General features: G+C 38.1%; 1 protein-coding gene across 2 annotated transcripts; it reads left to right on the plus strand.

Annotated features, from left to right (window-relative positions):
* The first annotated feature begins 1,939 nt into the window (after window positions 1–1,939).
* Window positions 1,940–74,973, plus strand: DTWD2 (DTW domain containing 2). Of its 2 annotated transcripts, none has more exons than XM_069591715.1 (6): window positions 1,940–2,350; window positions 34,004–34,094; window positions 39,269–39,363; window positions 43,812–44,004; window positions 67,249–67,377; window positions 74,213–74,973. In XM_069591715.1, the coding sequence occupies exons 1-6, from the start codon at window positions 2,133–2,135 to the stop codon at window positions 74,381–74,383; spliced, it is 897 nt and encodes a 298-aa protein (XP_069447816.1). In that variant the 5' UTR covers window positions 1,940–2,132; the 3' UTR covers window positions 74,384–74,973. The 2 variants fall into 2 exon arrangements, with proteins under 2 accessions (XP_069447816.1, XP_069447818.1); XM_069591717.1 differs by lacking the exon at window positions 74,213–74,973 and adding an exon at window positions 68,598–70,271 and having other exon boundaries at window positions 2,022–2,350.
* The last annotated feature ends 69,206 nt before the right edge of the window (window positions 74,974–144,179 follow it).

Genomic DNA, 144,179 nt, shown 5'->3' on the forward strand with positions numbered 1-144,179 from the left:
ACATCAGGCCTGATGTTGAGGTTGTCTCTAATCTGTTTTAACCTCTCAGACTCCCTTGAAACAAAGAGCATAATGATCTGGTTACTAGGAGTTGAGAGATAAATAAAACATAAATTAACATCTTAAGATTAGTTTGTTAACACTGATGAACTGTTAAGTTGATTTTCTCTCTTAAAGGAGCTTTTGCTTACCTTCCTAGTGCCTTGGTATTTCTCAGAGGTTTGGTGACTGATGGTTTTTATTTTGGTATTGGTCTGTCTCAGGCTGGTAAACTCACATAAAATAGCAGCTGGCTGGGTGTGTGATACATTTTTTTCAGGCTACTTAAGGTCAGGGTTCATAAACTGGACGTTGGGCAAATTTCTTGCTTTTCAGAGGGGAAAAGTGACTGTCTTTTCACCCAGCTCTGGCTCTATCCCACCTGCATGGGAGTTTTCTTTGATTCTGGTCAACCTCTAGGAGAATGAACTATAGAGAAGCAAGGATGAAGCAGGGGCCCATTTAAATGTGTTTATGGTAATATTCTAGGCAAGAGATGACAGGCTTGAATCAGGGCAGAGGTAGTAGAAATAAATGGTTGGATTTTGAATTCTTTGATGGGTACAACCAATGATCTCATGTTGGGTACTAAAAGAGAAAACCAAATATAAATAGGCTTGTTAGAACTTAATTTCCTTCACATAATTCATAGTTGGGAGTCTGGAGGGACCTGAAATGACTTGCCAGAACATTTCACATCTTGAGACTGGAGATCAGAGTTTAAGGGTTGTTACAGGAGACTTTTAGTAGTTAAAGAGTTGGTTCTCCAATCTAAATTGCATCCTTATTTCTTTGTTTTCTGATTCACCTCCTTTTGTACAGTCTCTAGGATTTCATTATCTCCCAACTACAACTGACATTAAGTTCCAGCTTTTTCTCCCATCCCACATTCATCACCAGGCAGGTTTTTCAGCTTTTTTCTATTCTCCCTTCGAGTACTCCAAAATAAATGACAGGCACCCTTTTCAGGGGAAAAGAATGCAGGAAAGTTGAAAACAATAGCCTTGTATTCTATATACAAGCTTGATTTTAAGATGACTAAAAATGTCATAGTGAGATCAACATTTTAAGAAATACAGTACTGTTCTATTACTATCAGTGATAAATCTACTTTATTTTATATTTACTCTTTCGTAGCTCAAGAATCAAGATAATTGTCACTGCAAAACAATTCATATGTCTGGTGAAAACTTTTTTTGTTTAAAACGTTGAATGCTGGAAGAAGTAACAAAGTATTAATAAGTGAGAAGAATCAGCACCCACATAAGGCAAGAAGTAGTCTCTTTTCTAAAGTGAAATTAGTTAGTTTTTAAAAAACTGCGGGCTATATTGCTGTTTTTCAGAGCTGTAAAACCTTAGGCAAAGCAGTTATCTTTCTGTGGCTTTTCTTTCCTCTCCATGAAAGCTCAGCTCTCTTACTGCCTCCTGAGCTTAGGGTCCTCGGATAATGAAACAAAACAAAAAAACCTCATTTAAAGAAATATTTAGTGTCTAGCGTAAAATGCATGTTTGCTATTGGAAATACCAAGTACAAGTCACAGGGCACAGGTTCCCGACCTTCGAGAGTAGGAAATCCTCTGAAGCAGACCAGCAGTGAATCCTATTTACAGTCGGTGCATACTTTCCCATGCTGGCCTGAAACTATCAAGTACATCAGCGGCTGCGACTGTGTGCACTCACGCAGCTACTAATAATTATTAAACTGCCATCCTGAGGCGGAATATGCAGAATTCCACTTTACTTTCACTTTTGAAGGGTTTAAAAATAAGGAAAGCACAACTTTGCCACCTGAGATGTTTTCAGAAAAGTTTTTTTTACTTGCCCCAGAGACACTACCCTAACCTCAGTAGCTTCCCAGGACAAACCACACTTTGCTTCCGGGTTCTAGCTGAGCTGTTTTACTGGGCACAAGCCAATGGGCTCATTCCTTCTCTGCGGCGGGCGGGGGGGTCTTCCGCCTGGGCTTCGGAGACCCGCCCTCCGTACGTGGCGTGCGTGCGTAGCGCCGTGCGACGCGGGACGGTTTCTTCAGCTTGTGGCGCCCCCCGGCGGTAGCAGGGAAGCGATGTGAGGGCCGGCCCTGAGCGCCTGCCATGGAGCAGCACCAAGAGGCGCGAACACCCGGGGACCCCGTCGCGTGGCCGCTTGGGACCTTGAGGTCTCAGACGCCCGAGGAGGAGGAGCCGCGGGTGGGCGGGTCAGCGCCAGCGGCGTCTGTTTTGGACGCGGAGGCGTATGGGGCCAGTGCGGACGGGCTGTGGGAACTGCCAGTGGAGCCGGCGGAGCGGAGGCCCGAGTGCAGCCACTGCAGGTGACCGCCGGGCGGGGGCGAGGGCGGGGACTGAAGGCCGGCGGCGGACTTGGGGGGCGGGTGGGGGAGGGAAGGGGCGCGCTGCAGCGCCCCCTGCTGGGGAGGCGGCTGCTGCGACTCGGACCAGGGGAGCGTTGTCTCTGCGCTTGGAGCAGCAGGGTCCACTGGTTGACGTTGAAATCACTGTGAAGTAGCCACCACTCTTTCAGTAAGAAGCCTTTTCTCCAGGTTCAGGATTACTTACCCTTAATTCATGCAAGACACTGGCGGGTCATGGGATGAGCGGACAGAAGCTCCGCTGTCAAGAAACAAGTGTCTGATGGAGGAAGTAAGGCGTAATGACAGTAATAACACTTCTATGTTTATGTGACAACAGCCATCTCACTGTCAAAACAAAAGCATAAAACGGGTTAGAGGCGAGAGACAATCAAGGTGGCTATTACAGTAGTTGAGATTGGATTCCGAATTCTGAATTCACTTAGAAATATATAGTGAGCACCTACTGTGAGCCAGGCACTGTCAGGTTTCTGGTAACCTAGGCATGGATTGCGGAGAAGGCAATGGCACCCTACTCCACAATTCTTGCCTGGAAAATCCCATGGACGGAGGAGCGTGGTAGGCTGCAGTCCATGGGGTCGCTAAGAGTCGGACATGACTGAGCGACTTCACTTTCGTGCATTGGACAAGGAAATGGCAACCCACTCCAGTGTTCTTGCCTGGAGAATCCCAGGCATGGCGGAGACCGATGGGCTGCCGTCTATGGGGTCGCACAGAGTCGGACATGACTGAAGCGACTTAGAAGCAGCAGGAATGGATAGAACGTTTCTGAGCTCACTGGGCCTCTTCTGGTCTAATGAGGAGACTGTTTATTAAACTGAGTGAATGTGAGGGAAGTCTCTCAGTCGTGTCGGACGCTTTGCGACCCTGTGGACTGTAGCCTACCAGGCTTTTCCGTCCACGGGATTCTCCAGGCAAGAATACTGGAGTGGGTTACCATTTCCTTCTCCAGGGGATCTTCCCGACCCAGGGATCGAACCCAAGTCTCCCGCATTGGAGGCAGACGCTTTAACCTCTGAGCCACCAGGGAAGCAGCAATGAGCATTGTCTGCTCAATTTAGTTATGGCAGAAAGTGAAGAGGAACTAAAAAGCCTCTTGATGAAAGTAAAAGAGGAGAGTGAAAAAGTTGGCTTAAAGCTCAACATTCAGAAAACTAAGATCATGGCATCTGGTCCCATCACTTCATGGGAAATAGATGGGCAAACAGTGGAAAAAGTGGCTGACTTTATTTTTTTTGGGGGGAGGGGGCTCCAAAATCACTGCAGATGGAGATTGCAGCCATGAAATTAAAAGACGCTTACTCCTTGGAAGGAAAGTTATGACCAACCTGCTGCTGCTAAATCGTTTCAGTCATGTCTGACTCTGGGCGACCCCATAGATGGCAGCTCACCAGGCTCCCCCGTCCCTGGGGTTCTCCAGGCAAGAACCAACCTAGATAGCCTATTAAAAAGCAGAGATATTACTTTGCCAACAAAGGTCCATCTAGTCAAGGCTATGGTTTTTCCAGCAGTCATGTATGGATGTGAGAGTTGGACTGTGAAGAAAGCTGAGCGGCGAAGAATTGATGCTTTTGAACTGTGGTGTTGGAGAAGACTGTTGAGAGTCCCTTGGACTGCAAGGAGATCCAACCAGTCCATCCTAAAGGAGATCAGTCCTGGGTGTTCATTGGAAGGACTGATGCTAAAGCTGAAACTCCAGTACTTTGGCCACCTCATGAGAAGAGTTGTCTCACTGGAAAAGACTCTGATGCTGGGAGGGATTGGGGGCAGGAGGAGAAGGGGATGACAGAGGATGAGATGGCTGGATGGCATCACCAACTCGATGGACATGAGTTTGAGTGAACTCATGGAATTGGTGATTGACAGTGAGGCCTGGCATGCTGTGATTCATGGGGTCGCAAAGAGTGGGACACGACTGAGTGACTGAACTGAACTGAATGTACTTTCACAATTGTAAGGACTGTTTTCCCTGCTTGTTTGAGTCTCATACAGATGTACAATTTTTAAAAATAACTTTCTTTTCTGTTGTAACATTAACATAGGCTTTAAGAAATGTGTATTTATTTTTATTATATTTGGCTGTTTGGGGTCTTAGTTGCAGCACAAGGAATCTTTGATCTTTGTTGTGGCATATGTGATCTTTAGTTGTGGCATGCAAACTCTTAGTTGTGACATGTGGAATCTAGTTCCCTGACCAGGGATTGAACCTGGGCTCCCTGCATTGTGAGTGTGTAATCTTAGCCGCTGGACCACCAGGGAAGTCCCACCATTAACCTTAATGGAATGAAAGCTAATGGAGCCTTTCAATTTTTACTGGACCTCTTGGGAGAATTCTGCAATTGAAATATTCCTTGAAACATTCTTTCTTTGGTTTCTATGTGATTTATCTGACTTTTCTATCCTAGTCTTCTTTGCCTGTTCTATTCAAACTGTCAATGTTGGGCCACCTCAAGGTCTCTTTTCTATATTCTCTTGTTTAATCCCATACACCTCCCACAGATGATCTTACCAGTTTTCACGGTTAAGTTGTCACCTCTACATTGGTCTACATCAGACTCTTCTCTGGAGTAAGAGGTGAATGTCTTCATATAATCATTGTGTATGGAGTACTTTGCTAATTACTGTTAATACGGTTGGAGGCTTTATCCATATAGACTGTTTAGTTTGTTGTTGGTTACAGATGATAAACCAGTAAAAAAACAACCAAATAGTAATTTACAGATTTAAGAAAAAACCACAAAAGAACAGCAATGAAGGAGAGAAGTGGGATGTTGTAATAGAAAATAGCAGGATGATGTCAGGAGAGATTTCTGAAAAGATAGCACTTATATTGAGACTTGAAAGATAAGAATGATTCAACCAAGAGAAAAGTGTTTCAAGAAGGGGAGTCAAAGCACAGACTGGTTGCTTTTCTTTACCATTTGACCTTTTCCCAGGGCTCAATCAAAAGACCTCAGAGTCAGAATCTTGAGTGTAAGGACCTTTTTATATTTTCTGACTGTATATGTCTAGTAGATATTCTGTAGACTTTTGACAAAGGTGAGTAGTTTGTATCTAGAAGAGACTGGAAGAGCGGGGTATGTGAATACAATTTAGTTAAATAAGTTGTCTAAAGTTGTTAGATGATAACACTTAGAAATGCGGCAAAGAGGTCTACTAGAACACTGAAAGAAAAACGTTTCAAATATAAATCCAGAGCTAAATTATGCTAGCTTTATCATATCGCTTTTTACTCAGAACTGCTAGTTGAAATAGTTTAAAAACTAGTCTTCTGTGGTTAGCAAAATTTTATAATGTTTCTGATCTGTTTCTCCTTGTGTTTTAAAGCACTTTTAGATTGATAACAAACTTGAGAGCAAGGTACAGAGATTTCCCATATGGCCTCTGCCCCCTCCATCCCCCCACCACATGCATAGCTTCTCAGTTATCAACATCCCCCTCCAGAGTGGTGCATTTGTTACAATTGATGGACTCGAGTGACACATCATTATCACTTAAAAGTCCATAGTTTAGATTAAGGTTTACTTTTGGTGTTGTATATATCTTAAGTTTGGACAAATTTGTAGTAACATTTATCTGCTATTATAGTTCATGCAGAGTGTTTTCACTGCCTTAAAAATCCTCTTGGCCCTGCCTTTTCATTCCTCTCTCCCCTCTAACCTGATCTACTGTTTAAAAAATTTGCTGGATTTTAGCTTGTTTTCAGTTTTATTTAGTTAATATTTGAGAATTATAATTCACTCTGACATTTCTGGGTTTTGCTTTTTCTGGTGAAATTTTCTACCTTTTAAAGACTTTTCTTTCCCTTGGCATGTTATTTTTTTAATTGGTTAGGATACAGTTCTAGAAATAGAATATTTAGGTGTTACCAATAAAATATAAACTAATTTATAGCTATTTATATTTTATTTCAGTAGGCTGTTAGGGTCTCAACTAGTTGCCTAAGTGAACTTCTTTACTGTTATGCTTATAATAGTTTTTAAAATTGAAATGCATTTTTAGGTTTGAGTGATCAGTATGTCGCAATCGTTTTGCCCTTTTTAAATACTTAAAACACTATTTATTTCTCTAAATACGTTACTATAATTATCACTGCCTAAAGAGTTCTAGCACAGAAGGCAATGGCACCCCACTCCAGTACTCTTGCCTGGAAAATCCCAAGGACGAAGGAGCCTGGTGGGCTACAGTCCATGGGGTCTGTAAGAGTTGGACACGACTGAGCAACTTCACTTTCACTTTTCACTTTCATGCATTGGAGAAGGAAATGGCAACCCACTCCAGTGTTCTTGCCTGAAGAATCCCAGGGACGGGGGAGCCTGGTGGGCTGCCGTCTATGGGATCGCACAAAGTCGGACACAACTGAAGTGACGCAGCAGCAGCAGCAGCAGCAGCAGCAGCAGCAGCAGCAGCAGCAGCAGCAGCAGCAGCAGCAGCAGCAGCAGCAAAGAGTCCTAGAGATTGGTTTTGTTTGGGAAGTGTAGACTCAATTTAAATTCTCAACAGAATCTTGCTCGTTAGAAATAGATCATATCTTAAATGTTGGGGCCAGTGTGAGGAAAGCAGGAGAGACTCCATCTTGAGGCCTGTCATTGGTCTTAAAGATAGGATATGAACTGGGCCTGAACCCTGCCCAAGAGTGAGGAAACCGTTGCTAATGGAAACCAGGTCTCCTGGAGACTTTCCTCCCTACAGATGGCAAATGGAGATTGTAGTTGAGGTCAGGCTGCCCCTGTTAGATTAACCATGGAGACATCCCCCCTTGATGTATAACCATTATCCCCCTGCCCCTTAACTTTAATTGTTTTTTCTCCTAGCACCTACTTATTGTAAAACTCAGTCATATACAACAAAGAGGTTGCTAATATGTAACCAGTCACATGGGGGTTGGGTATGAAACTGGGCCTCTCAGAAACATCAGGGTCCTTGTTGGGAACTGATTCCTCTTGGACCCACTGGGGGAATAAGCTATACTCCACTGTCTTGGGCATCTTCCGAGGTGTATTTTGTGACTCTGGATTCCACAACAAAATATGAATGAAATATCCTTTAAAAGATCCCTACTAGTTTGGTATTGCAGGTTACAGATTTTATAAAAAGTATGTCCCTGTTAAAAGGAGCAACATGTACAGGAGTACACTGTGTCTGTACAGTGTATTTGGAGAGCTTGGCAGAAAGGAAGGAGAGGTGAGGCTGCAGAGGCTGATGGTGGTTCTGCTGGGAAGGGCCAAATAAGCTGTGTTAGGAAGTTAGAATTCCTGGCGGACTGCAGTCCATAGGATTGCAGAGAGTCGGACATAATTGAGCGTCTAACCACTTTCACTCTTCTAATCTTCCTCTTTAGCTTAGCGGATAAAGAATCTGCCTGCAATCCAGGAGATATGAGTTGGATCCCTGGGTCATGAAGATCTACTGGAGAAGGAAATGGAAGCCCATTCCAGTATTCTTGCCTGAAAAATCCTATAGGCAGAGGAATTTGGTGGACTATAGTCCGTGGGGTTGAAAAGAATTGGACATGACTGAGGGACTAAGCAGCAGCAGGAAGTTTGAGCCTAAAGCACTGCTGCTGCTGCCGCTAAGTCGCTTCAGTCGTGTCCGACTCTGTGCGACCCCATAGACGGCAGCCCACCAGGCTCCTGCGTCCCTGGGATTCTCCAGGCAAGAACACTGGCGTGGGCTGCCATTTCCTAAAGCACTAGAGCCCGACAAAACAGCCACTGAAGTTTTTCTTTTTTTGAATAGAGGTGTCAATTTGACTTCTGTGGGTGGCTTTTAGCTATCATAATTTATACTCTGTTTTATTAAGAAAAATGCAAACCGAATAGTGATACAGTGGTAAAGGCTTGCCTGGGAAGAGTTACAGCCACATCATAGTAAAGATGCCAGACATCATGATTATATCTTTACCTCTTCTGTGGATATTCCTGCCTGCGGACAAGAGTTGGAAACCACTTGCAAATCACTGGTCATAAAAATAAGAACAGAGAATGTTTTGATGTGTCTGAGGGAGGAAGACAGCAGGGACAACATATACATAAACTGACACAGATATGCCCTGAGACATAATTTTTCTCTCTCCAGTGCTGTTTTCTTTCAGAAGTACAAAGTTTTAAGGGTTATGTGAAACCGCACCGATATAAATAGCACCCATCTATTAGATACTGGTCATTAGCAGGTTATCCACTGAGATGAGGTGTTTTATGTTTGTTATTTTTTTTTTATGTCCCATAGCAGCCTTCTGGAGTTGATGATATCGTTAGCTTTTAAAGGATGAAAAGGTGGAGGTAACAATCAGGTAGCAGAGCAGGGTCCCTGGCTCCAGTCCGCTTGGCTCCCAAGCTCCTCCCAAGCTCCTGCAAGCTTGACTCTTTGCTGTACGCTCCACGCTTGCTGAAGAAGCCTTATTATTTTGATTGTGGAGTGGATGTAGTCACTAGTTAAAGCGGAGCTATTAAAGCTGTAGGCGTAGCTCTGTTTTCATGCTTTTTAAGCTGAAGTATGTTTCAGTTCAGTTCAGTCGCCTAGTCATGCCTGACCCTTTGTGACCCCATGGACTGCAGCACCCCAGGCTTCCCTGTCCATTACCAGTTCCAGAAGCTTGCTCAAACTCATGTCCATGATGATGCCATCCAAACATCTCATTCTCTGTTGTCCCCTTCTTCTCCTGCCTTCAATCTTTCCCAGCTTCAGGGTCTTTTCCAGTGAGTCAGTTCTTCGCATCAGTTGGCCAAAGTATTAGAGTTTCAGCTTTAGCATCAGTCCTTCCAGGACTGAATATTCAGGACTGATCTCCTTTATGATTGACTGGCTTGATCTCCTTGCAGTCCCAATGGCTCTCAAGATTCTTCTCCAACACCACAGTTCAAAAGCATCAATTCTTTGCCGCTCAGCTTTCTTTATGCTCCAATTCTCACAGAAAAGAAAATTAGATACCAAGTGAATTAGAGATACCAAGGGAACATTTCAGGCAAAGATGGGCATAATAAAGGACAAAAATGGTATGGACCTAACAGAAGCAGAAGATGTGAAGAAGAGGTAGCAAGAATGACCAGAAGAACTATACAAAAAGATCTTAATGATCCAGATAATCACGATGGTGTGATCACTCACCTAGAGCCAGACATCCTGGAATGTGGTCAAGTAGGCCTTAGGAAGCATCACTACGAACAAAGCTAGTGGAAGTGGTGGAATTCCAATTTCAAATCCTAAAAGGTGATGCCGTGAAAGTGCTATACTCAATATGCCAGCAAATTTGGGAAACTCAGCAGTAGCCACAGGACTGGAAAAGGTCAGTCCCAAAGAAGGGCAGTGCCAAAGAATGTTCAAACTACTGCACAACTGCACTCATCTCACAGGCTAGCAAAATTATGCTCAAAATTCTCCAAACCAGGATTCAACAGTACGTGAACTGAGAACTTCCAGATGTTCAAGCTGATTTTAGAAAAGGCAGGGATCCAATTGCCAACATCCCATGGAGCATCAGAAAAGCAAGAGAGTTCCAGAAAAACATCTATTTCTGCTTGATTGACTACGCCAATGCCTTTGACTGTGTGGATCACAACAAACTGGAAATTTCTGAAAGAGATGGGAATACCAGACCACCTGACCTGCCTTCTGAGAAATCTGTATGCAGGTCAAGAAGCAGCAGTTGGAACTGGACATGGAATAACGGACTGGTTCCAAATTGGGAAAGGAGTATGTCAAGGCTGTATATTGTCACCTTGCCTTTTTAACTTATGTATGCAGAGTACATCCTGCAAAATGCTGGGGTTGGATGAAGCACAAGATGGAATCGTGTTGCTCAGACAAATATCAATAACCTCAGATATGCAGATGACACCACACTTATGGCAGAAAGAGAAGAAGAACTAGAAAGCCTCTTGATGAAAGTGAAAGAGTAGAGTGAAAAAGCTGGCTTAAAACTCAGTCTTCAAAAAACTAAGATCATGGCATCTGGTGCCATCACTTCATGGCAAATAGATGGGGAAACAATGGAAACAGTGACAAACTTTCCTTTCTTGGGCTCCAAAATTACTGCAGATTGTGACTACGGCCATGAAATTAAAAGACGATTACTCCTTGGAAGAAAAACTGTGACCAACCCAGGCACCATATTGAAAAGCAGAGACATTACTTGGCTGATGAATGTCCGTCTAGTCAAAGCTATGGTTTTTCCAGTAGTCACGTATGGATGGGAGAGTTGGACCATAAAGAAGTATGTTTACTTCAAGATTAGTAACAGGATGCCTGAGTGTTAGTATATTCTAGCTCCTTTTTTAGGATTCCCAGGTGGTACTAGTGATAAAGAGCCCACCTGCCAATGCAGGAGAGGTAAGAGAAATAGGTTGGGATGATTCTTTGGAGAAGGGCATGGCAACCCATTCCAGTATTCTTGCCTGGAGAATCTCAGGGCCAGAGGAGACTGGTAGGCTGCAGTCCTTAGGGTCTCAAAGAGTCAGTCATGCACAACTGAAGTGACTTAGCATGCACACAGCTCCTTTTTTACGTAAATTGAGATACGCTTGGTCGGTGTACAATGTTATGTAAATTTAAGGTATACAGCCTGTTGATTTGATACATTTATATGTTCAGTATGATTATCCCTGGTAGTGGTTAACTGTTGTCACCTAATTATCATTTCCTTTTTTGTGCTGAGAAGTTTTAAAATGTAATCTGTTAGCAAGTTTGAAGTATGTAATATAGTATTGTTGACTATATCAGAGTGCTGTGTATTAGATCTCCAGCATTTATTCATCTTCTGCTTCCAAGTTTGTACCCTTTAATAACATCTTGTTTCCTTATTCCATGTCTTAACCTTTTCTGTATTCTTTAGGCTTGAATATTTAGGAGAAAAAGGTGATGGGAATGAACACATGAGAAAGTGAAGCAGGGAAAACTGTAGGTGTTTAAGAAGAACACAGGAGCCACAAGCTGGCAGCCCACAGATGTTTTGTTTAAAACTATATCTTTACCAGTTTGAAATTGGTTTGTTAATAGTTAAAAATGAAGATGTTTTATATCAGAATCCAGATTTCTGGTTTCTGTAAGAATGGGGAGATCTAGCAGCTTTGGGGCCACCATCCTGAGTATTGGTTGTGCCTTTAGGTTGAGTATGATCTGTCCAGGTCATCATTGCTCCCAGTCCGTCCTGCTTCATTCATCTCTGATTAACTGCCTGCCCCTCATAGATACTTGCCTTTTCATCTGGGTCTCATGTATGTCATTGTGGTCTGGTCTGCCTTAGCAGCAGGGTAAATCAGCCTGCACGTTTTATAAGTAAAAGTGAAAAATGGTAATTTCCAAAGCAGTTACTTTATAATAATTGAGATTGTTGAGTTGGTATTGACACTTAGAAAACTGTTTGAGTAAATTTAAAATAAGCTAGATTATTGATGATAATTTTTAGGATAAAAATCTAGATAGTCTTCAAATTTAATTCCTTGTGCATATCAAAAGTATATTCTTAAGACACTAGGTTAATTTGTTCTTTCTTGTTAATCTAGAAAATCTGTTTATTCTTTGAAGTAGTTTATATTCCTAAGATATGTGGGACGCTAACTGATTTACAAATTACTGTGCAAGCTAATCATATGTTCAGAGTTGAGCAGAAATGATATATCTCAAGAGGGAGTTTTTTTCTTAATTAAGTCTCCAAAGATGAGTGACCAATTTAAAAAAAACACATCAGAGCTTTCTAAATGTTTGATTTATTTTCCACAAGAAAAACAAGAATGTTATCATTATCCTCTGATAGATGTTTTCTTCAAAGAACATCAAAGCACATTAATTTTTAACTATGTTTACATTTGTCCTGAGTTAAAAATTTATAGTTCTGTTAGTGCTTATGTACTGAGAGAATATATTCTGAGATAGTCTAGTATAACATTTGGTTTTTTTATTTTAAAAAATATGTAATGTACTTTAATTTTTTCCAGTTTTATTGAGATTTAATTGACATACAGCACTGTATAAGTTTAAATACAACATAATGATTTGACTTGCATATACTGTATGGGACGTATACCATGCATATACCATGAAATTATTATTCTGATAAATTTGTAGAACATATGTCATCTCATATAGATTAAAAAAATAAAAATTTTTTTCCTTATGATGAGAACTCTTTAAGTTTTATTTTATTTATTTATTAATTTATATATGCTGTGCTGAGGCTTATGGAATCTCAGTTCCCCAACCAGGAATTGAATATGGGCCATAGCAGTGAAAGCTTGGGATCCTACTAACTACCAGGCCATCAGGAAACTGCCAGGATTTACTTTGTTAACAACTTTCATCTATAATATACAGCAGTGCTAATTACATTATATTGTACATTACATCCCTGGTACTTACATTTATCTTATAACTGGAAGTTTGTACTTTTTGACCACCTTCATCCAGTTCCCCCTCTCACCACTTCTCACCTCTGGTAACCAAAAACCTTATCTTTCTTTGTTGGTTGAGCTATAATCGACCTTCAACACTGTGTTAGTTCCTGGTGTCCAAATAGTGATTTGATACTTCTGTACATTAGAAAACAATCACCACAGAAAGTCTAGTTACCAGTGTTACCAGTTACTATTGTTTTGTTTAGTCGCAAATTCATGTCTGACTCGTTGTGACCGCATGGACTGCAGCCATTCAGGCTCCCCTGTCCTTCACCATCGCCTAGAGTTTGCCCATCCAACCATCTCATGCTCTGTTGCTCCCTTCCCTTCTTGTCCTCAATCTTTCCGAGCATCAGGGTTTTTTCCAATAAGTCGGGTCTTTGCATCAGGTGTTACTAGACAAAGATATTGCATGATTGTCGACTATATTCCTCACACTGTACATTTCATACAGGTAAGACATTTATTTTGTAACTGGAAATTTGTACCTCTTTATTTCCTTCACCTTTTTTCGCTTATCTTCCCACCCCTCTCCTCTCCTATGGCAACCACTTATTTATTCTCTTTGAGTAAATTTGGCATTATTTTAAAAGAGTTCACAGGTTACATAGTGCTTTTTTCATATATGTTTTTATTTACCACATAAAACAACTTTGTGATTTAAATAGTTATTCTCTTTTATGTATTTTTAAGGTCTTGTAAGTAATAGGGTAGAACTCCATTCAGTTCAGTTCAGTTCAGTCGCTCAGTCGTGTCTGACTCTTTGCAACTCCATAAACTGCAGCACGCCAGGCCTCCCTGTCCATCACCAACTCCTGGAGTCCACCCAAACCCATGTCCATTGAGTCGGTGATGCTATCCAGCCATCTCACCCTCTGTCGTCCCCTTCTCCTGCCATCAATCTTTCCCAGCACCAGGGTCTTTTCAAATGAGTCAACTCTTCACATCAGGTGGCCAAAGTATTGGAGTTTCAGCTTCAACATCAGTCCTTCCAAGAACACTCAGGACTGGTCTCCTTTAGGATGGACTGGTTGGATCTCCTTGCAGTCCAAGGGACTCTCAAGAGTCTTCTCCAACACCACCGTTCAAAAGCATTAATTCTTCGGCACTCAGCTTTCTTCATAGTACACCTCTCGTGTCCATATATGACCACTGGAAAAACCATAGCCTTGACTAGACGGACTTTTGTTGACAAAGTAATGTCTCTTCTTTTTAATATGCTATCTAGGTTGGTCATAACTTTCCTTCCAAGGAGTGTCTTTTAATTTCATGGCTGCAATCATCATCTGCAGTGAGCTCCATTACTGTTCATATTTATATTTCCACATCAGATAATAATGAATGATACTGAAATGAACAATATTACAGTCTTTGTTTTCCTATTGCATGTAATAAATGCTTCCAGTGAGGTGTTCTTTTCCTTCTTCTAACCCATTGATTCTTTTGCTTTGTCCATGGTGATTTTTAATTATTTTGAGAGGGGCAGTTTTATTGTCTTTTTTAACGTCCCCCTTTACCTCCTGAATCCTTTATCTGCTTGTGGTCAGCTTCTCTCTTGGTGACTGTTCATCAATCAGAAAGGCAAATTTGAAGGAACTATTGATTGATTTTTTTCTCTTCCCTGGTAGCTCAGATGGTAAAGAATCTGCCTGCAGTGCAGGAGACCTGAGTTCAATCTCTGGCTGGGGAAGAACCCCTGGAGAAGAGAATGGTGACCTACTCCAGTGTTCTTGCCTGGGAAATCCCATGGACAGAGGAGTCTGGTGGGCTACAGTCCATGGGGTTGCAAAGAGTTGGACATGACTGAGTGACTGACACTTTCACTTTTTCTTTTTTTCTCTGCTGAGCTTTTTAAAGATTTTTAAATTTATTTATGACTGCTGGATCTTCATTGCTTCACACGGGCTTTCTCTAGTTGCAGTGAGTGGAGACTATTCTAGTTGTGGTGGTTTCTCTTGTGGAGCATGTGCTCTAGGCACACACAGGCTTAGTAGTTGTGGCACAAAGGCTTAGTTGCTCCATGGCATGTGGGATCCTCTTGGGCCAGGGGTTGAACCCACGTCCCCTGCATTGATAGGTGGATTCCCAACCACTAGACCACCAGAGATGCTCCTCTGTTGAGTTTTTAGCTTTCCTGTTTCTCATTTTTCTTCTACTGGAAGCCTAATCAAAACATTGTGTTCCAATATTATGAAACACAGTAATGTTCCAGAATTACTCAAGGGAAAAAAAGAAGTGTTCTAAGATTACTTAAGGGGGGGCGGGGAAAGAAAGGAAAGTTATGGAATGAGTCTCCTGACCTTGCAAAGACTTACAGAGATTGACCTGATAGAAACATGTCTGATCTCACAGGTGAGACCCCTAGGAAAAAATTAAAGTTAAGAAAAGAAAAAGCTGGACAGACATATCAGTAACTACACACTACAAGAGGAGAGAGTCTGCAGTTTAAGTCTAGCTAAGTTTAGACAGCATATTAAAAAGCAGAGGCATTACTTTGCCAACAAAGGGCCATCAGTCAAGGCTATGGTTTTTCCAGTAGTCATATATGGATGTGAGAGTTGGACTGTAAAGCAAGCTGAGCGCAGAAGAATTGATGCTTTTGAACTGTGGTGTTGGAGAAGACTCTTGAGAGTCCCTTGGACTGCAAGGAGATCCAACCAGTCCATCCTAAAGGAAATCAGTCCTGGGCGTTCATTGGAAGGACTGATGTTGAAGCTGAAACTCCAATACTTTGGCCACCTGATGCGGAGAGCTGACTCATCTGAAAAGACCCTGATGCTGGGAAAGATTGAGGGCAGGAAGAGAAGGGGACGGCAGAGGATGAGATGGTTGGGTGGCATCACCGACACAATGGACGTGGGTTTGGGTGGACTCCAGGAGTTGGTGATGTACAGGGAGGCCTGGTGTACAGCAGTTCATGGGGTCGCAGAGTAGGACACGACTGAGTGACCGAACTGAACTGAACTGAAATTTACAAAGAACCAGAACCAGAAAAATTAAGTAGACTCCAGAGTTTCTATACTAGATTGTCTAAAAATGTCCAGTTTTCAACCAAAGCTTACTGAACATGCAAAGTAACAGGAAAGTGTGACTCACATACAGGGAGAACAATAGAAAATAGGAACTGTCTTTGAATGGATCAAGATTTTGGATTTAGCAGAAAAATAAAATATTTGAAGTTAACTCTTATAGTAGATTCAAAGAATTAAAGGAAAAAAAATACAGTGACTATGATGCAACAGAGATTCTCAGTAGAGGCATAGAAATTATTTTTAGAAGTCTGGGCAAATTGTCAACGTAGGTTTGTCATTTGTAACAAAGGTACCACTCTGATTGGGGATGTGGTTAATGGGGAGGCTATGCATGTGCTGGGGCAAGTGGTGTATAGAAAAGCTCTGTACATTCTTGTCAATTTTTCTGTACATCTAAAGCTGCTCTAGAAAACGTCTTAAAGATGTGTATGATTTGTCTATGCAAATGTGTTACTTGGCAGCTCAGTTTAAAAAAAAGTGTGTTAACATGTATATAACAACATTTATCATTTTAACCTTTTACAAGTGTATGGTTCAGTGGCATTAAATACATTCATAATGTTGTATAACCATCACTGCTTATCTCTACCCAAAACTTTTTATCATCCCCAGTATAAAATCTGTACCTGTTAAATAATATTTTCTCATCCCCTTCTCCCCCAGGCCTTGCTAACCTCTATTCTATTAATACTGTTTCTGAGAATTACCTACACTAGATCCTTCGTATAATCATACAATATTTGTTTTCTGACATTTCACTAAGAATAGTGCTTTCAGGTTCCATCAAAATTTCATTTTTATGACTGAATTGTATGTATGCATGCATGCATGCAGAGTTGCTTTGGTCGTGTCCAACTCTTTGCGACCCTATGGACTGTAGCCCACTAGGCTCCTCTGTCCATGGGATTTCACAGGCAAGAATACTGGAGTGGGTTGCCATGACCTCCTCCAGGGCATCTTCGCGACCCAGGCTTCGAACCTGACTCTCATATCTCCTGGATTGGCAGGTGGGTTCTTTACCACTAGTGCCACATGGGAAACCCTGAATTGTATGTATATGCCATTTTAATTTATCCGTTATCCATTCTTTTGTTGATGGATACTTGTGTTTCTTTTTGGCTACTGTGAATAGTGTTACCGTGAACATTGGTATACAAATATCAAATCTAGTTTCTGCTTTTCATTCTTTTGGATGTATACCTAGGAATGGAATTGCTGGCTCTTAGGGTAGTTTTTTGTGTTTAACTTTTTGAGGAATTGCCAAACTGTTTTCCATAGCAGTTTCAACTATTTTACATTTCTATTGGCAATGCACAAAGGTTTTACTTTCCACAATACTGAAGGTACCTGAGTAGTTAACAAACAAAGCATATATATCATGCTTAATATACTTGAAATTGAAACTTTAATACAAACCCTCAAAGGGAAGAAATCACTAAAAAAAAAATGTAGCAGTTAACATTGCTTTAGCAAAACATAGGTTCTTTTAAAATGTATTTATTGAGGTATAGTTGACATATAACCTTATATTAATTTCAGGTGTACTACAGCATAATGATTTGATATTTATATATAATGCAAAATGATACCCCAATAGGTCTAGTTAACATCTGTCACCTTAATATAGTTACAGAAGAATTTTTTCTCTTGTGATGAGAGCTGTTGATTCTACTCTCTTCAGTTCAGTTCAGTCGCTCAGTCGTGTCCTACTCTTTGCAATCCATGGACTGCAGCCCACCAGGCCTCCCTGCCCATCACCAACTCCTGGAGTTTACCCAAACTCATGTCCATTGATGCCATCCAGCCATCCCATCCTCTGTCGTCTCTCCTTCTCCTCCCACCTTCAATCTTTCCCAGCATCAGGGTCTCTTCCAAAGAGTCAGTTCTTCACATCAGGTGGTCTACTTTCTTAGCAACTTTCAAGTATGCAGTTTATCACTGAAAGTTTGTACCTTTTGACCCTCTTTATCCATTTTTGTGACTCTCCTTGATAAATAATGAATTCTTTGGAAGGAGAATCTAGTGTAGTGTAAGATGTAAAAATTTTACAGTGACAATGATGACTTTATTATTTTCTTTTGGAGTATAAGAGTTGGAATTTGGCTACTGATTGATTTAATTTTAAGTTAAAAATAATTTTAGACTTGAAGGTTGTAACAATAGTACAGAGAGTTCCTGTATACCTTTTTTGTTGATAGTTTCCCTGCTTTGGTTTTGTTTTTGCTTCTCTTGGCTGAGGAGACTTATCCAAAAAAATAGATAGTGCTAAGATCAATGTCAAAGCATACAGGCTATGTTTTCTTGTAGGGTTTTTATGATTTCAGGTTTTATATTTAAGCCTTTAAATGTAAATTTAAGGGTTTGAATTTGAATTAATTTTTGTATATAGTGTGAGAAAGTAGTTCAGTTTGATTCTTTTGCATGTAGCTGTCCAGGTTTCTCAGTACTGTTATTGAAGAGGCTGTCTTTGCCCAACTGTATATTATTGCCTTCTTGTCATAGACTAATATATAAATGTTGGTTTATTTCTGGGCTCTCTATCCTGTTCCATTGACGTGTGTCTGTTTTTGTCCTGGTACCATACAATTTTGATGACTGTAGCTTTGTAGTGTACTTTGAAATCAGGGAGCATGATACCTCCAGGATTTTTTTTTCCCTCAAGATTGTTTGATTTTCAGAGTCTTTTATGCTGCTATACAAATTTTAGAATTATTTGTTCTAGTTCTGTGAAAAATATGATAGTATTTGGATAGGGATTGCATTAAATCTGTAAATTACCTTGGGTAGTAGGGTCGTTTTAACAGTACTGATTCTTTCAATCTGTAGTATATTTTTCCATTTGTTTGTGTCATCTTCAGTTTCTTTCATCAGTGTCCTCTAGTTTTCAGTGTATGGATCTTTCACTTCTTGGTTAGATTTATTCCTTGGTATTTTATTCTTTTTGATGCAACTGTGAATTGATTTTTTTTCTGAATTTTTTCTAATGGTTTCTAATGGTTCATTGATAGTGTATAGAAATGCAACAGATTTCTTTGTATTAATTTTATATCCTGCAACATAATGAATTCATTTATTCTGATAGGTTTTATGGTGGTGTCTTTAGGATTTCATATATAGTGTCAGGTCATCTGTAAACAGGGACAGTTCAACTTTTTCCTTAATGATTTGCATGCCTTTTATTTCTTCTTATTGTTTGGTTGCTGTGGCTAGGACCTTCAGTACTCTCCTGAATAAAAGTGGTGGGAATGGGCATCCTTGTCTTGTTCCTGATACTGGACAAAATATTTTTTACTGTTGAATATGATGTTGGCTGTAGGTGTTTTGTATATGACCTTTATTAGGTTGAGATACATTCTCTGTGTATCTGCTTTCTTGAGAGTTTTTACCATAAATTGATGATGAATTTTGTCAAAAGCTTTTTCTGGATCTGAGATGATCATATGATTTTTATTCTTAAGTTTGTTAATATGGTCTGTCACACTGATTGATTTGTGGGTATTGAACCATCTTTTGTTCCTGAGCTAAGTTCTACTTGATCATGGTATATGTTTCTTTTAATGTAAAGCAGAATTTTGTTGGTTAATATTTTGTTGAGGATTTTTGCATCTATGTTCATTAGTAATAGCGGTCTGTAATTTTTTTACTTACTGTGTCTTTGTCTGGTTTTGGTATCAGGGTAAATCTGGCCTCATATAGTAAGTTTGGAAGCATTCCTTTTTCTTCAAATCTTTGAAATAATTTGAGAAGCATTGGTGTTAAGTCTGTTTGGTAGAATTTACCTGTCAAGGTGTTTGGTCCTTGACTTTTGTTTGTGGGGATTTTTTTGTTACTGATTGTATTTTGATGTTATTAATTAATTAGCCTGTTGATGTCTTTTATTTCTTCCTGATTTGGTCTTGGGAGATTGTGCATTTCTAGAAATCTTTCCATTTCTTCTAGGTTGACCATGTTATTGGTGTGTATAGTATTATATTGGTGTTCATAGTCATCTCTTATGAGTCTTTGCATTTCTATAGTGTTGGTTGTTACTTCTCTTTCATTTCTGATTTTCTTTTCTTTCTCTTTGGCTGTGCCATGCAGTTTATGGAATCTTCCCTGGTCAGGGATTGGACCCAGCCCACTGCATTGAAAGCCTGGAATCCTAGCCACTAGGCCACCAGGGAAGTCCCTGATTTTATTTATTTGGATCTGCTTATTTTTTGATGAGTCTGGCTGAAGGTTTGCCACTTTTGTTCATCATTCCTTTTTGAAAGATAATTTTATTTATTTATTTTTGGCTGGGCTGGGTCTTCGTTGCTGTGAGGGCTTCACTCTGGTTGTTGCAAGCAGGGGCTGCTCTCCAGTCGTGGTGCGCGGGCTTCCGTTGCGGTGGCCCATCTTGTTGAGCACAGGCTCTAGGGCAGGTGGGCTCAGTGGTTGTGGTTTCCAGTCTCTAGAGCACAGGCTCAATAGTTGTGGCGCATGGTCTTGTTACTCTGTGGCGTGTGGTATCTTCCTGGATCAGGGATTGAACCTGTGTCTCCTGCATTGACAGGTGGATTCTTTACTGAGCCACCAGGGAAGCCCCAGTTTTGTTTATCTTTTCTAAGAACCAGTCTTAGTTTCACTAGTCTTAGTTTCATTCATCTTTTCTTTTTTCTTAAAATTTTTTATTTCATTTATAGTTGACCCCTGAATAGCTTCACAGATCAGCTTTGACTCCTTGCTTGTCAGGATGGTCATTCATACTGTTCCTTTTTGTTGGCCATTGGCTAAGGAACATAGAATTTTGCCACTCATGGACCTGGAGGCTTGCTTTAACTAACCATGGGGGTAGTCTCTGTTCATTTAGTTATTATTAAGACAGTATCCAGTAAAGGGACATAGAAAAATGAGTAAGAAATTGTTTCCTCTAGAATTCATAGTGAATTGAGTATGAGAAAACATATCTATGTAATTAATATTTAAGACAAATTATGAAAGTATAAAATAAGAATTTGCTAAGAGTGATTTACTTAATTTATTAAGATTTTTTTTTGGTTTATTTCTAAATAAGAAGACAGTAAATAATAAGATAACTGACTGTAGATGTTTACTTTATGATAAGATTCTCAGTGTTAATCTGACATTTTGTCACTGAAGCTCTAGTAGAGGCTTTATATAGCTGTTATATATAATTATATCTCTGGACACAGGCTTTTGTTTTCCAAGCATCTGGCTCATTTGAAGGCTTCTTTAATTATAATAACACTAACATTTTTCTCATAGATCCTGTAGTAGGAACAAACTTATCTCTAGGCCAGTGATCCCTAAATTATTTTGAATACATACCACAGTTGATTAAAACACTTAAGATGTAATTCTAATAGGTATACATATTTATCTCTGACAATACATGTTGATCATATACTAATATATGACTTGCATCATAAAAAATAGAAAAACATAGATAAAAGGAAGAAAGTATGATGAAATAAACTGTTTAAAAATGTCCTGTTTCCCTGGTAGCTCAGAGGGTAAAGCGTCTGCCTGCAATGCAGGAGATCTGGGTTCAATCCCTGGGTCAGGAAGATCCCCTAGAGAAGGAAATGGCAACCCACTCCAGTACTCTTGCCTGGAAAATCCCATGGACAGAGAAGCCTGGTAGACTACAGTCCATGGGGTCGCAAAGAGTCAGACATGACTGAGCGATTGCTTGCTTGCTTGCTGATTGTGATAGAGCCTTACTCTTACTATTTAGTATTTTTGGGACATAATATATACTTATAGTAAGGTTCATGATAATAAGTTACTGATAGTAAGATGTGATTTCACAGTTCAAGTGTCTTTATAATTTCTCCGTTCTAAAGTTATTGTCATATCTGAGATTTATTAACTCTAATGAAGAGTTTGAAGTAGCAGTAAGGAAGAAACACCTGTGCCATATACTTATTGTTTGTTTGTGATTATGTAGTTAGGATTTCTTCAGTGTAGACTCGTTCCTGTGGATGCTGTTGTTAGCACTTCATGGTATGAAACTCCTTTTTTATTAGGATACTGTATATCCTGACACATTACCATGTGCTTTACCATCCCACAGAGGCTGTGTTATTCTATATACTGAATATTAGTAATGCTTAATTATAAATAGAAGTGATAATATTACCTTTTTGCACCTGCTTGGGATAATTTACTCACTTTGGAAATCACTGCTCTAGGCATGCTTAGGTCAATATGTCTCATCTAAAGATATTTATTCTCTTTAGAGAGTTACTTCCTCTCCTGAAACAATGACTTATTTTTCTGAGCCTGTTGTTCCTCTACTTCAGAAGGCATTTATAAAATAAAATAATGTAGTGATAGAAATGGTTTTGGGGGTTATGAAAATATCATGGTTTACTACACTTCAAGCTGTTAGGCATGGATGAGATTGCTTCTCTTTATAAGATGAAATTTTATTCTGACATTAATAATGAAAAGTTGTTCCTTCTTTTGCTTCTTATATTTACTTTCAGAAATGTAAAACCTGGAGTTTATTTTACAAATTATTTGTTTCTTTAAAATGACAATAGAGGGCACTGTGGCATTTAGTTTTTTCACAGTCTTTTAAAATTGGAAAGTTGTTGCTGTTTTTAATGTGTGATGCAGTATATCTGTTCATCTATTGAAGAGTGATAAAACTCTTTGTTCTTTGCTTTTTCCTCTGTGGAACTATAAAATTTCTGTTGAGTACTGGGAAATTTGAGGTGCGGTATCTTTCTGGGTTCTATATTTGCTTTACTTTAGTTGGTAAAAGAAATTCTTTTAAAATTAATGATTTTTGTAAATCTGTTCATTGATCTTTAAACTTTGCCTCTGTGAGATTTTCTTGATTAAAATTAGTACTATGAGAAAAATAGCTGTTGGTAAATATTGTTAGAGATTTAATTAAACTTTTAAATATTAATATTTAAGCTTTTGAAAGTTGTTTTTGTAGGTTTTAGCATCTGTAGTCATATTTATTTGCCTACAGGCTGTCAAAGATAGCATACGAGAGTGACAGCCTACCCTTGTGTTACATCATTCACTTCAGAAACTAGTCAGTCCGTCTGACAGGAGGTGTATGTATTTATTCATACAACCTTAATGAGAAAAGAAGAAAAAGCATGCTTCATAAAATTTCTTTAAGGAAATTATTTGAAAACCCCATTTATGTATTAAGAGTTGATAAACACTTATTGGGTTGTATAGATAACCAATAAATGTCTACTGGGTTGTGTAGCTAACACCCGGTGACAGAAAACAGTATTTATAATACATTTGCAATGCATTGTAAATGTAGAAGAGTTAAAAATCTCAGCTGTTACTTCGGTCATTCTGTTATAAATTAGTTTAAAATAGTCATAAATGACTACATTTTATTACATTTGCCTGTGATTCAGTGGTTATTTCCCAGAACTTTCTTGGTGTTTCATTGCTAGTTCTATGAAAAAGGAAATTGAAAACCTCTGACACAGACAAGATCAGGTAGCAAGACAATGATATTGTCAGTGAGATAATGGCTGTTTTCCAAACCTATCCCCAGTCTACCAGTATATTTATCAGATATTAATTTTTCTTCCTGAGATCTATGTAAATTCTAGAAGTATGCTTGATTTTTTATTTCTCCACACCTTCTCCAGCATTTATTTCTATTCTTTTTGACAGTAGCCATTCTAACAGGTGTGAGGTGATATCTCATTGTGCTTTTGGCTTGCATTTCACTGATGAATAATGATGTAAAGCATTTTTTCATGTACCTGTTGGCCATCTGTATGTCTTCTTTAGAAAAATGTCTATTCAGACCTTATATACATTTTTCAATTGGATTGTTTGTTTCTGTTCTTGAGTTGTATGAGTGCTTTATATATTTTGCATGTTAGCCCCCATGAGATATAGGATTTGCAAATATTTTCTTCTAGTGTTGTCATTTCATTTTATTGATAGTTTCTGTTGCTAGGCAGAAACTTTTTATTTAATATAGTCCCACTTGTTTATTTTTGTTTTTGCTTTTGTTGTCAGGTTAAAAAAATCATTACCAAGATGTAAGTCAAAGAGCTTACTGTCTATATTTTTCTTCTAGTGGTTTTATGGTTTCCAGCCTTACATTCAGATCTTTAGTTCATTTTGAGTTGATTTCTGTTTATGGTTCAGTTTCTTTTATTTTAATGTCCAACTTTGCTAACACCATTTAGAACAGACTGTCATTTCCCCAGTGTATATTCTTGGCATTTTTGTTGTTAATTAATTCACCATATATGCATGGGTTTATTTCTAGGCTCTGTGTTCTGTTTTGTTGATCTACATGTGGTTTTATGCCAGTACAATGCTGTTTAAATACTAGTGCTTTGTTAGTATAGTTTGAAATCAGGGATCATGATGCCTCAAGCTTTATTCATCATTCTCAAGATTCTTTGGCTATTTGGTTTAATGGTTCCACAAATTTTAGGAATTTTTGTCCTATTCTTGTAAAAAATGTCATTGGAAATTTGATAGGGTTACATTGAATCTGTAGTTGTTGATATTCAGTTGCCCACTCATGTCTGTTTGTGATCCCATGGACTGTAGCAAGCCAGGCCTCCCTATCCCTCATCATCTCCTGAAGTTTGCCCAAGTTCATGTCCATTGCATTGGTGATGCCATCCAGCCATCTCATCCTCTGACACCCTCTTCTCCTTATGCTCTCAATCTTTCCCAGCATCAGAGACTTTTCCAATGAGTTGGCTGTTTGCATCAGGTGACCAAAATACTGGAGCTTCAGCATCAATGCTTCCAGTGAGTATTCAGGGTTGATTTACATAAAGATCGACTGATTTGATCTCCTTGCTGTGCAAGGGACTCTGAGGAGTCTTCTCCAGTGCCACAGTTCAAAGGCATCAATTCTTCGGCATGCTACCTTCCTTATGGGCCAGCTCTCACAACCTTACGTGACCACTGGGAAGATGGTAACCTTGTATATGGACCTTTGTTGGCAGAGTGATGTCTCTGCTTTTCAACACTGTCTAGGTTTGTCATAGCTTTCCTGCTGAGAAGCAGTTGTCTTCTGATTTCATGGTTGCAGTCATTATCTGCAGTGATTTTCAGACTCAAGAAGAGGAAATCTGTCACTACTTCCACCTTTTCCTCTTTTGATTGCCATGAAGTAATGGGGTGAGATGCCATAATCTTTGTTTTTTTCAATATTTAGTTTTAAGCTGGCTTTTTCACTCTTCTCCTTCACTCTCATCAAGAGGTTCTTTAGTTCCTCTCTCTTTCTGCCATTAGAATGGTATCTGTATATTTGAGGTTGTTGATGTTTCTCCTGTCTATCTCGATTTCAGCTTGTAGTTCACCCAGCCTGGCATTTCTCGTGATGTGCTGAGTGTATAGGTTAAATAAACAGGATGGCAACAGACAGCCCTGTTGTATGCCTTTCTCAATCCAGTTGTTCCATACAGTGTTTTAACTGTTGCTTCTTGACCCACATACAGGTTTCTCAGGAGACAGGTAATATGGTCTATCTCTTTAAGAGCTTTCCACAATTTGTTATGATCCACACAGTCAAAGACTTTAGTATAGTTGATGAAACAGAAGTAGATGTTTTTCTGGAATTCCCTTGCTTTCTCTGTGATCCAGTGAATGTTGACAGTTGACCTCTCGTTCCTCTGCATTTTCTAAATCCAGCTTGGATGTCTGGAAATTCTTGGTTTGCATAATGCTGAAGCCTAGTGTGCAAGACTTTAAGCATGACTTTACTAGCATGCGAGATGAGTGTAGTTGTCTCATGTTCTGAACATTCTTTAGTGCTGCTCTTCTTGGGAATTGGGATGAGGATTGACCTTTTCCAGTCCGGTGGCCACTGCTGGGTCTTCCAGATTTGCTGACATTTTGAGTGCAACACTTTGATAGCATCATCTTTTAGAGTTTTGAATAGCTCTACTGGAATTCCATCACATCTACTAGCTTTATTGACAGCAGTGCTTCCTAAGGCTTGATTGACTTCACACTCCAGAATGTCTGGGTCTGGGTGGCTGACCATACCATTATTCTTATCTAATTCATTAAGGTCTTTTTTTTTGTACAGTTCTTCCATGGATTCTTTCCATCTCTTCTTGATCTCATGTCCTTCTACTAGGTCTCTACTGTTTCTGTTCTTTATTGTGCCCATCTCTGGGTGAAATGTTCCCTTGATATTTCATATTTTCCTAAAGCAGGCTCTAATATTTCCCCTTCTGTTGTTTTCCTCTGTTTTTACGCATTGTTCATTGAAGAAGACCTTCTTGTCTCTCCTTGCTATTCTTTGGAACTCGGCATTTAGTTGGGTGTACCTTTCCCTTTCTCCCTTGCTTTTCACTTCTCTTCGTTCTTCAGCTACTTGTAAAGACTCTTCAGATAACCACTTTGCCTTCTTGCTTTTCTTTTTCTTTGGGATGGTTTTGTTTGCTGCCTCTTGTACAATATTATGGGCCTCTGTCCATAGTTCTTCAGGCACACTGTTCACTGTATCTAATCTCTTAAATCTATTTGTCACCTCCACTGCATATTCATAAGGGACTTAATTTAAGTTGTACCTGGCTGGCCTAGTGGTTTTCCCCAATTTCTTTAGTTTTAAGTCTGAATTTTGCTATGAGAAGCTGATGATCTGAGCCACAGTCAGCTCCAAGTCTTGTTTTTGCTGACTGTATACAGCGTCTCCATCTTTGGCTACGAAGAATGGAATCAATTTGATTTCAGGATTGACCATTTGGTGATGTCCATGTGTAAAGTTGTTTCTTGTGTTGTTGAAAAAAGTGTTTTCTATGACTAGTCCATTCTCTTAGCAGAATTCAGTTAGCCTTTAGCCTTTGCCCTGCTTTATTTTATACTCCAAGACTGAACTTGCCTGTTACTCCAGGTATTTCTTGACTTCCCACTTTTGCACTACAATCCCCAGTGATGAGTAAAACATCTTTTTTTGGTATTAGTTCTAGGAGATCTTATAGGTCTTCATAGAATTGATCAACTTCAGCGTCTTTGGAATCAGTGGTAGGGTCATAGACTTGAATTACTGTAATGTTGAATTGCTTGCCTTGGAAGTGAACTGAGATCATTCTGTCATTTTTGAGATTGTATCCAAGTACTGCATTTCAGACTCTTTTGTTGATTATGAGGGCCACTCCATTTCTTGTATGGGATTCTTGCCCACAGTGGTAGATATAATGGTCATCTAAATTAAATTCTCCCATTCCCAACCATTTTAGTTCACTTATTCCTAAGATGTCGATGTTTGTTCTTACCATCTCCTGCTTGACCAAGTCCAATTTACCTTGATTCTTGGACCTAACATTCCAGGTCCCTATGCAATACTGTTCTTTGCAGCATCAGATTTTGCTTTCATCACCAGACGCATGCACAGCTGAGCTCCACTTCCTCTTTGGCCCAGCCGCTTCATTTTTTCTGGGGCTATTAGTTGTCCTCTATTCTTCCCCAGTAGCATGTTGGACACCTTCCAACCTGAGGGACTCACCTTTCAGTGTCATATTTTTTTTTTTTTTTATACAGTTCATAAGATTCTCACAGCAAGTATACTGGGGTGGTTTGCCGTTCCTTCCTCCAGTGGATCAGGTTTTGTCAGAACTCTCTGCTATAACCCGTCTGTCTTGGGTGGCCCTACATTACTGTTCAGTTGCTCTGTTGTGTCTGACTCTTTATGGCCCCATGGACTGTAGCACAGCAGGGTTCCCTGTCCTTCACCATCTCCTGGAGCTTACTAAAGCTCATATCCATTGAGTCAGTGATGCCATCCAACCATCTTATCCTCTGTCGTCCCTCTCCTGTCTTCAGTCCTTCCCAGCATCAGGGTCTTTTCTAATGAATTGACTCTTCTCATAAGGTGGCCAAAGTATCGGAGCTTCAGTTTCAGCATCAGTCCTTGAAATGAATATTCAGGGTTGATTTTCTTTAGGATTGACTGGTTTGATCTCCTTGCTGTCCAAGGGACTCTCAAGAGTTTTTTCCAACACCACAGTTCAAAAGCATCAATTCTTCGGTGTATGGCTCATAGCTTCATTGAATTACGCAGGCCCCTTTGCCATGACAAGGCAGTGATCTGTAGTATGGACGTTTAAAAAATATTAATTTTTCCAGTATATGAGTATGGAGTATCTTTCCATTTATTTGTGTGTTCTTCATTTTCTTTCATTAATTAATGTCTTGTAGCTTTCAACATACAGGTCTTTCACCTCCTTGGTTAAGTTTATTCCTAGGCATTTTATTCTTTTGGAAAAGGATTTTAAAATTAGGAGAGCAGTTATTCTGCACTTACCAGTAGTTTGGTAAGAAATGGTTTAACATTTGGATAGCTAGTCACCAGCGTAGTACATACAGACAATTGTAGAGTAGGAAAGTGTGAGAAAAATAGCTGTTAATAATAAATAAACACACATTCTTATTGTAAAGTAACATGCTAAATATAAAGTTAATCAACTGAAATACAAAATGTTTTAAAGAGCTATAGTTTTATTAGCTTGAGGTAATTAGAATTAGGTTAATAAAGGGGGCATGCTTTAAGATAAACAGGTAATGATATTTTATGAGCATGTTAAAGCATAAGCCAGAACAATTAGGTTTAGCTTAAATCACAGTTACAGGGTTTATATATAAAGTGCTCAACTGTTTTTGTTGTTGTTGCTGTTTTTTAGTAAATATTTTCTTCAGTATCTATTTTTGCCTGCTGTGTGCTATTGCTTACAAGAAAGATCACAGTTCAGTTCAGTTGCTCAGTCGTATCTGACTCTTTGCGACCCCATGAATCGCAGCACGCCAGGCCTCCCTGTCCATCACCATGTGAGAGTTGGACTGTGAAGAAAGCTGAGCGCTGAAGAATTGATGCTTTTGAACTTTGGTATTGGAGAAGACTCTTGAGAGTCTCTTGGACTGCAAGGAGATCCTACCAGTCCATTCTAAAAAAGGAGAAAGATCACAAATGATAACAGAGGAAGATCTGAGGAAATTCTTGGCTATCCAATGTCTAGATCTTGGTGCTTTCACTGTCAACACTCAGGGGAGCTACGATCCCACAAGTTGTGTGTTATGCCCAGAATAAAGCAACAAAAATGTCAAAGTCTTCCTTTGAGAAGGAAAGTCTTCCTCTGAGACTCTGAATTTCATTTATAATGCAAACTAATTGTCTTAGTACTAGAGAGGAAGTGAAGGAGAGATTAGTATTTGATATGTAAGAAAATGAAGGGATAGGATAAGAAATTGTGTAGAAGAGCATTCCAAGGTTGAGGTAAGAGGGAATGCAAAGGTATTTGCTTATGTATCCAACAGTATATATTGAAAGCTTGCTATGCTAGATGCTGGAATATGAAAGTGAAAAAAGTAGGTCAGGTCAAGTCCTTGCCCTTAGGGAGCTTACTTTGTAGAAAAGGAAACCCACCTTAACAAAACATGATGTCAAATAGTGGTAAAATGCCTCTTTCTTGGGCTTCCCTGGTGGCTCAGACGATAAAGAATCTGCCTGCAATGTGGGAGACCTGGGTTCAATCCCTGGGTTGGGAAGATCCTGTGGAGTAGGATATGGCAACACATTTCAGTATTCTTGCCTGGAGAATCCCCATGGACAGAGGAGCCTGGAGGGCTGTAGACCATGGGGTTCCAAAGAATCGGACACGACTAAGTGACTAAGCACATGGCCCAGCCTCTTTCTTACTAATCACACCCTAACATTCTTTTTTCACTGCATTTTTATATTTTTTAAAATAACAACTTTATTTAGATATTAGTCACAGACCATGGTGTTTATCATATTAAAGTATATAATTTAGAGTTTTTGTTTTTGTTGTTTTTGTTATATTAGCAAAGTTCTGTAGACACCACCAGTATTACAGTGATTTTAGCAGGTTTTCGTTGAATGTCTCTTCAGCATCTTTCTCTTAAGCTGCCTTCTTTTTGTATTACATCCTTCCCATTAGCCTCCACTAATTATTGGCTGATCATTCTGGAGAATTGCTCAGCAGTCCAGTTAAATTTGGGGAGGGGTAGTTTTTGAGGTTTTGACTGCAGATGTGCTCTTCTGAGCGGTTTCTCTGGCTCTTTCTGATGACTAGCTGGCCTATTATTTAGCTTGTTGCTCTTAACTAAGAAGAGTTTTGTTTTGAGAGCACTCTTGGGCTTGAATTTCTCATACTCCATTTCAAATAAAATCATTTACTTTAGGGAGAGCTTTAGAGCTCTTTTTTCTTATATAGCCTGACTCTCATCCAGGGCAGTTCCTGGGCACAGGGCTGAGCAGTAGCCACTGACTTGCTACTTCTGGTGTAGCAGCTTCTTGTACTTCTATCCTACAAGTGATTTGGGGTGAGAGCAGTTGGGGTCCCAACATTTTCAGCCTCCTGCACAGTAGTAAAGCTTCTGTGTTGTAAAGTGAAGGCTGGGTGGAGGAAAGGAGCCTCTTCTCTTCTTGGCCACACTCACTAGGAATTTATTTTCTTCAATTTGGAGTTGGAGGAGATGACATATGGTAAGTCTTGACTGAAAGCTGAGAGGAAGCTCTGCTCTCTTGGCCACGCTTACCTAGAGAGGACTTTCTATCAACCTGAACCAGGGCAAGGTAGTAAATGAGTTATAACTCAAATGCCACAAACTATCCTAATACCAAATTTTCCTGTAAATTTTCTTGAGTAATGTTTTTTTTTTTTTTAATTTTTAGTTTTTTATTTTTAGTTTTTTATTTTTTACATTTTAAATTCTTTAATTCTTACATGCATTCCCAAACATGAACCCCCCTCCCACCTCTCTCCCCATAACATCTTTCTGGGTCATCCCCATGCACCAGCCCCAAGCATGCTGCATCCTGCGTCAGACATAGACTGGCGATTCAATTCACATGATAGTATACATGTTAGAATGTCATTCTCCCAAATCATCCCACCCTCTCCCTCTCCCTCTGAGTCCAAAAGTCCGTTATACACATCTGTGTCTCTTTCCCTGTCTTGCATACAGGGTCGTCATTGCCATCTTCCTAAATTCCATATATATGTGTTAGTATACTGTATTGGTGTTTTTCTTTCTGGCTTACTTCACTCTGTATAATCGGCTCCAGTTTCATCCATCTCATCAGAACTGATTCAAATGAATTCTTTTTAACGGCTGAGTAATACTCCATTGTGTATATGTACCACAGCTTTCTTATCCATTCATCTGCTGATGGACATCTAGGTTGTTTCCATGTCCTGGCTATTATAAACAGTGCTGCGATGAACATTGGGGTACATGTGTCTCTTTCAATTCTGGTTTCCTCGGTGTGTATGCCCAGAAGTGGGATTGCTGGGTCATAAGGTAGTTCTATTTGCAATTTTTTAAGGAATCTCCACACTGTTCTCCATAGTGGCTGTACTAGTTTGCATTCCCACCAACAGTGTAGGAGGGTTCCCTTTTCTCCACACCCTCTCCAGCATTTATTTTTTTAAGTTAAGTTCTGATTTTTAAAAATGGCTTCATCTGATCTTTTTCTTAGTTTTGGCTGTACTGAGTCTTTGTTGCCGTGCTTGGACTTTATTAACAGAGAGTGAAGGCTACTCTTTGTTGTGGTGCTTGAGCTTTTCATTTTGGTGGCTTCTTTTGTTCCTAGAGCACAGGCTCTAGGGTGCACGGGCTTCAGTAGCTGCAGATGGTGGACCCTAATGTGTGCGGGCTCAGTAGTTGTAGCGTGTGGGCTTTAGCTGCTCCTCAGCATGTGGAATATTCAGAGACTAGAGATTGAACCCACGTCCCCTGCACTGGCAGGCAGAGTCCTATCCACCATACCACTGCGGAAGTCCTTTCATCTGATCTTAAATTACATTTTATAAAATAATGTTATTGATATTTGGTCATGCGTTGCAGTCGTATGCAGTTTCATGCAAAAAAAAAATTCAGAAACTTAAACTTTTATCTCTTCATATATTTTCTTAGGTCCTTTGTCTCTCTCTTCTCCTTCTGGGACCCCTATAATGTGAATATTGGTGTGTTTAATGTTGTCCCAGAGGTCGCTAATGCTGTCTTCACTTCTTTTCCTTCTTTTTTTCCATGTTTTGCCCCAGTGATTTCCACCATTCTTCTTCCAGATCACTTACCCGTTCTTCTGCCTCAGGTATTCTCTTACTGATTCCCTCTAGTGTATTGTTCACCTCTGTTTGTTTGTTCTTTAGTTCTTGGACTTTGGTAAACATTACTTGCATCTTCTCCGTTCTTTTTCCAACATCTTGGATCATCTTCACTGTCATTATTCTGAATTCTTTTTCTGGAAGGTTGCTTGTCTCCATATAATTTAGTTGATTTTCTGGGAATTTATCTTGTTCCTTTATCTGGGTCATAATCCTATGAATTTTTATTTTGATTAGCTTTCTGTGATTGTGTCTTTTGTTCTGGAGGCTCTAGGATTGTAGTTCTCGCTTCTGTCTGACCCCTGTGGATGAGACTAAGAGGCTTATGTAAACATCCTGATGGGATAGACTCCAGAAACTCAAACTTTTAAAACTCGAATATATCTCATCCACTGTCTTCTTTCATTGAATGGGCAGTCCTTTCTAATTGTAGCCCTTGATTTGTTTGTCACTGAAAGTGAAAATGAAGTTGCTCAGTTGCGTCCAACTCTGTGTGACCCTATGGACTGTAGCCTGCCAGGCTCCTCCATCCATGGGATTTTCCAGGCAAGAATACTGGAGTGGGTTTCCATTTTCTTCTCCAAGGGATCTTCCTGACCCAGGGATCGAACTCCGGTCTCCCATATTGCAGGCAGACTCTTCACCGTCTGAGCCACCAGGGAATCCCTTGTTTGTCACATATAGTTCCATAAGTCACTCCTCCTGTGTTTGCTCATATTTACTCTTCTTGTGACCACTGAGAGACTCTCTGTTCCTATAAATTGGCTCACATTCCTAAGAGGGAATCCTTGGTAGGACTGAGTAGTCACACTGAGTCATTTCAGATATCATTGGAAAACAAGTGTATTGATTTCCTTGGGTTAATCATTCACTCTTGGTTCAGTAGTGAAGAGGGGAAGTGGGGTCACATTGTACAATACGTTTATATCTCTGCCTCAAATATTATTTGAATAATTTCTTCAGCAGGAGCAAAGGTTTAACAGTTTCTTGCAAAGTGAGGTGGTAGATACAATCGAACCGATTTACTCACACTGTGTGTTTTATTAATATACGTATTTTTTTTTAACCTCAGGCTATAACTCAACATAAGTAAAACTGAGGAAACAGTAGGTAGCAATCAATTTTCTAGTAGTAAGTATGCTGTTGGGAATTCTCTTTAAACTATAACATTCACTTGTATACTGTTATAATGCTATGTGACATCTGCCTGTAATAGTGATTTATTGTGAACATTTGCTTCCATCATATTGTATCTGGCTGCTTGATTAATTTCATGTTATAAACACACACATTTAATACAGAATGTAATGATAAACTACCCATGTATCCTTCAGTACCTTTGGAAGGACACACAAGAAGCTAATCACTGGTTGCCATTAGGGAAGAGAAGGCACTAGACTGGAGAAGTGAGACGGGAAGTGCACCCTTTTATTCCATCCGAATTTTGTAATAAGTGCTGCTGAAACAAGGCACTAAAAAGTAAGGAAAATGAAAGCAACAGAGTAAACAATAACAAAAGGGAAAATAAATGGGTATGATACATGCTCTGAGGATGTAATTCTAGCCAAATATTATTTGGTGGCCCCTGTTTGGGTTTCTTCTCACAATTGGTAAGTTCTCCATGTTGACTGATGGCTAAGTTCGATTAGCACTGTCTTCTAGGTGGTGATTATATTCCAGTATTTTATTACCACTTTGTTCCTTCCAACTTCAGATGATTCAGATTAGTTGCCAGGTTTCTGTTTGACATGAGATCTGTTCTTGATTTGGAATGCAAGTTAGTAGAAGTATTGCTTCATGAATAAAAAGACCATAGTGGTGACTTATGACTCTTCTTCCACTGAAGATAATTAAGGCAAGATTTTTTGAGATACTTTGATCTACTATGGATGGTAAAAAATTTACCTGAGTCTTATTTTTCAAATTCTTATATTGAAAATATGTTTGATTAAATTCTTTCTTAATATCACTTTAAAAGAATTCAGCTTTAGAAAATCTATATAATTAAGTGTGATTATGTTCAAATTTTATGTTATTGTTATATAATTTCATTTTAAACATACTACAGTTTTTCTTTTTTATTTTGTCCTTTAGCCGGCCTCAGAAAGTGTGTTTGTGCCCATTTCTACCAGCGCATCCTCTACACATCTCTACCTACTTGTATATAATTCAGCATCCAGCAGAGGTGAGTAAGGTGTTGTGAAATACACAATGTCAGGTAGGATATTAGTACACAAGAGGATGCATGCAGGTGAACATACTCATCCCTTTCAGCTTTTCAGCTTTTTAAAAAATAAACTGATATGCTTTATAGACAGATAAAATATATTTCATAAAATGGTACTATTTCATAAAAACTGTGTTACTGAATGGTAGAGAGAAATTTAGAATTCCAATGAATTTATATGGAGAAAAAAATGAAATTTTGTGAGTTGAGTCAAGAAATTATTGCTTTTTAAATTTTGATCTTAGCTTTTGTTCTTTGATGTCTTTCCTTGTTAAGGTAGAAGTTATTCTCAGCACTTTAGTGTTATAAAATGAATGTAAGTTTTTTACTTTTTTAAGTGAATAGAACAAATGTGTATATTTTACATGTATTTATGAAAATAAAAATATATAAAATATGTATAGATGTTGTGTATAAAAACTTTTTAGTTAATGGTTTCATATATTGGGGAGGATTATGCACGTGTGTATGTGTGTTAGTAACTCAAATGCAGTAATGAAAAGAGGAGGGAAGGATATCATAGATAATCAGAAATTGACATCAGTACCAAACTCTTTGATGTGTGATACAGGTACAAAAATGAGTTTAGTGTAAACTGAAGTTAAAACTCTTCCAGGCTTTGAAGGAAGAATAATTTTTTTCTTGTATTTCTAAAGTATTAATATACAGACTTTAACAAAGACATTAAAGGATATTAATCTGTCACTTTCCTTTTCCAAATGATAAAATAATTACTTTTATTGTGAATTGTTAGATGTTTCATTTGCTGGGCAACCCTTTTTATTTTTCCCCAGTGTTAACAGCATGCTTTTGTTAGGATTGTGACACTTTTATTACTAGCATTATATTACTGCATTTAAACTTACAACCCGGTGTAGCTCAAATTTACATAAAATGATAGCTTATTGGCCATAACAGTTTTGACTAAAGCTTGACTTTTGCTGACAAGTGTTGTTTTCATTTCATATTACACATAGTATGGGGCATTTTTATTGTTATTTGGTTCCAGACATAAGATGGATTTTATTTTTATTTTTTATTTTTTTTATTGAAACATGTATACTATCATGTAAGAAATGGATCGCCAGTCTGTGTCCGATGCAGGATACAGGATGCTTGGGGCTGGTGCACAGGGATGACCCAGAGAGATGTTATGGGGAGGGACGTGGGAGGGGGCTTCATGTTTGGGAACGCATGTATACCTGTGGTGGATTCATGTCAATGTATGGCAAAACTAATACACTATTGTAAAGTAAAATAAAGTAAAAATAAAAATTAAAAAATAAAAAAAGAAAAACAAACAAAAAGATGGATTTTAAACTGGAGGTTTTTCATTGATTTGTGGCAGTTTTAATGTTTTCATATCTTATTCCTTGTTTTCTTCATTCCTGCCTTTCCCCACTTCCTTTTCTTCTTCCCTCTCTCTATTCTTCACTTCCTTCCTTCTTTCATGGTTAATCCACCCTTTAGATAATCCATTCATAATTGTATGTGCTGCAAATGTATTTCATGTATGTACAAGTCCATCTGTATTGCTTTTCTTTATCACCCAAGGAACTTTACAATCTTAATCTAACTCAGTCATACTGGGCTGCTTTGTGCTTAATCTCAGCATACAGTTTTCAGTCACAGAACAGGTCGGTTTGATGACTTCCCCTAAAAACTGATTGAAAACCAGTTGTATAGGCTCTAGGAAGGGGCTTTGAGGAAAGAAGACTTGATGGGATGGATGAAATGGTGTTTATTATGGTGGAGCATTTCAAAGAGTATGAACATGCATATAGAAAGTTACTTAAGGATAGAAAGAAAAGAGTTACCTCAAAAATAACAAAAAAAAGACTTTACAGAAAAGAAATGTTATGTTAAATAGCTTGGCTTTTTGTGAACTATATACACACACACACACACACACATATAGCCATTAATGATGTAAACACTGTTTATTGATTTCACTAAAAGTGCTAGAAGATGTAAGGGTAAGGAGCGATGTAAGAAAGCTAAATCTTCGTTTATTATGAGAGGCTATAGTCATAGAGTGAGTAAGGCTCAGGAGTTTAAATTCTTCACAGCTCTGTAAACTCTGTAACCCTGGGAAAGATAACCTCTCTGTGCCTCAGTTTTGTCATTAATGAAATGGATGTAATAAAAATATACTGTGTTACTGGTTTATGGTGAATGGTCGGTGTTTAGTCACTCAGTCGTATCTGACTCTTTGCGACCACATGGACTGCAGCCCGCCAGGCTCCACTGTCCATAGGGATTCTGCAGGCAAGAATACTGGAGTGGGAAGCCTTTCCCTTCTCCAGGGGGTCTTCCCAACCCAGGGATCAGACCCAGGTCTCCTGCATTGCAGGCAGATTCTTTACCAGGTGAGCCACCAGGGAAGCCCAAGAATACTGGAGACAGTAGCCTATCCCTTCTCCAGCGGATCTTCCTGACCCAGGAATCGAATCAGGGTCTCCTGCATTGCAGGTGGATTCTTTACCAACTGAGGGTTTGAGGGAAGTATGAGGATAGAGGGAAGGTATGAGGGAAGAGTCTTATGGTGAGTAGTAAATGAATAATACATAAAATGCACTTAGAATTACATACATTAAGGTTACCTAATATGATGGTAATAATTGACAGTTTGTATGTAATATCTAAAATTGATAAATAGCAAGGCACATATAGAAATATGGACATAACTACTGGAAGAAATAGCTGGAGAAGTTAAAGCAATTGCTTCTGGGAAGTAGTATTGGGGATTGTATCTGGGAACAGTTTAAATCTTTTGGCACTGTTTGACTCTTATACATGTGTTACTTTGACAGACGTTTGGAAGGTGGTTTACTTATGTGTCAGAGTCTCAGAAGTGCGGGGAAGGAGGGAAGGAGACAGTGTGAGACACTGGAAACAGTCCTGGAGCCCCTTCGCCCGCCTCCTGCAGCCCCCACCAGGGGAGCTGCCCCAGAGTGCTCTTGCCAGGCTGCTTCAAGCGCCAGACTGCTGCATGTTCTTTTAGTTAAAATCCCAGCAAATTCTGACTCTCCTGTTTCTGTTTGAATTTTTTATTAGGTAGATCAGTGTAGCTACTCTCAGCATGTTTAAATTTACCTTTTTCATATTATTTTAATTAATACTTCCTAGATTTAGAGGTTAAAGAAGTAAACACAGAATGTTCCTGAGAGAGTAGCTAACTGTGTGTATGTGTTTGTTGAATACCATTACTACAATACTTTTTGTTTCTGTGCAAAAATAAATAATGTAATTACACATTTATTTTTAATTACTTTAATACATTCATGTATAATTTTATTGTTTTATGTATTAGTTTGCTAAATAACTGATATTCCTAAAGGAAGGTAAGTAATATTTGATAATCCTTTAGGACATTGTCACTTTTTTACAGACACGAAAGTAGTCAAATTATTTACTGTGAGGATGTATATACACACAAGATTAAGTAAACTGGTAAAGATAACATTGGAGTCTATGTGCGTGCGTGCTTAATTGCTTTAGTCATGTCTGACTCTTTTGCAATCCCTTGGACTGTATGTAGCCTGCCAGTCCATGGGATTCTCTAGGGCTCTGTCACTTATTTCATTAAGCATGACATTCCAGTTGGGCCAGTGGAAGAAAGCCAGGCAGTGACTGAGCACTATAGGCCAGAATAACCCAGATAAGTATGAGGCTAAGACAGAATAGCTAATCACGTGCAACAGTTGGACTGTGAAGAAAGCTGAGCACCGAAGAATTGATGCTTTTGAACTGTGGTGTTGGAGAAGACTCTGGAGAGTCCCTTGGACTGCAAGGAGATCCAGCCAGTCCATTCTGAAGAAGATCAACCCTGGGTGTTCTTTGGAAGGAATGATGCTAAAGCTGAAACTCCAGTACTTTGACCACCTCATGCAAAGAGTTGACTCATTGGAAAAGACTCTGATGCTGGGAGGGGTTGGGGGCAGGAGGAGAAGGGGACGACAGAGGATGAGATGGCTGGATGGCATCACTGACTCAATGGACGTGAGTTTGAATGAACTCAGAGAGATGGTGATGGACAGGGAGGCCCGGTGTGCTGCGATTCATGGGGTCGCAAAGAGTCAGACACGACTGAGCAACTGAACTGGCTGAACTGACTCTACTAGGCTTAAATATGGAATTCTTGTGACAACCAGAAAGGTGATTTTTTTGTGTTGGAAGTTAGGACATTGAGAGGGAAAAACCACTGATTTATGGTGAACATTAACTATGATGATAGTTAATGCAATTTACAGAAATTGTCACCAACTTTTTCTACATGAAAACTATATTTTATTTCTCTTTCCATACTTTATTCTTTGGATGGAAGGTCATAAATGCAGCTCACACTCAAGTAGGAAAGAGAGAGTAAACATTACCCCCACTGGAGTGGGGAGAGTTTATGTTTATTACTCGGAATTCTTCTATGAGGAAGACTTGTCTCTTCTCTCCTATTTATTTAATATTTATTTATATCTGTCTGGACTCTATTTTATACTTTGCGTTATAATCCAAATACTATGTTTATTATTTTATTGCTCAAGTTGTTCCATTGGGTGCTTTTAATATTGGCTTCTGTGTTTCTTTATTGTTCCAAAACAATATGCCCAATTCTTTTTTTTTTTGAACACATGTTTGCTTTTGAGGCATCAATATCTAGATAATTAGCTTCAAGTTGACATACTACAAAATGTAGTAGTCAAAAAAAAGTTTGTTTTATTTTAAATTGAATCAAAAAGTTTGATTCAATTTAAGCACATTTACATTTTTTATAATCTTATTTAGATTAATGTTATCTTTTTTGATCAGTAAACATGTAAACACACCCAAATAGAATAAAAATGTACACATATAGTACTGATAAGTTGGAGAAACTGTAGCTCTGTTTTATTAAATTGTGATCTGTAGTAAACAACTTGCAAAAGTTGTATATAATGTTGTGAATCAAATGTTCATCAGAAAATTTTTAGTGGGGAATTCCCTGGCAGTCCAGTGATTAGGACTCGGCACTTTCACTGCTGAGGGCCTGGGTGGGGAACTAAGATCCGGCATGTGCAATGTGGCCAAAAGAAAAAAGTCTTAAAAGTGTGTTTATCTAAGTAAAATCTGGATTTTAATTAATTTTTTAATTACAGGAAAACAAGGTGTTGCGGACAGTTCCTCTTCTAGCAGCATGTCTCCCCAAAGATAAATGTAAAATCAAGATTGGTCGTCGCTTCAGTGAGGAAAGGTAAATTAATTTTTAGGGCAATTTAATCAAATTCTTTTTTTACTTCAAAAATGATTTCCTTCAGGTTATCTATCAGACCTAGAACATAGTACATTGGAAGTGGTTAAAAAATAGAATTTCTGCCTTCTCCCTCAAAAGGCATGTATATTTACTGTTTGTTTCATTTTTGTTAAGATGGTTTATTTTAAGATGTTAGTACTTGTATTAGATTCAGTTCCTGTTTTTCTTTCTTTTTCCTTTAATTATATATGATATCCATTTGTATAAAAACATATATTCCATTTCTAGTCCATTAAGACCTTCCTAAGGTACAGTGACGAGAACTGTATTTAGTATTCTAGTAATAGGCATGGCATATTTTTTAAAAAAATGATAGAATGCCTTCTCTTGTGTTGTAAAATATTTTTTTGATGAGGTCCCATATATGTAGGAATTTGTTAGTTGATACCTTCACAGACGATTCTACAATACTCTTGGATCCTATTTTGCTCTGTATTATAGAACCCATATATTATTTAAATTTTTCTACAAGTTGTTTCTTACCTTTGAAGCATATTTGTTGCTTTTCTGCCTATTCACAGTCTTCACAATTACTTTGATCCTATCTATACTAAATATCTGAGGTTATTGATATTTTTCCCGGCAATCTTGATTCCAGCTTGTACTTCTTCCAGCCCAGCATTTTTCATGATGAACTCTGCATAGAAGTTAAATAAGCAGGGTGACAATATACAGCTTTGACGTACTCCTTTTCCTATTTGGAACCAGTCTGTTCCATGTCCAGTTCTAACTGTTGCTCCCTGACCTGCATATACGTTTCTCAAGAGGCAGGACAGGTGGTCTGGTATTCCCATCTCTTTCAGAATTTTCCACAGTTTTGTGTGGTCCACACAGTCAAAGCCTTTGGCATAGTCAATAAAGCAGAAATAGATGTTTTTCTGGAACTCTCTTGCTTTTTCAATGATCCAGTGGATGTTGGTAATTTGATCACTGGTTCCTCTGCCTTTTCTAAAACCAGCTTGAACATCTGGAAGTTCATGGTTCACATATTGCTGAAGCCTGGCTTGGGGAATTTTGAGCATTACTTTACTAGCATGTGAGATGAGTGCAATTGTGCAGTAGTTTGAGCATTCTTTGGCATTGCCTTTCTTTGGGATTGGAATGAAAACTGACCTTTTCTAGTCCTGTGGCCACTGCTGAGTTTTCCAAATTTGCTGGCATATTGAGTGCAGCACTTTCACAGCTTCATCTTTCAGGATTTGAAATAGCTCCACTGGAATTCCATCACCTCCACTAGCTTTGTTCATAGTGATGCTTTCTAAGGCCCACTTGACTTCACATTCTAAGATGTCTGGTTCTAGGTGAGTGATCACACCGTCGTGGTTATCTGGGTCGTGAAGATCTTTTTTGTACAGTTCTTCTGTGTATTCTTGCCACCTCTTCTTAATATCTTCTGCTACTGTAAGGTCCATACCATTTCTGTCCTTTATTGAGCCCATCTTTGCATGAAATGTTCCCTTGCTATCTCTAATCCATAACCTCAGATATGCAGAAGACACCACCATTATGGCAGAAAGTGAAGAGGAACTAAAAATCCTCTTGATGAAAGTGAAAGAGGAGAGTAAAAAAGTTGGCTTAAACCTCAACATTCAGAAAACGAAGATCATGGTATCTGATCCCATCACTTCATGGCAAATAGATGGGGAAACAGTGGAAAGTGTCAAACTTTATTTTTTTGGGGCTCCAAAATCACTGCAGATGATGATTGCAGTCATGAAATAAAAAGATGTCTACTCCTTGAAAGGAAAAGTTATGACCAACCTAGATAGCATATTAAATAGCAGAGATATTACTTTGCCAACAAAGGTCTGTCTAGTCAAGGCTATAGTTTTTCCAGTGGTCATGTATGGATGTGAGAGTTGGACTGTGAAGAAAGCTGAGTGCTGAAGAATTGATGCTTTTGAACTGTGGTGTTGGAGAAGACTCCTGCGAGTCTCTTGGACTGCAAGGAGATCCAACCAGTCCATCCTAAAGGAGACTAATCCTGGGTGTTCATTGGAAGAACTGATTGATGCTAAAGCTGAAACTCCAGTATTTTGACCACCTCATGTGAAGAGTTGACACATTGGAAAAGACTCTGATGCTGGGAGGGATTGGGGGCAGGAGGAGAAGGGGACGACAGAGGATGAGATGGCTGGATGGCATCACTGACTTGATGCACATGAGTTTGGGTGAACTCCACAAGTTGGTGATGAACAGGTAGGCCTGGCATGCTTTAATTCATGGGGTCACAAAGAGTCAGACACGACTCAACGACTGAACTGAACTGAACTGATACGAAATATATTTTTAGATGAAAAATTTAATTTTTATTGAAAATATGGAGATTTCTTTTTCAGTTCACTAATGAAAATGCTAGGTAAGATTAGTGCCAGCACCAAGCCTAAGGAATTTACCAAACATTTTTCTTCCTTTATTATTTTATCTTTGTATTATGAAAATAACATTATATTAGAAGTTTATAAAATAACTTTTTTCCTTTTTCTGAAATTATTGTTAGGCATTCTTTATATATGTGTATATTTACAGTTTGCGTTGCTTTGCCCTGCAGAAGTGAGCTTTTGTTTGGGCTTGGTGCTGCTGTTTGAATTTTGCCATTTTGTTGGGAATGGAAGCTCTATCCAGAGCTCTTCCTGGGGGGAGCAACCAAATAATTTACACTGTAACACATGCAGAGGCTCTTTATAATGATAGTTTCTTTATAATTCTTGGATAGATGTGGATATGTAATTTGCCAACTTGGACCTTGTATTTTTATTGCAAAAATGGTGAGTATCTTAATGGTAGAAGTGGAAACTATCTGGGTCGTCCCTGACATTTGGCTGTCTAACCGTTCCACAAATGTGCTCGGGGATGAGAAACTTCATACTTTTCTAAATTGTGTAGCTCATTTTGAGCCTATGTTATTAAGTTCAGTTTTTTTGACGGTGCCTAGTATAGTGCTTATGCAGTAAATTATTATTCACTCTTGGATTCTAAACTAAAGCTGATTAAGAATATTGTTTTAATATTAGTCCAGTAATTAAATGATTGATTTAGTTTTCTGTTATAGAGTTTATGACATTACTCTGGGGGGATAAGAGGCCTATTACTTTTGGTATCCTTTGTAAATAGAATTTAAAAGAGTTGGGCTTTGTATATTAGCCCTGTATACTATGATTTTCTAAGTTTATTTGTTAGTCATAGAAATTGTTTTGTAGATTCCCTAGAACTTTATTATTTTTATTTTTACTTTATTTTACTTTACAATACTGTATTGGTTTTGCCATACATTGACATGAATCAGCCACGGGTGTATATGAGTTCCCAAACATGAACCCCCCCTCCCACCTCCCACCCCATATCATCTCTCCAGATCATCCCCGTGCACCAGCCCCAAGCATCCTGTATCCTGTATTGAACACAGACTGGTGATTCGTTTCTTACATGATAGTATACATGTTTCAATGCCATTCTCCCAAATCATCCCACCCTCTCCCTCTCCCTCAGAGTCCAAAAGTCCATTCTATACATCTGTGTCTCTTTTGCTGTCTCACATACAGGGTTATCATTACCATCTTTCTAAATTCCATATATATGTGTTAGTATACTGTATTGGTGTTTTTCTTTCTGGCTTACTTCACTCTGTATAATAGGCTCCAGATTCATCCATCTCATCAGAACTGACTCAACTGTATTCTTTTTCATGGCTGAGTAATACTCCATTGTGTATATGTACCACAGCTTTCTTATCCATTCGTCTGCTGATGGACATCTAGGTTGTTTCCATGTCCTGGCTATTATAAACAGTGCTGCGATGAACATTGGAGTACACGTGTCTCTTTAAATTCTGGTTTCCTTGGTGTGTACGCCCAACAGTATTGACCCAGGATTGCTGGGTCATAAGGCAGTTCTATTTGCAATTTTTAAAGGAATCTCCACAGTGTTCTCCATAGTGGCTCTACTAGTTTACATTACCACCAACAGTGTAAGAGGGTTCCTTTTTCTCCACACCCTCTCCAGCATTTATTGCTTGTAGACTTTTGGATCACAGCCATTCTTACTGGTGTGAGATGGTACCTCATTGTGGTTTTGATTTGCATTTCTCTGATAATGAGTGATGTTGAGCATCTTTTCATGTGTTTGTTAACCATCTGTATGTCTTCTTTGGAGAAATGTCTATTTAGTTCTTTGGCCCATTTTTTGATTGGGTCGTTTATTTTTCTGGAATTGAGCTGCATAAGTTACTTGTATATTTTTGAGATTAGTTGTTTGTCAGTTGCTTCATTTGCTATTATTTTCTCCCATTCCGAAGGCTGTCTTTTCACTTTGCTTATAGTTCCCTTTGTTGTGCAGAAGCTTTTAATTTTAATTAGATCCCATTTGTTTATTTTTGCTTTTATTTCCAGAGATCCTGAACTTTCAACTATTTGTCGGAAGTCTGATACATTAATATTATATCCAGGGGCTGAAGCTGCTAGTTTGGAAGAATTTATATTAGATTCTCCTGTTTATCCTTCCACAATAATCATCATCGATGGCACGTGGAGCCAGGCTAAGGACATTTTCTACAAGAATTCCTTGTTCCGACTGCCTAAACAGGTACACTAGTATTTTGACCTAGAGAAAATACAAATGTATAGTTCTGTGTGTAGTATGTATTTTCTGAGAGGACACACGTATGCTGTTATATGTGAATTTGATGGTATTTATATATAAGCATGTCTATACATAGGTATGAATATGCTCTTGTGTATGTTTTATATATATGTAGAAAATTTCAGATTTGTCCTTATTTCTTAATTCCTACCATCAAGTTTCACCATCGTTTAGGTATTTAGATGTATTAAAAGTCTCAAACATTTAATCAGGAGAGTCTAAGGATTATTTACGTTATGTGTATTAATGTTTTTGTTAAGAAATGTTATGTTTAAATATTTTTGGGATACTAAATTGCCTTTTTTCTATTGGAAATGACTGAGTTTTTATGAAGGGCTTTTTTGGTCCTTCATGATTATAATCATATAATCATTATAATCATATAATGAAATCAAAGTTTAGTTTGTTGATGTAACTGATGATGATAAATTTCCTAACTGTTAAATTGTTCTTGTGTTACTAGAATGAACACTTACAGTATTCTTTTGATACATTGCCAAAGTTTATATTTTTAGTTAATGGCATTAAATTATAATTTATATATTTTTTGTACTTTTATTACAATATTTGAGAACTAATATAATGTTCACTTCACCAAATAGAAATTTTAGTATTTTTCTATGGCTTAGAATAGTTTAAATAATAGTTTGCTCCTTAAAAGTTACATGGAACTTACTGGTAAAACCACCTGATCCTGGTCACTTTAAAATAACTTGAAAATACTTCTTTCAAACTCTTTTATCAAAATTATTTAAGCTTTCTACTTCTATTTGATTTGGTTTTTAATAGCTTATCTTTTTAAGGGAACTATTCCTTTCTCTTGGGCTAACAATTGGTCGTCTGTACCTGTATATTCTTAAGGACTTACTTAAATTGCTTTTGAATGTTTACTTTTTTCTAATCTCTTTCTCTCTCACATACTCACTTTTTCCCATGAACAGACTCAAAAAGGGTTTCCCTATTTGTTGAGCTTTCAGAAGTATTAACCTTTAGATTGTTTTAATGACTATTAAACTTTATTCTTTCTTCATTAATTTGAGCTTTTCCCTTGATCCATTTATTTCATGTTTTCAGATTTTCTTCTTTTTGATTTTGTAAGATTTGTGCTTACTAGTGCTATGTTTCTTTACCAAGATTAGTTAGTTTCTTCTTTAATAATAAAGGAAGACTGTAATATTTCTTCTTAGTGTAATTGTCATTGTTTTCTGTGGCTTTGGATTGATGTGTTTTTTGTTATCTGTAACATTGATATAATTTCTTATTTGTTTTGATTTCTTTCTATTAATGAACTACAATGAGTTCTTAATTCTCAAGTGCTCTAACATTTTTTGTCAGTATTTTATTTCTTATTTTGTTGGATCATGATACCATTGCCAACAATATTTTGAATAATTTTATGATATTTATGAGGGCAAGTACATGGAAAATTTTTATGCATGTTCTATGAGTATAAAATATTTATGTTCTCTGTTTACCAATGAAAGTGTTTACATCTTTTTAAAGTTTATTTGCAGTTTTGTCTTTAAGCTTTTGTTTTTGGCACACTTAGGATATTTTATATTGAAACAGGTATATGAAAAACTTCTATTTGTATATTTTAATGAAATTATTCCTATACTTTCAATAGTTTTTACATACTTTGCTACACTCTTTTTGGGTTTATACAAGCCATGCACTTAGTGAAAAATAGCTGTGAAACCCTAATTCTGAGCTTTTTGATCTCAAATTCTTTATAGTTTTCATTCCTTTAAACTAAAATGTGGGCATGGTTTTTAGATGAAACTCAGCTTATATGTTGAATGCTTTGAATGGGCCAGTACTATTTCCAAGTACTTTACATATATTAATCTGTTTAATCTTTCCCCAGATTCTATGATGTAAGTATTGTTAATTATATTAGTTAACTTCACTTTAGATCATATAACTACTTCATAACACAACTGTGATTTGAATCTACCTAGTTTAGAGCCACAGCCTATGGTCTTAAAGTACTGTACCACTTCTGAAATGGAAAACTTTCATCTGGAATATTTATATATATATAATGGCTTCTGTAGGTTTATTTAACTTCTGAAGTAGTCCGTGTGTTCACAAGAACCAGCTCATTGAAGGCATAGATACTGTTAGAATGTGGCACATTTCAGGTAAAATTTTATGTTTACATTCCCTTTTCCAGGAGATCTTCCCAACTCAGGGATCAAACCTAAGTCTCTGGCATTGCAGGCAAATTCTTTACTGTTCAGCCACCAGGGAAGTGTGTGTTTGCATTACATTTAGATATTTCTTAGTATAAAGAAAAAAGTTTGATGAAAGTGTTACATTTGTAAAACATTTGTGCAAATATTTGATTTTTTTTTTCTTTTGTGCACGGTTATGTCATGTCTGCAACTCTAAGCTTTCATTTTGCGGTAACTACATGACTACCACAGAAATGAAGTACATAGTCACATTAAAAAAATTAAAAGCTATTTTAAAAATGAAAATTCACCAAAACTATTTTTCTCTCTTAAATTTAGTAGCAGATAAGGAAATAGGTAAATTAATTTTACTAGTCCTACTATGCCATACTTTTCTATCATCTTTTTCTCTTCTTGTTTTTCTAAACTAGAAGCAAATGTAGGTAGATTATATATTAAACCTTTAAATGGGTATCTCACAACCAGAACATAGGAGAAAATGCCTAAAAGAAACATCACATAGGTTTACCATGGGGGAAAATATCACCATAATCTAAAGTGAAAAGGCAAATGGCTCTTGAGAAGAGTATGAATCAGCAAAAGGCTTCATAAACTTGGAGTTGTTAGAAATTAATAAGATAAAGGCAGAAATCTCAAAAATGGGTCTTCAGTATAAAAACAAAATTCACAAAATAGAAGGTACTTTTAATGACATCATCACTTACTCTAATAATCATCTGATAGACAAGATACAAAGTTGTGAACTTTGATGCTGACATAACTTCAAACTTACAGAAAATTTTCACAAATAGTACAAAGTTCCCTCAAATACCCTCAGCTGTTAACTTTATGCCATATATCACTCTGTCTCTGTATGATTATGTTTTTCTGAACCTTTTGAGAGTAAGGAATAGATATTCAAGTTTTACTTTTTGGAATTGAAATTTTGCTAGCTCTAGACCAGAAAGATGATTTTTTCCTAAATATTTTTGCTTGAAATAAAAAATAGTAATTAAAACATGACATAATTTATAAAAACTTTTTATATATCTTGATAAGTTTCATCTTAATGTATTTTGGAAATATGAATCATTGTAAAAACAATAATATGCATTGGTTTTTAGAGTATCATAGTATTCAGCCCCAATATATGAGTATGACTTAGAAAAGATACGTTTCTAGAAGTTGTTGCAAAAAAAAACCAATGAAATCTGTATATTTACTCTTTTTAAAACATATAAATATATTTTGTATGTAAATTATATATGGTGTATATACAGTATATAAGTGTATACTTTGTATATGTTCAGTTCAGTTCAGTCCCTCAGTTGTGTCCGATTCTTTGTGACCCCATGAACTGCAGCATGCCAGGCCTCCTTGTCCATCATCAGCTCCCGGAGTCCACCCAAACCCATGTCCATTGAGTCAGTGATGCCATCCAGCCATCTCATCCTCTGTCATCCCCTTCTCCTCCTGCCCTCAATGTTTCCCAGCATCAAGGTCTTTTCAAGTGAGTCAGCTCTTTGCATCAAGTGGCCAAAGTATTGGAGTTTCAGCTTCAACATCAGTCCTTCCAATGAACACCCAGGACTGATTTAGGATGGACTAGTTGGATGTCCTTGCAGTCCAAAGGACTCTCAAGAGTCTTCTCCAACACCACTGTTCAAAAACATCAATTCTTTGGTGCTCAGCTTTCTTTATAGTCTAACTCTCACATCCATACATGACCACTGGAAAAACCATAGCCTTGACTAGACAGACCTTTGTTGACAAAGTGATGTCTCTGCTTTTTAATATGCTGTCTAGGTTGGTCATAACTTTCCTTCCAAGGAATATGTATCTTTTAATTTTCATGGCTGCAATCACCATCTGCAATGATTTTGGAGCCCAGATAAATAAAGTCGGCCACTGTTTCCCCATCTTTTTGCCATGAAGTGATGTATGTATATAAACATAAATATATACAAACAGAAATAGGTGAGATGAATTAAAAGTGGATTTTTATTTTTTTGAAAAGTGGATTGATTTTTAAATGTTACTATACACATATCCTTAGACACATATGTAGTTATAAAATGATATTGGTAATTACAGTGATTATATAGTAAGGTCTGAACTGTCTTCTGTATCATTAAAAAATTCGCTTGTTTTTAGTATTTCTCCCATTTCTTGAAAACATTTCCTGTATATTTGGTGATTTTTACTTAATTATTAACTTTGTTCCTCAGCTTTTCTGAAAGAAAATTTATTTTATTATACAGTGGACTTTCCTAGGAGCCTTGTTTTAATATATGATACAAGTAAATTGTATGTAACATGTCTTTCTCATGGATGACAGAAATCCAACTCAAGCTAAACAAAAGAAAGTATATAAGTCATGTTACTGGGAAACTCTGAATAGATGGGGGTGGGTTCTAACTTGCCTGAATCTGGTTCTGAAGTATCTTTTGAGAATTTGCTTCCCTTTGTGTTTTGATTTTTCTCTTGTTATGAATGAGCTTCCTCCCTGCCCCTGGAAGATGTGTGTGGGAAGTGGTCTCCCCTGGTTTTATTTATTATAATAGAAAGATAAATTATCTTTCCCAGAGTAGAATCCTGGGTTGTTCTTTCATTGGAGTTGTTGTGGATGGTGGTACCATTATTGACAGAAGTACCGCAGGAATTAGGAATAAATTCCTTAGGGAACTTGGGGTGTTGCTATCAGCAGGATGATTTAGAATCATGAATGGGCAGAACAAAAGCCCTTAAGATAACTACAGTCTACTATATACCAGTTGTTTACTTGTAAAACTATGCTTATTTATACATTTCTTGGTTCATTCAAAGCTACTGCTCTATATAAATAGTTTAATAATTCTTTCTTACAGTCTAGTTCACCAAGTGAAAAGTAAAAATGAAAAAGGAAAACATACATCATCTCTTGCCAGTATGAGATGTAGTTTAAAATAATCTCTAAATAATAATTTAAGTTAATTAGGTTTTATTTCTAAATGTAATTTATTTGTCATTTCTTTTACTACCACCTCAGTATACATACACCCCTATACCTGCCTTTTGCATCAGTTTGTCTTAGCTGTTATTCTCAGTTTAGTTGATCTGCTTAGTTTCTGTAGTAGTATACTTTTTTGCTTTAAATGCAAGAAAGAAAAAAACGACAAAAAGAAAACAGAAATCAAAGTATTGGTCTTTTCCCAAATACACAGGTGGACTTCATACTTACCTAATTGTGGAATGAAAGAATTGTAAATCAGACACTAACTTGCTATGCTCAGTCATGTCTGATTCTTTTGTGACCCCATGGACTGTAGCATGCCAGGTTCCTCTGCCTTGGGATTTTACAGGCAAGAATGCTGTAGTAAGTCGCTATTTCTTCCTCCTCCAGGGGCTCTTCCCGACCCAGAGAATGGTCCTGTGTCTCCTTTATCTACTGTGTTTGCAGGCAGATTCTTTACCACTGAGACACCTGGGAAGCCCAATGCAAACATTAACTTGGCCTCCTTTTAATCTGAATTTCTAATATATCCAGGCCATTTGGCAATGAATGACTATCTCTTCCCTCAGAAGAATTTTACACAGCAGACTCTTGACATTTGCTAGGAATAAATCTAAGGTGAATATGGAAATGTTTGTAGAGGCTTCTGGCTTTCTTCATAAACTTATTTTCAGGGAGTGTTTGCATATTCTTGCTTTATTGCCTTTAAAACTTTCACTAAAGCTTGATTTTTCACTTGATGATCAGAGCACTGTTGGGAGCACTCACTGGCTAAGACATTTTTGTAAAAACTTTGTCTTGTGTCTATATAGAGCTATTAAGGACTGGCTTATGTTACATCTAATCTGTTGCTTAATTAAAATTCATTGTTAATTGTTATCCTTAAAATGTTTTTTATTGAGGTGTAATTGACATGTTATATTAGTTTCAGGTATATAGCATAATGATTCAATATTTGTATATATTGCAAAGTGCTGTCCACAGTAAGTCTAGTTAATATCCATTCCTCTACACAGGTACGTAATTTTTTTCTTGTGATTAGAATTCTTAGGATCTACTCTCTTAGCAATTTTATTTATTTATTTATTTATTTATTTTTACTTTACAATATTGTATTGGTTTTGCCATACATTGACATGAATCCACCATGGATGTACATGTGTTCCCCATCCTGAACCCCCCTCCCACCTCCCTCCCCATCCCATCCCTCTGGGTCATCCCAGTGCACCAGCCCTGAGCACCCTGTATCATGCATCAAACTTGTACTGGCGATTCATTTCAAATATGATAATTATCATGTTTCAGTGCCATTCTCCCAAATCATCCCACCCTCGCCCTCTGGCACAGAGTCCAAAAGACTGTTCTATACATCTTTGTCTCTTTTGCTGTCTCACATACAGGGTTATTGTTACTATCTTTCTAAATAACTTTTTTTTTTTACAATATTGTAATGGTTTTGCCATACATCAACATGAATATGCCATGGGTGTACACCTGTTCCCAATCCTGACCCCCCCCCCCCCCCCATACCATCCCTCTGGGTCATCCCAGTGCACCAGCCCCAAGCATCCTATATCCTGCATCAAACCTAGACTGATGATTTGTTTCTTATATGATATTATACATGTTTCAATGCCATTCTCCCAAATCATCTCACCCTCTCCCTCTCCCACAGAGTCCAAAATACTGTTCTATACATCTGTGTCTCTTTTGCTGTCTTGCATACAAGGTTATTGTTACCATCTTTCTTAATTCCATATATATGCATTAGTATACTGTATTGGTGTTTTCTCTCTGGCTTACTTCACTCTGTATAATCAGTTCCAGTTTCATCCACCTCATCAGAACTGATTCAAATGTATTCTTTTTCATGGCTGAGTAATACTCCATTGTGTATATGTACCACAGCTTTCTTATCCATTCGTCTGCTGATGGACATCTAGGTTGCTTCCATGTCCTGGCTATTATAAACAGTGCTGCGATGAACATTGGGGTACACGTGTCTCTTTAAATTCTGGTTTCCTCGGTGTGTATGCCTAGCAGTGGGATTGCTGGGTCATATGGCAGTTCTATTTCCAAGTGGCTGTACTAGTTTACATTCCTACCAACGGTGTAAGAGGGTTCCCGTTTCTCCACACCCTCTCCAGCATTTATTGCTTGTAGACTTTTTGATAACAGCCATTCTGACTGGCCTGAAATGGTACCTCATTGTGGTTTTGATTTGCATTTCTCTGATAATGAGTGATGTTGAGCATCTTTTCATGTGTTTGTTAGCCATCTGTATGTCTTCTTTGGAGAAATGTCTGTTTGGTTCTTTGACCCAGTTTTTGATTAGGTCATTTATTTTTCTGGAATTGAGCTATAGGAATTGCTTGTATATTTTTGAGATTAACTCTTTGTCAGTTGCTTCGTTTGATATTATTTTCTCCCATTCCGAAGGCTGTCTTTTCACTTTGCTTATATTTTCCTTTGTTGTGCAGAAGCTTTTAATTTTAATTAGGTCCCATTTGTTTATTTTTGCTTTTATTTCCGTTATTCTGGGAGGTGGAGGACCTCCAAGAATATTCATAGAGGACCCTGCTGTGATTTATGTCAGAGAGTGTTTTGCCTATATTTTCCTCTAGGAGTTTTATAGTTTCTGGTCTTACATTTAGATCTTCAATCCATTTTGAGTTTATTTTTGTGTATGGTGTTAGAAAGTGTTCTAGTTTCATTCTTCTGCAAGTGGTTGACCAGTTTTCCCAGCACCACTTTGTTAAAGAGATTGTCTTTTCTCCATTGTATATTCTTGCCAGCTTTGTCAAAGATGAGGTGTCTATAGGTGCGTAGATTTATCTCTGGGCTTTCTATTTTGTCCCATTGATCCATATTTCTGTCTTTGTGCCAGTACCATACTGTCTTGATGACTGTAGCTTTGTAGTATAGTCTGAAGTCAGGCAAGTTGATTCCTCCAGTTCCATTCTTCTTTCTCAAGATTGCTTTGGCTATTTGAGGTTTTTTGTCTTTCCATTCAAATTGTGAATAATAATAATATACTATATATGTTTTTAAAAACACTTTCTTCCTATGCCTTCATTTGGCATATGAATTAAGGAAGGTAATTCATGTAATTAAGGCTCAAAACTTGTGAAATTGGGATTTTGCATTTTGATGACTTGCTGTAATTTATATCCTAAGGATTACCTTCTACCTAAAAAGTGAGGTCCACCAGTTTTCAAAGACACATAGAAATTTAAAAGAATTAATTCAAAATCTAACAGCTTTAGAGTTTATAAAATATGAGTTACTAAAGAGTAGATACAAGGCTTTCTTCTTGGAAACTTAGAGTACCTTGTTTAATGGAATGTGTGGCACAGGCCTTATGGCGTATCTCAGCTCAGACTCTTGACATCAGACTGCCTGACTTTATACTTGGCTCCACAACTACTTACCATTTGACATGACAGGTTATCTCTGCTCTTAGAGTCTTCATTTGGAAAATAGAAATAATAATGTCATTTACATAATAGATTTTTGTGACATTTAAATGAGATAACACACACAAAGCATTTAGCATAGCTCCTGGCTTATAGTGTGTACCTACTAAGTATTATTTACTGATATTATGTATAATGTCATTGGATAACTAGGGCTTGCCCAAGTCATTTATTTTTTCTTAGTTAATAACTTTGCTTCATATTACCAAATAGTAATAGAATGTAGAATATATTTCTGAAGCTAGAGGATCTTGAGTTTCAATAGACAACTGAATTAAGGTCTTAATTCTTTCTGGAAAAATTGTATTTTTTAAGGGATAAATTTTAGTCTTAGCAATGATGTAATCACTTTCTTGTATCACAGTAATTAAATAATTGTTGAAAAGACTATAATTACAATTCATGTTTAGGAATTTAATTTTTTATAAAAGTAATATATTCACATGGCTGAAAGTTTAAAAGATATGAAAGAGTTTAGAGTAAAAAGTCTTCCTCTGGCCTCTATACCCCATATGCCCTTTTATCATTCTGAGAGGTAACCAATATATCAAGTTCTTATGCATTTTTCCAGATTACTTTATTTATATACAACTAAATCCCCCCTTTCCTCAATATGTGGTAGATACCTGCTGCTCTAATCTTTGCTTTTTTCATTTAACAAGTTATTTTAGGACTTACTTGTATCTATAGGTAAATAGCTTCTGTATTTATTTTAACTGCCTCAATTCTTAGGAATGGATGTATGTAATTTATTAATGATGTTAAATTATGCTTCCTTTGTCATTTGTTTTTCCTATTTAATTTTTTCCTTAATTTTCTGGCAAAAGCTTTGCTGTGCTAGTTTCTGTTCTTGAGGCCTGTTAATGCAGGGAGGTAACTGTGAGAAAAGGGCCATAGCCCTGGGAGGAATTTTCTTTATTACCTTAGGTGTGCTCAAGATTTCACCCAAAGCACTGTCTATAAAAAAACAGATGATTGTCTTGTACTTTCCTCAGAATAAAAGCTTCTGCTTTTCAAAAGTCACTATTAAGAGAATGAAAAGAAAAACCACAGACTGAGAGAGAATATTTGCAAAGAATAGATTGGAAAAAAGAGCTGTATTCATAATATGTAATGAACTTTTAGCATTCAGTAATAAGAGAACAAACATCTCAGTTAAAGAATGGATTGGCTAAAATTTTAAATACTTCTACCAGAAGAAAGTGGAAGTGAAAGTCCCTCAGTTCCGTTTGACTTTTTGTGACCCCATGGACTGTAGCTCCCCAGGCTCCTCTGTCTATGGAATTCACCATGGCAGAATACTGGAGGGGTAGCCATTCTGGGAGCTATGAGGGAAGCCTTCCTCAGTGATCAATGCAAAGAAATAGAGGAAAACAATAAAATGGGAGAGTAGAGATCTCTTCAAGAAAACTAGAGATACCAAGGAAACATTTCATGCAAAGATGGGTGCAATAAAGGACAGATGGTATGGACCTAACAGTAGCAGAAGGTATTAAGAAGAGGTGGCAACAAAGACAGAAATATAGATCAATGGGACAAAATAGAAAGCCCAGAGAGAAATCCATGCACCTATGGACACCTCATCTTTGACAAAGCCGGCAAGAATATACAATGGAGAAAAGACAATCTCTTTAACAAAGTGGTGCTGGGAAAACTGGTCAACCACTTGCAGAAGAATGAAACTAGAACACTTTCTAACACCATACACAAAAATAAACTCAAAATGGATTGAAGATCTAAATGTAAGACCAGAAACTATAAAACTCCTAGAGGAAAATATAGGCAAAACACTCTCTGACATAAATCACAGCAGGGTCCTCTATGACCCACCTCCCAGAATAACGGAAATAAAAGCAAAAATAAACAAATGGGACCTAATTAAAATTAAAAGCTTCTGCACAACAAAAGAAACTATTAGCAAGGTGAAAAGACAGCCTTCGGAATGAGAGAAAATAATAGCAAACGAAGCAACTGACAAACAACTAATCTCAAAAATATACAGCAGCTCATGCAGCTCAATACCAGAAAAACAAACAACCCAATCAAAAAGTGGGCCAAAGAACTAAACAGACATTTCTCCAAAGAAGACATACAGATGGCTAACAAACACATGAAAAGATGCTCAACATCACTCATTATCAGAGAAATGGAAGTCAAAACCACAGTGACGTACCATCTCATGCTGGTCAGAATGGCTGCGATCCAAAAGTCTGCAAACAATAAATGCTGCAGAGGATGCAGAGAAAAGGGAACCGTCTTATACTGTTGGTAGGAATGTAAACTAGTACAGCCACTATGGAGAACAGTGTGGAGATTCCTTAAAAAACTGGAAATAGAACTGCCATATGACCCAGCAATCCCACCTCTGGGCATATGCACTGAGGAAACCAGAATTGAAAGAGGCACCAGTACTCCAACATTCACTGAAGCACTGTTTACAATAGCTAGGATATGGAAGCAACCTAGATGTCCATTGGCAGATGAATGGATAAGAAAGCTGTGGTACATATACACAATGGAATATTATTCAGTTGTTCAAAAGAATGAGCTTGAATAAGTTTTAATGAGGTGGATGAAACTGGAGCCTGTTATACATAGTGAAGTAAGTCAGAAAGAAAAATACCAATACAGTATACTAATGCATATATATGGCATTTAGAAAGATGGTAACGACAACTCTATATGCAAGACAGCAAAAGAGATACAACTATAAAGAACAGACTTTTGGACTCTGTGGGAGAAGGCGAGGGTGGGATGATTTAAGAGAATAGCACTGAAACGTGTATATTGCCATATGAAATAGATGAGCAGTCTAAGTTCTATGCATGAAACAGGGCACTCAAAGCTAGTGCACTGGGACAAGCCAGAGGGGTGGGATGGGGAGGAGGTGGAAGGGGGGTTCAGGGTCAGGGGGACCCGTGTACACCCATGGCTGATTCATGTGACTGTATGGTGGAAACCACCACGATATTGTAAAGTAATTAGCCTCTAATTAAACTAAATAATTAAAAAATTTTTTTTAAAGAAAAATACTTCATAGGTCCACATTGTTGTAAGTAGCAGAATTCTTTTTTATTGCTGAGGGAAATGGCACCCCACTCCAGTACTCTTGCCTGGAAAATCCCATGGGTGGAGGAGCCTGATAGGCTGCAGTCCATGGGGTCGCTGAGAGTCGGACATGACTGAGCGACTTCACTTTCACTTTTCACTTTCATGCATTGGAGGAGGAAATGGCAACCCACTCCAGTGTTCTTGCCTGGAGAATCCCAGGGACAGGGGAGCCTGTTGGGCTGCTGTCTATGGGGTCACACAGAGTCGGACACGACTGAAGTGACTTAGCAGCAGCAGCAATATTATATTGTGTGTGTGTGTATATATATATATATATATATATATACATATATATATATATATATCTCCAACTATCTGGCTATAGCATCTTCTTTATCCGTTCATATGTTGTTGGATACTGGTTACTTAGGGTGTTTACATATCTTTGCTATTGTAAATAATGCTGCTGTGAATTTTGAGGTGCAGTGCATGTATCTTTTCAAATTAGTGTTTTTATTTTCTTTGGATATATATATACTCAGGAGTGGAATTGCTGGATCATATGATAGTTCTGTTTTTTAATTTATTGAGGATTTTCCATACTGTTTTGCACAGTGACTGCACCAATTTACATTCTCACTGACAGTGCACAAGTGTTTCCTTTTCTTCCCATCCTGGCCAACATTTGTTATTTGTAGACTTTTTAATGATAGCCATCCTGACAAGTGAGAGGTGAAATCTCATTGTGGTTTTTATTTGCATTTCTCTAATAATTAGCAGTGTTGAATGTCTTTTCGTGTACCTGTTAGACATCTGTACATCTTGTTTAGAAAACCATCTATTCAGTGCTTCTACCCACTTTTTGATTGGGTTATCTTTGATAATTAATTCTTTGTCAGTAACTTGTTCTTTTCTGGTATTCAGTGAAGCTGTCTTCTGGTTCTTTCTTTTGCTCCTAAGACTGCTTTTTCTCTGCCTCTTCAATACCTTTTCTTCTTCCATCTTGTAAAAGTTGACATTCTGCTAATAAGTTTTATCTTATCCTACACTGTTGATCAAACTACTCATCTGGCTTTATTGCAGAAAAGCTGCGTTGCTTCACACTTACTCAATAAATTGTGAAGAAAGAATTGTGAATCATCACTAACACTACCCTTGTTAACATCAGTAGCGTCAGTACCATCCTCATAACATCTTTGTCTGTAATCAAGTACATACTATATGGCAGCCATTGCTGAACACTTCACATGTATTAGTGCCATAAAGCACAATTATTCTTTAAGATTGTTTAAGTTTTAGACTCTCAGAGTTTAAGTCTTGTTTGAGGTCATACTGTTATGCAGAGTTAAATTATATAAGTCTAATTTCCTGTCTTAAGCTTTTAGTGTGGTGTTTTTCTACCTCTCCATTCATGCACATTATTTTAATTCAAGGTTATAGAAAAGTGTTTTTAATAAAATGAAAAAGTGTACAGTTTTAACTCAGTAAATTTTAAAATAAAAGTTTTATGTGACAGGTTGAACTTATGAGGTAATTGCATAATATGTGCTTTATTTCACACCTAGGCTAATTTATGATTCATTTTCCAGTAGCTGTTTATGAAGCCATGACAGCTTTGTTAAATGAAATTTATCTTTGGTAAAAAAATGTTTCACTCGCAAGACATTATAAAATTGGTTATTACTTAGATGAGACTAGGAAATCAATTTCTAATATCCTAAATCAGTTTCTGTTCTATTTCCTAATAAATGATATAAATTGATGTAAGCACAATATGAATAAATACATACCCGTAGATATGGTTAGGTTGGACAATTTCCTTTTTAGATGTTCCAAAAGTTAGTTTCTATAGCATTGCTCAACAGAGACTTGTCTCCATTAAGTATTGCTGGAAAAAATAGATATTTGGGCAGCAGAAAGTAATGATAAAGCTTGTAATCTGTAGTGACATTCTTCTCTCTGGCCTGTTTAATGGTATAAAATTTTGTTAATTTACTGTAGTCTTCTAAAGAGTTATTGTAACCAATCATTTCTTTTTATAGTTTTTAAAAGTTTATTTTTAAAAATTGATGGCTAATTCTTTACAATGTTGTGTTGGTTTCTGCTGTACAACAGCATGAACCAGTCATAACTATGTGTATATCCCTTCCCTCTTGACTCTTCCTCTCACTGCCCATCCCTCTCCTCTGGGTCGTTACAGAGCAGAGCACCAGGCTGGGCTCGCTGGGCTCCGCAGCAGCTTTCCACTAGCTGTCTGTTGGACACATGGCAGTGTATACCTGTCAGTGCTGCTTTCTCCTACGTCTGCATCTCTATTCTTGCCTGCAAATAAGTTCATCAGTGCTGTGTTTTCTAGATTCAATATATATGCGTTAATATGCAAAATTTGTTTTTCTCTTTCTCACTTATTTCACTCTGTATGACAGGCTCTAGGTTCATCTACCTCAGTTCATCTGATTGACCTTTGTTCCTTTTTATGGCTGAGCAATGTTCCATTGTATATAACAGCTTCCTTATCCATTCATCTGTCAATGGACATCTAGGTTGCTTTCGTATCCTAGACTGTAACCATCAATTTTAATTCAAGGTTGTGGAAAAGTTTTTTTGTGCCTCTATTAATTCTTTTTTTTTTTTTTTAAAGAAGAGGCTTTGAAACTCAGAATAAATTATTTATTTAAGATAAATTATATTTCAGTATTATTTTAAAGTTTATATTAATTCTGTCAATCTAATGTTTTAAAAGAATAATTATACCTTAGAATAAGGAGATAGACTATTTGACTTATAATGATAACTTCCTATTCTGTGATCTCATGAATCTATGTGTTTTTATTTTCTTTCTCTAGATGTTTCCATACCCATGGTTCTTAGTGACTTCAGATATACATTACTTGGAGTTATGTGAAAAACAATGGTAGATTAAATATTTGTATTATTAGGAAAAAGCACTAGTCAAGATATGTCTAAATGACTAAATATATAATATATATTTATATATAAATATTATATAAACAAATATTTAATATAAATGAAATATATAAATGATATATATGATTAAATATGTCACTGAATAAAATTTTAAATTTGTATCATTATTTGGATTTGCTTAAGTTTGAAGTTTTTAACTGCTTAATTTTTAGACTTCTGAATTGTATGTTTGCATTTTAACATCAAAGTTTTTGTATGTTGAAGAAGCGTGGTGTAACTTTATTATCACTTTAATGTATAAGAAAGCACTAAATTTTAAACCCGATGTGTTCCACAAGTTTTTTAGTAATTTTGGAATTGTGCTTTACCATGGAAACTTAAGAGGTGAATTTTCTCTGGTCAACTCAGAAAAAAATTAAACAATAATGTGTTTTAGAAGTAGCACTAATATTATCATTTAATCTATAACTAATGCTCCCTTTAAATTTATTTTTATCAATTTTTCTGAATTTCAACATTAACCTTGGAATATTTCAGTTCAGTTCAGTCGCTCCGTCGTGTGCTACTTTTTGCTACAACATGGACTGCAGCACGCCAGGCCTCCCTGTCCATCACTAACTCCCGGAGTTTACTCAAACTTATGTTCATTGAGTCGGTGATGTCATCCAACCATCTCATCCTCTGTCATCCCCTTCTCCTCCTGCCCTTGATCTTTCCCAGCATCAGGGTATTTTCAAATGGTTCAGTTCTTTGCATCAGGTTGCCAAAGTATTGAAGTTTCCGCTTCAGCATCCGTCCTTCCAGTGAGTATTCAGGACTGATCTCCTTTAGGGTGAACTGGTTGATCTCCTTGCAGTCCAAGGGACTCTCAAGAGTCTTCTCCAACACCACAGTTCAAAAGCATCAATTCTTCGGTGCTCAGCTTTCTTCACGGTCCAGCTCTCACATCCATACGTGATACTGGAAAAACCATAGCTTTGACTAGATGGCCCTTTGTTGGCAAAATAATGTCTCTGCTTTTTAATATTCTGTCTTTTATATATGTCTTTTTAATATATATATCCTTTTAGTATGCTTGGAATCTTAAGTTTTAGAAAAAGTGTACAGACTTCATAGTGTGATGAGGTTGGAGCAAGACCACAGATAGTGATATTTATTGAGAAACTTTCACTGTTGAGAGGACTCCTCCCCTGTACTGTTGTTTTTTTTATTTATTTTTATCTTTTATTATTATTTTTTTTTGCTCTTTATTTTATTTATTTATTTTTCTTTACAATACTGTATTGGTTTTGCCATATATTAGCATGAATCCGAATCATAAAATTCCTCAGGAGTGCCTCAGTCTTGTTTTCCATCAGAATAGCTTTGTTTTGTTTGTTGGGATTTGCTGAAGAATTCATCCATTTAATTATTAACCTAGTTATAAAGAGCTCAGGGTCTTGAATAAGACTTTATAAATTCATTTATCTCTTTTACCATGATTGATTTTGGAACCTTGGGTAAGTTACTTCACCTCAGTGTACTTTATTTTCCTCATCTGTAAAATTGAGATAATACCAGTACTTACTTCATAAGGTCTTTGTGAGAATTGAATGAGACAATACATGTACATTTTCTAGAAAAGCAGTTATTGTCCAAGTGCATGACACTGTGCATGTAAGTGGCTAAGTCTGTGTTCATATTGGCAACTCTCTGATGTCAAAGCTGGACCCTTATCACTATGAGAACATAGTGTTGAACTAAACTGAGGAAATAAATGAAGTGGGTTGAAGAATTGGGACCAGAAGAAAACATATAGCACCTTGCCTTCAAAGGGCAGATCCTAAGCTCAGATAATGAATCCTGTTTATGAAAGATCATAGAAGAAAGGTAGCTTCAGAAAGGAGGGTTTTTATGTGTATCTTCCACTGGTAAGGAATTCAGAATGTCACTAAAAGGTTTATTTCAGCTTGTTCTAGATTAGGGTTGTTTCAGAAAGCCTACAAAATAGATTGATTTTTCTAGAATCCTTTAGAAGTGCAGCTTTAGAGTGCCGCTGTGAAAGTGCTGCCCTCAGTATGTCAGCAAATTTGGAAAACTCAGCGGTGGCCACAGGATTGGAAAAGATCAGTTTTCATTCCAATCCCAAAGAAAGGCAGTGCCAAAGAATGCTCAAACTACTGCACAATTGCACTCATCTCACATGCTAGCAAAGTAATGCTCAAAATTCTCCAAGTGAGGCTTCAGCGATACATGAACCGTGAACTTCCAGATGTTCAAGCTGGATTTAGAAAAGGCAGAGGAACCAGAGATCAAGTTGCCAACATTGGTTGGATCATCGAAACAGCAAGAGAGTTCCAGAAAAACATCTATTCCTGCTTTATTAACTATGCCAAAGCCTTTGACTGTGTGGATCACAACAAACTGTGGAAAATTCTGAAAGAGATGGGAATACTAGACCACCTGACTTGCCTCTTGAGAAACTTGTATGCAGGTCAGGAAACAACAGTTACAACTGAACATGGAAAACAGACTGGTGCCAACTAGGAAAAGGAGTACGTTAAGGCTGTATATTGTCACCCTGCTTCTTTAACTTATATGCAGAGTACATCATGAGAAACACTGGGCTATATAATGGAGTAAAGACAGTCTCTTTAACAAGTGGTGCTGGAAAAACTGGTCAACCACTTGTAAAAGAATGAAACTAGATCACTTTCTAACACTGCACACAAAAATAAACTCAAAATGGATTAAAGATCTAAATGTAAGACCAGGAACTATAAAACTCCTAGGGGAGAACATAGGCAAAACACTCTCTGACATAAATCACAGCAGGATCCTCTATGATCCACCTCCCAGAATTATGGAAATAAAAGCAAAAATAAACAAATGGGATCTAATTAATATTAAAAGCTTCTGCACAACAAAGGAAAATATAAGCAAGGGGAAAAGACAGCCTTCTGAATGGGAGAAAATAATAGCAAATGAAGCAACTGACAAACAACTAATCTCAAAAATATACAAGCAACGTATGCAGCTCAATTCCAGAAAAATAAACGACCCAATCAAAAAATGGGCCAAAGAACTAAATAGACATTTCTCCAAAGAAAACATACGGATGGCTAACAAACACATGAAAAGATGCTCAACATCACTCATTATCAGAGAAATGCAAATCAAAACCACAATGAGGTACCACTTCACACCAGTCAGAATGGCTGAGATCCAAAAATCTGCAAGCAATAAATGCTGGAGAGGGTGTGGAGAAAAGGGAACCCTCTTACACTGTCGGTGGGAATGCAAACTAGTACAGCCACTATGGAGAACAGTGTGGAGATTCCTTAAAAAATTGCAAATAGAACTGCCTTATGACCCAGCAATCCCACTGTTGGGCATACACACCAAGGAAACCAGAATTGGAAGAGACACATGTACCCCAATGTTCATCGCAGCACTGTTTATAATAGCCAGGACATGGAAACAACCTAGATGTCCATCAGCAGATGAATGGATAAGAAAGCTGTGGTACATATACACAATGGAGTATTACTCAGCCGTTAAAAAGAATACATTTGAATCAGTTCTGATGAGATGGGTGAAACTGGAGCCGATTATACAGAGTGAAGTAAGCCAGAAAGAGAAACACCAATACAGTATACTAACACATATATATGGAATTTAGAAAGATGGCAATGATGACCCTGTATGCAAGACAGCAAAAAAGACACAGATGTGTATAGCAGACTTTTGGACTCAGAGGGAGAGGGAGAGGGTGGGATGATTTGGGAGAATGGCATTGAAACATGTACTATCACGTAAGAATCGAATCTGCAGTCTATGTCTGACGCAGGATACAGCACGCTTGGGGCTGGTGCATGGGGATGACCCAGAGAGATGTTATGGGGACGGAGGAGGGAGGGGGGTTCATGTTTGGGAACGCATGTACACCTGTGTTGGATTCATGTCAATGTATGGCAAAACCAATACGGTATTGTAAAATAAAGTAAAAACAAAAATTAAAAATTAAAAGAAACACTGGGCTGGATGAAATACAAGCTGGAACCAAGATTGCCAGGAGAAATATCAATAATCTCAGATATGCAGATGACACACCCTTATGGCAGAAAGTGAAGAACTTAAGAGCCTCTTGATGAAAGTCAAAGAGGAGAGTGAAAAAGTTGGTTTAAAACTCAACATTCAGAAAACGAAGATCATGGCATCTTGTCCCATCACTTCATGGCAAATAGATGGGAAACAGTGGAAACAGTGGCTGACTATTTTTCTGGGCTCAAAATCACTTCAGATGGTGACTGCAGCCAGGAAAATCAAAAGACACTTGCTCCTTGGAATAAAAGCTATGACAAACCTAGACAGCATATTAAAAAGCAGAGACATTACTTTGCCAACAAAGGTCCATCTAGTCAAGGCTATGGTTTTAAGAAAGCTGTTCAGTTCAGTTCAGTTCAGTTCAGTCGCTCAGTTGTGTCTGACTCTTTGCGACCCCATGACCCACAGCATGCCAGTCCTCCCTGGCCATCACCAACTCCTGAAGTTCACCCAAACTCATGTCCATTGAATCGGTGATGCCATCCAACCATCTCATCCACTGTTGTTCCCTTCTCCTCCTGCCCTCAATCTTTTCCAGCATCAGAGTCTTTTCTAATGAATTAGCTCTTCTCATCAGGTGGGCAAAGTATTGAAGTTTCAGCTTCAACATGAGTCCTTTCAGTGAACACCCAGGACTGATCTCCCCTAGGATGGGCTGGTTGGATCTCCTTGTAGTCCAAGGGACTCTCAAGAGTCTTCTCCAACACCATAGTTCAAAAGCATCAATTCTTCTGTTCTCAGCTTTCTTTATAGTCCAAATCTCACATCCATACATGACTACTGGAAAAACCAGAGTCTTGACTAGATAGACCTTTGTTGGCAAAGAAATGTTTGAACAGACCCTTTAAAAAGGTATCTGAACAGTGATCATAGCTGTTGAGCTGTTCTCTGGTATTCTTATATATTAAATATACACTTAATGGAAGAGAAAAAAGGATTTTATGAGGTTTTAAGGAATTGGAATCATAGCTAATGCAGAGAATCAGTGGAAAAGACTGAAGCTATGTCTTAGGAGTAAGGTTTGGATAAATTGCCTGTTTCTAAAGTGGAAGCGATAGTCTTACAACCTGTTCCAGTAGAATTCTAAACTCGCTAGTCGTACTCCTGTTCCTAAAGAAGTCATATTAAGAGTCCTTAGACAGCGTCTACCCTCGGACAACCAACTTCCAAGATCAAAAGTAGTGAAACATTCTTTGCATAAACATGGCTTCCAAAAATTGAAAATGAAGATTATATATAATGATTATACATAATATATGATGTATAATATACACATTAATCATAATGATCTGTAATTAATATAGAATTATAATTGCATATATATTATATGATCTTGGGATTCATCACTAAACATAGGTTTTAATACCATCATGTCTAGCTATCTGATTTTTTATCAGGTGAGCAGGAACTGAAAAACTAAGTGACTTGACTGAAATTAATTATTGTCAACTTTGATATAGTAGTCTTGATCCCTTTAATAGTTCCTCTTTCTACATAACATACTTTTATTATATGTTCATTTTTTTCTTTCTTGGAATAGCTAATTTTGCCATGGATTTTCTTGACCTCTTATTCATGCTGATGAGGCTGTTTCTAAAAATTATTATGATGCTTGTGATTTCTCAAGAAGATGGGTCAACAGGTTTTCTTTTTGGTTTTGCTCATTTACTTATTGAATTAAGCATGTGTTGAAGGTGATGTAGCACGTAAGTATAAAAAGAAGAGCTGTGAGATCATATTATAATGTTTTAATAACATATATGCTACTAATATAACAGATAGTAGTTATGTATACTCTTTTAATATATCCAGTTACTGAATAATCCCTGGAGAGATGATTTGTGAAGGATATTCTGAAATTTTTTAACAGATGACAGATTTCAAACTCTGTTTTCATACAGCTATGTGAGCCATAGTAAGAAATAAAACTGCCCCCCATTTTCTTTCAAAGATAAAATTAATTCCAATAAACAAAATTCACTGTGAATTTTGCATGTTTCCCATAGGTTTTGTTTTAATCAGATGTCTGTTATAAACTCCTCCACTGATAACTTGGAAATGAGTATTGAAAGCAGTAGTTGGCTTTACTCTGTTTTAGTACATTGACCTGATGAAATAATCAAAGCTGTTAGTAATTACAGTTAATCAGCATTATGAATTTTTATACAGCTATTTAATCATAGGCTTTCTGTTATAATTATAGATGTTTCTCAACCATTTTCTTCTATTTCTTTCCCTCGCTGCATCTATTTTTTATCTTGTCCTTTGGTTAAAATGTGAGGTGATTTTAATATGATCATATCTAAAACATAATTAGTCAAATATGTATTTAAAAATCACATACATTCTGTAGTGAATCTCTACGCACTTTATTTCTCACTTTATTTCCCCACTTCTCTCCCTCCCCCCTCTTTCCTTTATCTCTTTTTGAGGAAGGAAAGGAAACAAGTTGCAGAGAATTCTTTACAAAAAGAAGAGTGAAGGAACCATATGGGCTTAGGATATAGCTTTCTGAGTATAGGATAATGCTTGAGGTTCATGTAATTAAAGTAGAAATCAAAGAGCCAAAATTCTGACATTCATTTTTCTATTGCTTTTTTCATGTATGACTCTGTCTCAGCTAGAATATTATCTTGATGGAGGAAAGTATTTGTAGTATGCTACTACTTTTATCTAAAAAGAGGATATGTATGTATATGTCTGTGTGTTTATATGCATTCACATCCACACAGACATACACTTAACCAGTTTAAAAAATAATGGAAGGGACTTCCCTGGTGGTATAGTGGCTGGGAATTTGCCTGCCAATGAAGAGGACGTGGGTTCAGCTCCTTGTCTGGGAAGATTCCACGTGCTGTGGATCAACCACGCCGTGCCTTGAGCCACAACTGCTGAGCCCACTAGCCACAACTGCTGAAGCCTGTGCGCCTAGAGCATGTGCTCTGCAACAAGAGAAGCCAGCACAATGAGAAGGCTTTGCAGTGAAATTAGAGAATAGGCCCCACTCTCTGCAGCTAGAGAAAACCTGTATGTAACAACAGACCCCAGGACATGGAAACAACCTAGATGTCCATCAGCAGATGAATGGATAAGAAAGCTGTGGTACATATACACAATGGAGTATTACTCAGCCGTTAAAAAGAATTCATTTGAATCAGTTCTGATGAGATGGATGAAACTGGAGCCGATTATACAGAGTGAAGTAAGCCAGAAAGAAAAACACCAATACAGTATACTAACACATATATATGGAATTTAGGAAGATGGCAATGACGACCCTGTATGCAAGTCAGGAAAAAAGACACAGATGGGTATAACGGACTTTTGGTCTCAGAGGGAGAGGGAGAGGGTGGGATGATTTGGGAGAATGGGAATTCTAACATGTATACTATCATGTAAGAATTGAATCGCCAGTCCATGTCTGACGTAGGGTGCAGCATGCTTGGGGCTGGTACATGGGGATGACCCAGAGAGATGTTGTGGGGAGGGAGGTGGGAGGGGGGGTCATGTTTGGGAACGCATGTAAGAATTAAAGATTTTAAAATTAAAAAAAATAAAAATAAAAAAAATAAAATGCAAATCTATTGGGGGTAAAAAAAAAAAATAAAAAAAAAAAAACAACAGACCCAACACAATCAAAAATAAATTAAAAAAAAAATAATTGTTTAGAAAAGATACAACAGGAGACCTCAAAGACATTTAAAAAAATAGTGGAAGAATAAACTGTAAAACAAAAAATCCCAGTTGTCAGTTCTCCAAAGTGATTAAACCATTTTCACTCCTAATTCAATGTATGAGAGTTTCGTTTGCTGCATCCTGATTTGGTGGTGTTAGTCTTTTTTATTTTAACTGTTCTAATTGTTGTGAAAGGGGGCTTCTCTGGTGGTTCAGTGGAATAGAACCTGCCTGCTAATGCAGGAGACACAGGTTCAGTCCCTGGGTTGGGAAGATCCCCTGGAGGAGGAAATATCAATGCACCCTAGTATTCTTGCCTTGGAAATCCCATGGATAGAGGATCCTGGAGGGCTATAGTCCATGTGGTCACAAAAGAGCTGGACACAATTTAATGACTAAAAGCAACAATAACAGTAACGAGTATGAAATGTTATCTTATTGTGATTTTAATTTATATTAAATCATGTTGAGCCCCTTTACATGTACCTATTTGTACTTGTATATATTCTCTTGTGATGTGTCTGTTTACTCTTTTGCCCACAAGGAGGGTGTTATTAGTCTTATTATTTTTGATTTGTAGGAATTTGTATATATTTTGAATGTATCCTCTTTATTAAATGCGTAACTATCTTCTTTTTGACAGAACAATAATGAAAAGATTTATATAAAGAAGATATTGATACATTTAATATTTATAAACTAGTGATTTTGGAAGGAAATTAGAGTAATTAGTATTTAAAATACAGACCTTATGTTTTAAACCTAAAATGAAAATTGCATTCTATTCTGTTTTTGGTTTCAGGTGCAATTAAAAACTAGCATTTCTAGTCAGTATGTAATTCGGGCGCAACCAACTAATAGGTGCCTTTCTACACTGGAGTGTGCAGCTGTTGCTCTTTCTATCTTGGAGAAAAATAACTACATACAAGAGGTATGTCTTTGGAAAGTTACAGAGTTTTTGAAAGTAAGTGTTCAGTTAGGTTTTTGTCTGGAAAATTTAAAAATGCATAACTTGTTAAATTTGTAGCTCAAGTGACAAGTAGACTATATCTGTGATAGAAATGTGTGTACTTTTAAAACCTTCCTTTCTCCTCTGATGTTTTTCTGTTAGTTTAGCATTCCAGATTGCATTATTTAAATATTCATTCTAAGCTGTGCAAACAGCATTTGTAATATGCTAAATTGTTTTTAAGTAGCATAACATTAAATACAGTTTTTTCATGGCTAGATATTTCAGCATTCTGTATTTCTTAGTATTTGTGTTCTCTTGTACTCGACTTTTTTCTTTTTAATTAAAAGAACATTTTACAGCAACGTTTTTTGCATTGGTACTTTTATTTGAGCAGAAATATCAACTTTCTGTTTATCTTATTAACATTGCTTAGAGTATAAAAAGATACAATTTTTTTTGAGGAAAAAGCCTACTGAATATAAAAAGGTTATAACCTGCAATCAACATTTTATTTAATTTCCATGAAAGCCTGATGATTTCATATATAATTCATAATCATTAGTAAATAATAACATTCTAGTAAGCTCACTATCTCATTCTGTTAGAACTTGTAAGAAACTTTACACTTATGACAAGAAAAAATTACCAAAATAAAACTGAATTGTTAGATTTTTTTAATTCGTGAAAATTTTTGATAAATTCAACTCAAGAAGATAAGTCAGAGGATAATAGAGCATAACTAAATGAAGTTTTGTAACTCCTCCTTCTCTCTCTCTCTCTCTCTCACACACAACACACACACACACACACACATACAGACACACACACACCACACACACAGAATCCTCTCTTCTGCCTTTTTCCTCTCTCTCTCATTCATCATGGTTCCTATTATAAAAGTATGCCTTAGCCATGAAGGAAATTCCAATAATGGATAAAAGCTCAGGTCAGAATCACTGGATTAGTTACCAAAAAAGAAAAAAATGAAAGACCTGCAGGGCGAGGAGAGTTAAAGAATGCTAGAAGAAGCATTGAATTGCCCTTTTCCTTTCACCCTACCCTAAGCCATGTCCTGTGTCAGGATTGGAGACTTTCTTCTTTTGGAAGAAGTAGGGTATTGTGAATAAACTATTTTTGTGTGAATCTGTGTGAGTAGAGTTAATTTGGGGTCTTGACAATTTCTCTTTTTCTCTTTTGAGGAAAAAAATTCATGAGGAATCCTGAATCCTTCCTCCAATTGACCAGGGAGTATTCTCAGACATTTTCCCCTCTCCCTTAACTTTATCACCTATTCCAATGTACCTTGCATCAGCAAAACACACTTAATATTCCCCTATACTTATCTGTCAGCTTTGTTTATTAACCATCATCTCTGTATGTTCTTGAGAAGAAAGTAACACTATACTTAGGTATCTTAAAGGAGAGATGAAACTCAAGACTGTTGTTTAGGCTTGCTTTTTGTACAGTCTCTGTATTTTCCTTTTTGTTGATGTAAAACACTAGGATCAGCCAACATCAGACATCACTTCAGTTACTCAGTCTTGTCCAACTCTTTGTGACCCCATGAACTGCAGCACGCCAGGCCTCCCTGTCCATCACCAACTCCCGAAGTTCACCCAAACTCATGTCCATTGAGTCTGTGATGCTATCCAACCATCTCATCCACTGTTGTCCCCTTCTCCTCATGCCCTCAATCTTTCCCAGCATCAGGGTCTTTTCAAATGAGTCAGCTCTTCACATCAGGTGGCCAAAGTATTAGAGTTTCAGCTTCAACATCAGTCCTTCCAATGAACACTCAGGACTTATCTCCTTTAGGATGGACTGGTTGGATCTCCTTGCAACCCAAGGCACTCTCAAGAGTCTTATCAAACACCACAGTTCAAAAGCATCAATTCTTTGGCACTCAGCTTTCCTTATAGTCCAACTCTCACATCCATACATGACTACTGGAAAAACCATAGCCTTGACTAGACAGACCTTAGTCGGCAAAGTAATGTCTCTGCTCTTGAATATGCTGTCTAGGCTGGTCATAACTTTCCTTCCAAGGAGTAAGTGTCTTTTAATTTCATTGCTGCAATCACCATCTGCAGTAATTTTGGAGCCCCGAAAAATAAAGTCTGACACTGTTTCCACTGTTTGCCCATCTATTTGCCATGAAGTGATGGAACCAGATGCCATGATCTTAGTTTTCTGAATGTTAAGCTTTAAGCCAACTTTTTCGCTCTCCTCTTTTACTTTCATCAAGAGGCTTTTTAGTTCTTCTTCACTTTCTGCCATAAGGATGGTATCATCTGCATATCTGAGGTTATTGATACTTCTCCCAGCAATCTTGACTCCAGTTTGTGCTTCTTCCAGGCCAGCATTTCTCATGATGTACTCTGAATATAAGTTAAATAAGCAGGGTGACAATATACAGCCTTGACACACTCCTTTTCCTATTTGGAACCAGTCTGTTTTTCCATGTCCAGTTCTAACTGTTGCTTCTTGACCTGCATACAGATTTCTCAGGAGGCAGGTAAGGTGGTCTGATATTCTCATCTCTTTAAGAAGCCCCTTTACAGAATGGGTCAAGCTGAACATAAGGTCCCAAAGCAATAGTGAGGTCATTAAGTTATCATTCTTTTTGCCTTGGTCACTTGGGGTAGTGGTAGTGACCAGGAGTAGAAAAATGATGTTTGATAGTCAGGTATGTTATTTGGGAGGTTCTGATAAGATGAACAGCAGGAGCATGAACAGAAAAAAAGCATAATGAGACATCACAAATCGCTTATTATTGCATCTGGCTGACAATTAGCTTGCTTAGTGGGAGAACTCCAAGTCAGCCTGTTTAAATCTAGCTGCAGTAAAAAAGAAAAAAAGAAAAAAAAAGAAAATTGGTGCATTCTTCTGAGAAACACAATTAACATCTGCTTAGAAATAGGTGTTTTCTTTCTTTCCTAGGAAAGAAAGCTATAACATGCCTTTTCCCCCCAGTAATCTTTTGTTAGATGTATTCTAATATAACCTTAAGGTGATGAGGGGAGGAAAATTACTATTTTTCAGCTGGCTTCATTCTGTAGAGGTGGGGCTTCTCAAAATAAAGCACTTGGCATAGAATGGCCTTCTTAGTCTGTTGACTCATTCTTTTCCTTTATTCTTGAGCAGTTTTCAAACACTGGGAAATAGCATGATGCGAGTTTTGAAGCAAGTTTGAATTAGAACTTCATCACTTGTCATCATCAGTTTTTACCAGAAGGCAATTCATGTAATCTCTTTGTGGCTGCTTTCTTATGTGTAATATACAAGAAATAGTTACCTCATAATATTGTTAGGAGAAGCATAACATAGGGATACTTTATGTTAAATGCCTGACAGCAGACTCTTCAAGAAGATTTCATTGTTTTGCCTTTCCTTGTCTCTCATGTTCTTGTCTGTAGATTGACAGAAAAATTGAACTGAAAGTTGGTGACTTTCATTCTGCTATTGTAATACGTACCAGGGTTTTTCATACCTTGGAAGCCATATGAACTTTTATAACTAGATGGGGCAAGGCTTTGTGCTGTAGCCGAAATGCCTTAGTTCTACTCCATCATCAGAAGCTGGTAATAATGGTCTTTTGAAACTGTCACTTTGCATCTATAGACAAGGGATTTACAGAACCCTGATTTTCCCCCAAATAAACTTTTAGAAATTAGCTAATTTTGTAACTAGAGGATATTTTTGTTCTTCTGAATAAGTAAACCTCTCATATAGCTTCACGTTGCCTCACATAGAATCTTATGAATGTATAGGGAAAAATTATCCTTTACGTCAAGTTGTATGCTAAGCACTTCAAATGTATCATTATAGCCCACCATAATAATAACTGTGTAGGATGGACTTTACATCTTACCTATTCCTCACTTTACAGATTAAGAAAGTGAGGCAAATAGAGATTACCTAATTTATCTGGAAACACATAGCTGGTGATTTCATCAGTACTTAAAACTCCAAAATCAGAATGGCATAATGCACTCTCTGTACAGTGGGGTTTCCAGTGGGACCTCTACTAATAATACTGAGGGGTGCAGGCTGATGGATGCACCATCTAGACACATCATTCTACTTTTATCAAGGAAGGAGTGAGAGGACGTGGGGAATCATTAACCACTTTTAAAGCACCTGTCCATACAACTGAGCGACTTTACTTTCACTCTTCACTTTCATGCATTGGAGAAGGAAATGGCAACCCACCCCAGTGCTCTTGCCTGGAGAATCCCAGGGACGGGGGAGCCTGGTGGGTTGCTGTCTGTGGGGTCGCACAGGGTCGGGCACGACTGAAGCGACTTAGCAGCAGAGATGATGCACACTATTCATGCTCCTATTTTGTTAACCATGTCAAGTTATATGGCCATACCTAACTTCAGAGGGGACTAGAAAAATGCAGTCTGCTCATGTATCCTGAAAGAGGACTGGTATATTTGTAAGCAGCCCTAGTGATTATCACAAATCTGTCTATCTCCAAAATTCATTCTCTTAATTACTTCAGAGAATTGATAGAATCTTATCTTCGGGAAGTAAAAGTTGGAAGCCCTTATAGGAGTTATAGGAGTATTATAGGAGAATTACTCTTCTATCATGAAGAATCTAATAAATGTCATAGCATAGCAATAGAAACTTCAGTTGTCTTAGTCTGTATATTGTCCTGGATGTGTGTCTCTGATACGATGTTTCAGGATCCAGACACTTCCTTTGTTGATCCTAAAAGTAATATATAGTCATTTCTGTATTTATTCTCTTGTTTGAAGAATTGAAGATACTAAAATTATAAGAACATACCAGAGACTTTCTGCAGCAATGTCAGAGCTTTTTCCAATATGTTTGTCTTTTTCTCATTGTTGTCAGTTGGGAGTTTCCTTTGGTTGCATATAACAGAGTCCTTACTGCAGTGGTTGAACCATATATGGGCTTATTTTTCTCCTGTGAATAAGAAATGCTGAAGTGAGTAGTCCAGGGCTGGGAATGCAGCTGAAAAGAATATCAGAGACCTAGATTTCTTCTCTTTCTGTTCATCATTGTATGTTTTTGGCTTTAATCTTCATTTTTATTGCCCGGTAGTCACATAATGGTTATTTCACATCTAACAGTCATGTTCCAGATATGAAGAAAAGGCAAAAGCCTATGATGCCTGCTAAGTCTGTCCTAATCCAAGGCCTTCCACTTATCTTGTTGGATAAACTGTCACTAGTTAGTGTAGTATTGCTAATTGGACACATTGCCACTTTGTATGAAGTTTTGGATTTTTTTGAAATAAGAAAAGAATGGACATGGAAAAGCAACTCTCAGTGAGTGCCACATATTTGTAAGAATTCATTGTAAATTAAAACTTAAAAGCCCTTTGCTACCACTTACGGTGTACATGGGAGGGAATACATTTTTACGTAGACATTGTGAAATTTTTGTTGTTAAATCTATCTTTAGATTTAACTATCTATTTAACTAAAAAGATCTGTGTATCTTTTTATTTTTTCAAAACAATCTGCACAGTCAGGTTTGTTAGTTAAAAGCATTAAATAGGTATCGGAGAAGGTAATGGCACCCCACTCCAGTACTCTTGCCTGGAAAATCCCATGGGTGGAGGAGCCTGGTAGGCTGCAGTCCATGGGGTCACTAAGAGTCGGACACGACTGAGTGACTTCACTTTCACTTTTCAGTTTAATGCATTGGAGAAGGAAATGGCAACTCAGTCCATTGTTCTTGCCTGGAGAATCCCAGGGACGGGGGAGCCTGGTGGGCTTCTGTCTATGGGGTTGCACAGAGTCTGACACGACTGAAGTGACTTAGCAGCAGCAGCAGCAGTAGATCAGGTATCTCAGGCCCAAGGAAAAAATCTGACTCAAATATGTTTAAAATGCTGGCTTAATCTTTTTATTTTTTCCTAACTGTTGAATTTGAATAACTTCACGGACATTATGGCAGCAGCAGCAGCAGCAAGGACATTATGCTCCAGCTGTTTTACAACCTTCGCTATTCTTGCGTTATTTTATGGGTCCATCTAGTTCACATGTTTGTGTTTTATATCTGGCTCTATAGGTATTTGAGTTTAGACAGCTATGTATACAGTTACAGTTATTTCAAATGCACCAAAAACTGAATATCTAACTGGTATGTGGGCCTTGGGTGGGCTTCCTCTGTGGCTCAGTGATAAAGAATCTGCTTGGAATGCAGGAGACACAGAAACGCAAGTTTGATCCCTGGGTTGGGAAGATCCCCTGGAGGAGGAAATGGCAACCCACTCAGTATACTTTCCTGCAGAATCCCATGGACAGAGGAGCCTGGAAGGCTGCAGTCCATGGGGTCACAAAGAGTTGGACATGACTGAAGCAACTGAGCACGCATGTAGGCCATGGAGTAGTGTGAGAACTAGTAAACTTATCCATTGCTGCCATCATCTAATTGTTATCCAGTAGCAGGAAGCTTGTGTTAGTCTGTGATTGAAACTGAATTAACTAATTTGTACTGAAATGTCTCTTTTAGTCTGCTTGTTACAAATTAGTTATTATAATGACACCAATTTTTGTACTGTTTGAATATATTAAAGTATAAAACTAAGTTTAGACTTTGTGACCTATATAGAAAATTAGTATTTGTATCTTCTTACTGGAATTCCTCAGTGATGTAAGATATGAATTTTTATGAATTATTCATTTAGAAATTATCATATATTTATTAGAGTATCTATTGCTTTTCGTAGTTAACAGCTGATAATAAAAATATAATAATCTGTTTCCAGAGAAAAAAATCATGATTTGTCACACTTGTGTATGTTTCTTTTTTTTTTTTTTTATCTTAACAGACTTTGCTTCGCCCTCTTCAGGCTTTATGCTCTTTCCAGCTTCAGCATGGTGCTCAAATTCGCCTCAGCAAGGAACATCTTCTGAAAAATGGATTATATCCCAAGCCAATGCCAAAGAACAAACGCAAACTCAGGAAAATGGAACTATTAATGAACAGTGTTAAAATTTAGTACAACTGTTCTTATGGTGCTAGTTATGATAATCTGCAGCTGACAATACCAGGTTAACTTTTTTATACATTTTAAGTCTGTGGGTTTTTGTCTAAAGAATTAAGAGTTACATACTAAACTTACCTAGAAGAAGAAAGTAATCCAAATAGCCATAAAAACAAATTTCACTTACTCAACGGAAAACAAGATTTATTTCATACTATATTGTTTTAAAAATGTACCTCAAATTTTTTTTTCCAAATCAGTAATTTGAAATGTGATTAGTTGTTGAGCTGGGTTAGAAGTTCTTATTTATAAAATGGAATGAAAGGAAAATGCTATGCCTGATTGGTTCAGTATTGTTTTTGTGGGTGTTTACAGATAATTACATAGAGACCTACAGTAGAGGATACGTATAGCAAGTTACAGTCTTGTACATGAGGTTTATAGCTTGAAATAAGTAGCAAATGAAAATAATAATCAAGTAATTTAGGTTGAAATTTTATTTCATAAATAAGTATTTAGGAACTAAACTTGAATTCAGCTAATGTGATTTAAGTGTGCTATTAATTGCCCTAATTTTAAAAATTAAAGTATGATTAGAAAAAGTACATTTGACATATAATGTATTATTATGTATATTATTATATTATTATGTATATAATAATATATATTATTATTGGTGTTTATATACAATAATGATTTGGTATTTCTATACATTGCAAAATGATCATTACAGTAAGTCTGGTTAACATCTGTCACCATTCATAGTTATAACAAATTTTTTTCTTGTGATGAGCAGTTTTAAGATTTACTCCATTAGCAACTTTAAACTGTAGAGTATTACTAAGTATAGTCACCATGCCATATATTATATCCCCATGACTTAAAAAATGGACCTTTTTGACCTTCTTCACTCATTTCATTCCACCCTCACTTCCACTTCTGCCTCTGGAAAACACCAGTCATGTTGTATTTATCATAGAGCTTGTCTTTATATAAGCTTCCCCCCTTCCCTGGTTCCGTATATAAGTGATATCATTTCTTTTTCTTACTTCACTTTGCATAATACCCAGAAGTCCATCCATGTTTTTGGAGATGGTAAGATTACATAATTTTTTATGGTTAAATACTACTCCTTTATAGATCTACACATATTCATAAATATATATGTATACCTACGTATATGTATATATATATATACACACACACACACACAGACAAGCACATACACATGCACACATGTATGTGTATCACATTTTCTTCATCCACTGATGGATGCTTAGATAGTTTCCTTGTCTCGGCTATTGTATATAATGCTGTAATGAACATGGAGGTGCATATATCTTTTCAAGTTAGTGTTTTCTTCGGATAAATACCCAGAAGTGGGGTCACTGGGTCATATGGTAATTCTGTTTTCAATTTTTGAGGAGCCTCCATGCTGTTTTCCATAGTGGCTGCATGAATTTATATTCCCACCAACAGTGTACAAGGGTTCCCTTTTCTCTACATCCTTACTAGCATTTATTATTTATTGTCTCTTTGGTGATATGGCCATTCTAACAGGTGTGAAGTGGTAGCTGTTTGTGGTTTTTATTTGCATTTCCCTAATTGTTAGTCATGTTGAGCATCTTCTCATGTACCTGTTGGCCATTTATATGTCTTTGAAAAAATGTCTGTTCAGATCACATGCCCATTTTTAAGTTGGATTTTTTAATATTTAATTTTATTAATTATTTATATATTTTAGGTATTAATCCATTATTAGTATGTCACTTGCAGATATTTTTCCCTATTTAAGTAGGATGCTTTTTCATTTTGTTTATGATTTCCTTTACTGTGTAAAAGTTATTCAGTTTAATGTAGTCCTACTTGTTTATTTTTTGCTTTTATTGCCTGCCTTTGCTTTTGGTGTCAGATTTTAAAAAATCATTGCCAATCCCTATGTCATAGAGCTTATTGCTTATGTTTTCTTCTAGGAGTTTTATGATTTAGGTCATAATACATTTTGAGTTGATCTTTGTGTATAGTGTGAGATAGTGGTTGCGTTTCCTTTCTTTTGCATGTGACTGTATGTGGCTGTTTAGTTTTCCCAACAGCATTTATTGAAGAAAATTTCCATCCTTTATGGTAGACTGATTGACCATAGAAGTGTGGGTTTATTTCTGGGTTCTCTATTTGTTTCATTTGTTTTGTGCCTGTATTGTACTTTTTTTATTACTATAGCTTTATAATGTATTTTGAAATCAAGGAGCATGATACCTCTAGCTTTGTTTTCTTCTCAAGATTGCTTTGACTATTTAGAATCTTTTTTGGTTTCATACACATTTTAGGATTATTTGTTCTATTTCTGTAAAAATGCCACTGGAATTTTGATGGATAAAGCACAGAATCTGTGGATTGTCTTGGATAGAGCCGTAATTTTTAACTAGGTGCGTGCCATTTTGAAATAGCAAACATTTTCATTTTTATGCAATCTGAATAATTTTAGATTTCTCAGTATGCATTGAACAGATTTGTTGACTGTGATACCTTACTGATATTGAAGTTTTCACATGGAAATAACTGTAGGATATAAGACTACTATAATTTTGAGAACAAATTTAAATATTTTTAGTGGGCAAAAGCTTTCAATTTGAGAAAATAAATTTTCCTGTCTGCTTGGGAAAATATTTATGGGGATTTTTGTATAGAATAAGAGATGTATATGTAGTATATATGTATTTCTAACTCAGATTTACTCCAGTTATTTACACATTTAGGCAAGAAGAGGGAGCTCTGGTTTTTTTCTTTACTACTTCTAGAGTTTCCTGTATATAGTTTGTAGTTGTAAAGAAAAACTAAACATTAGATTTAAAAGTAACCTTATATGTACACACACACATATTTAATTTTTCTAGTATATGGAGCTTTTTTAAGTCACTTACTCTCATTAAGCAGTTTTAAATACATTTTAAAAACTATCATTATTAATATTTTTAGTTACTAAAATTTTTCAAAATATGTAGTATTATGTGAGAATTTAACAGTCTGACTTTTAAAAGTTGTTACTTTTTTTATTATATTAGTTGACTTTTAATTTCAGTTGCTTTGTATTTGGTTGAGTTGCCTGGACTAGTTCCAGATTTTGTGGATTTGTAGCTGATAGAAGACTTTACATGTAGACTCAACACTTTGATGTAGGGTAGATTATTTTGTGAATTGTTATTTAAGCCATGTAGTTAACTCAGAGAGTATTTGTTTATATAAAGGTGACTGTGTGTTTTATCAGCCTGTTTGTGGTGGGTTAAAAAATTGCTGTGTATTTGAGAATCTTATGTACATAAAGTGTTGAGGACTATGGTATACAAAACAAGTCACAGTGCTTAGCAGCTTTCTGTAGCTTAGGTTATAAAATGTGTTATATGGAACATGAGAGTTTTATTAAGAAAAATTATTTCCCCCCACTTTAAGACTCCAAACCAGCTTTCCTTAGCTGTAACCATTACAATCTTGGGGTCTTTTCCCTAAGATTTTGGAAGGAGGAAGCTCTTCACCACCACCATTGTTAGTGGATTATGTAGAAGAACACTTCCATATGGCATTCTTCATCACATATCCCTTTCCTCATCACATATCCCCGTTTAATGCCCTAAATTGGCTGTTTAAAAATGTGATCATGTTAATAGAGAATCCTTTCCATTGAATGATGTTGAATTTCAGAAAAGTAAATTGATCATGGATACAACTTCATTCGTGTAGAAGTAAATGTTATTGATTCTCTAAGAAAAGCATTAGTTTTGACTTAGTAAACTTAGAAGTTTTATATAACTGGATTTTTACTATGTAGAGTTATTCCTTAAAAATAGATGTGAGTTTTTAATAGATAAATTTTTATAGATAATTGGATGTTTTTATAGATTAGTAATACTGTGCTTTTTTTTTTTTTAGCAATAATGTGTTTTAGATGTATGAAACTTTGAATCTAATTGTTTATAGCATAGGATAAACCACTGCCTCTTAATTCCTGTAGCAGTTTTAGTAGATTATAATAGATTAAAATTTGTGCAGGAAATCAGTGCTCCTTAACTTACTCTATGCTGATGACTTGGCTCCCTTAGTTTATTAAAAAAGCATATTAGAGAAACAAATAATTGTTTATTAGTCTTTAATAATTGTTCACTTGAACTAACAACATAAGAATTATTTTTTAAAGAAATTTTATAGTGTAAGGGATTAAAACCACTGAAATAGATATTCCTTGAATAAGAGATTATAATTTACTGTTACTTAAGAATATACTGAGGAATTCAGACATTTTTAAAAGTACATCTGCCTCAGGATTATTTTCATCACAGATGAAGTCTTCATTAATTTTGTATGCTAAAAGTATTTATCCATTTCTGTCTCCAGATATGTTATTTGCAAGGTGAAAAATCTCTTATTACATTTTTTGCATGTATTTAATTTTATGGGAAACATAATTGATGTGAAAAAGGCAATAACATACAATGTGAAAAATATCAGATTTTATAAGTATAATTGCATATTTTTAAAGCTTTATTAAATAATTTTATTTCTAAAATTGCATCTTTCTTAATATAATGAATGAAGAAGCAGTTAAAAATATACATGAAAAACCGTGATTTTGAATCTAAAATGTAAGCTTGCCTTTTCACATCTCTAGATTATCTACAATTATAGAAATGAAACCAGTATTTTAACATACATTTAATAGTATTGTTTAGTAACTCTTAGAATTCTTGCAAATTCAAATTCTATGGGGCAGACAATGACAGATACTTTCACCCATGATGGGTAGTCTTTTATAAAAGAAAAATATATATTTAGTGAATAAAGTAAAAATAAAAATGAGTAGAAACAGTGACTTTCAGGCAAAATATAGTAACAGATTGGCTATTTCTTTAATTTATAAAGGGTTCATTCAGTAAGTTAAAGTGGGAAAAATGGATTACTATGTTACTTTTTTAGTTTTTATTTAGAACTTAACATTTGTAATTTGTAATATCTAATATTCAGTAGATTAATATAATAAAATTAATTTCCATTTAAAAAGAAATCATTACATGACTAATGACTTAATGCTTCTACTAATTTTTGTTATTTGAATTATTTCAAAATTAAAATTGTTATGTTTTATTTTTATGGTGATTATCAATAACATTATTATTAAAATATCTTGAATAATTAATTTGAAATATTAATATATGAGTCATTCCTAGTATTTTGCATCAAAGAACAAAATGTTAGGCAATATATCTCTTCATGCATCTACCATTATTTTGGATAATTGGATGTGATGCTTTAGTAGTGAAATAGGCTTTAGTATTTATAAAAATTCAAGGTCAGTATATAGTAAAAGTGTCTTAAGGTCTGTCTTTTATGTCTGTTAGTAGATAGATCTTAGTCTACTTAGTATTTCTCAGTAATTTAGTAAATATTTTTATGTAGCACTTAGTATGTATTAGGCACTATTTTAAGTACTAAAGAATATAGTGATGTTGAAGACAGAATCCTTGTGTCCAAGAAGCTGAAGTTTGGTGGTTGGAAACAGATGTAATAAAATAATTTCAGTTATTGATTGCTGTTACAGAAGAGAGTCCAGAGGTAAAGTATGAGAGTTCAGCCAGAGCAGTTGGTAAAGGCCTTGTTGGACGAGGTGACTTCTCCGTTTTTTTGCAAATGATGAGAAGGATATAGCGCATAAATAATCTTAAGGAATTTTTCAGGGAAATAATCATTCAGAGGGATCAAAGGACAGGAATTTTTTTAGAGATATGCGATATTAAGGATAGCTGTCTGGGTAGATTGGTAGACTTACTCAAGGAAAAAATGACAGATTTTTGAATCTGATTATATTTTTTCAGTGAAGAAAGTGGTAAAGTTACAAACCAAGTATGAAGAAGCATATTGAGATATGTTTATGGAGAGAGAGAGTGAGGTATTTATCTGGAGAGTGGGTTTACTGGGGCAAGGAGTAGGACTGTTTGGCATTGTTGTGTACCCCTTTCAGATAATGAGTACACATCTGAAGTAGATCTGTGTATGTGAGTTGTGTATGTGTGTACTCTGTGTTCTGCTGTGCTGCCTAGTCCTAGAGGAAGCAGATGATTGGATTGGGGTATTATTAGATGAGCACAAGAGGAGGAGAGAGGGTAAGGGAGTTGGGGTACTATGTTATAAACTAGACTGCAGACTCTAGGATGGATGAGGAGAGAAGGACATCTAGACCGTGTGTGTGCAAAGCCTTTTCGGTCGTGTCTGACCCTGTGACCCTATGGGCTATAGCCCACCAGGCTCCTCTATCCATGAGATTGTCCAGGCAGGGGTACTGGGATGCCACTTCTTTCTCCAGGGGATCTTCCCGACCCAGGGATCGAACCCATGTCTCTTATATCTCCTGCATTGGCAGGTGGGTTCTTTACCACTAGTGCCACCTGGGAAGCCATCAAGTAAAGAATTAAGAGGCTATGGAATGGAATGGTCAAGTTTTGGGGTCTGGAAGTCCCCAAGAATAACAGGAGTATTGGTGGAAAGTAGGTGCTGAATTCATCAATGAGCGAGGAGAAGTGACTGGAGGTTAATAGGTAACGTCAACAAGGAGGGAAAGGGGTGATAGTATGGTAATGCCTTTCAAAGGTGCTATAAATTTTTAATGAAGAAAGAGGAAAGAACAAGTGAGTTTGATGGAAAGTGACAAGGGGCATCAAGGAGAGCTACTCTGTCTCCAGGCTTTGAGGTAAGAGGGATGTGAGAGGAAAAGCAGCTTCCGCTTGAGAGGACCAAGGAGCAGCAGCGTCCTAAGCGAGCACCAGTTGCACTTATGGTGAGGGAAACCTTCAAGGATAGGAGGGCTTACTGGTAATTAGGTTGAACATCTAATTTATTATATAAATGAGGGAAATTTTATCTATTGGGTGTGACACCGTACAAACAGTAAAGTGAGATAGGAATGTTCAAATGGTAATACATAGTCACCCTATTGATCACTGACCATGAATTCTAAAAGGTGCAGTGGAAAGGTTTGTTCATTGTGTGTATTTTTCCCATACTACCAAGGAATTAAATCAGTTTCTGAGGACACTGACCTAATATTCCACAAATGTAACTCAGTTCTGATACTCCTGAGAGACAGTGGTGGATTCCACAGACTACAGGCTTAACCTCCCAAGTCACTCCCCTGCCTCAGGTCCAGGTTGTCACCTGTGCCTTCTGACCAGCTGGCTGTAGACTGAAAGGTCCAATAATCCTTGCCTTGGGTTGGATTAGTTTGCTGGAGTGGCTCACAGAACTTGGAGAAACATTTTACTTACGAGATTGGCAGCTTATTATTGAAGGATGTAACTCAAGAAGAGCCAGATGGAAGAATTACATAGGACAAGGTATATGGGATGGGGCTTGGAGCTTCCGAGCCCTCTCTACGCTCATCACTCTCCCTGAATCTCCATATTTTCAACAACCTGGAAGCTCTCTGAACACTTTCCTTTCTGGATTTTTACAGAAGCTTCGTTATATAAGTGTGTTTGATTAAATCAGTGACCATTGGAGATTGATTCAGCCTCTAACCACTCTCCTCTTCATGGTCTTTCTAATTATGGCTTATTTTACCTCGAGTTATAACCTCCAGAATCATCCATGTTGTTGAAAATGGCAGAATTTCCTTTTTTAAAATCATTACACACACACGCGCGCGCACACACACACACACACACACATTTTATTTATCCATTAAAGGACACTTGGTTTACTTCTATATTTTGGCTGTTGTGAATAATCCTATAGTAACGTGGGGGTACTGAAAGTTTCAACCCTCCAATCCTGTGGCTGGTACTCCTGGCAGCAGGCTCCCATCATTAAGTGCTTAAAAGTCACCTTGTTAACATAAACTCAGGGTTGGTAGAAAGGAGTTTATTATAAACGTAAGGGCCCCTTTATTGCTTTTATCACTTAGGAAATTCCGAAGATTTTAGGAGGTCTGTCAGAAATGAGAAAGAAGATGAAATACATATTTCTTGCTATAAATCACAGTATCACAGTTTGTAAGGGTAAGAAGAGTAGGAAATGGAGTTTTAGAGAAGTCTAGTGGTGAGTCTGTAGGATGACAGATAATCTTGGAAGTTTGCATTTCTTATTGAAATGACTGGACATGTAAAGTATGATGGGACTCATCCTGAGGTCAGAACACTCAGTAAATCTTTAAATCCCAAGAATTTTTTTTATTGTTACAAAGGAATAATTGGAAAATATGATTTATATATTTATATAATATGATGATTTGATATACATATGCGTTATAAAATGATTACCAAGATCAAGATAATTAACACATCCATCACCTCACATAGTTGATACTGGCAAACTCTTGTGTATCTGGTGAGAATGCTTAGGATCTAATGCACAAAGTAACTTGATATTTGTATATACTGCAAAGTGATCATCTCAATAAGTCTAGTTAATATCCATAACCATACAGAATTGCAATTTTTTTTTGCCTGCTATGAGAACTTTCAAGATTTACTTTCATAGCAACTTTCAAATATACAGATATTATTAAGTATAGTCCCCATGCTGTATATTAGATCCTCAGAACTTATTCTTGTAACTGAAAATTTGTGCCCATTGCCCTGTATCACCCTATTCCCCCCTACCCCAGCCCCTGGTAACTACCATTCTATTTTCTTTTCCAATGAAATTAGCATTTTTTTTAAGATTTCACATATAAGTGATACCATTTAGTATTTGTCTTTCTTTATTTTACTTAGCGTAGTGCTCTCCACTGTACATCCGTGTTGTTGCACATGGCAGGATTTACTTCTGTTTTTATGGCTGAATAATATCTGTGTGTGTGTGTGTGTGTGTGTGTGTGTGTGTGTGTGTGTGTGTAATATTTTCTCTTAATCTGTTGACCCATTGAAGTACATTTAGATTGTGTTCATGTTTTGGCTATTGTGAAAAATGCTGTAACATGAGGATGCAGGTTTGTCTTAAAGATTCTGATTTTAATTCCTTCATATATATATACCCAGAAGTGGGATTGCTGGACCTTATGGTGGCTCTATTTTTTTTATTTTTTGAGGAACTGTCATACTGTTTTCCGTAGTGGCTGTACCATTTTTACATTTCTATCTGCAGGGTTTAGGGATTCCCTTTTCTCAACATTTTTGTTCTCTCTTGTGTTCTTGTTCTCTTTTAACAGGTATGAGATGATAACTCATAGTTTTAAACTTTTTTACTTCTTTATTGAAGTATAGTCGGTTTACAGTTATCATATTCTGCAGTATTCTTGCCTGGACAATTCTGTGGTCAGAGGAGCCTGGCAGGCTACATGGGGTCGCCAAGAGTTGGACACGACTGAGCGATTAACACTGACATATTAATTTCAGGTGTACCACACAGTGATTCAGTTTGAGTGTATATATGTATCTGTGTGTGTAAATGTATATATATACATTCTTTTTCAGATTCTTTTCCATTATAGGTTACTACAGAATATTGAATATATTTCCTTGTGCTATACAGTAGGTCTTTGTTGGTGATCTATTTTTATATATAGTAGTGTGCATATGTTAATTCCAGCCTTCTAAATTAGAAGGGATAAATTGCCCCTCCTCCTCTTTCCGCTTTGGTAGCCATAAGTTTGTTTTCTGTGTCTGTGAATTTGTTTCTGCTTTGTAAATAAGTTCATTTGTATTTTTTATTCCATGTATAAGCGATGTCACGATACTTGTTTTTCTCTGACTTCACTTAGCATGATAAACTCTGAGTCCATCCCTGTTGCTACAAATGGTGTTATTTTGTTCTTTTTTAATGGCTGAGTAATAATTCCATTATACACGTGTGTGCGCACACACACACACACACACCCCACTTCTATATCCATTCATCTGTCAACGGACATTTAAATTCCTTCCATGTCTTGGCTATTGTAAATAGTGACGCAGTGAACATTGGGGTGCATGTATCATTTTGAATTATAGTTTTCTCTGGATATATGCCCAGGGGTGGGATTGCAGGATCATATGTTAACTCTGTTTTTAATTTTTTAAGGAACTTCCATACTGTTCTCCATAGTGGCTGCATAATTATGGGTTTGATTTTCATTTCTCTGATGATTAGTAGAATAAGACCCAACTGTATACATTCCATAAGATGCTCCAGACATTTTAAAAGTCAAGACAAGGTAAAAGGTAAAAGGCTGGAAAGAGATACACCATGCAGATTTTGACTTTTAAAATTTTCTAATCCATGTTATCCTTCATCCAACATATATATATTTAACACCTAGTAGCTGTCAGGTACTGTCTTAAGTACAATGCTGTATGTTTAAAAAAATCTAGTTATTTGGATTTTCCTTTATTTTGAAGTTAGGAAAAGTTGAGAGTGGTAGAAGATTTTCACATAAATGTTTGTTCCTAAAAAAGTCTTATTCTTAAAGGAAAAAAGCCAATTTTCACAGCCTGACTGTCCAGTTAATTCTTTTTTGTGGTTATAAATGTCTACCAGAAAAAAATAGAATACTTTTAGTCACAGTGGTAGGCATCAGCAGTCTTTAGTAAATCCTTTAATCCTGTCTGGATCTTTATAAGGAAGGATATAACAACAGTAATATTTTATATGTATTTGTTTGATTAAAATAGTTGTCTCAGTACTGTGACCTGGTCATTAATTCTTTAATATATTACTTTAGAAACCATGTCACATTTACTTCCTTTCTGAATGGGGAATGGAATCTGATTTTTCCTCTTTGAGTGCACGATGTTATTCTCAACATGTGGTGAATCCCTGTCAGAAATGAATAAAAGCTTCATTAGATGTTTCTTATAAAGAAAATTAATTTTCTTTTCTTAACCTACTTCACTTTATTATCAAAATATAATCAGAAAAAGGATTATAATATATCTTGACAGGGCTTTCCTGCAGAGAGGTTGTTCCAGTTGACTTGCTGATTTCTACAGGAAAATTCCTTGCCTAGTGCATAATTTAGGTATGCTAGTAGCAAGGGACTGCACTGACCAATGATTTCAGTGAAGAAATCAGGTTAAAACCAAAGTATTTCATGTAAAATGTATGATTTCCTTAATGTTCTTATTTAATATTTAATAAATCCAGCCCTGAAGGATAGTCTTTGAAATGCAAGTTCAGCTACCTGACTGATATTTTTGCATGCCACAATTAGAGCTGTCAAAACAGTCTTTTAAAAATAGAACCAGAAAGAGATTGAGTGCTTGTTGTCTGAAGTTGTACTAACATTCCTTGATGTGAATACAGGATTTGCACAAAAGGTGAGGCTAGAAAAAACTTTCTGGCTCTAAGTACAGCACTACCCATAACATGCATCAAAGGAAGCAGTGTATTTTTCAAGGCTATGGTGAGATCTTTTAATTATTTAGATATATGTATGAAAAAGCAGGCATAGCCAAAAAAATTTATGAAGAAACGTGTAGGTAAACATTTCTGAAATTTGCTTATGGAACAAAGAGCCTCAAATATGTTTTTATAATATGCAAAAGAAAATAGGGCAATATATGGAGAATCCTAAAATAGTTATTCATAAAGGACATCATACCTCTGACAGAACTGCTTTTAATTTATTATCTTAGGACTGCATTAGAGTAAGTGAAGTAAGGTAATAAATAGCTCATAATTCCTAGTCTTTTCTTTTGCAAAACATATTTTTAAATGATCAAAATCTGAAATGTTTCCTAATTCACAAATAAAATTCTCATTCTGCATTGCTAAGAATCCAGCAATCAGCCAAACAGAATTGCATAATTTAGATATAGATATAGTTCTTGTATTTAGATTGGATATAGATACAGTTTTTGCATCAACTTTTTGCTCCTCTTTCACCTTATTTGCCCATATATTTAAAGCAGTCTAGAAAAATTCTCTCCCTTTCTCTCCCTCCCTCTTAACCTGATGTTATTGTAAGCCAGGTTCCTGATTGTCAGATTTTAAAATTCTGATAGAAATTTTGTGACAAATTCTGTAGTAACATCTCAAACATAATGTGAGGGGTAAATCTCCCCACTCCTTTTAAGTAGAAAATGAATGATAAAATCTGTACTGTAATATCAAGTGTTCTGCTCTCAAACTGCCTGACTTGCTCAAAAGTCAGGAAGAGCAAAGAGAAACATTGGTCCCTGCAGTATGTGAAATTTTAAAATGTGTTTGTTGCCTTTTGAATGAAAAGCTGAATTATTGTCTAAAGGTTTTTGGCTAAAAGCTTTACTATCTACTCCCCAGTAACTCTCCTTTCATATTGTGATTATCACCAGCTGAGTGCTGGAGATGGGCCAGCTATGGTTGGTCACTGCATTAGAGTGCAGGGAGTCAGCTGTACCTGAGGTGAACTGTTAAGAAAGTGAAACTCTGAGGCCCAGCAGAAGAGCCCTTAAGGGCACTTGGCAGTTCCATTAGCAGTTATGCCAAAAAGAGAAAACCTTGTGGAGCCTGGACCAGGCTGACGCATGCTGATCCTCCCTGTGCAGAAAGAGTGCTCTGGATTGTGGAGATGCTGCTGCCCAGGATCCTTAACATCCTGTGATCTCTTTCAGGGTTGCCTTTCTAGATGGGAGGTTTTCGTTACTGTATCTCTAGAGCTCCTGATGAAAAACGGATGTGTTCTCTCAAAAGCACCAGACACATGTGATTAAGAAAGAAAAAGTAAATGCTGATCTACAAAGACCCTCATAAACTAGAGATAGCAGAAAGAGAAGAGGGGCATGAAAGTCGTTCAGAGAAGCGGGGAGTTCAAGCCCCCGAAATGCTGCACCTACAGCTACCGGTCTTGAGAATATTAAGCCCCTCCCCAGATCACAAAGATTCCTTTATGAAATACTCATGGTAGAGAATTTTTATAAAATCATTAAAGTGATTTCTTAAAAATATACCTGCATATATACATCCCAAGGAGCACTGTCCCCATCAGAATAGTCAGGTCAAGATGTTACACACATTCTCCACAATATTTTAGAAATCTTCCTGAATTACATTCAGAATACAGGTCATTTTTTTCATATTCTTAAAGGTAAGAAAGTTATCTCTTGATTGTTGATTTATTATTCAAATACTTTAGCTCAAAATAGGAAAGTGGAAATCAACCTAGCTTCAAAAATATGGTGAAGAAATTATAGTTTGTTTCTTTCTAGTTAAAAAGAAAACCCAAGCACTTCACCATTTCTGTACATCAAGCCTTATTTCTCATGCAGTATAAATTCTTCATGAAGGAGTCTGTTGATGTGAAAGAAAAAGTCCTATTTGCATTACTTTTGCATCAGATATTTAGACATTTAAGGCTTCTAAGTATTATGGATTTCTTCTGATATAATTACTGATTAATACTTATTATATTAAATTTTTGGCCCCCCAAAATCATCTTAATGTGTTTGCTCAGTCTGTGACAAAATAATTGGTAAAATTTCTTCATGTTAATTTTATTTTACAATCATCTTTTCTTTCATCTATATTTGACTCCTTAATAACTAAATCTATCTTAATGAACTAAGTCTTGGCTTTTCAACATTTTCATAGATATTACAGATAATTAGATAACTTACCATTCCTTATATAATTGTGAATTATTAAAACTTCCAAAGAGCCCAAACTGCTCTACCTTAATATAACTTCAACTGCATGAGCTTTTAGCAGGTCAAAATACCTTTCAAAAAACCAATTTTTTGGTCAGTATCATAACCGGTCACCTGATATGAAGCAACAAGAATGTGCAAGAATGATATCAAGACTTTACTAGCTGATTTTTGTTGTTCTTGAATGGGTAACTGCAAGTTGTAATGTTGCAATATTTTCTGTTTTAGTCAGTCTTCTTTGTTATAATGGCTGAGCACAGTACAGTACTTACAGTATTTTTCTATAACCAAAAAAAAGGAGCTTCTGGTTGTGAATTGCAGCTAACTTGCTTTCACTGGACCCTATTTTGTTACTGATTACTGAGAGTTCTGATGGAGAGGAGTTGCTAGTAAATGCATTTGTGGCTAGATTTCCATCCTGCCTATACCCCCATTTTACTTTCAACCCCAGGGGGTTGAGGTTGATCATATTTAAACCTCAGTGACTCTCTTTTCATCTTTTCTCACTTGAAAGCCTAGATCTTCCTTTTTCCCTAAAACCTCATCTTGCCATGTGTGCATGTCTGCTCTGTTGTATCCTACTGTTTGCAACCCCGTGGACCATAACCCACCAGGCTCCTCTATCCATGGGGTTTTCCAGGCAAGAATACTGGGGTGGGTTGCCATTTCCTACTCCAGGAGATCTTCCCTACTCAGGGATTGAACCCATGTCTCTTGCATCTCCTACATTGACAGGCAAATTCTTTACCACTGTGTCACCTGGGAATCTCAAAGCCTCTTTGAGGTCCATTTAAATAAGTCCTTGAAAGAGTGATTGGACAGTAAGTACTCTCAGGCCCGTAACAGCATCTGTTGAAGAAAACATAGAGTGGGGAGAAGCAATAGGAGAATTGGATTTCTCACTGACATTCACCTGCTGAAGCAGAGCTGAGTGAAGGCCCAAGCCCTTGGAATGTAGAGTTTTGAAGATTAATTATTGGAGGATGTATCAGCTCATCCCCTGCCATGATCAGGAGCTGATATCCAAGCCTTAGGGATAACACAGTAGAATCTACACTTGTTCCATCCCCTTGGTATTTGCTAAATCATCTCTCTACAGAGGATAGCCACCTTTCTGTGGAGCTTCTCTGCATTCTCAACCTTGTTCACCATTCTCTCCCACACAGTAAGGTGGCCATTGATAGATGAGAGCAAATGTTGCCTTAATCCACTTCTCATCGTGACCCTGTGTTCCTCTTACCAAAGCATTGAGTCATTAGTCCTTGGGGAGGTGGTGAGTGGGACATCAATCTGGGGTACTTCTCGCATCAGTTTTGTCACAGGCTCACTCAAGAGAGTTGCTCCCTCCTGGTAGAGGGTAATACCAAAGCTGTGATGAAACAATTTGTTTTAGATATGTGGATATGACATTGGTGGCCTGAGCACTAACTTTTTTTTTAAAACAACCTGCACATGGTTTAATTTAAAAAATGCCAGCCGCTAGCATTTCACATTGGGAATCTCACTTAAAACTTAAGTTTTCTCTTTTCTTTTAAAAAATTGAAAAATTTTGCCTCCTTGAGCCTATATTCCTTCATGGTGACAGATGGAGGTCAGTGTTGCCTGTCCCCTTTGGACATGCATTCTTCTGTGTCCATTTTTTCCTGGCCCAGAGCACAGTCACTTGTATTATTGCCTGGCTCCTGTGTTCATTTGAGTCTGAACCTTTTGTTGTAGAATCTCACTGAATGTGTGACTGCTGATGTATTGCTCCTATCATGTCTGTCTAATCTAAAGGTACAAAAATGGGCCAGATTAACAGTCATAAAAATATTGTTTCTAAGATGTTTTCAGTTTTTACTTTGGCCTTGGCAATTTGTCAAAAGTGTTAGTGTAAGTTTTTAGTAGAGAATAATCGTATTTCTGTATGAACTGAATTGCTCGTTCAAAATCTTTGTCCTTGGGGGTGGAAGCAAGGTTAGGGAAGACATTTCCTGCTGTTGCTGCTCTCTGCACTTAAAACCTTTTACACAATTTTGATTCCAGCTGGAGTACTTGAGTAAAAATTTTATTGTATAGGGATGATCCACAAATTGTTTTGAAGGAATAGTGTTTGTCTTGATCATAACTGACAATAGCACGAGACAGCAGGTTAGTGGAGCCTTATGAAGCACTGGGCTTCCTGGGTAGCTCAAATGGTAAAGAATATGCCTGAATGTGGGAAGCCTGGGTTTGACTGCAGGATTGGAAAGATCCCGTAGAGAAGGGCAATGTAACCCACTCCAGTATTCTTGTGTGGAGAATTCCATGGACAGAACAGCCTGGTGGGTTATAGTCCATGGGGTTGCAAAGAGTTGGACATGACTGAGCGATTTTACTCATTCACTTCATAAAGCACTGGATATAACCGATCCCATATTCAGAGACTGCTCACCTTCCACTGTTCTTCATACCTTCCTAGAATGTTTGTATCTAGGGGGAGTAGGGCATATTGAAGATGCATTCCAGAGACTAAAGCAAAAGTGGTTATGTTTCTGTTGCTTTCTGGTAAATCCAAAGACTTTTAATGCAAGATCTTGACACTTTATTTCATTCTTGCTTTTTCCTCCTAAGTTGAGACAAGGTGCTAAAAGCATATATTATAGAATGAGCATCTGAGGAAATGTTCTAAATTTGGTAAATGAATGTAAAACTGTTGAAGTGGCTAGCTTTTCTGGAGAGCATCAAGAGTAGGGCGTGTGTGGAGCAGTAAATGAGGCAGAGAAAAAATGGTATGCAGGGAGGGAAGGAGAGAGAGAGGAAGAGAATGCCCATGTGTGCATGTAGTATGTAGTACTGAAGGATTTTAGGGAAGAACAAACACTGAATTAGGAACAATTCTGGGCATCTGTGAGATGCAACTGACTATAGAGTTGAAATGCCAAAGCCTTCTTTTGGTTGTTTTTCTATACATCTGTTCTCCTGGCTGCTACTGACGTTTGTACTTTTTGAGTCTTTTAAGAAATTTTAAGGTGAAGTAACTGATTAGGTCTATAAGTATTACTCAAAAGATGAGGCAAAATTACAATTGCATTGACTTTTGGAAAACTGTTGATCTGAATGTGAAATGACATCTAAGAGGCAAGTGAGGCAGAGCTGTTAGCAGGTTGTAGATGGTTCATTTCCAAGGCCATGCAGTTATTTCACTATTGACCCAAGTCTGCAAACACTGTATGGAAGTATCCATTTCCTTTTTATTTTCAGCTCACAACAAACCAAAAAAATTGTACTACATTTGGAATCATCAGTTGCCTCTCATGATGAAATCAAGGATATATAAGTTGATATCTTAATATGAAGATTTTATTTATGAAAATTTAAATGATTATATTTCTGAAAAACACTCCAATTTATAACTTGAAAATATAAAAATGTAAACTTATTCAGTTAGTTAAAAAAAAACAATATAACACATTAATGGTAAATGGTGTAATACAATATATGTCCACCTGGTCTGTATGTTTTAGTAGTAAAGGGAGAACCTTAATTCAGATGTTTAAAAGGTAATCTTTAATTGACATGGTTATTAGTCTAAATGTGGGTGCTTGAAAGGAAAAAAGACACAGAGAACCTCATAGGTACCAGATCATCTTAATGGAAGCTTGAAACCTGAGAGAAGAATTATCTAACGTTCTGGTCAAAAAAATGCTTCTAAAATCCTATAAGCTGATGCAGAATTCATCAGGGTTATGAACCAGTAATCAATTTTAGGGTCCAGTTTCTGTAAGCTACACCAGCTTCTAGTGTAATGATATAATCTTACTAACTTGTGCATCCTTATGTTGTCACATGGTAAATACTAAGTTAATGACAAGAAGATGAATGATTTATTTAGATGCTAAGATTCTGGTTCAGTGTTATGGTAGCTTGTAATTCAGAGAACTTTAAAATGTAAGCATATTATTGGATACCCATGACTCTGACTTGCTTATTAGATAAGCTAAAAATTCATATGGTTGAACTAAGAAAACAGAATGAAGTCCTTCTGAAAGCCTGATTTCTGGAGGGGTTCCTAATCATAGACGGGAAAAAGGACTTTGGGAAAATCACTGTGTGTGCTCATTTTTCCCACCTAGTATTTTTATTTGTGTGAAATCAGATTAATATAATCATCAAAGAAACTTCTGGAAGAATGGGATAAGACTACAGGGAGTAAGAGGAAGTCATAAATCATTCTCTCTAGTAGGATATGTGTGGAAGGGAGGAAGCACCAGTTTCACTGTTTGATTTGTAGAAGGTTTATGTAAAATAGCAGATCTTTTCTAACTCTGGTTTCTGGAGCTTCCTTCTTTCCATGGATTCATCTTGGTGTTACTGCTCATTTAGTGGAATGCCCTGGAGCTGGGGTCAGGTGACTACTCTTTGAGGGCCAAATCAGGTCTCCCACTTGTTTTTTTTTTTGAAAGGCTCTGAAATTGAGAATGGCTTTTATATTTTAAATGGTTGAAAAAAAACAAAGAATGTTTAGTAACAGGTCAACATTGTATTAAGTCTAAATTTCAGTGTCCACAGCTGCATTTTTATTGGCACATAGCTGCTTTCATTTATTTACATATTTTCTGTGGCTTCTATCACACATCAGTGGGAATGAATACTTGCTGTGGAGATTGAATGGTTGGTTAAGCCTAAATTATTAAGTATCTGGTCCCTTACTGAAGTTGGCCAATCCCTGACTTAAAGCATGGAAGAATTCAGGAAGAACACCACGATGTTCTTCTCAAGATTTGGGCATCCGTGACATAAAATCACCTGTGATGATTGTAAAAATGCAGATTCCTGGGTTCCAATGACACTTTCTACTAAACAGAAACTCATGGAGCCAAGTAGCCTGTGGAGTTTGCATTTTTAACTAGTGCTCCTTTGGGTAGTTTTTCCAACCAGTATGGAACCAGAATCTTTGCAGTGTGTAGGTAAAGGGAACTGAGCTTATGGATGCCTAGACTGACACAGGCTATATAGTCTACCTTGTTTTACATGACATGTTCATAGATTATCTAAGATAGGCTGGGGCATTCTCTTGGAATTCTGCTTTTTTCCTGTGACCTCTTCTCATTTGCAGAGCTCTTAGAAAGCCTTGTTATTGAAATAAGGTCTTATTTGTCTTACTGTATAAAGTGATAGTCTGCAGAGTGGAATGTGTATACTCAGTGTCTGTAATCCTCTCACTTCCAGGAATAAAATATTAAAATTGTTAATTTCCCTTTGTAACTTATTTATTTTCTTTGTGAATGAAATAATTTATAAAACTTAACCATTTGAAAGTTTATAACAGAAAAATGGTGTTTTCCAGTTACACTCATTGCTACCCTCATTCCTTTTCCCCGGAGGCTGTTTTCTTTGCCACTTATGTTTATATTTCTAAGTAGTATACCCATGTTACTATTTCTTGATTTTTCTATTGTAGACATTACTTGTTGTTTTCTGTTATGAAAGATGAGGATTTTGTTCTATATTCTGCTTACTCCTACTCTTGCCTTACTGCCATTGCCTCAGTATGTTTATGTAAAATTTTTGTTTAACAGTCAGTGGTTACATTATTATGGTAGTGGATTGATTGTTTCCTAGATCTACTGCTTAGCTATTGTCCTTTGACTTTTCTTCACCATCTTGGAATTCCTTTGTCTCTCTTCTTTGTCGATTTCTTACTTTATTCACATGTTTTTTTATTGCTTTTCTCCTAATTTTGGTGAATCCCATTCTCAAATGGCTTCCTGATAGAAGGTATGTGGGAGATAAACTTTTCAAGAATTTGCTTGTCTGAAATGCCTTGATTGATAATTTTGATGAAGATAATACTGGAGTTTAGAAATTTTTTTTCTTCATAAGACATTATTTCCTCTACTTCCAGTTTCCAAGATTTCCATCAAGAAATTTAATGTCATGTTGATTCCTGATGCTTTATTGTTTTCTGGGAACTTTTATAAAGGTTTCTTTTTCATCCAGTGATCTGAAATGTCACAATTATATGTCTTATTGTAGATCTTTGTTCTTTTATTGTGTGGAGTACTTGGTTCCATTCAATCTAGGCACTCATATCCTTCAGTTCTGAAAACTTTTTTATTGTATTATTTTTATTTTAGTTCCCTCTTTTTTCTCTATTCTCTCTTTCCAGAATTCTTATTAATTAGATATGGGAACTTCCATATTTATTTTAATCTTCTCATTTCTCTCTTGTTTTCCATCTATTTTGCAGTCCTGTTGTTCAGTCATGTCTGACGCTTTGTGACCTCATGAACTGCAGCATGCCAGGCTTCCCTGTCCTTCACTATCTCCCACAGTTTGCTCGAACTCATATCCATCGAGTCAGTGATACCATCCAACATCTCATCCTCTGTCGTCCCCTTCTCTTCTTGCCCTCAGTCTTTCTGAGAATCAGGGTCTTTACCAGTGAGTCAGATCTTCGCATCAGATGACCAAAGTATTGGAGCTTCAGCTTAAGCATCAGTCCTTGCAATGAATAGTCAGGGTTAATTTCCTTTAGGATTGACTGGTCTGATTTCCTTGCTGTCCAAAGGACTCTCAAGAGTCTTCTGCAACACCACAGTTCAAAAGCATCAATTCAAAATTAAAAAAACTAAGATGGTGGCACCCCATCCCATCACTTTAAGGCAAATAGATGGGGGAAAAGTGGAAACAGTGACAGATTTTATTTTCTTGGGCTCCAAAATCATTGCAGATGGTGACTGCAGCCACAAAATTAAAAGACGCTTGCTACTTGGAAGAAAAGCTGTGACAAACCTGGACAGCGTATTAAAAAGCAGAGACATCACTTTGCTGACAAAAATCCATGTAATCAAAGCTATGGTTTCTCTAGTAGTCACATACGGATATGAGGGTTGGCCCATAAAGAAGGCTGAGTGCCGAAGAATTGCTGCTTTTTAGTCGTACTTTCTGGTATATTACCCTTATCTCCCAATCCATATATTAAACTATTTTTTTTGGCTAACAGTTTTATTTCCAGGAGGTCTTTTTTTCTCTGTGTTATTGCTTGATTATATTAATAACACATTATTCTTGTTTCACAATTATAGTATCTTCTAATGGAGCTCTCGGAGAAGGCAGTGGCAACCCACTCCAGTATTCTTGTCTGGCAAATCCCATGGACGGAGGAGCCTGGTAGGCTGCAGTCCATGGGGTCGCTAGGAGTTGGACACGACTGAGCGACTTCACTTGCATTTTTCACTTTCATGCACTGGAGAAGGAAATGGCAACCCACTCCAGTGTTCTTGCCTGGAGAATCCCAGGGACGGGGGAGCCTGCTGGGCTGCCGTCTCTGGGGTCGCCCAGAGTCAGACATGACTGAAGTGACTTAGCAGCAGCAGCAGCAGCAGCAGCAGCAGCAGCAGCAGCAGCAGCAGCAGCAGCAGCAGCAGCAGCAGTAGAGCTCTAGTTATAGTTTGCTGTTGTTGTTTTAATCTGTGCTCTATTTCTTCTGAGTGCCTTTTTTTTCCTCCTCTGTTAGTTTTGATTTCTGTTTTTCATGTCAGAGACCTTCCTCAAGTTTCTGATGATCATTGGCCCTTTGTTCATATTAACAAATGAGACATAAAAAGCTTAATGATGAAATTTCTGTATGTACAATTGAGGCTTATCTATTGGGGAGCTTCATAATAGGATAGAAAGGCAATGAGCAGGTTTTTTCACTTTGATACAGCCAAATAATGTAGCTATTCACTTAGCAGTTCCATTTCCTCAGAGGAATTTTTAGTTTCATTCATGGATGGAATAAACGTGACTTCTAGCATGCTAGTAGCTGAGAAACGCAAGGTGGGGCTGGAGGTCTCATCTTTCTGTATGCAGAATTTAACTTGATCATTCTCAGTACAGTGCCTCACTCAACCATGCAAAGCTTTCTAGAAAGTAAACTTACTGTCTTTTGCCAGCATGTGTAGGTTGGGGTGAGGGGTAAGAGGATTCATTCAGCTGCATAAATCGGAGATGGGATCTTCCAACCAATCCTCAAAACTTCTAGACAGTGCCTCTAGTTTCTAAGTCCTTCTAGGAGAAATCTGTATTGTGAGTTGAGTTTTCTAGTAACTTTACTTCTCTCAGACCCCTGCTCCTGCCCCCATTACTTGCAAGATTGCAATTTTCTGTTATCTCTAAAAAATCTTTTACTGTCACTTTTGTGGGGTTGGGACAAAGTAGTGATAAATGTGTGTATGTAATATACTATGTTTAATGGGTCATGTAGAATTCTTTATTTTCTAATAAAAATTCATATTGATGTATTTTAATAATTTAGTAGTAAAGAAACACATGCATGTAATTTATACACATATTTGAAGGTGTGCCCAAAATACTAACTGATGGAAGGTATTGAATTAGAAACACATTAGAAACTACTAATTTTAAAGATATATAGTTAAATTTTTGAAAACTTTGAATATTAAGATAGAAGTTGAACTGAGGATTTCTTAAGTCAGAAATACTAAAAAATTTGCAAGAGAAAAACATAATAAAGTTTCATTGTATTGCTTTGTGTGCACATACAAGCAAGTATACTAGCTTACATAGCTTTTTAGAAGATATCACTGGGTGAAAATTTTAAGAATCATATTTAGACCCAGTTTATTAGAGACTTTTCTTATAATTAGAACGATTCAACAATGAAATTTGCTACTTTAAGATTTTATTTTTACCTTAATAATCTGTGTTTTTCCCCTCTTTTCTTTCATCAGGCACATTTATGTAAAGTTTCCAGAGTTATTGTATAAGAGGTTTTGCTTTTTGGTGATTTACTAGGCTAGGAAAGTTTTAAAGTTCCTCCCAGGTCTGATCTATTATTTATAAAAATCAGATCTAAACTTGTAAAACACTATGTTAGGGTCAGTTTAAATAAGCAACACAGAATGCAGAGTACTCCTTAACATGTATAGTGTGTTTTGTAGTTATAACTTCATCTTTGCTATTAATATTTGTGGCTAAAGATTTATCTGATTGGTATGACTTACAGAAGGTGTTCCTCAATAGGGCTTCTGCACAGCTCCTTGACAGTTTGAAAGAAAGGCCTTGTCTTGATGGGAGACATCCATCCATTCCACTGGGCTATCTTTCATGTGGAATGAAAGTAATTAGATGTCTGGCTTTAGTAGTAGAGTATTAAGTCTTATCTTGACACCCAAGGTTTATGTGATACCCAGGCATCAGTCAATTAGACTGAGAGGGAAAAAAAAAAGTCAATTTTATGAGTCTATCTACATGACTCAGGCATTTGATTATCCTGAGAAAACAGGGGTCTGGCTCCTTTCAGTGAAGCTTTCCTTCTGCAATCGATTAACTGCTGGCTCTAGTTCTATTGACCCTCACTAATTTTGTTGCCTGGTCTGTCATTCCTTATCTGGAGTGAGAGGGAGGCTCCTCTGTAAATATCAACAACTGTTGAGGTTAAGGGAGGCACCATCTATTCTGGGATGGATCTTCATAATGTGTGGCTGTGTGGAGGGCTGTTCTTGAGCTTCCACCTAACACATTTTCTAATACCAAGTTTTAAGTTCCTGCTCTTCCTTTTATATATAAAGCAGTTGTTGGACAGCCATCATCAGTATAGATATTTACAAACTAGAATTTGACTTTGTCGTTACTTTATTCTTTGATTTTTATATTATTAGTTACATTAATAACTAATATATTATTAATATATTAATTAATTGTTTATATTCTGACTAATGTAAAATCCTGCCTTTATATGGAAATGGAGTTTAGAGACTCAATAAATTATTTCTTCCTAGCTAAAGATTAGCTGGTGGTATTTCATTTTACTCTGTTTCTTTGTATCAAAAAAATGTAGTGGCTTGTTTAAAACAACAAGCTTGACCTATTTATTTAATTAGAATAAATAATTAGAACACTCACTTACAATCTAGTGCTGCTGGTTTCATGTTATTTGTTGGATATTATTTGAATCTCTGTATCTATTCCCTAAATTGTCTAAAATTTGTTGGGTTGAATCGTATCAGATTTCTGTAATTTTAAGGCAAAATTTCTGAAGTCTAGCTGAATTATAAATTAGCTATTAGACACAGAATGAGGAATTCACTGGGATAGACTTCTTTCTGACTGAGCTCTCTCCAGAGTGGCATACGATTCATTACTGCTGAATACTTCTTGCCTTATCACCTTAAGTCAAACTGAAATGTGACATTTATAAACTGTGATGCATTTAGATCCAAAGAAGTTGGACATTCTAGAAAGGCAGGGCAGTGTAGGCTTAAAAGGGCAAATTTGCTTCTGTTTTGACTGTCTCACATAATATGTGTAAAATGGAGCTGCTAAGAATTTGGTTCTCATCTGAGCCTGAAGAACTTTATCCTTTGCTTCTCTCCAACATGTAGCTGTAGTCTTATTGAATGAAGTCATTTGAAGGTTCCTGAGCATCCTGTTTTATTTCTTATTTCTATACCATCACTATTTCCTCTATCCAGTATTATCTTTTTCTTTTTAGTTGGAATGGCGATTTTTCAAGACAAAGTTAATGTACTCTGATGTATTTTTTTGCTTTGAAACTTCTGATGAGCCAAAGTAGGGTAGATAACTCCTTCCTTTATGCCATTCCCTACCAAGTACTACAACCTTTGTTACACTGTGTAGTTATTTTATTAACATAAGTCTTTCTTAAGACTCTGTACTCCAAGTGCTCAATAAATGTTGAGTGAATGCTATTTATTATGTGTAGAATGTGTTGCATCAGTTGTCAATTGCTGTATAAATCCCTAGATTTATGGGTGAAAGCAACTCTGATTTGTTTGCACAGTTTTTCTGTTGGCCTCACTGGATCTCACTCATGTGACTGTGGTCTGCTGGCAGTTTGACAGGATCAGAGGGTCTTATATAGCCTTATTCATGTGTCTGGTGCCTCAGTTGGGACAGCTGGAGTGACCAATCCTCTCTCTCTTTGTGATCTTTCATCTGCGCTCCTTCACATGATGGTGGGCTAGTCCTAATGAATGGGTGTTTCTAAAGCCTCCATGATGTCATATTTGCTGGTATTCCCTTGACCAAATCATGTTACATGGTCAAGCTCAGAGTCAGTGTGGGAAAGTACTATATAGGAGCCTGGATGCCAGAACATATGGTTCATTGGGGGCCACTAATGTAAAAATTCAGGATTTTTACTTATCTCCATGGTCTAGCTTTTAAAGAACTTTGTTCAAAACTCCCTTTTTCTCCTCTAAAGAGCCTTCCATATTTCCCCTAAAGATTTTTTAATGTGTTTCTATTGCTCATAGTCCACAATTATCTCACCTGGAAGCAGCAGTGAGGTATTCGTCCAGAACTTGGAGAATGTATTCATTTTTACTTCAGCTTACTCTAGAAAAATTTAAGGCAGCAATGTGGAAATAGAGGGTGTAGGGTCACCTTGGAAACTTTAACTATATAGCATATAAGATTTAGTACTCTATGTACTATAAGATTTAGTACATATTGATTCAAAATTCAAGTCAGTCTTTACAGAAGGTATCAGTATATCTAAAGGAAATATGTTGTTTTTCAGATGTCAGTTTTGAAAAGATGAAAGCAAAACCCCCAATGCTCTGTGTTGATAAGGGCTCAAGGAGAAGGGCAGTCTTGGGTGCTGTGGGATTGGAATTGGAATTGTTCTCTAAAGCCATTGGGTCGTCGGTATTGAGACCTTAAAAAGTTCATTTTGTGTCAGATCCAGTTATTCTACTTCTAGAAAATTATTCTAAGGGAATAATTGAGACAATTTTGTGCAGAGATGTTTACTGATGCATTATTTATGCAAAGAAAAGAGAAAATCCAAATTGGGAAATGATGATATTTTTCAACAATGAATGATGGTTGTTCCATGGAACAGTTATGTAGTGGAATATTATACCATCAATAAGAAGTGCTCTATAGGGAGAAATTGCTATGACTTTGGCAGTTATTCACAATGTAAAATGTAATTGATTCAAAGGTATATAGAGGATTAATTCAGTTCTGTAAAACCCTAAATATGTGTGTATGTTCAGTGATCACAAATGTATTAACATGCTTTGTTTGGCACTAGGGCTTTTTTGTAAAGAAGAAAGACATGGTCACTTCCCTCACCCTGCTTACAGATTTGTGGGAAAAATAGATGCTGAATGGCTTTGATGCTGATGGGGTAATAGCTATATTTACACTGGAAATGGAAAGACTAAGAAGAAAAAGGAACAAGCCAGAGAGCTTGTTGGTTTGAAAAGACTGAGTGAGTTTTGAAGGGGTTAAATTTGGGGGTGGTAAAGAATTGTAGGTGTGAAATATTAAGAGAGAATAAATCAAATGAGGTAAAAAGATTTTTAAGAATTTCTACTAAATGTATTCCTGCTATTTCTTTTCCTTTTTTAAAAATAAGGGGCTTTCGCAAATATTTAAGTTACTTTACAGTTATTTTAGATGCGGAACTGAAATATCATTTAGATATGACACCACACTGACAAGGAACATTCCAGAGCCCCCTGCTTACCATGGGATACATATACATATGGGGTTCCTGGGTGGTGCTAGTGGTAGAGAACCCACTTGCCAGCACAGAGATGTTTACTCCTTGGAGCAAACCACTCCAGTATTCTTGCCTGGAGAATCCTATGGGACAGAGGATCCTGGCAGGCTACAGTCCCTAGGATCACAGAGAGCTAGACACGACTAAAGTGATTCAGCATGCACATGTGCATGTACAAATATACATACATCTCTCTATGCAAATGTAATAAACATTGGGGGGAAATGCATTCCAGTATCTAGGATTACAGTTAATTTAAATGTTAATTTTTTGCAGTTATAAAAGTATATACATACATTAAAATTAGATATACTTAAAAAATGAGTTAATGAGGGAGGAGGCTGGTCAGCAGGGAAAGCATGCTGTTGTCTTGACCAGGAGTAGGGTGACTGTCATCTTAATGATTCAGGTATTCTCAGCAGGTTTCATTAGTCTGGAGATGGATTCTTCATGGTGTCATAGACTGAAGTCTTCAAATGTGTGTTGCATTTAAGTCATTGCCCTAGTTTTGACTCTGTAGTTATCTATATATATATATTTTTGAGTATAAGCAAGGTTGAGAATATGTAGGAAGATCTGTCTTCAGAAGCAGAGTGAGCACATTGTATCATTACAAGCCCTCTTTCCCTAGTCCTCATAATAATACATGTTTCATTATAAACTGGGTGCATGCTGAGTCGTTTCAGTCATGTCTGACTCTTTGCAACCCCATGGACTGTAGCCTGCCAGGCTCCTCTGTCCATGGGATTTTCCAGGCAAGAAAACCGGAGTGGGATGCTTTCTCTGTTCATTATCAACTCATTAGTTAGAATTCCGGGTTATGCTTTAAAGTTGGTAAGCTCAGTTAATATAAGTTAATGTTACAGAGACAGATTCATGCTCAGTGAGCTTTCCAGGGAGCAGGCCAGGCCTTATACATGGAAATTTACCAAGGTAAGTCCAGCCTGAGAAGCTTCTTGGCAGTTTGCCGTGTGACCTGTTCTGTTAACACTTGCACCTGAATGTATGTTCATTTTCCTTACTATTCAGCATTATTTACTTAAACTTTATAGAACCCTGTCTATTTTCTTGTTTTTCTTACCAGAGGGAAGAACCTTTGAAAACAGATAGTTCTTTTTGATTTTTTAGCATGTAGCACATTACTGGGCATAAAGTATGTATTTAATATTTATTGGAAAAAACAAAATATATGAATTGAGGTTAATTGCTACACATATTTAACCATTATGTACAAGGGAAAATATAGGTAGGTTTTGGAACATCCTCTCTTTTGGATTATTTATACTTGTGTTAATCTAATAATCAAATAAATGCATTTATAAACTATTATTCTATCTTCTCATCCCCTGTCCAGTTCTCTGGGTGAACACTGCTGTAGTGTTATTAGAGGTGGGTGATGTTTGTGGTGATATCTGTTCTGATGTAGTATCATTTGTAAGAAATGACAGGACTGGGTGGATGTAGCTAAGGTAAGAAATCAGTCTATCAGCCTTAAGTCTGTTCCCACGACATTTTCTTTTGTTGTTTTAAAAGTCTATCTTCCATAAAAATATATGTAAAATGAATGCATCAAGGGCTCAAGAATGAGGAGAGTGTTTGCATTTTCACCCCTTTTTCAATAAAACTGATTGAAACAGATGGAGGAGAAAGGTAAATACTTGTGATCTCCTTTCAGTCGGCCTCTGTTGAACTCACTTGGCATGAAATAAGGCCTGCCTGCAGAGAAGGGTCCTTCAGGAGGCCCCTCAGGTTTCTCCTTCATCCAATGGGATTTCTTTTTTACTCTGAGTAATGCTTTTGTGCTCTCGGGAGGAAAACAGCTAACAAGGTTAGATGTGAACAATGGGCTCCACATGAATCGTGCAAATTTCTCAAATTTCATTTGTACAAAACTGCTCTATGACATTTTCTCCACTCCAGCTATGGTCTGTACCTCTGGGGAATGTGGGCACTGTGGCTAGGTCAGCCCTACAATGAAGCTGCTTTCTTGGTCTCAATAGGCACTTTATGCCCATTCAAAAAGTAATACTTTGAAGGCTTGCTCTCTCTCCATCTCAGGGCATGTGAGCAATGCTGTGCAGAGAGAAAGAGCCAGCTTGAGTTGAGCCCAAGGGAATCAGGCTAACCTTGCTGAGGGATCTCAAAACTGGCTCTAAGGCTGATTGGGGGACACAGGACATGTTTGTTTGAAATACCTTTGACTGTTTTACTTATAGGTAGGGTTTTTTTTTTTTTTTGCATGTTTTGGATTGGAGCCCTAATTCCCCTTTAAACTGTTTCTATGTATTTTATGCACAATATTATATAGGCCAGATATAATAATTATCTTTTAAAAAAATTATAGGATAATTACAATATTGTGATGATTTTTTGCCATACTTGAACTTGAATCAGTCATAGGTATACATATGTATGTCCCCTCCCTCTTGTACCTGCCTCCCATTGCAGCACCATTTATAGTAGCTAGGACTTGGAAGCAACCTAAGTGTCCATTGATAGATGAAGGGATAAGGAAGTAGCGGTACACATACACAATGGAATATTACTCAGCTATAAAAAGAAGCACATTTGAGTCAGTTCTAATGAGGTGGATGAACCTAGAGCTTATTATATAATAATTATCTTTGAGAATAATCCTCAAGAGGAATTTTTGAATTATCTACCATTTCAAGTCCATTGTTTTTCAGCTTTTACAATTTTCAGGGAAAGTTTTTGTTCTAGAGGAAACATTTTGTAGTAGATTTCAGTGAAAAAAAATAAGGAAAACTTTAGTGAGAAAAAAATTAATGAAAATTTGGTGAAATAAATAATCCTGATTTGAGGGCTATAAGAAAGCAAGAAGAAACATTCCACTCTGTTAGATTACAGATGCAAAAGTCAAGAGTCCTGTGAGCAGGTAGAATTTGTGATTCCTGAGGTGTAGCAAAAGAGGAAAATAGAATATAGAGGGAAGAGTATTAACTGATGCATGGTCGTATTGGCTCTGTAAACATACATTTCCATAGGGTAGCATCTCATTTATATGAAATCATGATAGCCAGTGACTTTGGTGATTATTAATAGGAAACCAGCACAAATGGGCTTAAGCAAAAGGAGAATTTAATGGCCGTCAAAAGTGAAAGGTAGTAAGGGCTGGTTGATGAAAGGACTCAGATGGTATGACCAGAGCTCTACTTCTCTCCATCTCTCCATTTCTTCTTCCTTCAGATTGTCTACCCTGCATGGGTAGACATTGCTGCACCTATTTCAGCCTCAGCACTTCACTACCCACTGCTTCTTTTCCACATGATCCTGAAAACTTTTTAGATTCACTCTGATTGAACTGGTTTAGATCACATGCCCATCCTCTTCCCAATCATGAATATGATTTAGAGAAATTCTATGTATTGATTGCCTTAGGTCTGGGTGGTTGACTTCCTCTGGGGCCTCAGGAGCCCTGAACTGTCCAGTAGCTTGAAAGAGAGCAAGGAGTAAGCTCTGAAAATTAAGGGCATAAGAAAGTATAATAAAAGCTAGAAAGGCAATGATAAATGTCTGTCATATGTACCAAAATCTTATTTTAAAACATGTAATTTTTTTACCTTCTTTAATAGTTTATTATATAATTATGGCTGATTCGTGGTATTGTATGGCAGAAACCAACACAACGTGGTAAAAATTAAGAAACAAAAAATAATTTTAAAAAATTAAAAAAGAAGTAAAATTTTGTGAAAGCCCTACCTAGGTAAATAAAATTTACTGTTTTTAGTAATTGATAAGTTTTTCAAATTTCTATGCTTACTTATGTGAAGGCAATCAATCATATTTAATATCTTCCTCATATAGGCATTTTAGAAAATGTTTATTGAGAAGGCATGGGTTAAATAGGAATTTGTATCTTTTATATCCTGTCTCTTCCATCTTAGTCATAGAAATATGCAGTGAACCTCTAACAAATTATACTTCCTGGGTGGGGTGGAATGCGCTCTTCTCAGATAGACTGTGGATTATCCTCTACAGGAGTAATACCTGTGGGACAGTAACTAAGTCAGGAAGGTGAATTGGAATGAGAAGACCCTATCCAGTGGCCCTGGCCATCTGAATTAGCCAGGAGCCTCCAGACTCTCACACTCTACCTTTTGACTTTAGAAGTGAGTGACCATCATAGGTAGGTCAGCTTGGTGAATCTCTAATCTGTTTTCTGTAGACTGTTTTCGTATAATGTTCCTTCTACAACATATCTCTTTTTTTCTTCACATTTGGTGAAGGATACTTGAATCCTATTCATGTCTGAATTTATGTAAATATTAACCCTGTCCACATTTTTTCCCCTACCACAATACCTTATCAGTGATTACCTGCCACTCTTTAGTCCAAGAGGCTTCCCTGATAGCTCAGTTGGTAAAGAATCCACCTGCAATACAGGAGACCTGGATTCGATCCCTGGGTCGGGAAGATCCCCTGGAGAAGGGAAACGTTACGCACTCCAGTATTCTGGCCTGGAGAATTCCATGGACTGTATAGTCCATGGGGTCGCAAAGAGTCAGACACGACTGAGCAACTTTCACTTTCATCAGTCCAAGACTTGAGGATTCAGTGGCTATGTAATCTTTATTAACTCTGCTATGCCTAAGGATGTGTTTAAGATATGAAATAATTTCAGTTATTAGAAACACCAATATGGATGCAGATTATAAAGATTGTAAAGCTTAATTGAAGGCTAGTATTCTTAAAATTTAATCCTCTTCCATATTTTCTTAATAATGTTTCTTTAACTGTAAACTTTAACATTCCAATGCCCTCATGGATTTCTAGACTACTGAAGCTCTTTCTGTGCAGATGACCCCAGGCTGTTGAGCTTTCTTAATTTTGGTATTTCTCAATTTCTAATAGCCGTCACTTCAGAGAACTGTCAGTGTAACTGATTTTAGGACACCACCTGGCTTCCATCTTATTTTCTAAGATAAGGAGAACTGAATCGGCTTGCATGCCGCATATAATTCATGTGCATGCATTTAATGCACTTATTTTGGAGTGTTGAGTTTGGTTTTCTGACTGTCATCCTCTCTTCTCTTCTAGTATTTTCTGGGTTCTGGGTGTGAAAAAAATGGCAAGGAGAAATTGGATCTTTGCATCTTGCCAATGGCAGATGTCTAATTTTTACTGTGATGGACCTAGGTTAAAACTAATTTTACCAACTTCATGCTTTATAAATGGCCAAATGGTTTTCTGTCAGTTATTGTGTTAATATTTTCAAATTATGGAAGAAGCTCACTGAGTGAATGCATGTTGGTTTTGCCGCTGGCATAGAGATGTGAAATAAAGCAGTAACAAGTGGGCCTGGCTTTTTGCTGAACCATGATATGAGGGCCTCAGGGGCCCTAACACATCCCCTCTTTTGCTCTTTTCCTGTTTCCTGGGCCCCATTCTCCACCTGTCTTTGCTTCCAGATATGCAGGGCTCTCAGGCCACTCTGCAGTCAGGGTTTGTTCCTCCCCACCAAGGTCTTCCAGCTCCAGGCAGTGCATCATGCCCTCGTTTGCTCTTCCAGCCAATCATCTAAACTAGACAGAGCAGATTCCTAATCTAATTAGACAGAACAGATTCCTCATCTTGCATCTGGATCCCGCTAGATGCCCCTACTAGAGATGAGTGCCACTTCTAGAACTAAGCCTCGTGAAAATCTTAATGCACTGGAATGCATAATATATTATTACTCCTGAGATTGCTGGCATTTTGATAAGAAACTCTTAAGGATGATTTAGATTTATAGCAAAGGAATGGTCATCCTAAAGTAGAATTTCAGGCAAATCTATGGTCCAGTTGGCCTAGAGGAGGCAGCTTTCTCTGTCTCTTCTGGGGCAGACAAATCCCTTTCTTCATAGACGTTCTTCCCATCTCACACCTTCAGTAGGCTTTCTGAGAACCCCTCCCCTGCCCTTACATCCAGGCTGGCAGGAGATTCCTTTCCAACTGTGTTCCTGCCAGGTCCACATCCATGTTTGGCCTGTTTGCAATGGTTCCCACCAGTTCTCGGAAGGATCTCCATCAGATACAGTCCTATTCCACATGTGGTCCTCCTACCATCTTCAGTTGACCATTCTGAAGCCACATTCCATCTGTTTTGTGATAGAATCCTGTGGCCTTCCATCTGGAATTGCTCCAGAGATGCCATATCTATATGAGCTTACTTTGTGAGTTTAATGTCTCCTTGGGGCTGCTGACCCTTCCCCCAGGTTTTCTCATTTCCTACCCCCTTCTCTCTAGTTCTGGCTCTCGGTCTCCCACTGCCTTGTACTACCCACTCAGCCCTGTAGATATTGCTGTGAACAATGGAGTTCCAGTACAGAGCATGGTAAGGGCATGTGGATGACACAAAGCCTTTTGTAGTAAAGGAAAATTCATGATTTGGACCTCTGTTACCCCACAGAGGTACACTCATTCCACTCTGTCACAGATACACACCCCTTCCCTGGTTCCCCCAGAGTCTTCGTTTTTCAAAGATAAAACATTTCATCCCTCCTAGGATAGGATTACCAGATTCTTCATCATTCTGACCATTTTCTTACAGGGAAATTCACTTTGTCAATGTCTCACTGAAAATTTGGTGTCCAAAAAGGAACAAAATATAGGCAGCACAAGAGTTCACATAAGTGTTTTATCATCCAGCCCATATTTCTCCATCTTGTCCATGAAGATATCATGGGAGACTTTATAAAAATGCCTTGCTGAAATCTTTGCATGAATTTACCATGTCAAAAAGGAAATTGGGTTATGTCATATAAAGAATACACACAATCACACGCGAGACATTTACACATTACAACTTAAATGTGCAAAAAAAAAATAGTATTCTTTATTTTCCATAAGTGATATCATCTTGTCCTCAATCCCATATTCCATTTGGAAGCAGGAAAAATAAATCTAAAGCTTATCAATTTTTGGTCTTGGTAAATGAGTCTCTTCTGTTTTTAAATAGTCTCTGTTAGGTGAGCTCAGTATCTTCTGGATAAATATTTATTCAGATCCAAGACTCAGACTTCTTACCAGGAAGAGTATTTCGCTCCTTTCAAAGATTTGCCTTCTACTTCTGATCCCCAGGGTGCTATATGGGCATCAGTGAGGGGCCCTCAGGTAGTTCATCCTTGTCGGGGTCTTTGCCGTCTTTGCGGTCTTCCTTGGTCACTGTGGAGGTGTTCCTTATCTCTCAATCATTGAATGTCCTCTGGCATCTTCTGATGGAGTCTTCAACAAGGCTCATTGTGAAGCATCTATCTGCTATAAGTTGCAGCCCATTTTTCCACCCTGAAGAGTCCAGGTAAAAAGTGCAGAGACAGAAAAGATGACAGTGAACTGATTACCGCTTAGGGATAAGAATGGGCACACTAGCACACTAGTGAGAATTGGGCTAGCTGCCTTGGCTCAGGCCAAAGGGAAAGCTCCTGCTCAAGCCAGCCTTTGATCGCCTCATCCATTTTGGCTGAGGGTTTGGGAGAGTGGAGCGAGTTGTAGAGGAGTGCTTCTGCACATCTGTGATCTCGATGTGAAAATCTGTTTCAGGTCTTCAGTTTCAGAAATGGGAGGATTTCAAAGTAAGGACTCATGTGCAAGTTTATTTGTGAGAGCAAACCAACCTCTGTCATCATGGAAGCAGGGGACAGAGAGGACAAAGCACAAGCTTGGAGACAGAACTGGGTTTATTCCAACTGACTCCCTGTTGACCCTAGAAAAGTTATTGAACTTTTCTGAACCTTAGTTTCATCATCCGTACAACAGGGGTAATAAATGCCTATATGATTAAATGGAAACAACGTTCATCAGTAAGTGACAGCTATAATTGTAAATCATAACAATGTCTTCCCAGCACAAACACTGTTTTTCTAACATTCTGAGGAGATTCCAGCTTGCTTCTTTTACCATTGGTTGGCTTCATTAAGTATGACATTTCCCCTTAATGCAACCATTTTTCTTTGAGACAAATGCCTTTTTTTCTCCCCTCGGAGAGATGTGTTTCTTCTTCCTGACAGAGCCCAGGATCCCAGTGAACATCCTTCCACTCCTTCCCCTTAGGATCCTGGGCCACACTGGCCCTGCATCATTGCCATCATTACTCTGCCCAGATAGGCCTGGTAGAAACTCCTTTGTGGCTTTTTGATGTCAATCCTGAGGATGTTCAAGATAGATTAAGAAAAGTCCTTTAACAGTTTTTACTTTTCAGGAAGTCAAATGTTTTTCAAATCAGAAGCAAAGGTATTTAACACAGGTAGGCCAGGCCCAGATGTTTGTCAAGGAAGAGACAATGAAATTCTCATTTCCCCCTCTGTAGTCCCTCAGATATTTCCCACTGGGCCTCATTTACCTATCACGCTTTAAGCCTTCCCTTCTTGAGACGTCTTGGCCAGGCTCTGCTATATTCTGAATCCAGAGAGTAACTGAGGATGAAGGCAGGCAAGGCAGAGAGATCCTACTGTGAAGAACAAGACCATTTCTATCCTTGTGACTGTGTAGTTGTGTTTTTTCCCAGCTGGTTCTGGGTATTTCTTCTACTTACTTGGTGGTGGTAGTGGTTTAGTCGCTAAGTCGTGTCTGGCTCTTGTGATCCCATGGACTACTTACTTAATCTAATTTCTGCAGTAAGAGTTACAAAACACAAGGATGGCTAGTTTTCTAACCAGTATTTGATCCCTAATGCCAGGGGGTTCCCAGGTGACACAGTGGTAAAGAATCCACCTGCCAATGTAGGAGATGCAGGTTTGATCCCTGGGTTGGGAAGACCCCCTAGAGAAGGAAATGGCAACCCACTGCGGTGTTCTTGCCTGGAAAATTCCATGGACAGAGGAGTCTGGCGGGCTACAGTCCATAGGGTTACAAGGAGTGGGACATGGCTGAGTGACTGAGCGCTCACGCACACATATACCCACACACGTACCAGAGGGAACATGGCAGTCTTGTCACAGAACTAAGAGTTCCTTTCCTCTTAATCCAGGGAAAGTGGCTCCAAGTAGTAATGTGTATCTTACCTTCTCCAGTGACTGCCCTCTGCCTGACTGTCTTTGGGATGTGGCGAGAGCTGCAGGTGAATGGGGGATTAGTAGTACAGTCATACCTTTCTTGCTCACAGAGAATTCTCAAGCTTTTGAAGCCAAGAGGTGGAGTTAGATTGATCCTGGTCTTTCCAAGGTGGCTGAAACCAATGAATCCTAAAAGGACATTAACCCTGAATATTCACTGGAAGGACTAATGCTGAAGCTCCAGTACTTTGGCCACCTAATGCAAAGAGCTTACTCATTGGAAAAGACCCTGATGCTGGGAAAATTGAGGGCAGGAGGAGAAGGGAGCAACAGAGGATGAGATGGTTGGATGACATCACAGACTCAATGGATATGAGTGTGAGCAAACTCTGGGAGATAGTGAAGGACAGGGAAGCCTGGTGTGCTGCAGTCCATGGAGTTGCAAAGAGTCCAACATGACTTAGTGACTGAACAACAAATACGGTCTAAAGAAGCATTTGCAGTTTTAAAAGTTATATCAAAGGTAACATGGTCTGGAGTCTCTAGAAGCTGTAAAGAGCTCTAGAGATCTCTGCAGATATTTTTCTAAGAGTCCATAATTCTATAATACATATTATTCACTGGCTTGCAGAAAATGAGGCCAGCGTGTGATGAGGGGCATGCTATAGAAGCAAATGACCAGAAGGTGGCACTAGTAGTATTTATAAGTTTGCCTTTGCTGAACATTAGGTAACTGATGCAGCCCTTGCTTCCTTCCAACTGGCTAAAAATGACACAACTGTGTTTTGTTAACACAGTGTTGGTGGGTTTCTGCTTTTACCCAAGCATCCTACTTTCCTGCTGTGTGAGGAGTGTTACTTACAATGAATTCAAAGGCCGGAAGGTTTTGTTTGTTGAAATTTGCTTTATGTATTTATGATGCTTTCTGTTCTTTGAAGCTTTGACAAAAACAGCCCCCAGTTCTCTGGGAAATGAGAGAACTCGTTTGTTTAGCAACTGTTTGCCCACTTTGGAAATGTTCCAGAGGTCTAGATGCAAGGTTGTTATTGTCTCTCCTGTCAAGCTCTTTGCTGTCAAGGCTTTTAATATTCTTCGTGTGAGTTTAATGTAAAAAGGCACCAAGTTAATGCTGCTTTTACATGACTGATAGACTGCCTCATGAATAAGTAACTCTGTCTATATATTTTTAATAGGAAAAGAACTTACTTGAAAGGAACTTGAAAGCCACCAAGAAACTTGGGACAAATTCAGCAAGAAGCCTCCCTGACTATTCTACTTTGTTTAGCAAAAGACGGTTTTTCAGAGAAAGTAATTGGCAGCCATTCTAGTAATGGCAACATAGAAAGCCATCCTCTTATCCATTTGCTTGAAGCATTTGGGAAACAAGGAGCTGCCGGTCATGAGAGGAACTACAGCAGAGATTGTAGATTTTTCTGTAAGGATCCAAATAATGCATATTTTAGGCTTCATAGATCATTAGGTATCAATTGTTGCTGCTCTGCTTTGCCACTGTAGCTCAAAAGCAGCCACAGATAGTATGTAGCTGAGTGAACATGGATTTGTCCCAATAAAACTTTATTTACAAAAACAGATGGCACTGGGAGATTGGGCTTGACACATATATACTATTGATATGATGTATAAAGAGATAACTAATGAGAACCTGTTGTGTAGCACAGGAACTCTGTCCAATGCTGTGTGGTGATTTAATGGGAAGGCAATCCAAAAAAGAGGACATATATGTATATATATAATTGACTGCTATATAGCAGAAACTAATACAACCTTGTAAAGCAACTATGCTAAGTTTCTGCTAAGCTGCTAAGTCACTTTAGTCGTGTCCAACTCTGTGCAACCCCATGGACGGCAGCCCACCAAGCTCCCCCGTCCCTGGGATTCTCCAGGCAAGAACACTGGAGTGGGTTGCCATTTCCTTCTCCAATGTATGAAAGTGAAGTCGCTCAGTCGTGTCCGACTCTTAGCGACCCCATGGACTGCAGCCTACCAGGCTCCTCCGTCCATGGGATTTTCCAGGCAAGAGTAGTGGAGTGGGGTGCCATTGAACTATACTCCAATAAAAAATGATAAATGAGAAGAAACTGAGCTTGGAACAACAGACTGGTTCCAATTGGGAAAGGAGTACGTCAAGGCTGTATATTGTCACCCTGCTTATTTAACTTATATGCAGAGTACATCGTGAGAAATGCTGGGCTGGAGGATGCACAAGCTGGAATCAAGATTGCTGGGAGAAATATCAATAACCTCAGATATACAGATGACACCACCTTTATGGCAGAAAGTGAAGAAGAACTAAAGAGCCTGTTGATGAAAGTGAAAGAGTAGGGTGAAAATTTGGCTTAAAGCTCAACATTCAGAAAACTAAGATCATGGCATCTCATCCTATTACTTTATGGCAAACAGATGGGGAAACATTGAAAACAGTGAGACTTTATTTTTTGGGGCTTCAAAATCACTGCAGATGGTGACTGCAGCAATGAAATTAAAAGATGCTTACTCCTTGGAAGGAAAGTTATGACCAACGTAGACAGCATATTAAAAAGCAGAGACATTACTTTGTCAATAAAGATCCGTTTAGTCAAGGCTATGGTTTTTCCAGTAGTCATGTATAGATGTGAGAGTTGGACTATAAAGAAAGCTGAGTGCCAAAGAACTGATGCTTTTGAAATGTGTTGGAGGAGACTCTTGAGAGTCCCTTGGACAGAAAGATCAAACCAGTCAATCCTAAAAGAAATCAGTCCTGAATATTCATTGGAAGGACTGATGATGAAGCTGAAATTCCAATACTTTGGCCACCTGATGCAAAGAGCTGACTTATGAAAAGACCCTGATGCTGGGAGAGATTGAAGGCAGGAGGAGAAGTGGATGGCAGAAAATGAGGTGGTTGGATGGCATCACCAACTCAATGGACATTAGTTTGAGTAAACTTCAGGAGTTGGTGATGGACAGGAAAGCCTGGCATGCTGCAGTCCATGGAGTCACAAAGAATCTGACATGACTGAGCAACTGAACTGAACTGATTCATCAATGGCCATAGTTTGAAGACACTTGAACAGGGAAATGGAAACTTAATTGTTCCTTCTCTGTTGTGAATGTTTCCTTTTTATTAAAAAAAAAAGTATTTATTTTAATTGGAGGCTAATTACTTCACAATATTGTGGTGGTTTTTGCCATACATTGACATAAATCAGTGCCAAGTATTCATGTGTCCCCCATCCTGAACTCCCCTCCCTCTTCCCTCCCCATTCCATCCCTCTGGGCCATCCCAGCTCACTAGCTTTGAGTGCCCTGCATCATGCATCAAACTTGAACTGGTAATCTATTTCACATATGGTTATATATATGTTTCAATGCCATTCTCTCAAATCATCCCAGCCTCACCATACCCCACAGAGTCCAAAAGTCTGTTCTTTATATCTATATCTGTGTCTCTTTTGCTGTCTTGCATATAGGGTCATTGTTACCATCTTCCTAAATTTCATATATATGCATCAATATACTGTATTGGTCTTTCTGACTTACTTCACTCTGTATAATGAAGTGAAGTGAAGAGAAAGTCGCTTAATCATGTCTGACTCTTTCCAACCCCATGGACTGTAGCCCACCAGGCTCCTCGGTCCATGGGATTTTCCAGGCATGAATACTGGAGTGGGTTGCCATTTCCTTCTCCAGGGGATCTTTCTGATGCAGGGATCGAACCTGGGTCTCCCGCATTCTAGGCAGACACTTTACTGTCCAAGCTACTCCAGTTTCATCTACCTCATTAGAATTGGTTTAAATACATTCTTTTTAATAGCTGAGTAATATTCCATTGTGTATATGTACCACAGCATACTTATCCATTCATCTGTCAATGGACGTCTAGGTTGCTTCCATGTCCTAGCTATTGTAAACAGTGCTGCAATGAACACTGTGGTACACGTGTCTCTTTCAATTCTGGTTTCCTCGGTGTGTATGCCCAGCAGTGGGATTGCTGGGTCATGTGGCAGTTCTATTTTCAGCTTTTTAAGGAATCTCCACCCTGTTCTCCATAGTGGCTGTATTATTTTCCATTCCCATCAACAGTGTAAGAGGGTTCCCTTTTCTCCACACCCTCTCCAGCATTTACTGTTTGTAGACTTTTTGATAACAGCCATTCTGACTGGCATGAGATGGTACCTCATTGTGGTTTTGATTTGCATTTCTCTGATAATGAGTGATGTTGAGCATCTCTTTATGTGTTTGTTAGTCATCTGTATTTCTTTTTTGGAGAAATGTCTGTTTAGTTCTTTGGCCCATTTTTTGATTGGGTCATTTATTTTTCTGGTATTGAGCTGCATGAGCTGCTTATATATATTTGAGATTAATTCTTTGTCAGTTGCTTTGTTTGCTATTATTTTCTTTCACTCTGAAGACAGTCTTTTCATTTTGCTTATAGTTTCCTTTGTTATGCAAAAACTTTGAAGTTTAATTAGATCCCATTTGTTTATTTTTGCTTTTATTTCCATTACTCTGGGAGATGGGTCATAGAGGATCTTGCTGTGGTTTATGTCAGAGAGTGTTTTGCCTTTATTTTCCTTTAGGAGTTTTTATAGTTTCTGGTCTTACGTTTAGATCTTTAATCCATTTTGAGTTTATTTTTGTGTATGGTGTTAGAAAGTGTTCTAGTTTCATTTTTTACAGGTGATTGACCAGTTTTTCCAGCACCACTTGTTAAAGAGATTGTCTTTTCTTCCTTGTATATTTTTGCCTCCTTTGTCAAAGATAAGGTGTCCATAGGTATTTCTGGGCTTCTGTTTTGTTCCATTGATCTATATTTCTGTCTTTGTGCCAGTACCATACTGTCTTGATGACTATAGCTTTGTCGTATAGTCTGAAGTCAGGCAGGTTGATTCCTCCAGTTCCATTCTTCTTTCTCAAGATTGCTTTGGCTATTCTAGGTTTTTTATATTTCCGTACAAATTGTGAAGTTATTTGTTCTAGTTCTGTGAAAAATTCTGTTGGTAGCTTGATAGGGATTACATTGAATCTATAGATTGCCCTGAGTATTATACTCATTTTCACTATATTGATTCTTCCGATCCATGAACATGGTATATTTCTCTATTTATGTCATTTTTTATTTCTTTCATCAGTGCTTTATAGTTTTCTATATAGGTCCTTTGTTTCTTTAGGTAGATTTATTCCTAAGTATTTTAGTCTTTTCATTGCAATGGTTAATGGGATTGTTTCCTTAATTTCCCTTTCTGTTTTCTCATTGTTAGTGTGTAGGAATGCAAGGGATTTCTGTGTATTAATTTTATATCCTGCAACTTTACTATATTCATTGATTAGCTCTAGTAATTTTCTGGTGGAGTCTTTAAGGTTTTCTATGTAGAGGATCATGTCATCTGCAAGCAGTGAAAGTTTTACTTCTTTTTTTCCATTCTGGATTCCTTTCTTTCTTCTCTGATTGCTGTGGCTAAAACTTCCAAAACTATGTTGAATAGTAGTGGTGAGTGTGGGCACCCTTGTCTTGTTCCTGACTTTAGGGGAAATGCTTTCAATATTTTGCCATTGAGGAAAATGTTTGCTCTGGGTTTATTATATATGGCTTTTATTATGTTGAGGTATGTTCCTTCTTTGCCTGCTTTCTGGAGGGTTTTTATCATAAATGGATGTTGAATTTTGTCAAAGGCTTTGTTTGCACCTATTGAGATAATCATATGGTTTTTATCTTTCAGTTTGTTAATGTGGTGTATCACATTGACTGATTTGCAAATATTGAATAATCCTTGCATCCCTGGAATAAAGCTCACTTGGTCATGAGGTATAATCTTTTAAATATTTTGCTGGATTCTGTTTGCTAAAATTTTGTTTGGGGATTTTTACATGTATATTCATCAGTGATATTGGCCTATATTTTTCTTTTTCTGTGGTGTCTTTGTCTGGTTTTGTTATTACGGTAATGGTGGCCTCATAGAATGAGTTTGGGAGTTTATCTTCCTTGGCAATTTTCTGGAAGAGTTTGAGTATGATAGGTGTTAGCTCTTCTCTAAATTTTTGGTAGAATTCACCTGTGAAGTCATCTGGTCCTGGGCTTTTGTTTGTTGGAAGATTTTTGATTACAGTTTCTATTTCCATGCTTGTGATGGGTCTGTTAAGATTTTCTATTTCTTCCTGGTTCACGTTTGGAAGGTTATACTCTTCTAAGAATTTACTCATTTCTTACAAGTGTCCATTTTATTGGTATTTAATTGCTGATAGTAGTCTGTTATGGTCCTTTGTAATTTCTGTCTTGTCTGCCGTGATTTCTCAATTTTCATTTCTAATTTTGTTGATTTGATTCTTCTCCCTTTTTTTTCTTGGTGAGTCTGGCTAATGGTTTGTCTATTTTATTTATCTTTTCAAAGAACCAGCTTTTAGTTTTGCTGATTTTTGCTATCATCTCCTTTGTTTCTTTTTCATTTATTTCTGCCCTAATTTTTGTGATTTCTTTCCTTCCGGTCACCCTGGGGTTCTTCGTTTCTTCTTTTTCTAGTTGCTTTAGGTGTAAAGTTAGGTTATTTATTTGATTTTTCTCTTGTTTCTTGAGGTAAGCTTGTAGTGCTATGAACCTTCCCCTTAGCACTTCTTTTACTGAATCCCATTGGTTTTGGGTTGTTGTGTTTTCATTTTCATTTGTTTCTATGCATATTTTGATTTCTTTTTTGATTTCTTCCATGACTTGTTGTTTATTCAGAAATGAGTTATTAGCCTCTATATGTTTGTAGTTTTAATAGTTTTTTTTCCCTGTAGTTGACATCTAATCTTACTGCACTGTGATCATAAAAGATGCTTGAAATGATTTCAGGGTTTTGAATTTACTAAGGCTAGATTTATGGCCCCGGATGTGATATATCCTGGAGAATGTTCCATGTGCACTTGGAAAAAGCTGAAATTCATTGTGTTGGGGTGATATGTCCTATAGATATCAATTAGGTCTAGCTGGTCCATTGTATCATTTAAGATTTGTGTTTCCTTGCTATTTGGTTGACCTATTCATAGGTGTGAATGGGATATTAAAAGTTTCCCACTATTATTGTGTTACTATTAATTTCCCCTTTCATACTTGTTACCATTTGCCTTACATATTGTGGTGCTCCTGTGTTGGGTGCATATATATTTATAACTGTTACATCCTCTTCTTGGATTGATCCTTTGATCATTATGTAGTGTCCTTCTTTGATCTTTTCACGGCCTTTATTTCAAAGTCTATTTTATCTGATATGAGTATTGCTACTCCTGCTTCCTTTTGGTCTCCATTTGCATGAAATATCTTTTTCCAGCCCTTCACTTTCAGTTTGTATGTGTCCCTTGGTTTGAGGTGGGTCTCTTGTAGACAGCATATATAGAGGTCTTGTTTTTGTATCCATTCAGACAGTCTGTGTCTTTTGGTTGGGGCAAACAACCCATTTACATTTAAGGTAATTACTGATAAGTATGATCCCATTGCGGAGAAGGCAATGGCAACCCACTCCAGTATTCTTGCCTCGCGAATCTCATGGATGGAGGAGCTTGGTAGGCTGCAGTCCATGGGGTCGCTAAGAGTCGGCACAACTGAGCAGCTTCACTTTCACGCATTGGAGAAGGAAATGGCAACCCATTCCAGTGTTCTTGCCTGGAGAATCCCAGGGACGGGGGAGCCTGCTGGGCTGCCGTCTATGGGGTCGCACAGAGTCGGACACGACTGAAGCGACTTAGCAGCAGCAGCAGCAGCATGATCCTGTTGCCATTTGCTTTGTTGTTTTGGGTTTGAGTTTATAAACCTTTTTTGTTTCCTGTCTAGAGACGATCCTTTAGCATTTGTTGAAGAGCTGGTTTTGTGGTGCTGAATTCTCAGTTTTTGTTTGTAAAGCTTTAGATTTCTCCATAATTGAATGAGATCCTTGCTGGGTACAGTAATATGGGTTGTAGGTGTTTCTCTTTCATCACTTTAAGTATGTCTTGCCATTCTCTTCTGGCCTGAAAAGTTTCTATTGAAAGATCAGCTGTTATCCTTATGGAGATCCCTTGTGTGTTATTTGTTGATTTTGCCTCACTGCTTTTAATATTTCCTTTTTGTGTTTGATCTTCGTTAGTTTGATCAACATGTATCTTGGGGTTGTTAACCTTAGGTTTATCCTGTTTGTGACTCTCTGGGTTTCGTGGACTTGGGTGGCTATTTCCTTCCCCATTTTAGGGAAGTTTTCAACTACTATCTCCTCAAATATTTTCTCATGCCCTTTCTTTTTGTCTTCTTCTTCTAGGACTCCTATGATTTGAATGTTGGGGTGTTTAACATTGTCCCAGAGGTCTCTGATGCTGTCCTCATTTCTTCTAATTATTTTTTCTTTTTTCCTCTCTGCTTCATTTATTTCCACCATTTTATCTTCCACTTTACTTATCCTATCTTCTGTCTCAGTTATTCTACTGTTGTTTCCCTCCAGAGTGCTTTTGATCCCAGTTATTGCATTATTCATTATTGATTGACTCTTCTTTATTTCTTCTATGTCCTTGTTGAACATTTCTTGCATCTTCTAAATCCTTGTCTCTAATCTATTTATCTGTAACTCCATTTTGTTTTCAAGATTTTGGATCATCTTTACTATCATTATTCTGAATTCTTTTTCAGGTAGACTCCCTGTCTCCTCCTCTTTTGTTTGGTTTGGTGGGCATTTATCATGTTCCTTTACCTGCAGACAATTTCTCTGCCTTTTCATTTTGTTTAGATTGCTGTGTTTGGAGTGCCCTTTCTGTAGGTTGGAAGTTTGTGGTTCCTCTTTATTGTGGAGCTGCTCCCTGTGGGTGGGGGTAGACTAGTGGCTTGTCAAGGTTTCCTGGTTAGGGAAGCTTGCGCCTGTGTTCTGGTTGGTGGAGCTGGATTTCTTCTCTCTGGAGTGCAATGAAGTGTCCAATAGTGAGTTTTGGGTTGTCTGTGTGTTTGGTATGGCTTTGAGCAGCCTGTCTTTTAATGCTCAGGGCTGTGTTTCTGCTTTGCTGGAGAATTAGCATGGTATGTCTTGCTCTGGAACTTGTTGGCTCTTGGGTGGAGCTTGATTTCAGTGTAGGTTTGGAGGCTTTTGGACGATCTCTTGTTTATTACTGTTCCCTGGAATCAGGAGTTTTCTGACGTTCTCGTTTTGGAGTTAAGCCTCCTGCCTCTGGCTTTCAGTCTTATTCTTACAGTAGCCTCAAGACTTCTCCATCCATACAGCACAGGTGATAAAAACATCTAGGTTAATGGTGAAACAGTTCTCCACAGCGAGGGACACCCAAAGAGGTTCACAGAGTTACATGAGAAGAGAAGAGGAGGAGGGAGATAGAGGTGACCAGGAGGAGAAGAGGGAGAGTCAAAAAGGGAGAGAGCAATCTAGCCAGTAATCAACTCCCTATGTGCTCTCCACAGTCTGCAACACCCAGAGAGATTCACAGAGTTACTTAGAGAAGAGAAGAGGGGTGAGGAAGATAGAGGTGACCAGGAGGAGAAGAGCAGGGAGTCAAAAGGGGAGAGACCAGTCTAGCCAGTAATCAATTCCCTATGTTCTCACCACAGTCTGGAACACTCAGAGAGGTTCACGGAATTGCATAGAGAAGAGAAGAGGGAGGAAGCAGATAGAGGTGACCAGGAGGAGAAGAGGGGGAGTCAAAAGGAGAAAGACAGATCTAGCCGATAATCAGTTCCCTAAGTGTTCTCCACAGCCTGGAACACCCAGAGAGATTCACAGAGTTAAGTGGAGAAGAGAAGGGGGAGGGAGGAGATAGAGGTGACCTGGTGGAGAAAAGGGAGAGTCAAAAGGAGAGAGAGCAATCAAGCCAGTAATCACATCCCTAAGTGAAAATGGGTACTGAAGATTAGATTCTTAAAGGTACAAAATTGATAACAAATACCAAAAAGCAAAGATTAAAAATCTAGAGTAGAGGTTAGACTCTCAAAAATACAATACAAAATCAATCACAAAAATTATAAAATATATATATATGAAATTTGCTTTAAAAATAGGGTCTTTCTTTGCAAGGTAATAGTAGGTTATAAAAATGAAAATTAAAGGAGTAATAAAGAACTTAAAAAATTAAAAAGTATAATAAAAATAAATCTAGGAATTTCTCTGGAGCTGCTGTGGGCACTGTGGGGTCAGTTCAGTTTCAGATAGTTGCTTGTTCCAGCTTGTACTTGTTCTTAATATCTATAAGCCTCCTCCAATGCTTAGTCAATGTTAACTAAAGGGTTTTAATCTGTTGCACCTGTCAATTCCAGAGCGGTTCCCTCTTCTTTCTTTATTTTGGTTTCCTCTGTTTGCAAGGCTCTTCGGTGTCTAATTTCCGCCCTGACACAAGGGGGCGAACGTGGTCACTTATTTAGGCTCTCTTGTTCAGTTGTGCTGTGGTGAGGGAGGAATACTGCAAACAAATATCACTGGTATGTGGGGAGTGCTTGCAGTGTATGGACCACACTGGGTTTGCCCCAGCTCACAGTGGCGTGTGCTTTCTGGGTTTACACTGCGCAGGCTCCAGGGTGTGCTGCAGGGCACTGTCCAAAGAGGGCCCTGCGGTTTCATTCACTTCCCAGGTCTAAGCCTCTCAGGTTCAGGTTATTGGGTACTCCGCAAGGGCACGGACTTGGTTGGGCATGCATTTTGTGCCCTTCCCAAGTCCGAGAACCTCAGGTGACCAGGTGCTTGGTGAGCGCACTGTCCCAAGTGGGCTGTGCATCTTAATCACCTCTGCAGTCCCAGCCACTTGGTTTCCTGGGTACGCCTCAAAAGCACCGTCTCAGGTGTGCCATGTGTCTCCTCTGGGGAGCTGATCTCAGGCTGTGACCCTCCTGGCAGATATCAACTATACAGGATCCCAGGAAGACATGGTTAGCAACTGGGAGCCTATACCCTAAGGACCAATGATGCCACCCACGCCTCACTGTCCAGTCCCCCTCGCTGGTGATGGATGCGAGCATCTGGGCTACTTCTCCACTGGCAGTTGCAGTTAGGTGGTGGTGGTGGTTGGTTTGTTTTTTTTCCTCCTTGTCGTGTTACCCTCTGAGATTCCAAAACTCCCCACAGACCCGCCTGTGAGAGGGTTTCCTACTGTTTGGAAAATTTTCCTCCTTCACGACTTCCTCCCAGGACAGGTCCCCATCCCTAACTCTTTTGTCTCTCTTTTTGTCTTCTATATTTTGTCCTACCTCCTTTTGAAGAGAATAGGCTGACTTTCGGGGAGCCTGATGTCCTCTGCCAGCATCTGGAAGTTGTTTTGTGGAAGTTGCTCAGCATTCAAATGATTTTTTGATGAATTTGTGGGGGAGAAATTGGCCTCCTATCGTATTCCTCTGCCATCTTGGGACTGCCCCCTGAATGTTTCCTTTTGATCCTTTTGTTTTGCTGTGGTAGCAGCTGAGGGTTATCCAGATATGTTTGTCTTTGTCCTCATGGATTTCCCACTATTATAGAACAAAAGGCAGAGAGCAGGTTGTTTCTGTGGCCACTGCAGGTAGGGTAAACCACTGATAAAAGTAGTGGGCCATGGCCATTTGTTTCATCGTCTTGGTTCTTTAAAGTGACGGTTATATAGCACCAAGTGGATTCAGCATAATCTTCTGGTAGTATCATACTTGGCCAACAGTCATCCTTTAGAACAGGAGTTGGCATAGGATAGCCTGTTGGCCTAATCTGCCCTCCACTGTTCTGAAAATAAAGTTTTATTGGAACACAGCCATGCTCATTTCCTTTCTCATCCTCTGTTGCTGTTTTTGCTTTAAAATGACAGTTAAGTAGTTGCTACAGAGACTTTGTAACCTACAGGGCTTAAGGTATTAACCATCTAGCCTTGTATAGAAAAAGCTCGTTGACCTTTGCTCTGGAGTAGTGTTTTTCAGATTTTGTGATGAAGAACTAGTTTTTATTTTTAAAAATTCATCATGATGATGTTGGCATCTGCTGTCCATGACTGGTAGCAGCTTGCACCACCTGCAGCCCACCACACAAGTGCTGAAACCCCACACTGGCTCATTCATTTTGAAGGACACAAGTCCACTGCTCCTTGGATGTGGCCATATGTTAAGTGTCAAATGACTATGAAAGCTTTAAATGCTTGCATCCAGTTTCTGTACTTATCTAGTAGTGAAGAAGGCATAGACAGCTTACAGATCAGCAACTTGGTTTTAAGGGCAGTGCATCAACCATTAACTTCACTTAAATATCTTATTAAAATGCAGATTCTGATTTATTCAGTAAACCTAGGGTAGAGCTTGTTACTCAGAATTTCTAAAAGACTTCTGGATGATATTGATGCTGCTGTTCATGGGCTATTCTTTGAGTGACTCTGCTCTAGCAGTGTTTCCAAAGCAGTCAAATTAAATGTCAGTACAGCCTCTTCTCACAGATTGGTGCTGATTCCGTTTGACTGACAAAGATTATGTTTTGTAGAGGAGTAAAACAATTTGTATTGACTTCCAACAATGAAATGCAGTTGCCATTAACCAAGGGATGCCTAAGGAATGTGGACACCCTCATCCTGCCCTATAAATATTTTAACCTTAAAATCAGCTTCTTAGTGCTGACACCAGCCTTCAGTTCAGTTCAGCTCAGTTGCTCAGTCATGTCCGACTCTGCAACCCCATGGACTGCAGCACGCCAGGCCTCCCTGTCTTCACCAACTCTCAGAGTTTACCCAAACTCATGTCCATTGAGTCGGTGATGCCATCCAACCATCTCATCCTCTGTCATCCCCTTCTCCTCCTGCCTTCAATCTTTCCCAGCATCAGGGTCTTTTCAAATGAGTCAGTTCTTTGCATCAGGTGGCCAAAGTATTGGAGTTTCAGCTTCAACATCAGTCCTTCCAGTGAACACCCAGGACTGATCTCCTTTAGGATGGACCAGTTGGATCTCCTTGCAGTCCAAAGGACTCTCAAGAGTCTTCTCCAGCACCACAGTTCAAAGGCATCAATTCTTTGGCAGTCAGCTTTCTTTATAGTCCAACTCTCACATCCATACATGACTACTGGAAAAACAATAGCCTTGACTAGATAGACCTTTGTTGACAAACTAATGTCTCTGCTTTTTAATATGCTGTTTAGGTTAGTCATAACTTTCCAAGGAGTAAGCATTTTTTTTAAATTTCATTGCTGCAGTCACCATCTGCAGTGATTTTAGAGCCTCCCAAAATAAAGTCTCTCACTGTTTCCATTGTTTCCCCATCTATTTGCCATGAAGTGATGGGACCGGATGCTATGATATTTGTTTTGTGAATGTTGAGCTTTAAGCCAACTTTTTCATTCTCCTCTTTCTCTTTCATCAAGAGCCTCTTTAGTTCTTCACTTTCTGCCATAAGGATGGTGTTATCTGCATATCTGAGGTTTTTGCTATTTCTCCTGGCAATCTTGATTCCAGCTTGTGCTTCTTCCAGCCCAGCATTTCTCATGATGTACTCAGCATATAAGTTAAATGAGCAGGGTGACAATATACAGCCTTGATGTACTCCTTTTCCTATTTGGAACCAGTCTGTTGCTCCATGTCCAGTTCTAACTGTTGCCTCCTGACTTGCATACAGATTTCTCAAGAGGCTGGTCAGGTGGTCTGGTATTTCCATCTCTTTCAGAATTTTCCACAGTTTATTGTGATCCACACAGTCAGAGGCTTGCTTGAAACCAAATCAGTAGTGATATTGATTATGGTTGTTACATATGCATAGAACATAAGAGAAATGCAAATTGCTCTTAACCTCCTTTTCCCTTCCTTACCTCACTTCCTTATTTTCCTTCTTCCCTTCCCATCATTATGTGTTATATGAAGAGTCTCTAAATCTTCATTTGGACTTGTAAGAAACTGGGAAAGAATGTATCAAGCAGGAAATGGAATCCTTTTCACATTCTTGTAACATTAAATTCAAAAAATATACTTAAGAGATTGGGCAAATGCCTTTCTATGTCATTTGGGGGCACTTTTGCTACCGCATATGCTAGTCTTTGGATTTGCATCAAGGTTTATGTCACCAGAGTTGAATTTTGCCCCTTTCCTGCCCTCCCTTAGCTACTGTTTGTCAAGAACTTTTTGTGTAGTTCAGCTGCTGCTTATCAGTTTAAATGATCTGGACCACTGAGAAGAAGAGCAAAAGAGGTTAATAAAGTTTACTTTCTGGGTTGCTTACTATGAAAAGTTTATTTAGGAGCTGAAAGCTGAAACTCCAGTACTTTGGCCACCTCATGTGAAGAGTTGACTCATTGGAGAAGACTCTGATGCTGGGAGGGATTGGGGGCAGGAGGAGAAGGGGATGACAGAGGATGAGATGGCTGGATGGCATCACCGACTCGACGGACGTGAGTTTGAATGAACTCTGGGAGATGATGATGTACAGGGAGGCCTGATGTGCTGCAATTCATGGGGTCACAAAGAGTCGGACATGACTGAGTGACTGAACTGAACTAAACTGAATCTCCTTTTAAAAAGAATCACTCCGTATAGTACATTAAAAATGCTGATGATGTGTGCTTATCAATTTTACAACAAAAACTGCTTTGTGTTTGTATATATACTGTTGTTACATAGTTTTTCAGAAATGTTACCATTGGAGTTTATTCATACTGCATTAAAGCTAAGTGATATCCATGTTCTCTTAAAAAAAAAAAAAGTGCCAACCTGGGACAAAGTCATTTGTATCAAATTCTTGATTAGGCTCTCTCTTCTTCTCCTTATAGTACCTTGACCTCTCTAAAGTTTGCCAGATGTAAAATCAACACTATGATAACTTGGTGTTCCCTGGTGGCTCAGTGATAAAGAATCCACCTGTAAATCCAGGAGACATTGGTTTGGTCCCTGATCCAGGAAGATCCCATATGCCATGGAGCAACTAGGCCTGTGTGCCCAAACAATTGAGCCTGTACTCTAGAGCTCATGGGCTACAACTCTTGAAGCCTACGTACCCTAGATTCTGTGCTCTGCAACAAAAGAAGCTACTACTGTGAGAGGCCTGCGTGCTGCCACTAAAGAGTAGCCCCCACTTGCTGCAACTAGAGAAAAGCTTGTGCAGCAAAGAAGCCCCAGCACAGCCAAAAATGAATAAACAAAAATTTAAAAATGATAACTTTTCGCTGATAGTTTGGCCAATGTTGGAGTAATGTCACAATGGCATTTGAAATGTGGGATTCTAAACTGTTAACAAAACACTGCTGTGTTGTTTGTGATGCTTCGAGTGTTGAAACAAATTACATAAAGCAGCAGGGATCAAAATATAACATCTTTGTTGGTTGAAATCAAAATACTTCATCCTTGAAAAATCCAGAAAACAATCAAGATGAAATACATTTCCGTAGGCTAAGATCTTAAATTTACCAACAAAGGGGAAAAAAAGGCACCCACAAGTCAGTACGTGCACACTTGTTTCTCCTTCTCAGCCATAGAGTGTGATCACCTATCCTTCTTTATGCTCTTGTCATCAGCTTCAGGGCCAGCCACCCAGGTCTCCCGCACACATATCAACCTGCTCCTCCTTTGCAGGTGCTTGGCCTCATCGTGTGTCTTGACTTTTTACACAGCTCCTGAGTGATCCAACTGCCTGAAGTCTTATTCTCTCCATGTCCTCTTACCATCGAACTGGAACTCAAAGCCTGTATGTCATTTTCTTTTCTGAGACTTACCCAAAAGGATGACATTCCTTTACCTCTGCATGTGCTCTCAGACCCTCTGTTATCAGTCTCCTGTGCATCTCCATTCCCTCCTCCAGGCATTCCCAGTATTGCCCTAACACTGTAGTAATTTGGAACTATGCGTAAGATTAAAAAATGTCATGCTGTGTCACACTTCAGGCCTTTGATCATGATTTCCCATCTGCCTGTAGTAATCTACCCCAGTGGTTTTCAGTCAGAGGCAGTTTTGCTCTGCTGGGAGATAGTTGGCAACGTCTGGAGGCATTTTTGGTTGTCATAACTTGGAGAGAGATTCTACTGTCATCTAGTGGGAAGGGATCAGGGATGCATGAAAGCCTCCCACAGTGAAGAATTATCTGGCCTCAATGTCAGTAGTGCCAGGATTGAGAAGCCTTGCTCTTCCTCTACATTTCTAGCAGGATAAGTTGGACATTCTCTGCACTAGCAAATTGTCCTTAATCCTTCCTCTCAGAGTCTCAGTGAAGCCCCTCCACCGTGTTATGAAATTGTTCTTTATGTATTCCTGCAATGTCACTGCACAGATCATATATTACTATGTGTTTATTTCATTTTTAATAAAGCTAATACAGTTGCAACAGACAAACTCTGGGTCTTCCCAGAATGATGGCTAAATCTAACTTTCTTGATTCAGAACAAAGCTGATAGATGGCTCAGCTACCTCCCCTCAGCATTAAGATAGAAACAAATTCAGAAACCAGCTCAGCAGTACCCACCCTCCCTCCACATAGCCAACACAAGGAGAAGACAGGTTACCCCCCACTCACATTTTTATGGAGGACATGCTTCTTTTCCAAAGGTCAAGTGGAAATAACAAAAGAATTCCTGTTTGTCTTTTTCTTTTAAAGAAAGCCAATAAGGAGGGCATGGCAACCCACTCCAGTATTCTTGCCTGGAGAATCCCATGGAAGAGTAGCCTGGTGGACAACAGTTCGTGGGGCCACAAAGAGTTGGACATGACTGAAGCAACTTAGCATGCCTGCATGCATGTACGAAACCTATGAAAAGAGCGACTGCCCTTCTTATTCCTTTTCTGGATGTCTGCTTTGCCAGAGAATTAGGGACAATGAGGTGGGGGGGGGGGGCGAGCTTTTACCTGGGGAACATGGTGGAGCCACCGTCTGTCCACACCAGACTCCTGGAGAGCATATGCAATGAGCAGAAGAGCAACTACCACCAACATCAGGCAGGACTGCGACCTGGCCCAGTCAGGGGGCTATTCGTGTTCTCTTCCTCCTGTCTCAGCCCCACTGTCACAGGGAAGGAAGCAGCAGTGGGTGGAAGAAGGGGAGAAGAGAGATGGGAAAAGTCAGACCATCCAGCCCTCTGTCCACTTCAGGCCAGTCAAGTCAGAGCTGTGACCTGTGCTTGGTGTTGGGGTGGGTAAGAGAGACAATATTAGAATCAATGTAACACTGACATTTTAAATAAGTCAAACTGAGTCTTGGGAAATGAAAGGACACTGCTTTTATAAGTCAGAATGTCTAAAAACTTACAGAATTGGGTCAAGATGATATTAAGGAAGGCATTACTTATTTAAGATATCTAGGAATAGTTACTGGCAAAAAGAAAATCAGGTTTACATCCTCATGAATTGACATTCCTCAATAAGCTATATATATCCATGATAAAAATTTCAAACAGTACAGAAAGAGATAGGATTATGTAATAATGACATAATCTATTTTTCAACACAACATTAAAGGTCCTTCATTCTTAAAGGCAATTTTTCACTACAAATGTGTGTCATGAAGTTCGGAGTTTCTTGGGTGCTTTCTACATGGTGGGAGACGCTGTCATTTCAGAAAGCCTCCTGCAAACCTGGGGTATGAGGTGACTGAGAAGTTGGCACCAATGCCATTGTACATTTGTGCTCAGAAGGGAAGGAACATAGCCACCTTGCCTATCCCAGCCTTCGTCCTATCAATCTCCACTAGCCCCATGTGACCCACTCTAATATCAGTATATAGAGTTCTTTTTTGAAGGGTTGAATATTCTAAGACTTTTATAGAGGTATAATTTCTACTGAACTCAGAAGTTGCCGCGTACTCCCCAAAGGAAGGAATTTCAAACTTATGACCTGTGTATCCTGTATGCACCTCTGACTGGCTCCATACTCCACTGTACACGTGTGTGCATGCACAAACATGCGTGTACGTTGTTATGCAACCCCATCCTTTGGTCTCTGAGGACAACTTTACTCCTTTCCCAGGTAGACTGCTCCCTCTGTGTTCTTGGCTTCTCACAATGTGAGAAATGTCTCACTGTTTTCTCTTGAGCTTTGCCCTTCTCTGCCCTTCATACAGGCTCTCGAGGAAAAAGGAAAAGGGGCTGTGTCCTCCCATTTCTGTAGGACTAGTGTAAAAGGATAATATGGGATCTTTGGTTGAAAAAAATTCTTAAGAATTTAAAAAATTTAACAAAGCACTAAGCCAAACACAGGGGCCCTCTCCTGAGCATGGGGCCCCCTGGGATTGGGCCCCACCTGCTATGAGGGCAGGAGCCCAGTGGCTGCCTTTACTGGGTCACCCTCTGAAGGGGAGCTCACCTTTCAAAACCATGAATTCATTTTCCTCAGGGGCAACATAGTTGTGTACACCTCCTGGAAAGAGATTTCCCCGCTGTCCTGACCCCAGCGTTGCCATCCAGGAACAATATGTGACCCAAGATGGTGCTGCAGTGCATTTGCTGGGGCCTGAGAACAGCCCAGAGGGAAGGACCCACACACTGGTTTTCCTGCCCCTCTCTTGCTCAAAGAAGGTGCTGTTACCAGTTGGTTTCTCTTGATCGATTCTTCCTCTGAAGAAAAGGGAAAGAGGGAGTGCCTATTCCTGCTCTTTTTGTGGTGAAATATGGGTTTCCCTGGTGGCTCATATATAACATGAAATTCAGCATCTTAATTATTTTAAAGTGCACAGCTCAGTGGCAAGAAGTATATTCATGCTGTCATGAAGGCACCACCACTATCCATTTCCAGAACTTTTTCATCATCCCAAATCTCATTCCTTTTATTGCGCCTCTTACCTTGGACCACAAGCCCCTTGGAGGATGCAAACATGACTTACTCATGCTTGAATTTCTGTGGCCTTTCATGTAGTAGATACTCAGTACGATTACTAAGCAGAGGGAAACAGAGGAGAGCTGCTGTCACTGTACCATGGAAATGAAAGGACGCCTAAGAACAGTTAACAATGTTTGCTTCTCATATCAATGCCACCCTTTTCGTTCCCAGGAAATAATGTGAATAGGTTATTTCATATATGAGCTGTTAAGTCCTTTATGATGTCCTGCTAGCTTTTAAATATAGAACATCCGGGAGTTTCCTGTAAATGGAGTAATATGTCCCTAAATGTATGAAGCTGTGTCTTAAATCTTTACATGAAGGGGGCGGTGGGGAACAAAACAAAAAACCAGTACAGGGAATAATTAGCAAGCAAGCCTGTACTTGCATCTCATCCTGAATTCTTACATTGGTCCAGTCCTTTTTCAAATGAATAAGAATTCCATTTGACCTAAAGTTTTTATGGCTTAATGTGAGGAAACCATTTTTTATCTGTTTGAAAACTGGTCAAATGTATCTAAAATACAAGTTTAGGAAAGAAAGACTCAGTCTAATCAGTGTCCTCTCCTTACAGTGTCACTTCAAGAATTCAATAATATTTTTATATGATTCCTTGAAGTTCAGAGGTTGGAGGAAAGTCTAGTAAATTAGTAAGACCAGATGCTAAGTTACTTTCTATTGAGAGGAAGAGAGTTAAAGGGTTCTTATAGTGGGACTTCACTGGTGGTCCATTGGTTAAGACTCCATACTTCTGATGCAGGGGGTTAGGGGACTAAGATCCCACATGCCACTGGGTATGGCCAAGGAGGGAAAATAGTCTTGGCTTAAGAAAAATAGTTTGAAATGAAAAGAGAAGAAATGCAAAGCAGGCAAGTAAAGGGAGGAATGTTATGATTGTTGAATGGATGTATATCCAAAAAATTACCCCTTTCTGATAAATTTAAGCAGGTAGATATAGGCCAAAATAAAGCTGCCTATAGTATGTTGAAACAAAATTGCTCTAATGTAATTTCTTGGAAGTTTGGGGATATTAGAAAAGATGAGGAAAAATACAGTTGGGCTTAGGATAAGAGTCTGAATTTGGCTGTTGTGGGGAGCAGGCTGTGTTTCTCTTCTTGAGGAGTCATTGTTACCTGTTGGTCACGTTTTTGAGACCCACGATTATATCTGGGGTTATTTTCTAGTTCTTAGATGTGTGGGGGAAAAACAGAGAACCATTTTTCTATAACAATGCCTTTGTTTGGAGTTATCAGATAGTGATAATCGTATATGATGCTGCTTGTTCAGGAAATGTCTTAACGTCTGCCCTTGAGCACTATTCTCTCATATCTTGTTTTAAATTGTAGCTCTGTTAGGAAAAGATTTGTGATTATGTTTATGTATTTATTTACAAGAGGCATTTAATTTTTGTGTTGGTTACAGTAACAGCTGCTACAAAAAAATACACCATAACATTTAAGTTGGATGACACTGAGGTCACAAAGAGTCAGACATGACTGAAGCAACTTAGCATGCACACACAAAGAGACAAAGATCCATTTTAATTTCCGTAAATGTAATTGTAATATAACCCTGCTGAGTGCAGCCCTTAGCACTTGGCTGAATCTGTGTGCTATCCCCCAACCTTGCTACCAGGCAACAGTTACCCCAGACAGTTAGTGGTCCTGCTCAGCCTTCAGTCTGGGCCCCTCCCCCAAGCAATCAACTGTCAATGAGCACCCGTTAGTGATCCTGCTCAGCCATTGGAGGATGCTACAGTGAGGTCCGCCCACAACGAGCTGTTGATAAGTGACTGTAAGTGGTTCCATTCAACCAACTGTCACTGGAGTGGTAGTCTTCAGGCGGAGAGTGAAAGAGGCGGAGCCCGCTCTTCTCCCCAGGGACTTCCAGCTCACTCCTCCTCAGACTCACCGGTGAACAGGCTGGGCGCTGTGTCCTGCAGGGCTCCAGAGCTCTCGCCATGGCCTCCCACTGACTAGGCTCAGACCTTGGATTGGCGGTGAATGCAGTCCATGGGGTCGCTAGGAGTCGGACACGACTGAGCGACTTCACTTTCACTTTTCACTTTCATGCATTGGAGAAGGAAATGGCAACCCACTCCAGTGTTCTTGCCTGGAGAATCCCAGGGACGGGGGAGCCTGGTGGGCTGCCGTCTCTGGGGTCATACAGCGTCGGGCACGACCGAAGTGACTTAGCAGCAGCTCCCCCTCATCCCTGTCTCTGCGACCTAATGGCTAGTGGCCGTCTGCCTGGGATGCAGCCTGTGGGACCCGGTCCCTGCTGTACTGGCAGCCTGAGGAAAAGGCCAGCTGGGTCCTCGGTGCCTGGCTCCCTCAGCGATGTCGGCTGGGCAGATTTGGGGGACTTGGCCCTGAGGGAGCTTCCAGCTGAGATCAGCCTTCTCTTAGCCAGAACCAGGACCTCGGAGGGAGAAAGTTGTATCTCGGGTCTCGGGAACATCGTTACCTGACCATGACCCAACCTTTGAGCAAAGGGTCCAACACCAAGAAGTTTGCAACAACCACGCCCCTCCCTCACTTTTCTTAGGAAAGGGCTTTGCTGACAGCTTTCGGGAATTTGGGGGTTTTTAAGGTATGCGCTGCCGGTCTCCTTGCAGGGCTCTCAATAAACCTGTCTCTGTTTCACACTCTGATGTTTTGATATTGTTTGGCCTCACTGTGCCTTGGGCACACAGACGTGCTTTTTGGTAACGGGAACAATAAACTATTCTTAAGAGACAAAGATCTATTTCATCTTACCTAAATTTTTCATTTTATAAATTTACTTTGGATTAGGGCTTTTCTTGCTCAATGTTTAAAGGAAATTAGTAAAAATATTTTAGTTTTATGGAAAATGTTAAACCAATAAGTAGGTAAATATGTTTTCCTTTCCTGAAAAATGATAGATTTACTATCTATCTCTGAGTAGAAACTTAGCTAGGTTTTATTTTTTACATTAGATTTGTTTTGGCTGTGCTGGGTCTTCCTTGCTGCATGGGCTTTTTTCTACTTGTAGTAAGTGGGGGCAACTCCTTGTTTCGGTGCAGGGACTTCTCCTTGTGGTGGCTTCTCTGTTGCACAGCGCAGACCCTAGGATGCACGGGCTTCAGTAGTTGTGGCTCCCAGGCTCTAGAGCACAGACTTGGTAGTTGTGGCACACAGGCTTAGTTGCTCTGTGCCATGTGGGATCAAACCTGTGTCTCCTGCAGTGGCAGGCAGATTCTTTACCACTGAGCCAACAGGGAAGCCCCTTAGCTAGGTTTTCTATTTCTTGTTTCCATAGGAATTGGTAGCAAACCTTGTTATGTGTTTATCTATGTATCTACATATTTATTTTTATATATGCACTTCCATATCTAAATGTATAATAATTACCATATTTTAAAATTTTGGTTATACTATTGACTTATTATTTTATCTTCCCTCATTCCACAAAGGGAACTTGAGGTGGATAATATATATTTACTTAGTAATATATGATGATAAAGGAGGAAACTGGAGGAAAAGAGAAGACACAAATACATTAAGAAGATGAAATCAGGGTAATGCCCTAAGTACTGAAGTACCCATACTTCGTCTTAAGTGTGCTGAAAATTTAGCAACTCATTTCTAACAATTGATTTATATGTTATTGAGTTCCTGTAACAAGAACAAAGTAATAAGAGAGGCATAGTTTTTCTTGGTACTAAGGTCTGAAAATAGACAAATGAGAATATGTGGAAAATATGTAAGAACACACTGTGTGTTCACAGAGAATACAAAAATGGTTCTCTGCCAAAAGGATTTTAGGGTGCAATGTCACACTTGCATCCAACATTTAGGGATATGAACATGCCTCTCAGTTGGGCCCTCAACCCTACCTGGCATCTCTCTGTTCCTTATTCTCTCACAACGCCTTTCTAAAACTTCTCTACTTTCTTCAGAATTTCTAATCCTCTTTGCTCACCTCCCACCTTTCCCTGTCTCAGAAGGTGACCTACTTCAAAAATGAAATGGAAGCTATCAGGGAACTGGGGCTGTTTACCACCACAAAGGAATCTCTTTTTACCACCACAAAGGAATCTCTCTACATCTGTGCTTCTTCCTCTTCTCTTGGCTTGCAATAGTGGAGCTGTTCCTTCTTGCCAAGAACAATTCTTTCACTTATTACATCGATTCTTTTCTTTCTTGAAAATATATGCTAAATACAATCCCTTCCTCCTGCATACTTAACCTCTTTTATTGTCATTGAAATATGCTCTGGACTCCTTAATCTTAGAAAACATCCTCTTTGACCCTTCATCCACATCTGCAGCCAACTCATTCTCTCTGACCCCCTCATTTATGGCCAAACTTTCCAAGAGCCAGTCTGTGCTCCTTGCCTCCTTCCCCTATTTCCTGATAACCATTAAGCCATTTCACTCTGGATCCACCAAAATGGCATACGGTCACCAGTGTCCTTAATGGCATGAAATCTTATGAACATCTTTTAACTTTGTGAATTCTTTAGTGATTTCCAAAAAACCTCCTCCTGATTTTGATGAAAAAGGCAGAGTTCATTTTTGTGGCTCACAACCAAAGAACCGCCATGGATACTCCAACTCTCCAACTTTGTCTAGCAGTGCTCTCCCCTTTGATTTTCATGTGCACTCACACTGCCCTCATTCCTTGAGTGAGTTCTTCTTTCTCCTGCCATAGGACTTTGATGTATACTATTTCCCTGTCTGGTGTCTCTTCCTCTTCACTTGATAATTTTATTCCTTCAGATTCAGATCAAATGCCCCTTCTTTTGAGGAACCTTGCTGAGACCCCCAAACTTGATCAGTTTCCCATGTTATATATTCTCAAAGCTCAGAGATACCATTTAATATCCCCATAAATGATATGAAGATAGCTCTCTGTGGAGCTAGGTGATGGTGTCTGAATTTTAATTCCAACCACATTGCAACATTCTAAAAGTCATATAATGGATTCCTCAAGTAGGATGTGTGTGGCCAGTGTTTGAACAGGTTGGAATATCCTCTTAAGTCAAGTGTTTACTTCTTGTTGACTCAAGTTCTTACAAATATTTACATTGTTATCCACTTTCAACTCAGTGCAGCAAAGATACATTGAGTGCTGAATATATAGAAGATTCAGAGGAATATAAAACAGTAATGCAAATTCTTCAAGCTTACGATTTGTTGAGAGGTAGGTTGGAGACAGGATAATATTAACTACTCTATTACTTCAATGCCTCATGTCCAACTTTCACAAATTTGAAATAAGGCTTTATTGTTTTCTTTCATTGCTTTCTTTCATTATTATACATTTGTGAATATCTATTCATCTGAGACTGAATCGGATGACAAAACAGCTTCTGAGAAGAAATTGCTGATGACTATCTCTTTCCTTGATTCAACTCTAACCTTGATTCAAAGTAGGAGCAAGTGACAATTGAGATTTGAGATGCATCTTAAACTTGAAAAAAAATGAGTTATTTACAATATTTGCTTTTGAACTATGATGTTGGAGAAGACTGTTGAGAGTCCCTTGGACTTCAAGGAGATCCAACCAGTCCATCCTAAAGGAGATCAGTCCTGGGTGTTCATTGGAAGGACTGATGTTGAAGCTGACACTCCAATACTTTGGCCACCTGATGTGAAGAGTTGACTCGTTTGAAAAGACCCTGAACCTGGGAAAGATTGAGGGCAGGAGGAGAAGGGGACGACAGAGGATGAGATGGCTGGATGGCATCACTGACTCAATGGACATGAGTTTGGGTGAATTCAGGGAGTTGGTGATAAACAGGGAGGCCTGGCATGCTGCAGTTCATGGGGTCGCAAAGAGTCGGACATGACTGAGCGACAGAACTGAACTGAACTGAATACAGCTTGATGATCTATTGAGAAAACTTTGGGCTTTGTTTTTCGCTGCTGCCAGTTCATGAAAGAACAGGATGAATATTCAGCCTCTGTAGTATAAACTGCTTACTTGCCTTCCCCAATATCCAACCTGGCCATATGGGACAAAGACTATACTTTCCAGCTTTCTCCATAACTAGTCTGACTGTGTGACTATGTCCTAGCCAATAAGATGTAATGAAAGGTTGTGGTAGCCCTGGGAAATCTTATAAGATGTGTGGTATGCACACTTTACCTGCTTCCATGCAGTCAATGCATGAATTGGTGGAACATTAAAATAAAAAGATTCCCTATGAACTCAAGGAGGCTATCTCAACTTCTTTTAAGTGAGATAAAGTGAAAATTGGTCTCTTATGGGCCATTTTTATTTTCTAGTTTGTGTCACAAGCAGCTGAACCTAATCCTAACTGAATCCCTACCCCTACTCTACCACCATCAGGAAGGTCCTAAAACCTGGATTTTGTCTCCTGAGAAAGACAAACCAGATATTTTTGTGTTTCTAGGGACTGAAGCCAATCCATCTATAATGATAAGCCTTCAAACACTATTGAGAAATGGCAAAATAAGTATAAGTAGTTTTTTTATTTGAAAGAGGGGAAGGGAAAGGACTTGAGAAGGAAGAGAATTCTGGGATATTGGATGGGTTCTTGAGGACTGGGAAAGACACTGGGCTTTATAGTTCAGTTAGTAGAGGAGATATGATCTCACTGAAAAGCAATGCCTTTGTGAATGCAGGACTCTCACATGGAGATTAGCTCATGGAGACTGGGTACTGAATGCTATAGTCTTGTGTGCTTCAGTGAGGGTCAACTCAGCTTGAGTTGAAGGAAGAGCTATGGGGGAAGTGATTTCCTTCATCATAGACTGATAGCATCAGCAAACAGAATTGCAATCCCTGTCCCATTTTTATGTGTCCCGTGACTCTAGATTTCTTGTTTGAAAGAATGGAAGGGAACATAATCCAAGAAAATAACTTCTGTTGGACTTCTCAAAAGACTTATTCAGTTGGGGTTTTGAGCCAGACTTGCTTCATTGTGAAATAAAATGTTATGTTTCTTATGTCTCAGAGTAATTTGTACAATTAGTGTAGGATGGAATGTTCATGATTTCCTTTTACTTTTCACTCAAATCCACAAAGTATTTCTCCATTCAAAATGTGTATCTTGTTTCAACATGCCAAGTGCCAAAGCATTTAGGTTAAGTTTTTGTAGCAGGAGATTAACTTACTTAATCAGTTCAGTTCAGTCGCTCAGTCATGTCCGACTCTGCGACCTCATGAATTGCAGCACGCCAGGCCTCCCTGTCCATCACTAACTCCTGGAGTTCACTCAGACTCACGTCCATTGAGTCGGTGATGCCATCCAGCCATCTCATCCTCTGTCATCCCCTTCTCCTGCCCCCAATCCCTCCCAGCATCAGGGTCTTTTCTAATGAGTAAACTCTTCGTGTGAGGTGGCCAAAGTACTGGAGTTTCAGCTTTAGCATCATTCCTTCCAAAGAACACCCAGGACTAACCTCCTTTAGAATGGACTGGTTTGATCTCCTTGCAGTCCAAGGGACTCTCAAGAGTCTTCTCCAACACCACAGTTCAAAAGCATCGATTCCTTGGCACTCAGCTTTCTTCACAGTCCAACTTTCACATCCATACATGACTACTGGAAAAACCATAGCCTTGACTAGATGGACCTTTGTTGGCAAAGTAATGTCTCTGCTTTTGAATATGCTGTCTAGGTTGGTCATAACTTTCCTTCCAAGGAGTAAGCGTCTTTTAATTTCATGGCTGCAATCACCATCTGCAGTGATTTTGGAGCCCCCCAAAATAATAAATCCAACAAATAAATTGAACTTACATTTTGATCCCTTCTCCAGGGAATCTTTACCAACTGAGCCCTCTCCAGTATTCTTGAGCTTCCCGGGTGGCTCAGATGGTAAAGAATCCACCTGCAATGCAGGAGACTTGGATTTGATCCCTGGGTTTAGAAGATCCCCTGGAGGAGGGTATGGCAACCCACTCCATTATTCTTGCCTGGAGAATCCCCATGGATGGAGGAGCCTGGCGGTTTACAGTCCATGACGTCTCAAAGAGTCAGACACGACTGAGTGACTAGACACAGCACACACATTTTGATCCAGATACTGTTATAGGCCATTGGGATGAATCAAAGGGCAAAGATAAATCCCTGCCCTCCTTGGAGCTTGCTTTCTAGCTGTGGACAGACAATAAACAGTACATTACCAAATGGAACATGAAAGTGATTAGTAGGCATCTCAGAGTAAAGAGATATAGCACATTTAAATTTCTTGGCTACATTAAACCTAGAAAGAGGTAAATATATCCGTGTTATGGAGAATATATCAAATAAGAGAGTGTAATTCCATAACCTTTAAGAGAATGGCCCTTTGTAAGCTTACACAGAGTATTCCTGTCCACAATAGTGGTCTTAAGGTATCACTGAAACCCATGCCAAAAGTAGCAGATTTGTAGAACAGACATTGGATTCCAAACATTTTGCAGCTTGTAAACAGAGTAGCACATTGACAAGAGGTAAGGACATTAAAAATACAACATAAGAATGAATTTTTTGCTTTGCTGAAGCTAATGACTATTTTGAACTTGGAGTGTTAAGGACAGTCTCCAAGGAGAGAGACTATTTATTAGCCTTTGAAATTTTTTCCTGTTACAGCAAACTTCCTGAAATGTGTACAGATTGAGAGCAGTTTTGTCTGATAGGCTGAGAGTGATTATATTGTGTGTTGGCTTTAATATAGGCCAGTGTCTGTACAGAGTGAGGATGGCTTGACAGCTTCTGTTGAGATGGATCTGCTGGATTTGGAGTGTTGGTTTTAGCAGGTGACTCTGAGGGGAGGGGCCTAAGGAGCAGACAATAAGGTGTTATAAGAAAAGAGAGAATTAAAAAGTGTGAGGATATAAGATTTAAGAGTCCCTGGCCATTTAGGAAAAGAGAGGATAGAATAAGGGCTAGGAAAAGGCAAAGCTGGGAAGCCGTTATTTAGTATGTCCAGAGCTGAGCTGGATCAGGCCAGGGAGAGTGTTCAAGGGATTTGTGGGGCCAGAAGACTAGAGATGAGCATCTTCCCCTTGGAGTTAGGGGAAGGAGTTTTGACCTAGAACTGAGAGCTGATTTTGAAGACTAGCAAAGGATATTTAGGAGATTCTAAGGTTTATCGTCTGGCTCTTCATATTTCCATAAAAGGGGATTTTTAATCCATGCCTGAAAGGTAAAAAAATAATTAGCTGCTAAAGCATATGCCATGCTATGGCTATGGCACTGCTACTCTGAAGAGAAATGTTGACTTTACCCTGGATATGGTTATCTCAGGATATTAATGATCTGACATAGGCTTATTGCAAAGAGTAGAGAGTTGAGATCTTTCTGGAATTTTGAATTCAAAGTAGCTATTCAATTATAGCTATGGTTCTCTCAATTCAGTTATTTTGTCCTCCACTGAGAAGTCAGGTCATGTTTTACATTGGCATAATATATGAAAAGTTGAACCAGACCCTGCAGATGTTGTTTACTTGTCACTTTGTGTGTATATGTGTAGTTACATATAGTATATAGCTATTATACTATGAAGTATGTGAATATATGATTATAGTTATATTAATAATATATTAACTATTATAGCATATATATGTGTAGTTAATATAACTATGTATGTAATGCAAAGTGAAAAGAAATATATATAGTTATATATGTTATATGTGGGTTTCCCAGGTGGCGCTACTGCTAAAGAACCCACCTGCCAATGCAGGACACATAAGAGACACAGGGAGATGTGGGGTTCCATCCCTGGGTCAGGAAGATCCCCTGCAGGAGGGCATGGCAACCCACTCCAGTATTCTTGGACACTCCAGTATTCTTGTATAGTAATCCCATGGACAGGGGAGACTTGAGGGCTACAGTCCACAGGGTCACAAAGAGTTGGACACAACTGAAGTGACTTAGCACATATGTTCTATAAATAATATATGTGTGTGTATAAATATAAAATATATAGTATTTCATAACTTTAAATCATATGATTTTGAAAGATACATTTTACTCTTTAAAAAAGCTAAACTTATTATTTGGAAATACTGTCACTAAATGGTAGATGACTAGTGTTTGAGCCATAAGATTTAAATTTTTCTCACTTCAGATGAGGTTTTCTGTTCAAACTCCAAAAGTAATTTTCCTTCTCTCTCTCTCTTAGTTATTAAATACATATATATGTAAATATGCACACATAAATGCATAGACATAGAGGTATAAGTGAACTCTTGCATACACACATACATATTCACCTTAAAAAGACCAATTGAACATGGGAAACACTATGTTTAAATATGGTAGTCTGGAGCAATTTTCTAATGAAATAATTTAGTACATTTTTCACTAACTTTTTATCTGTCACCACTTTTTCTAATTTTAATATATTTCACACCCAGACTTGAATTACCAAATTTAATTTAAAGCTCACCCATTTTTCTTCCTGGAGTGGTTTCATGACTCTGGGACCTCAAGCTCTTGGATCAAAGCTTTGCTACAACTCAGCAGCTGCCTTAACTACTCTAGAGAGAGCAGTTTGAGTCCTTCCAAGCTCATCAAAGAGAAGGTGTTAGCTTGCCTTTCTCACACTCCTGCTCTCAAAACATCTGCTTCCTGTCTCCTGTATGCATAGCCTAATAGGAAGAAAATGTGTAATAGAGGGTGATTATGCTGAGAGGATAAATAGCCTCCCAGTTAGATCTTCTTCAACCCAAGAAAGTCTTCTTGCCATTTTTCTCTTGATATATTTGAAAGTGGTTGATTAATCATGGTGTACCAGTGAGGTTGCTGGACAAGGGGTCAGGTGATCTTAATGACTGTCCAACTCTGCTGAGAGGCAGCTGTGTCACTTTGGGCAAATTGTTGGTTCTCTGATTCCCCATGGTTTCACATGTAAAATGAGACAATGGGATATTATGACCTTAAATTTCTTTTAACTTCTACGATACTAAATCTATTCCTGACAACTTTCTTATCATAATGATCTTATATATGCAGTGATTTTTCTCAAGTCATAGCTAGCTGACTTTAGGTCTAATTATTATATTCATTTACAATCTTTATAACAATTGAAATTACAAGATTCCTGCATGTGGAATCTAAAAAACAAAATAGACCAACAAAGCAAAACAGAAGCAAACTCACAGATAACAGAAAAAAAACTGATAGGTTGTTTCTTTAATGTTCCTAATCTTTAAGTCCGTGAATCCTCAGTCTCCCAAGTCTGAGGAAAATGTGCAGGAATCTGGGTCCTCACCTGGATGCCTAGAAAGTATCTGCCTCTTGGGAAGGGCTTGAAATCCAAAGATCCAAAGTGCTAACATTATACTTTATGAACAATGGATTTAACTTTAAAAACAGGTGAAAGTGATAGTGAAAGTTGCTCAGTCATGTCTGACTCTTTGCTACCCCATGGACTATACAGTCCATGAAATTCTCGAGGCTAGAATACTAGAGTAGGTAGGTATCTTCTCTAGGGGATCTTCCTAACCCAGGGATCAAACCCAGGTCTCCCACATTGAAGACTGCAGGTGGATTCTTACCATCTGAGCCACCAGGGAAGCCCAAGAATACTGGAGTGGGTAGCATATCCCTTTTCCACAGACTCTTCCTGATCCAGGAATCAAACTGGGGTCTCCTGCATTGCAGGTGGATTCGTTACCAGCTGAGCTAGGTGCTATGTTTGAAAAATGAAGTCTAGATGATTAGATTTAGGGCTTCCAAAAGCTACATGTATTAATATAGGGCTTCCTCTGGGTACCCATAGCACCAGGTACATTGATTTTCACTGCATTCAAGTTGTTCACTTTTATGTGTTCCCCAAGACAGCAGTTTCTTAAGAGCTGATGTAATTTTCTTTATTGTGAACTGAACATTTTAGCCATTATGTCTTCAAGGCTTTGTTCTGAGATCCTTACATGCCATGTTTCAGTATTATGATTTGTTCATAATTAGTCTTATGTTTACATACTGAAATTGTAATGTGACCTTATGCTCCAACTCATACTTTCTTCACCCCAAATTCTAGGCTAAGTCTAGGGAGACATATTTCTTCTGATATATGCCTGCTCCCACCTGAATCTTTCATTTAGTTGTGGCCTTACACATTGGCCAAATTTTCTGGTTATCTACCTTGAATAATTTGATAAATGCTAATACTTCCCAGGTGGCCCTAGGAGTAAAGAACCTGCCTGCCAATGCAGGAGATGTAGGAGATGAAGTTTCCATCCCTGGGTTGGAAAGATTCCCTGGAGAAGGAAATGGCAACCCACTCCAGTATTCTTGCCTGGAGAATTCCATGGACAGAGGAACCTAACAGTCTACAGTCCATGGAGTTGCAGAGTCAGACACAACTGAGGTGAGTGAGCACACACTCAGTGATGTTACTAGATTCTCTGCTGGATCACGAGGGTCTACAGTTCCACCACTGATATCTTAGTCTGTTCAGGCTTCTATAACAATTTACCATAGATTGGGCAGCTTAAAAACAACAGAAATTTATTTCACACAATTTAATTCTGGAGACTGGGGAGGCCAACATTGATGTGCTGGAAGATTTGATGTGCTTCCTGGTTCACAGATGGCTGTCTGCTTGCTGTGTGCTCACATGGCAAAAAAGTGGAAGTCTGGTCTCTTTTGGACTTCCCTGGTGGCTCAGACAGTAAAGCATCTGCCTACAATGCGGGAGACCTGGGTTTGATCCCTGGGTTGGGAAGATCTCCTGGAGAAGGACATGGCAACCCACTCCAGTACTCTTGCCTGGAAAATCCCATGGACAGAGGAGCCTGGTAGGCTACAGTCCATGGGGTCGCAAAGAGTCGGACATGGCTGAGTGACTTTACTTCACTTTCGCTGGTCTCTTTAGCTACACCCTCATGACCTAATCACCTCCCCAAGCCCCATCTCTTGATACTATCACGTTGAAGATTGGACTTCCAACATATGAATTGGGGAAAGTGAAAATCACTCAACTGTGTCTGACTCTTTGCGACCCCAGGGATTATACAGTCCATGGGATTCTCCAGACCAGAATACTGGAGTGGGTAGCCTTTCCCTTCTCCAGGGGATTTTCCCAACCCAGGGATCAAACCCAGGTCTCCTGCATTGCTGTCGGATTCTTTACCAGCTGAGCCACAAGGGAAGCCCATGAATTGGAGAGAGGGACATAAATATTCAGTCCTTACATTGTGAAATCAATGTGTTATCAAGGGATAACACATTTGCCTAAGATGAAGTATGTTGATTTCAATTTGCTTGCTTCCACTAGCTGTAATGATCTATGGTCTCAAGTCACCAGTAGCTTAGGTGAGCAAGAGCTGTGGGTTGTTACTTGTTCTGTGGTTCCCTGTCCACAGTTTGCTGTATGTAGTTAGCACATAGATTGTCAGCACGAACTTCAGAGGGTGAGAGAGGAAAGCTTTGCTTTTAACAAGCTGTTTGAAGCAACAGTGAGAGTCTTCATGCTGTCCTCTCCACCTGCCCCTCTCTTTCCAGCCCACTTCATGACACATTTTCTCCTCCTCCTCTTTGCCACCCCTGTCTTAAATATTTCTGTGACCCTCCCAGCAACACTCCCTCCAAAATCAACCATCCCTTTGAGAAAATGATGACTCAGAATTTTAGTTCATTTAAATCTAAATGATATGGTTTGAAGGTAAACATATGTGAAAGTTTGCTTTACCTTGTGTAACAGCTGTTTATGTGAAAAGTTGTTTGTCAACTGAATTTTTGGAAATGTAAATATGTTTTAAGTGCTCCAAGGGAAATTTTATTTAAAGGAACCCAGCAGTGAGACTTTCAGAAAGACTCTCTTTCTGGAGTACAAGTAATACAAATTGTTCTTTGAGTTTGGTGTTTAAGGAAAGTCTCTCTTTTATTATTATTATTTACAGATGATATTCTGTTTTATAGGAATGAAATTGTGTTCTTTTCACACTATCATGGTTATTTTCAGATTATGATGCAATAGTTCACAGTATGAACCTGAATTAATTCTCAAAACTAGTTAATAAGTTAATCAGTCTCAATCTCTGTCTCTATTTCTCTCTCTCTCTCATACACACACACATACACACACACAAATACACTTGTGACATAAATATATGTATAAATTACATTGCAACTGAAGTGTGGAAGGAAAGGAGGGAGTGTGTAATTAATTCTGAGCAGTGAGAGAGACTGAGAAACTTGAGGAATTTTGAAGAGTCTAAGTAATAAATGACAAAACAATTTGCAGATCGTGATGGGAATTTTCTCTGTGGACTGTTTTGCCTCTCAGTTATGGTTAGTTTGAAATTTTTCATGACACATGAAGTAATGACTTTAGATTCTCTTAGAATAGTTGGTACCATCCCTGTGTGCTTGGTAACCTTTGTTTCATCTACCTAGAGGAATTTATTAGGGAGTTGAGGCTTACTTTTTTTATAACTGATCTTTCTGCCAGAGTCCAGTGATATCTCTTTTAAAAACAAAACAAAACAAAAAAATTGGGCAAGCTTATTTAATTTCCATCTATTCTGAAGTTCCCTCTTTTACTTAATATTCATTTTGTTGTCTGTAATAACATAATCACTCAGATTGTTTTAAAAAAAAACAAAACTGGGATGGGGGGATAGTCTTATACTCCATGTTCTTAGACATCCTGCTGTATTTTTCTGGTTCCAGTCAGCCACGGGTCTCAGTAGGAAGATCTTGACAGATGACTATTGTCCATCTAAATGAAATTAGTGCCATGTTGTCACTGAGCAACTTCATTTGTCTCCTTTAAGTCCTGCAGATTGCGGAGACACAGAACAATGCAAAGGATATCAGTTGTATGTCTCCTGCAAAGAACACAATTGATACAGAGTGAAAAGAATTTTCTGTGAAGTGCTTTACATCATCTTAGACACCTGTGTTTGTTTTTAAATTTATTTATTCTAATTGGAGGCTAATTACTTTACAATATTGTAGTGGTTTTGTCTTGCATTGAGTTTTTTCTTTCCTTTTGTTTTTTAATTGTTTATTTGGTTATCAAGGTTTTGGCATCCTTTTATGTTTTTTAAATTTAAGTTTATTTTAAAAAGTTTTTGGCTATGCCACATGACTTCTGGGGTCTTAGTTCCTCAACCAGAGGTTGAATTCGGGCCCTAGGCCATGGAAATGCAGAGTCCTAACAACTGGATAACCAGGGAATTCCCTTGAGTTTTTCATAGGAATATAAAATACAGAAACTAATGATAGTGGTTAGATTTGTTTTATATTCCATTTGTGGCAACTCTGAGCTTCTGATAGGTCTGAGACCAACTAAAACTTCCCATGGGAGTACTATCCTTTTTGTATTTTGCTAACTTAAAAGATGATAATGGAATATTATAAGCCAGTGGGAAAGCTAAAGATTAGTACCTAAACAATACAGGGGAAATCAGTTAAAGTTAGCCTCCTACCCTCCCTCCTGATATATCAAAATAAATCCCATAAAGGTTATACATTTTTGTGTAAAATATGAACATGTAAAGGCTTCCCAGGTGGCATTAGTGGTGAAGAACCCACAGGCGAAGCAAGAGACCCAGGGTCGACCCTGGATTGGGATGATCCTCTGGAGGAGGAAATGGCCACCTGCTCCAGTGTTCTGCCTGAAAAGTTCCATGGGCAGAGGAACCTGGCAGGCTACAGTATGTGGGTTTGCAAAGAGCTGGACATGCCTGAGCGACTGAGCACACACATGTGAACATGCAAAGCCCAGGGAAGAAAATGCAGGTCACTATCATCTATTCCTTTCGAGATGCTACAACAAAAATACCACAGACTGGGTGACTTAAACAACAGAACAGCAGACATTTATTTCTCACAGCTCTGGAGGCTGAGAACTCCAAGATCAAGGCATTGGCAGATTTGGTGTCTGGCGAGCGCTTGTTTCCTGTTTAATAGATAGCTGCCTTCTCACTGTGTCTGCACAAGGCAGAGGAAGGGTGCTGTCTGGAGTCTCTTTTATAAGGGCACTAATCCTGTTCATGAGTGTTCCACCATTGTGATCTAATCACTTTCTGGAGGCCCCATCTCCTAATACCATAACCTTGGTTAGAATTTCAACACATGAATTTTGAGGGG

Source organism: Ovis canadensis, chromosome 5 (assembly GCF_042477335.2).
Source record: "Ovis canadensis isolate MfBH-ARS-UI-01 breed Bighorn chromosome 5, ARS-UI_OviCan_v2, whole genome shotgun sequence".
Taxonomy (NCBI): domain Eukaryota; kingdom Metazoa; phylum Chordata; class Mammalia; order Artiodactyla; family Bovidae; genus Ovis; species Ovis canadensis.

Coding starts and splice junctions, on each gene's coding strand:
- DTWD2 (XM_069591715.1), top strand. CDS start 2,133: ATGGAGCAGCACCAAGAGGCGCGAACACCCGGGGACCCCGTCGCGTGG. Junction 39,364..43,811: donor CGTCGCTTCAGTGAGGAAAG/GTAAATTAATTT, acceptor TTTTATTTCCAG/AGATCCTGAACTTTCAACTA. Junction 67,378..74,212: donor AAAATAACTACATACAAGAG/GTATGTCTTTGG, acceptor TTATCTTAACAG/ACTTTGCTTCGCCCTCTTCA.